The sequence below is a fragment of the Serinus canaria genome, chromosome 2, assembly GCF_022539315.1.
Source record: "Serinus canaria isolate serCan28SL12 chromosome 2, serCan2020, whole genome shotgun sequence".
Lineage (NCBI taxonomy): Eukaryota > Metazoa > Chordata > Aves > Passeriformes > Fringillidae > Serinus > Serinus canaria.
The window spans coordinates 64,419,714-64,563,892 of NC_066315.1; the positions used below are offsets into that span (position 1 = coordinate 64,419,714).

The 144,179-nt window shown below is 41.0% G+C and overlaps 1 protein-coding gene across 1 annotated transcript; it reads right to left on the reverse strand.

Annotated features, from left to right (window-relative positions):
- Window positions 1–29,155: 29,155 nt before the first annotated feature.
- Window positions 29,156–100,403, reverse strand: HIVEP1 (HIVEP zinc finger 1). Its single transcript, XM_050970363.1, has 8 exons — window positions 100,264–100,403; window positions 80,928–80,981; window positions 55,175–61,107; window positions 48,832–48,962; window positions 47,286–47,461; window positions 45,176–45,280; window positions 33,706–34,223; window positions 29,156–30,874 (listed from the first exon to the last, which is right to left on the reverse strand). Exons 1-8 carry the CDS (start codon window positions 100,331–100,333, stop codon window positions 29,732–29,734), a joined length of 8,130 nt encoding a protein of 2,709 aa, XP_050826320.1. The 5' UTR covers window positions 100,334–100,403; the 3' UTR covers window positions 29,156–29,731.
- Window positions 100,404–144,179: the final 43,776 nt, after the last annotated feature.

Sequence of the window (144,179 nt, forward strand, 5' to 3'; positions counted from 1 at the left end):
ATTTTTGAGAGCTGTCTGGCTCTACCCTTTCCTGAGTGCATAAAAGCCTTGCTGAAATGAAGGTGATTAGAAAAATGCATTGTTCCAAGAATGGTGTTGAACTTTCTTTACAGCACAGTCCTTTGGCCAAGAACTTGTGGCCCCTCCGTGACTGCTTTGTCCCCTCTGTTTTGAGCCTGGGGTTTGATGAGTGGGCTTGCTGCTTTCTGTCTTTTCTTTCTGAGAGAAATGAGCAAGGACTAGGAAACACCACGGGTTTAGATGTGGCCTGAGCCATGGGTGTGGGTTTGTTTTTCTCCTGTTCCAGGTACTTGCTTTGTTCCCAAACCCCTTGGCACCACACTTCTGTGCATAACTGCCTGGAAAATGGACAGGAAAGTAGCTTTATTACAAGCCAGTGCCTCTAGCACTAAAGATCTGCTTGTCCATTTGGGCATATGCTTGTCCTTTTTTTTGACCAAAGTATGTCTTGCATGTAGATGAAGTGTTGATCATCTCTCTCCAGCTGCAGTTCCTAGTCTTCATCTGTCCTTGTTTCTCCCAGAAGAAGGCTGCTTTGTGAGGAAACATTGCACTGAAATATTGCATTTGTTCCCAGCTTGAACAAATTACACCGAAAGCTGACAGAGGAGAGAAACTCTAGACTAACTACAGTTATTTAAAAAAAAAAATTAGAAATTCTCCTTCTTATTTACAAAGGGACAATTAGAGGGACACTCTCTCCTTTTACATGGGACATGACCACGTTAAAATATGGACCACACAGATCCGGGGTTTGTTATGGCAATTACTCATTGGTGACACTGACAAGGAGATTTTGTGACCTGTCAAGGCCAAGAAAACAGGAATAGCAGCTTGAGGATAGATGATGCCCGAGCACCGAGCTAGGATTACCTTACAGGCTCCACCCCTGCCTTCAGTTGCAGAGCGAGCCTGTTCCGAAGGGAGCACGGCACCTGCGGCATCGGCGCTCCCCGCGCACCATCGAGTGCCCGGGAAATGTGCGGGGATGGGGCACCGCCGCCAGGGAAGGGGCTCTAAATGTCTCCAGCCTCCCATGAGCAGCTCAAAAACTGAGATGGCTGACAGGGCTGTATGTCGATATTTGGCATAAATGACAAATAGCATACAGGAATGAGGGCAGCATTTCTGGCTGCTTTCACTAAGTGTCCTTGAGGCATGTCTCTATTACAAAATTTTCACCAGCCGTTTCCATTTTGACTTCTTGTCACAGCCTGAGCTGATGCCTCCGGTAACTCCACTGCAGTCTCTCAGTGCCTGCAGCCAGTCCTCTCTGTTCTTACTGTTTCAAGCAGGTTTACTTGCTGAATCAAAAAGAGGCACTGCAGTCTCCTCAGTTTTTCTAAGCATTTAGCATTGTAGTTGCAGGGATTCAGCTGAAATGGAGGAAGCTTCTGTAGGAGAGGCATCCCCTGGGACTTTACCCTGATGGTGAAGCGCAGCGCAGAGCAAATGCCAGTCTGTGCTCTGACAAAGTTTGTGGATGGTGAAGACTTTTCTGCCATTGCTACCAACCCTGTATATGCAACATCCTTTGATTAATCCTGTTCCAATTAGCTGAGCTGGAGTTACCCTGTTACCATTGGCATAACTGTGTGTGAGCCTTAAGAATTGCTTCCTGGTGTCAATTGTCTCCAACATTTATCATCTTCCCACAGTTTTTAAAGAAGTCTTATTATTAAGACAAACATATTCCACCTTTCCTAACAGGATTATGATATAAAACCGTAACATTGGTTTCAATTTTAACAGAAACAATCAGCTTCTTGTAATGGGTCTAGGATAGATCTTTTGAAAATAGGAACTGTATATATCACACAATATAGGTCAAAGCATCAGCTGACAGAACAGCTGACAGAACTGCTCAGCTTTCTTCAAATTCTTGCAGACGTATTTCCTGTTCAAGTGAAAAACATCTTTCTGCAAAGCTAAGTTGGTTTCACACCATCTGAAACACTGAAGGCAGTTTCATTTTAGTTTTAGGAGGGCAGAATAGTAAGGAGGGTTCAAGCCTGACTGCAGCAAAGTTTAGCATTATGTTTTGAACACATTTCAGTGATTAGTTATCCATATAGTTTTATTCCCAGTTTTTAAAAGGGCTTTTAAATCGCACTTTTCTCTAGGACAATGAAACTTAGTTGGGAAGATATCCAGGCCAAATGCAAAGAAGAGAAAGTCCTCTTTTCACAAGAATTTTGATCCCGACACCAAGTTGTTTAACTTTGATTCAGCCACTGGTTACCAGAACAGCCTCTTTTCCCAGAAGAGTTGGAGCTGGCAGTAAATTTTGAAAATGTGTTATTTTGTACGATGGAAAAGAGAAGTAAACCTCTTGCTTCCTTTGACAATTCAAAGAGTTTCCCTCTTTGAATTGGGCCACATGACACGGTTCAAATCTTTGTCTGTTTCTTTGCAGCTTGTTTGTTCCACTGGCAAAGCGGAAATCAAAAGCATCAAGGCAAAGTGATCCTCTCAAAAACCACTTATCTTGACAGGAAAATGGTTTAAGATCAGGCAAAAACCGAAATCCTCACTTCCCTTTTCTGGAGAAATTATGCCATGTTCATTAGCAGATCTGTGTCTCATTTCTATCCACTTAACCTTGTTGTAAAAATAGGAAGAAGCAGGGCACCTAAGGGCACCTACCCTTTGCTGCCATTAGTATTCACAACTTTTCCACTCTCTCATTTAATAGAAATATCAGTTGTGACACTTGAATGAAATAGCATCCTGTTTTCCTTGAAGTTTGCTTGTGATTGTGTAAGAAATTCCTTACAATGGGAAGGTGGGATTTCCAACACTGGTGGAAAAGAGAGACTTTTACTGGAAACATTCATCTTTGCATCTCTGGGAAAATCTTACCATATGTTTTCAGTACATAAGGGAGACTTGCAAGAAAGATGGAGAGGCTTTTTATGAAGACCTGTAGCGACAGGAAAAGCGGCAACAAATACATTCTGCAAGGGTAGAATTAGATTGGACATAAAGAAGAAATTAATTATGATAAGGGTGGTGAGACATTGGAACAGGTTGCCTGGAGAAATGGTGGATGTCCCAGACCTGGAAGTGACAGGGAAGTTGGAAATGGATGGCCTTAAAGGTCCCTTTAAACCCCAAATATTCTGTGGTTTTTTTGGTTTCTATCTTCAGCTGAGACCTTGCTTGCTGTGTCCGTGCCACCACTGCTGCGTGTGCTGTGCAGAACAGAAATGGTGAAAGCTCAGCTGCAGTGAAGGGGCTGGTTCTTGGACCTTGCAGGTGGCTCTGTGGTGTGAGAAAGGCTGGGAAATCAGCAGGCAGGGCCAGCACTGCCCATCTCCAAAGCTGCAGCCAGGAGGGCAGGGAACTTGGCCCTGTGGCAGGCTGCAGTGGGAGACCTTCCCAGAAAGGACCAGTTCACAGGGTCCGTGGAACTGGAGCTCTGTCTCCTCATCCTCCTCCTGAGGAGCAGTTACAGCAGGTGAGCTGCTGCCTTGAGATAGAGAGCCTGCCAGGCATTTCCTTGTATCAAAGTACACTGTAGCAAAAGGAGGCACTGATTAGTGCATGCAATAGAAACTGCCCTGCCAAAGCCCTTTTTTTTTTTTTTTTTCCATTTTTCATTTCTTTGGTCTTATCAGCAAGGGCATGGTTTTCTCAAAGGTTATTTGACAGCCCAGAGTCATGGCTCAAACACATTGGCCCGCAGCATGAGAAATACAGCTAAGCAGTGAAGGAATTACAAAGTGCTGCATCCTCTCTGCAACGGAACATTAACACCAGAGTTAGTCCCAGAGCACCACAAACCAAAAAAGTGGTATGAAAGACAAAGAAAATTAGGGAGTCAAGCCCTAGAACTGGGCACAAGGAAGCAACACATATTCATGGAGGGCCACTCAAGAGAGACAGCTCCAACAAAAGATCCCTGCAGCTGCTGGAACTGCAAGGTCCCTGCTGCAGGGCTCATTGGAACAGGTAACCTGTGCTCAGAGGTGCTAACTGTGCCACCAGCTCCACTGGCTTTGAGAATGTCTTTGAGCACATGCTCGAGTGTCTGCAGCATCAGGGCCGGATGTCTGTCCTTTTGTGGGGTGCCAGTACATGGCAAAGTGCAGGTGACAGAAGGATTTCAAACATCTCTTGAGGTATTGCATTCTGGGGAATACTGAGAAAGCAAATTCATGTTTCTGAGCTCACAGGTACATATGGTCACCCTGCTGAGACCTCTTGTGGAGTATGCCCCTGTCAAATAAAATCCAAAACTCAGGAGCTTCCTGAGCAGAGGACATTTCTCCTTTTCTGGGTTTGATCTTAGTCTAATGGGTTTCAGGAAATATTTTTTCTTCTCTCCATTCAGATCTGTCAGAGGTGTGCTTCTCTCACCACAAGGGTTTAGTGATGTTTTTTTGCATGTCTGAGGATGAAATATTAGAGTGGATGCTGTTCTGTATCTTAAAAGTGGCCAATGATATTTCTTAGAAAGTTTTCTCCCTGGTCAAGGAGACCAAGTGTAGGAAAATAGCGACTTGGAGGTGCAGATAGATCCAGGGCTTGTCTCCAGTTCCTATTATGGAGAGGTACTTCATTATAATAACGACTTTCAGTGATGCAATAAACTTCATGTCGCATACCCTGTGGCACAAAACAAACAAAACCACCTCTGCCTTTGTAGACCTAGCAGTTATTTTTAAAGTTCTTACCTGGGAGGGGCGAGCAACAGGTTTATAGAGGGAAAAGATGTTGCAAATAAAAAAAAAAAAAAGAAAGAACAGCCTGGAAAGAAGAAAATGAGAGGGTGGTAGGAAGTTAAGACACGTGAATGTTTTCTGAAAACATTAGTTCACCAGGTTCTGGAGAGGTAATCTGAATGCAAGGAGACGAGCTCAGGTGGTTCAGTGCAGGGAATCAATACCACAATTTAGTATCAAGCTCCTAAAAGAAGTGACTTTGGAGGAGAAACGAGAAATAGATTTTCCCTGAGTAGTGACAAAATCCTGGTCTGTTCTGGCCTGGAGAGGCTGCTTAGCTATTCAAGACTGAAAAGCTGTGTTGCTCTGGATGACCGCAACGAGCAATTACTGAAATCTGCTTTTGTTTAATAGCTAAAAATCGAGGCTGAGACTTTCACCAAAAAAGTGCCTAAAACAAGTTGCTGATGAACTGAGCACATCTTGCATGGATTATGGAGATACCCCAATTAAACTGTCCCAGGGGATTCTTTTGGCTGCGGGCTGAATTTCCCCTCCCATAACTTTTGCCCACAGCTTTCTCTCCCTGAGGGCTTCCAAGCCTGCATTTATTGTTCAAACGAATCAACTTGTTTTGATAAAATAAGGAACAGGAAAATGGGAATGCTGACTCTCTAAACTTCAGTGATAGGCGTCCTACTACATTGTTATCGCTGCGGAAAAGAGCCGGGGCTGGCCGCGCTCGCCTCTGCAGCCTTACAGAGCCCCGGTGCCTCTAGGTGGTGCCTGGATCCGCCGCCTGGCGCCGGGAGCCGGGAGCAGCAGCCTCGGGCTGGGCTTTGCTCGGCCGGAGATGCCCCCAGCCCCATCCCACAGCAGCGCCCTCCCTGCGCGGCAGAGGCAGCCAAGCAGGCCCCTCTCTGAGAGAGGGAGACTCAGCTAGAGCTGGAAGGATCCCTGCACAGCTAATAGGAACGTCTGCAGTTCATCCAGACCGGATACACAGGCTTCATCCAGACCTGACTGAGATGCGTTCTCACCAAGCTGCATCCCAAAGAAATCCATGCTTTGTTTCGCTTTGAGGATACTGAAAAGCCCTGTCTTTATACCCTTCAGACTGAAGGGTTAGAAGAGAAAAAATGAAGTGCTCATGGGGCACCAGCAGGAGCAGGTGCCTATTTCTTTTCTGCTCTGCAGCCCATTTTGCTAACCTGAGTAGTGTGAAAAGTGTGCTGTGTTTGGCAGGAGCAACTACAAGAGAGACCTGTGGAGCAAAGCAGGCCATGGAGGGTACAAAGCTGTCTCCTGCCCTTGACTATGAGGAATTATTAAGGGCAATATGGTGTGAGGGCAGTACTAAGGATTGGAATTGTAAAGCTCCACTGAATTTGTTAGGTGTGGAACAAGCAGTTCTTGGTGTTTCTCTTTCTATCTTTGAGGTGAGGGACATTCACCAGGGAGGTTCACAGCCTTGGGGTGGTCACACAACTCTTCAAAATGCACTGTGCAGTTAGGAAGCAGAAAAAAATCTTAATTGAGAACACAGGAGCTGCCTTGGAAGGCTTGCTATTTTCTTCCCTGGTGCACCATCCTTTGAGTGGAGTGACAGTGCTTGTATTTAGTACAGGGACAAAGAATTCACCCTTGGGCTTCCTACTTGTCCCTACAGGTTTCCATTTGCTTGTGTGTAAGGAGTGAGCAAACCTGGGACAAAGGAAGAGGTGGTGTCACAGACGGATGGACATCAGAGAAGGGCCATCTCACGTGTCCAGCCAGAAGCAGGAGGTGCCCAGCTGGAGGAGGGGGTACATCTCTGGCATGCACTGCTCTCCCAAGCAGGCTGAGGGATTAGCCCCTGGATTTGTTTTTCAGATGATCCCATACTAACAGCTTTGGGTGGATTTGGTCTGGCTTCTCCACACTGAGTCCTTTGACCTTTTAATCCTCCTGAAATAACCTATTCCTTCCCTGCCGCTGTCAACTCCCAGCCCCACCAGATTTCCTTCTGTTGTTTTTCTCCTTGGACATGTTTTAGGAGGTTGTTGCAGCTTTCCTAGTTGGCTGGGTAATTAGCTGGTGGCAGCTCTGGCTCCTTCCTCCCACTGGACTGTACCTGTGGCTCTGCTCATTTCAGAGTGCTGCTGGACAAGGGTGTTAGATTTTGGGCTAAACCAAAAGACTGGATTTTATGATAAATAAAAAGGCATATCTCTGACTTCTTTTCCCTTATTTTAACCTCTTTGTCCCTTATTCCAATTGGCAGGCCCAAAGGGTTATGCAGTTCTAAAAGAGGAAGAAAATAAGCCTGTGGAAAAGAAAAGAAAATTACAGCTGGTGAGTGAGGCCAGATATAGTCATGGTGTGGATGGGAAAGGGAGGAAAAGAAGAAGAGAGAGAGAGCTCTGGGAGGAGAGGGCTGCAGAGCTGGTCACATAGCTGAGGTGAAATATTTTAAGGACCTGGAATGTGGGGGAGGTGCAGAACCCCCTAAAGCCACTGCACACATGCACACTGAACGCTGTGTGAGAATGTCTTTTACAGGCCCAGACTGAGCTCACATTGTTCTGAGGCTCTGAAAGAAGGAACCCAGCTAGTGGCACCTCCACAGGGAGGTTCAGTCAGCTTTAGCCAGGGGATGGGTGCCTGGTGTGTCTTTTCCCTCAGATGGATAAGACAGTCTGTCTCCAGGCATGTCCTGCTGTCTCCTTGACTTCCTCTGCCATCAGTGGCTGAAATAAGAGGATCAGAAGTGGCTCTCTAAAAGCATCTCACACTGGTGCAGGAGAGGAATAATTAGTCCATAGTTATTCTTCTGGGCTTAGGTCTTTAGGCAGACAGGTCAATACACTTCCTTCTGCTGTTCATCTTCAAACTTGTGTGTAGAAGAAATGCAGGGACTGCTGAGAAAATTGCATGGTGCCCTGCAAGGCTTATAGGTATCTGTGGGATTTAACATTGCCTTTAAAATAATATATACACTCAAGATTTTCTCTCGAGAAAGATGGCTTAAGCATGCTGGAATTGGAAAAGTCCTTTTCCCTCATCACTTGTCATCAACTTGTACAAACTGAGTGAGCTCGTGGTAGGCTGACTACTAGGTGGCAAAATATCCAGGTGTTTCCTTGGCTCTGGACAAGAAAAGGCAGCATTTTGGGGACTCTCAGCTTTCTCCCCTTCTCTTCCAGGGGGAGTTTGCTGGAGAGGGAATGCAAACAGAAAGGAAGTTGAAAGCTGAGGACAGCGGTTGCTGTCAGTGCCTGATGCTGCAAGAGCCAAATGCAGAGGAGGAGGACAGCAATGCCTGATCCAGCCCAACACAGGGACATTCCCCCGAGGGACTGGAGAGGAGCAGAGCTATCTCAGTAGCTCATCCCACACCTCTGCACAAGGACAGTACTGCCAGGCCTGAAAAGGTGTGGATATTTCCCTACACAGCCCAGCAGGTTTGTTCACTTTCCTTCTACAAATAAAACTCTGCCAGGGTCACAGTTTCTGAAAGGTTTACACTCTCTTTCCATGTGAACAAAGGAAGTAACTTGTTCTCACACTCCTTTGCACACCTGTGAAGGGTGATGGCATGGATCTGTTGGCATTATACTGCAGACCTGCTGTACGACCAAGGTTTTGGGCTTAGTCATGTGTGATACATAGGGAAATAAATTCCATCTGAGTGTACAAGATAAAGGAAGCAACCTTTTCTCACCTGTCATGATGTCATGTTTCATGTTTGATTGAAAAACAAAACAAAGCACAACATGGAAAATCTTCAAAAAAATGTCCTAAGACAGGATGCTTTTTGCTTTTTTCAGGCAGTTGCATAAAAAGTCTGATTCTTAATGGGCATCTGTGTATGGAAAAAACCAGAAACCTCTACAGCCTCTGCACCAAATACTATTAAAGTAAGCACAGTAAATATAACCCTGAGCACTGTTTGTATTTAACAAAACCCCAACAAATCCAAACCACTGAAATTTTGGCAAGTCTTTAAAGTCAAAACCCAAGAATGGCTGAGCTGCCACAAGGGTCTTCAGTGGGATCCTGGAGAGTTTTTGTCAACCAATGGTTGGAAAACCAAAAAAATAGATAAGATTTTGAGTCAATTCCTTCTCCTAGGAGTTGTCTCACCTTGCTCACCCTCATCCAGGGCCAGGTGCTATACTGCATCCTCTTCAAATCTCTTGTGCAACCATTCAAATCCCTTGTGCATCCATTCAAATCCCTTGTGCATTCTGCATGCCTTGCTATGGGAAGGATATCATGCTGCCACAATCCCTTTCCACGTGCATGGACCCTGTGCTGCGTCAGACCAAAAGCCACCATCAGTCCAAGGCAGATTCCTAGGAAGGAGTAGGAGAATGGAGAAGGAAATAACATGAGACACCCCCATGAGTCACAGAAGACGTCCTGAGCCAGGGCTGGTGCGTTTGAATGTAGTAGCTCTCCAGGGATTCTTATTCCACTGGGCTACATAGTTTTCAGAAAAGAGATGAGCTTTATTGTTCACAGCAACTCACAGCCAGCTGCTGTGGCTCACTTGTATTTGGTGTGAAGAAAATACATCCTTCATTTCATTTTCATTCTGCATTATGATCCTTAGTTCCTGTCATGGAGGATCCTTGCATCCCTCCCTCCCGAACAGGCAAGGTTTTGCAGATTCCTGTCACCACCCTGCACTCCTTCCTGCCGTACTGGGACTGGTTTCCCACTCTCCTGTGCTGGTGTAAGTCAGAAGTAGCACAGTGAAGTCTGCAGAGGCTGTACAGGAAGCCCAGAAGAGAATATGTGTGTGTGGTTTCTTAATACAAACTCTGCTGTACCCCTGCAGTTTGGCCCTGAGTCTAACACAACAGATTTCCTTATGTTACATCTAAAGCTACTTGGTGCCCTTAGTAACAGAGCAAGAAGCCAGTGATCTTTTCTCTCCTGTCCAGAGGGAACAGAAAACAGGGACTTAAATGCTAAATTCAGTTTCCAGATTTGTCAAGTTATTATTTCTGGTTTGAATGTTTTCTGAGCTTTTTTTTTTAGAAGCTTTCAAATTTATATCCCGTAAGTCCATGCTCACCCAGAAATTCAGTGAATTCAGGGGAAACCACTGGTCTCCGAACAGCTGTTAGTTTGGTTTTGAGTGCTTCAGAGGATCTTATTAAAATAATAAATTTCCATAGGAACTGCTACTGCAGCATGTTTTTTTTTTTTCTTCCCCAAGAGGAAAGTTATGCAAGGCCCTGGATGATATCAGCACATCTGGACAGCTCAGAGACCGGGGGGATTTAGTGGAAAGAGGAGACAGATGATAAACAGCAAAGAAACTCACGGTTTTCTCAGCTCAGGGCAAGTGGTGGGATCCTGGAGGGAGAGCTATAAACTCTGCCAGCACCAGGAGGGCCCTGCAAGGCTCTTTGCTCTCCAAAAGGGTGCTGTGTTTGGCAGCCACCACAGATAGCAAACAGCTGCTGATTGCTGCAGTGGGGAGTGCAGGGCCAAGCAGATTCGTTCGCAATTCCAGCACTAAACACTCATCCATAGCTATAGTTTGTATTTTTGGTCTCGGGGATCTCTGCAGGGAAGGTTTGTTCCCCCTCTTGCCTAAGTAAGAAATATTGCACAACAGGCAGGTGCTGGATGCCTTGCAGCAAGTTCAGCTCAGTCCTGCTGATAGGAAAACCATGGGATGTGCATGCAGGTGGAGGGGAGCCTGCAGCAGCTCTTGCACCTCACAGCTACCGCTGTGCAGTTACATCCTTTCAGTGCCTTCAGAGCAAGCCAGGGCAGCAGCTACTTGCATTTTAGCTTAGACACTCACAGCTCACAACCACAACTCCCTTATCAGGTTCACAAGCCTTCAGGACACAACTGATGGTGCAGGGGGGGGGCCCTCAGGCCTGCTGCCAAAACCAGACCTGCTCATTCAAGAGAAAGTGCTGCACAGTTAAAAAAAATTGCTTTCATTTAAGTTTCTGCACATATCTTCACAATATAACTGTTTTTCAATAGAGCCACCTCTTAAAAACATAATTAGAGGTCAAATATTAATGGACAATCTATGTCTTCAGATGTAATTAAAAGTACTGATACAAAACTGCCTCTGTCCAGAAAGTTCCTGTGCTTGGCTAAACTTTCAGAGGTTGGTCATTACTCTCAGGAGTAGAGTTGCTTAAATCACGTTGATTCATAATCCTCAGCTAGAGAAAAATCAATGCTGGAGTGCTTTGCTTGTGTAGCAACACATTTTAGTGAGGCTGGAGTGTCTCATTAATGAGATAATATCAGGCAGTTAAAATATGTAGAGAGAGCCTCCTGAATTCATTATGAATCGATTTTTATCCTTTTAATATTCTTGATTACAAAGGAGTTCCTGTATAACACACGGGTCTTTTTCTCTGGCAGTTCCCCTCTTTCTTGTTCCTTGGTGTTCTCCCAGAGCAGGCTGGTGATGGGAATCACAGAGGAACAGGCTATTGATGAACTCTGCATAAACTGAGCCACATAAACTCAACATTAAAGTATCTGCAGATAGGGAGGAGAGCCAAAGGAAATGCCTAATAGCCCTTGCAATGACAAAAATAAGAACTTGTTATCAGTCTTTCTCAGGTGTCCTGGCCTGAGTGAGTGGGATCTGGCTTCTCCCATGCCTGTGGACATGCCTGTTACAGCTCTTCCGTGGTTTCCAGACAGATTTCCAGGGATAAAGTGATTTGACAGGATTTGGCTAAATAATTTCATTTGCTACCTTGCAAGACATGAAGAGTTCAGTATCGAGTGATGATAAATCCTGGTCTCTCTTCAAAGGGTTCACCACATCACTTGGGCTGTGGCAGCATGGGTTAGGTCTCCACAGTCTGGACTGTCTCTGGAAAAGCACAAGTTTTGGGGGTTGTTTGCCTTTTCTCAGCAGGATTACCTGTACCTGTAGGCTGAGCTCACTCTCTACAGCTGTGCCTACCCCAGGTGATTTTTACAGTGTAGTGGCATCATTCACCAGCCACATCCTCTTGCAAACTCTATCCTTCACAAATCCACCAGGAAAAGGGCATGAATAGGCCTGACCTCCTGTTCTGCTTTTCATAGGCCACTGCAACTCTACTCTGCCTCGGCCCAATGAACTAAGCAGGGCTTAGGAGCCTAATTCTGCTCAATTTTTTTTGGACAAATTGAGTACATGCTGAAAATTAGTACCTGATGTACACATGGCTTGTATGTGTACTATTTGACAATGTCTTAGTTTGCTTATTTATAGATGATTAAATACAAAAATAGATTAAAGCATTTGTATGCCAGAAAATATGTTTTGGATGGGGCTGATAAGCATCTTTTCATATGCTATTTTAATAGCAGTAAATATGTAGACATATGCAAAAACCAAGGGTACCAGTGGAAAATCTTTCAGCAACAGATGCTGAACACTACTAAAGCAGGTTTTATGCTTAAAATCATAATTAAAATTATTTAAAGTTCCTAATATACTGATGATACCGTTACTCTTCTCTGAGACTTCTAGATATTTTAGTGTCACTTGAATTGCAAAAGTATCTGTTTATTTGATAAAAAATTTGTTGTATTTTCTTCTCTTCTCCACTTTTTACATCCAGTCATATCCTCCCTCTCCTTGACCTGGGCTCTCATCCTGCAGCTTTGCATTTGCTGCACAGACCCCACCCCCCCTTGCCCTGAGCTCTCAGAGTGGCTGAGAATCCTCCCAAAGGATCTGCTTCTCCTCAGGAGGTGAACTGCCACAGAGACGTGCATCCATCAGTGTGCTGTCATAAGCAATGGTGTTAGATAAAGTGTCCAGCTGGAAGGGGAGGAATGCTGCTTTTCCCATCAGAAAATGCCCACCCACTCCAGGGGCTAAATTGTGTCTAAGGCCCATTTGTGCTGATGTTTCCTATCATAGCAGTGCTCTCACAGGATGCAGGTGGAGGAAGCATTTTGAGGCTTGTGGCTGTCCTGCACTCACAGGTAATTCTCAGAAAAGACCCAAACCTGGGAAATTATGTTCCTCAAATGTGATGTTTGATCCAGGATTAGTTCTTTGCACAGGAAGCAAAGAACTTCTCTGTTCTTCTCTGCAATTATCCCTAAGTGAAAGCTGTTACTCATGCAAACCTGTCCTTTCCTCAGTCAATTTAATGCAGCAGAAGTGATGACAACTTGTGCAAGCAGTCTTCCTGGCACATGGAATTTTTTCTAAGTAAGAAAATAGAGATGCATCATTTTGGGCCTCTGACCTTTGCAAACTGCTCATGTACTCCAATTCTTAATGAGCAGGCTAGGAAGGTATTCCGCCCCTCTATCCTAACATAAAGAAAATGTTTACAACAGCCTTTTTGTTCTCAGTGATCCATTAAAAAAGCATATTTTCAAGTTTGAGCCCATGTTAGATTATTTATATCATTACAATTGGTCTCCCCATGGAATTTGTTAACATGTTGTTGGCTATTTTCATCCTCCACATGAAAATGAATCTACTGGGTATCGCAGTGCTCAGATATTATGAGGTTTTTTGATGAAAGACTTAAATTGCATCTGAGAAATACGAATTAGAGGGTCTAATGTCTCCCCAGAGGTTTAATTTAATACACAAAAGGAGCTGATCACTCCCTACTGAGGTCATTACACGGGAATATTTTTTCTAGCGAACAGAGTAATTGGGACCAGTGGAGATTGTTTCCCCTGCCCCTCTCAAGAAAAAAGGATGGGTCAATTTTGGCTGCCTTCAAAGGTTCATAAGTTTTGTGAGTGATCATGCCTGAGATGAATTTTGTTGCTGTTGTTTCTACAAGGAACAAAGAACTCCTGAGAACCCGTACTCACACACAGGTATTGCTTGACATGGTGGTCTCTCCTTTCCCCATGACAACACGGCACTGCAGGAACCACTGAGATCCAGGTCCCCAGAAGCCTGGGTACTCAAACCTGAGTGCCAACACCGCCTCCTCTTACTAGGAAACCCTCACAACACGTGGTGGGACAGTGAGAAGGAGGGTGCTCCTCCCAGAGGTTGCCCATGTCCTGGGTGCCTAAAGGAGTTCACGGCCAGGGTAGCTGGCTGCCACTGGACAGCATCATGGAGCTGATCCCACCCCATCTGCCGTCCCCTTGTGACTGCTCTGTGGATATCTGAACTTAAGGGCTGGGCAGTGCAAGGCAGATCCAGTAAAGTCCCCACATACCCATTTAATTCCAGGATAAACAAACATGTGCTGAGGTCACCCCCAAGTTATGGCAGCGTGGGAGCCAGAGGGATGTCAGCAGGTCAGGCCACAGGGTCAGGGAAGATGATCCCACTGCAGTCCCTGGTACAGTACCATTAACCTCTGCAGCTTCTGGGCAGTTAAAATTTAAACCCTTGCATAAGTGGTTTGCTGAACTGGTGCCAGAAGGATCAGCGTCTTGCAGGACTGAGCCCATTAATTCTCACTCTCTGAGAAGTAGCAGGGGGAACAGATGAGCCAGAAAACTGAGCAGCTTTGGACTGTTTGATCCAACTAGGAGGGAAAATTCCAAAGTCTTGGAAACCTCATAGGTTTTGTATAAAAAGACAAAGGGACTTCAGGGCTTTCATGCCACAGCCATGCTTGGGGCTGTGGCAACCTCAGCTTTGCATGGATGCAGGATATTTTTGCACAGCAAAATAAGCCAAGACATTATTCATCATGCCAATTTGTAGGCACAAATTGAGTGTATCACTGGTGTGAAATTCAGCCTCTTATTTCTAACTTGAGAAAAACTTTCTTAACACTAATATTTTTTTCTCAGTCTCCTACTGAAGAACAAAGCACTCAGGAGAACAGGCAGCCAGGAGACACACTCACTCCCTGAGTGCCACTAAACTTCTTTAATGGATACAGATGATAACAAGTATACTAAAAACAATAATAAAATTATGACTCAAACAGAAGTAATGTTCTGCAAAACAAGGCTCTCCACCACACGGGTTTCTCCCAGTGGGGAGAGGCTGGGAGAACAAACAGGTGACACTTTTTAGTCACTGCACGCCTGGAAAGCTCTCGGAGCTGCTGCTGGCGGGGATGACGCCGCGAGACCCTCTGCAGAACATAAACACTGTGCTTCAGCAAAGGCTTTCACTGTGGTGTAGATGGAACCATTATTTTTCCCCAGGGATTTAGGCACTGGGTTCTTTCAAGAGCTGTTTAATTATTTCGTTTTATTTCCGCTCAATCTGTATAGGAAGGCTTAGTAAAAGGACTGTTCATTTTGACAAGATTCCTCAGGGAAACCTCAAGACAAAATAGCAGTAATTTCTTCCACATATAACTCACCAAGAAAAGTAGCAGTGGAAATAAAGGGGTAATAACAGAAAGGGGAAGATTATCTTTTAAAAGCAATTGCTTAATACCAATGCACAGTGAATATATTTAATGTCATAAATATTGGTTTACTTGGGGAAGACATGAGGAAATGTCAGGAGCAAAGAGACTCTTACAGCTAAAATGAAATTAAAATTGGCAAGTGTAATAGGAGAGGGGAGGGAGGGGGAAGAGAATCCCACTGGTGGGAGTCCCATGGTCCTGATGAGTACTTGATAGCTGCATCCCAGCTGTGCGTTTCCTGCTGCTCTGGCTGCCAAAGCTCCTGCTAACCTGGTGGCTGTACTGGCTTCCTTTCTCCTTAGAGGGAGACAGCTGAGCCAGAGACCTACAGATAAATACATGTCTGTCCCTGGTGAGAACTTGCTCACAGAGAGGAGACAAGTCATGAAGTCCCGTTCCCCCCAACATGTGAGGGCTTTATTTCCCTGCTCTGAAATGTCCAACGTTGCTGATCCCCAGGCTCTTGACCCAAGCAGCCCTGCCTTTCTTCCCATCCTCTGGCTACACTCCTGACTGGTGACACCTTCTTTCTTCCAAGCACAAGGACAAAGGCATTTCAGGGCTCTGCCTGCCACTGGCAGTCCCTTCCTTGCAGGAATGTCCCCATGCCCCTGCTGAGAGCTTGGTGTTGCTGCCTGGGGAGCTTGACCAGGGCTCCTGCCAAGCCTGAGAGACGCTACCTTCCAGAAGGAAGAGGAAACCCCATCCAGCAGTTAACAGTGTATTTTCTGATTGTAGATCTTTCCTCATGCCTCCACAACCAGGTACAATCTATGTTCCTGAACTGATTAAGAGACCACTGTGCCCAGGCCTGCAAAACAGCACAATATTTTCTCACCTATTTCTGTTCTGAACCTTCGGGATCCTGAAACTTCAACTCTGCAGAATTTTAGTTTAGTAGCAATGAGTTGCCCCTTGGACTGCATAGACACCTGACTTTATGGTTTGTGATTGATGTGGTAACCATTCCCCCAGCTGATTGCACTGCTTGCAGGGGGTCAAGCACATAAATCATGGCAGGTTTCAGGCTTGGGCTTTAGGATAGAAACTCTGGCCTAGAAAATGTGTTGAAAATACTCAGTTGGATCCATCTCTAAGCTGAGGATGTTGGTGACACTGAGTGCCTGGGGGGCAGGCATGGCTCAGGGTCCAGCACATATCCCTGCAGGTAGATTCGTCCTTCCCTCACACCAGGCAACCAGCCAGACACTGGGATCTTAAAAGCAAACTCTCTTCCCATAAATACATATGTCTATAAATTTTACAGCCATAGGGAACATTAGGACTCTCTGCTCTATCTTTTGTTTAATTGGAGCCAAAGAGGCTCATTCAATAAATTCTTTGTCAGCTCAGAAATTGTGATTGAGCCATGGAGAAAGTTATCCAAATATTGACATAAGACTGAAAGGAATGGGGAACATCCCATATTAAACTCTTCTCATATTGGCTATGTATCCTCATTTGCGTTCTATCTTGGTAACAACTCACATGTCTCACTCAAGCTTCTAGCTTTAGGTCTTTGTGCTTCTTTATTTTTTGCCAGATTGAATAATGTTTTCCTCTGCCCCTCCCTAAAAAAAAAAAAAAAACAAAAAAAAAAAAACCAAGAAAAGTGCCCTTGTTTGAGACTTAATAGCTGGGTTTTCCAAGCTACCATCACTTATATTTCTCTCTACTATCTCTACTATTCCGTGAGCAGGCTACTATTTTGTTGCTAAAAGCTGATTTATTTCCAATTACCTACTCTTTTATTTTAGTGTGAGAAGCCCTGAAGAGCTTAAAGAGAGCCTCTTGAAGGAGAGACAGCAGCCATTTAGACTGTATGGCAATTTTTGTGATGGTTGCTCCTGCAGGTGACCCTGGCACAACAGACAGACACGTGGATGTTTACCTCAGCTGAGGTTCTTGGTGCTTGGCCAGCAAGGCCATGTTTTTGCCATAATAACAGTGCCTTGGAAGAATTAAATTGCAGAGTTGGAATGACTTAGAGCAAATGCTGATCCCAGAGTCATAATGTACTGACTGGACTGCTGGAGCTGTGTTTGAGCATTCAGGCGTTAGGGCTTCCATATTTGATATTAATTCTCTTCAAAGGGTTGTTCTCTCTAATTTTTTACAAGGCAGAACTCTTGGGAAAGGCAAAAACACATATTATACAGCAAGAAAAGCCTGAGGCATGATTGCTTTTACAGCAGGCAGCTGCAGGATCCCACACATAACCAAGAGCAATACAAAGCTGCTTTCCTTGTGGTGCAGCCCGTGTGGTCAGCAAAGACTTCGAGGAAGACTCAGGAATTTGGTGGGTATCAAACTGACTTGGGGATGTTCTTTTACAGTTGTTGTGGCCATATCCCTCAGGCTCACACGGGTCAAGAATGCACAAATTTCTGCTGAACAGAAGAGAGAAAAGCAAGTGGAAAGAGAGATACCAGAGCTTGTCTTCCTCGCCTTATACAAACACTGTCTGAGAAAGATCCACTTCAAAATGATAGGAAAATCGATGGGAAATGGGAACAAGGAGGTAGGAAATAATATTCTTTTATCTGGGAGAGTTCTTGACAAAGAAAATTCAAAGCAGGTTACTTCCACATCCCAAAGCAACCGCAATCCTGGGCCTGCCCATCATTGCTTTTCCCAAAATCTTGCCCCATGCACAGACAACTCAGCTCTCTGTGAACCCAAACTGAACCAGGTTGCTCCACTTCCAGTGCTCAAATCACTACCATAAAAATTAGAGCTCTGACTTGATGTTTATCACAAATAGAAATTAAATGTGAGACTGAGTGTCAAGCAAGCAGCTAAAGTCAGTCTAAACACAAGAGTGATTCTTGCTACACATTGTGGCAGAAAGATCTGCTCATGTGAGCCCCTGTCCTGCTCCTCCCTCTGTGCTAATGAAAAATTCATCCACCCAGAGGCAGCAGCTTTCTTGCTGCCCTCTCTCCCTTCCATAGTCTGCCTCTCTCCTTAAGAGCTCCTCTCACAACCCACACAAATTTCTGGCTGCTAAGCCCAGTTTATATCCCATTTCCAATCTATGAGTGTTTTCACACTGATGGGCATCTGCTCCAGGCTTCTTGCCTTACCCAGACCCTCAGCCCATCAACTCTGGGGCGATTCCTCTCCTAGCTGTTCACAACTTCTATGAGACCAGGTAACAATGGTGTTCTCCTTCCCTTATTCTTTAACCTTCCCCTCCCCTTACATCTTTCCTGACATAGCTGACTCCATATGGTGCTTCTCAAACTGGAAATCTGGTCTCTTCAGTGTCTGGATGATCCCTGAAATGACTGGAGAAGAGGAGGCTCTACAGACTCCTTTTGGCTCACATGGAACAAAAGGACAATTTTCTCCTTTTTCTCCTGCCGATTTTTAAAATAGAGCTATTAGTTTTCTGGATTGTTATTCTGCCTGGCTTAATGAGCCATTCTCCTCAAACACTTCACATTAACATGTTTATGTATTTGCTTGCCTGGCTGGGTTCTTTAATAGCATGCCTTTGGTTCAGGTGCTCCCAGCAGAGGCTGCTCTGCCAGGCTGCAGGAAGCTCTCCATTCACTGCAGCTGTGACTCCAAATCATGCTCTGTGTCTGACTGCTTTTGGGGCAATTGCTCAACAGTAATAAGAAAGAATTTGACAAATTTGATATTTTTCTAAGGGACTCATTCACACTGTGCCTTGGAGAGATGAATCAGTCTCATTCCTAGCAGGTTTTTTTCTGCAGTATTAGCTGAAGGTCCCAGCAGGAGGATTATTTAAGAATAGAGTCTAGATTAAGATATTCAGCTAACCCAGAATGTGGCTAGGAAGGCTGATGCAGGGAGTATCAATAGGTTGGGGGATAATCCTAAAAGTAAATCCATTTTAACTTTAAAAAGTTTGGCAAGCCAATGCCATCCTTGCCAGAAAAGGGATGTCTGATCTGGCGGATTGACTCTGGTGAAGCCAGTTTCCAATGTCAGGCTCATTTCTTTGACAGCTGTTAGAAGATCTACACCTGCAGGGCTTTATTTCTCTCTTTTGCCCTTGTGCTGGGTAAACTTGAGTTCTGACTGATGTAGCAGCCACAAGAAGGCAGACAGTGAGAGTAAGCCTATCTACCATTCCTACATTGTGGAAAGCTTCCTGTGAAATTGGATCAGTGCTTAAATGTTGTGTGACAGAGGTTTATGTTCTAGGTTTTGTAAATGTTCTCAAGGAAAAAGGAAAAAAAAAATCACTCCTCAAACTCTCTGTCGTTTGGGGACAATTATAGTATTGCCAGATTAATTACAGTGTTTCTACAATGCTCTCCTCTGATTCTACTATTAGAACATAGCAGAAATCAGAGTCTGTTTTGACCTTTATTCAGAGCCTCCTGTTAAAGTGACTTTCACAACAGAACTCAATTTGTCACATTTTATTTGTACTTTAATTTTATTATTAACAGATTAATGAAGCTGGTAATGGGTTTCCCAATGTTCCCTTTGGAAATGCGAACTGTGTCCCTTCCTCACATCAATCTGCTGTCAGCAGATGAAGTGCCTTTGCAAAATGCTATTAACTGTTACCAGAAGCAATTAGTCAAAATAGCAAGTCAGCTTCAAAAGGAGAGACTCCAGATTCCCTCAGTGTGTTAGTAAAAGAGCATTAGTAGGATTTAATCTCTCCAGCAGCCACAAGCTTTAGGCTCTGCAGTAGATGTCTGGGTAAATGATACATAGAAATGCATCAGACTTAAATTTGCTCAAAGGAGCAATGCCAGGTTAAAAAAAAAAAAATAGAAAAAAAAATCACTTTCTGGTGTCATTAACAGCAATCCCCACAGCGCCACAAATGCCCACGCTCTGTTGTAAGACACTGTCTCTGTGCCAGCGTTAAAATTCCATCAGTGAAATCCTGGCCTTCCCAAAGGCAGTGGGGGACTGCTTGCGACAATGCCGAGGCCAGGCTTTGTCTTCTTTGTCTTAATTTTCTGGCCCAAACAAATATTTGAAAAGTATTTCACATCACCTTCCCAAGCATCAAATTCCAGCCCCTTCTCAGAGAGCTCTTTTTTTCATGCTGTGCCAGAAAGTCACAAGACAATTGCTAGTGAGACACATACATCCTCCAGCTCCACTTCCCCCCTGGGAAGTGATGGTTTGGCATCATCATTATTCCCACAGCTTTATTGCCTGGCCAGTATTCCACAAGGGGGGCAACCCTGCACATGGCAGGAGGGGTTGGAATGAGATGGCTTCTAAAGTCCAAAACAACAACTAAATAAACTGTTTAGTGCAATGCAACACATTCCAACCCAAGGCATTGCATGATTGGCTGGGCCTGACAAAATGGCATCACTGTGCACGTACAGAGCACGAGGTGTGCTCAGTGGATGGTTCTAGCAGGAGGAGGTGAGAGGCTGAACCCTTCTGAGGAACAAGGTAGCACTGGGTAAAAAGCCAGCAGTCCCCAGCTCCCTCATCTCTGCCCCAGATGAACTGACAGGGAGGAATGTGGGGGAGGTGAAGCATCTGGTTTAATGTCCTGTGTGCCTAGCAAACTCTCAAGAATGTGCTGTGGTATTCCCACTGCTTCCCAGATTGGACATACCAACAATTGCCCCCCTCCTCTTTCAAATGTTGGAAAACAATGTTATCCATCTATTTCCAGTGCATTTCTAAGTACATGTGCATTGCATACATGGGTCCATCTAAAACGGGAAGGTAACGAAAACAACAAAAATTCCACTGATACTGAAAATAAAAAAGGATTATCCATTTGTCCTCAGGAATGGGCAGGAGGTTTCTGTTTCTATGCAGAAGTTTAGTGTTTTTCATGTCATTTGGCCCCAGTTCCACCTCCTTTAGGTGGTTGCAGTAGCCCTGATGGCTGTCTGAGCTGCATCAGGGGGCAAACTTAACTCTGGGCTCAGTTCACATGCCTCTCACAGCCCTGCCATATGCCAATACTCCCCCACTGGGGTTTTTTTTTGGAGGCAAAGAACAACTCAGCACCCGACCTTGAGGAGATTTTTCCTCAAAGAAAACATAAACAGCTGAACCCCACCCAAGGACTTGGACAAACTACAGTCTGGATAAAAACCACCACCCTTTATTTTGCCAAGACCTCATTGATTAAAAATATGCACATCCAAAGATTTTGCTGAGTGTTTGCAGAGTGTATTCCTGCTGGGTATTCTTTCCTCCAATGCCTTCAAGTGAGTAGTCACAGTGCATAAGGTTAAAAGGGTTTCTTTTCCCCTCCAAGTGCAGAAGGAAACAAGAAGAGTTAGAAGTCTAGGACAAAAAAAAAGCCTGGCAGAGTCCACTCTAAGATGTAAGAGCAGCACATCTTATCTTCTTTGATACGAGCTTAATGACAACAAAAGACTGTCCTCTGGTCCCTCAGTCAGCTCTTTCCACTGATTGGAGGAAGAGCTTCTTGAAAAAACACAATGCATTCTTCAAACTCTCCCATAAAAATGACCTTCTGACTATCCAAACACATGGTCTGTCCTCTTAGATCAAGCATGGCTCTTACACTTAAACATAAGGATTAAAAGGCATCCATTAAAAGGAGAGTTTAAAATTCTATTTTAAAAAAAGCTCAGAAGCTTAAAAGACTAATTATTTGTGTAATCTTCAAGATCAAACGTTGCTGAAATAAAGACTTTAACTCCTTTATCAGATAAAACCTGTGTGCAAAGATTGCAAGAGGAGAAGAGACTATTAAGATAATCTAGTTTGACCTCATGACCTCAGGTTTTGGCATTTCACTGGCACAGGACCCTTTCAGTTGTTCATGTAGCTATATGGAAAACTGAATAAAACCACAGAGGATGCAGCAGACTACATAAACTTGAAAAAAACAGACTACAGGTGTTCATATTCCTTTAATTTTTGTGTTTGTAGGCAAGGCTCAGTGCTCAAAGGGATAGTCCCAAGTCCTCTGCTGATGCAGTTGGTGCAGGTCTTGCTGAAGCTCATGGATGTAATTTTCCATCAGATGAGAATCTAGCCTGAGAAGTTCCCAGCTGTAAGGGAGAACTAAGTAAGTACAAAAGTGCAAATACCTAGAAAGGGCAAATTGCAGAAATCTTTGGGTAAACTACATTCCCAAAGTCTCTCTCCATTTTTTCTTCTTTTTGTCTTTCTACTTTTTATGACAAGAGTTTAGGATTGTGTCCACTGCACCAGTTTTCAGCAGGACAGGAGGGAGAAGCTGGGACACATTTCTTTGTGTGTGTCTTTTCTAATCTGTTAGAGCTGTCTGATGTCTTCATATCTAATACATTTGGGACCTTTGATGTGAGTTGAAGGATGTCTCAAGAAGGAGTGATGATTCACAGGAAAACAGGATATCCGCAGGGGAGCCAGTTGCTCAGTCCAGCAGAATTAATCAGCATTAGATGTGTGAGCTCCTGCTCTGAAACACTGTAAATAAGAAAAGCGTCACAGATCATTATAGGTGTGGGAATAAACAAAGAGAGAAACACAATTTAAACCTCTAAGTGTCAAAAATGGTTTCTGAACCACCCACTTGATTTTTTGGTGGAGCAAAACTGTCTGGTGTCCAGATGAAAACATGACTTCTGTTTTGCAAAGAGGCACTGTTTCAACATTTGCTTCTGTTCTGGCACCTAGACTGTTTTTGCAAAGCAGGGACACACCTAATGCTGGGTAACAGGTCTGAAATCCAAGAGCTGCCTTCCTGTGCCCAGACAGCCCAACAGCCTGGTTACAATGCCATGCTCTCCCTGGCTTGCTCTGTCTTGCAGCTTGGTTTATCTATCCCTCTTTCCTCTCTCCTGGCCTCGTTTCAGCCAGCGAGTGCCTGCAGCTGGCCTGGCCGGAGCACAGGAGCTTGGAGCAGCCTCCTGGGAGGGAGGTGTACTGAATAGAAGTGCCCTTTCATCCAGGGACCTGAGGGACATCAGCCTTCCTTGCTGTGTAGTCCCTGGCTGACGAGGAGGGAGCTGGTGCGGCGCTAGAGGATGGTGACTGCATCTTCCCTGGCACCTCTTGGTGGCAGAGACACCGCTGTGGTGTTGGTAGCTGAGTGTAGAAGAAATGGCAGCACCATCCCCACCTCCTCATGCTCACGTGTCCAGGATGAATCCCTTGTGTTTGGGTTGTATAAAGGGTACGATCACTCTGGACATAGTGTTCCTCAAGGATACTACTTTGTTAGATCCTGTACAGGACAGCTGGGTGCCAGAAGGGCAGCTGCTCAGGCTGGGGAATGTTTGAGCATTTGCAGAATCAGGGGATGTAGTAATGTTCTGGTCAAACAGGGAATTTTGGCTTCTTGTCAAAATTCCTTCTGATTAGTCAAAAATTTCTGTCAAAAGATGCCTTTTAATCCTTCATTTTTACTTGATTTGCCTTGTTCATCAGGGATGGGAAGAGTTAAGTCACAAGATAATGGCTTTCCACTCAAATGCTTCAGGTCTGGACAGGTCCTGCTCACAGAATCATGTTTGAGTTGAAAGGGACCTTTTAAAGGTCATCTATTCCAACCCTCCTGCAATGATGCAAACTCCTTTTGCAAAATCTGCTCACTTGGCCCAGCACTGAGCAAAATCCCTACTGGTGCACCTTGTCCTTGTGCTCCTGGGAGGTGGGTGGATATTCTCAGTGATGCTCCCTCCATGCTGTGTCCCTCACTGCAAGTTCATGTCCAGGGATCACTCTTGCCTTCCACAGGCATTCTGAAAAAATCTCTCATGAAAGTGGGGCTGCAATGGGAATGAGAACTGTGCCAACCAGTGGGCTCTGAACTCACTTCCATACCTGGATCTGGAGCAAGAAGATGGTGGGGGGACAAAGGGCTCTTAGCAGTCGGTGATTTTAATGGAGAGCTTATTATTCCTGATATGAAGTGGAACTGTCACCTGTGTCACATGCTCTCTTTCTCAGAAGGAGGAATCCAACCCTGAGGTATTTAGGTACCAACACCAAAACACCTCAGCCCTGAATGACCTGCAAATGGAATTTCTGAAGCTCAAAGGGATGTTGTAACTGCCTAAACTCAACAAAAAGAGGAAATGCTGGGGGCATTTGATCTTACAAACAGCCTTCACTTGGCCCATTTCCAGCACAAATGCCTCATGCTTGGTAATGGATTTCAAATACACTAAAGAGCACAGGCCACAAAACCAAACAAGCCTTAACATTTGACCTTATTGGGGAAAACAAGCCTACAATTACCAAAGAAAACTAAGCATGCCTAGCTAATTGACTCATCTTAGGACTCTAAGTTTTGTTTCCATGACTGAACCATCGGAATGTAAAGCCTTGCCATCTTTCAGCTAGCATGGTTTCCTTAGATCTCATGGAATATCTGAAAATCACCAGTCACCTCCTAACATTGTGAGTAGTCTGTTCAGTATAAAAAGGAGAAATGTACAAACATAAATGGCAACAACACCTTTTTTTTTTTTTTCATGATTTAACATTCCTGGAACAAAACATGAACATCAAATCAATGAATTACAGGCTGTTACACCCTTATTGCTGTATGCTCATCCACCCACTAACATTCCATGTAAAATTACCCAATAATCAATTTGAAGTACTTTAAAGTAGCTTGTTTTCATCCTAAGTCAGTAACAGAATCAGCAGTCCAGTTTCTAGAATTAAGACAAGGGTCTTATCCTCAAAGACATAAGCCAGAAATGGTGTTAAGTCTTTGGTGGTTTAGGTATCATTTAAAAAGACCATCTGTAGGTGCTGGGACTCCTTACAGGGAACAGAAATTTCCCTAAGACATGGGAAGACAATTCTAGACGTGCTTTTTTAAGTCAGTCATAATGTAACATTCACAGCTAGAGACTGGCCAGAAGTCACCTAAGATGGGTGACACTTTCTGTTCCCATGAAAAACCAGGAGAGCAAGGAAAGGAGGAGATGATCATGCTGGTCTCAGAGGATCTTTCCAAAGCAATAAAGCAGTGGCCCATCAGATAAGTCAGCTGAAGGTATCCTGAGTGAGCACTCTCACTTGTGGATTGTTTGGTTTCCATGGCTCTTGGCAAGTCACTCATGCTAAAACTGAGGATTCTTTATTTTGTTTTGATGAAACTGTCCCAGTGTTAAACACATGTTTGAAGGGCAGTTTACAGGTTTAAACAACAGTGTTTATGAAAGCTTAGTGAGGATTATCTTGCAAAAAATGAGGACTTCTGGAGTAAGTTATATAGTGACAAATTAATTTTATATTCTGTTTAACCACATGTCAGTAAACTCAAGGCAAGAAAAATCTGTTAAGAAACCATACAGAATGTTTAGCTAAGTGTAAGGCATGGGATGTCTGTTTCATGGTACATCTCTGGCTTTGAGGTGGGCCATATTGCGTTCAGCCTATGTAGGTTGTCTGAGATGAAATGCATGTGATGGGCACTTGAATTTGTACACAAAACACTGCTGTCAGACTTTCTGGCAGGGGACTGGCTGATATGGACCAACTGTGGGCTGCTCAAGCCTCAGGGCATAATTTACATCAACCTGAAGCTCAGCAAATTACTTGAGAAAGAAAGGGACAAAGGTGTGTGCAGCAGTAACCAAAGCAGGGCAGAGCATCTCTGCACCTACAAAGCGCTTATTTCAGCTGTGGTCCAGAAGCTGAGAGTTGCATCTGGAGATGTAATGCTACAGGTCAAGAGATCTGAGGGCAGGTACATTGGACATGTCTGTCTCTGGTTTAGTTCTTGACCTAAGAAGTGACAGGTAGAACATGCTGTAGCTTATTAAAGCCCCAACGGGACACTGGCACAATCAATAGAGTTCTGTTCCAAACCCATTATTATTGTTATATGGACATGCTGCCTCTAAAACCAGGTACCCACATCACCAGCAAAGAGAAACCAAGTAAGGTCTAAGCTGAAAAAGCTACAGGCCACTGGCCACCAATTCTTTTTCTAGTGAAGGCTTTTGACAGATCACAGGGAAGCATCGGCACAGATCCCACAGAAGCTGAGTGTCTGTACTCTGGCTGTATTTGTACCCAGCCTTTAGCTGGCACCTGCTTGCACCTTCCTTCTGGAATAGATTGTGAGAAGATGCCAGAGTGTGCCTGGGTACACTGAGGAATAACACTTATTCTTGCCCTTTAATGTTTAAACAGCTGTGCTGGATTTGCCAGAGGGTGTCCGACAGAGATCCCTGAGTAAACAGGCTGGTGTTATTTATTCCAATTCAGCTGTGATAATTCACACCATCTGAAGAGCAGCCTAATACTGCACTGGCAGGTTTCTGAGATGTTTGCTACTGCTTTGAACAGAAGGGTCCTCGGGGCAAGGGGAATGTGATTTCCCCATCACTGATGACTCAGGACAACACAATAAAAGATACAAAACGATTTAAAACAAAAGGAATTAATTCAGAATGAAAATGTAATTGCTAAGGCAGCAGTCACAGGCTTGTGCTCATGCAGGACACCTGTGTGTGCTGACATATTTATAGATGTTGGTTACAGGCACTAACAGAGGAGATATACAGAGTTGAACCTTCTCTCAGGTCTGGTCACACTCCTAATTTGTTTCTTCTTCTTGTTGCACAAGCTGTAGGGGCAACTCAAAAAATACCCATTTGGAAACATCCTAGAGGGAAGGGAAACTAATATTTAGGACCACAGTCTTCAACAAAACTGTGATTTACTCCAGCCTTGATGTGAACATTAGATATATCTGCAACTACCTGCTAATAGTAGAGTTCTTGATTCAAATGTGGCTTATCTGCTTTTCCTGGGTAAGTGATGATTCAGTATTTGTCCTCAGATCTCTTGACATGCAGCTTTACATCCCCAGAAGCAACTCCCATCTTCTGGGAGTTCTTCTCCCATCTCATGGCTGAATCAGTGCCTACTCTCTTGGTCCTTTCTCCCTGTTGTCCTAAAAAGAACTTACCAAGTGACACATCTTAACGTTCCTCTTTATGACATATCTGTTGTCATGTCATTCTTACTCTTCAAGATATGCTTCTATCTCTTGCTGTCAGCATCTTCAAAACACCTAGAATAGAAATAACAGATGCAGATCAACTGATTCACCAGGCTGAATTTGCTGTTATACTGGAGATTTCCTGGAATGAATCCTGAGCAGAATACGAGCACACCACAAACTGTTCATCAAGTAAATATTTAAGATGTGTATACAGTAAATCTCTGGAGTTTAGTAAAATCAAGACTCAGGGGCATGTGCAACAGCAATTCCTTACCCACTGCTGCCTCATAAAACTAAGGAAAATGGTAATAAGTTGTGATGGCATTCAAAATTTTGGAGACAGTTTTACTTTGCTGTAAAGTTATGGGATTCTGTTATCTTTTTTTGGTCATGCTTTAGACAAATATGCTCAAATTAATTATCGTTCTAGTTTGCTGGTAGGTGTAATTTCAAAGGAGCTAAAACTAATGCAAAATTTCTTGAGTTCATTAACTGCAAACTGTCACCTGATTCTACTAGAAAAATCTTCAGGCTCTTAAAGCACACGTAACATGGCAATGTTTTGGTTCTAGCTTTGGCTGGTTGGGGTAATTTCACATAGGTAAAAATGATAATGGTACAGGACACGTTGACGCCACTACTACACTTATAAAAAGAACATACAGATCACAGTGACACTTCACACAGGGCTTGCACGTAAGACACTCACAAATCTGAAGTCCGGCGCTGTGGGGAGCCGAGGACTCTTAACTCTCATTAAGTTCAATGTGAGTTGAGAGGGCTCCGTGGCTCGGGCCCTCAGTGAGGCTCGGCACATTCCTGTCAGAGACAGGAGTAATTTCCCCTTTCTGGTGTGTGTGCTTCTAATGGCTACATTAGTACAATTGCCTGATAATCACGAGTAATAGAAATGGCTTTCTGGTACTGAAGTGCTCTTTCTGGAAGTTAATAAAGCTCATTCAACATCGCCTACAGTTTTACAACACGCCGTAATGGAATAATGTAATGAGTACAATGTGAGTACTGTACAAAAGCCGGTGTAAAGTTAAAAATGGATCTAGGGTAGTGCTGCTTTTGAATATGAGCGGTGCAAGGTATGAATTACTTCCTTGAGATGGATATGGGAGTTAATCTGTGAGCAATGCAGCCCAGCTCACATTCAAATTCGCTCCTTTTTTTTTTTCCAGATTTGCTTCCCATCATTTTCTTCCAGTTGTTTTATATGTGTTCATCCTTGTTAATTCCACAAAGGTGATTGTGCTTTTAATTCACACCTTCCAGTTTCCTACTCGATTTTGGCTATTAAAGGGGTTATAAAAACTTCTGTAACAATGTGATAAATGGACACAGCAGGAAACCAACTCTACTTAAAAACTGTAGCATGAATCCCAAGACAATTTGAAACTTCTAGGAATGTGTAGACCTGTAACTTGTCAGATGTGTCTCCTGCCATAGATGGAACACCCAAACAATTCAGTGATAATTTACATTGTTTTCACTACGTGCAAACAGAGGAGCATTAAATTTCATTATTCTGGGATCCATCCATGTTTTGTATGCCCTTATGACAAGTTTGTTGCTAAAACAGCACATTAACTGTATGTGTAAAACCTCTAGTCCCTTCTTCTTTCCCTGCATGAATAAGACAAACTTGTATTTAGGGAGAAAATGGCTTTGTCTACCTGTAAAGGAAGATCTCCTGAAACGCAGTCTCCTAAGAGATTGATGGTGATCAGTTATGTCAAACCCTCATTACAGTAGCGGCATTTTCACCAACTGTATGGCAGATTTTGCAATTAACACACAAAGAATTATTCCTTTCTTGTGTAACAATATTTTAATGTCAGTAAAAAGTGGTTTTATAGTTCAAGATTACAAATAAAAAAATATTTCATTGTGACCCTTTTGCCATTTTCCCTCAGGCAAGTCTTCAAATTCTAGTTAGGAAAGAAACATGAGGTGGATGGATGTTCGCTCTACAGAAAGCTGAGGGACTCCCTCCCCACTCTGCAATTGCCAGATGTTTTGAATGGAAGATTTTACTCCAAGTAAAGCCCGATGAGTTACTCTCTCTTGCATGGCAGGTGAAACCACAGGGGCTTTTACCATCGCCAGATCCTTTCAAGCTGAACCAGCTGGAAGGGCACGGAAGGGCACTGAAAGGAACGAGTCAAGCACCTCTCTAGCTACAGGACTGCATCAAGAAGGCACAACATAAGCAATGGTAAAGTCAGTAAACAAAATTTTACTGTAATATTTTGTAACACAGATACTGTATTTCTCTTTGAAGTGTAAAGCTACCGTCTTACACAAGAAAGATGGACAGACCCTTTTCCAAGACTAATATGGATACAATAAATATGGAGTTTTACATACTAGATCTGTACACAGAAACTTTGTCCCACAGCCATAAAAATTTACATTTAACAGTGCAACATATAATTTAATCCTTTATTTATCTGACATAGGATGTTTACTTACTAAACACAAGCAACTACCTGGTTTTAATATACATATTTTATATATATATATTATATATATATATATTCAACAATCTGTACAGGTTTCTAAACATAAAACTCCAAAAAGGCACAATCGTCTATACAACATGTACAAAAATGGCTGGAGCTGACAAGAAACAACAATTATTGGTCAAGAGTTCATGATTGCACGAAGATTAGTAATGGGTTTGTGTCAGAAAAATGTGCTTTAAGGAAAGGAAGGTTTGCAAAGAAACCTGCAAGTGTTATAAAAAAACCCAAAAAACTCTAAAAATAAAAACACAATGAAAAAAACAAAAACTAGGTTGCTATTACAAGTCTATCCTCATCGTCACTGCTGCCATCGCTAAACTGCACCGTGTTTTGCCGCTGGGGCGGGGCGGCCGGCCTGGGTACCTGTCTGTCCGGGGTGACAGTTCGGTGGACTGGGGACTTGCTTAACGTGTTGGGATTCGCCTTGGAGCGGGGCTCTGCCGGGGCAGCCCTCTTCACCTGGAGGGCAGGGAGGTCACGCTTTGGCTTGCTGGGGTTGGCGAGGTCAGTCTTTTCAGGATCAGCTTTCCCGGGAGCAATGGGGTTGGTCAGTGGGGTGGGCTCGGGATGGCTCTTCCCACCGTACCGCTGGCCACCAGCCACTGCATGAGGAGAAGCATCCCGGCCAGCCTCGGCCGTGGGGAAGCCGACAGGAGCGGGCTCCAGCTGGACCTCGCTGGGTTTGGAGCCCGTGGTGGGTGCCTCGGAGGCTCCGTGCCCCTCGGCGCTGGCGGGGCTGACGGAGGGGATGAGGGTCGGCAGGGCGATGTTCAGGATCTGCAGGCCGGGAAGGGGTCCCTGCGGGCTGGGGTTGGTGCCCTGCGGGGCCGCGCCAGCCGTCAGCACCTGGAGGCCGACGGCGTTGAGGGTAATTCCCGGAGGTCGCATCTGCGGGGCGATATTGGTGTTTGCCAGGCCCAGGATGTTCACTGTCTCCATGCCCAGCGGCGGCAGAGGCTGCAGGTTGGGCGCGCCGAGCCCCTGAATGCCCGGCACGCTCACCTGGCCGATGGGAATGCACGGCACCATGCTGTTCACCTCGGCGACTCCCACGGGATTCGTGGCGGTGCCGGGGGCCGTGCCGCCTGTCTCGCCAAGGGCGCTGGTAGTTCTGTGAATTACGCTCACAGCTGGGATAGTGAGCTGCACTGGCCCCGCCTGGATGGGAACAAAGGTGGAGTAGGTGGCCAGGCCGGCAGGGACCACCTGTATGCCCCCGACGGGCACCATGCCGTAGGGAGCCTTGGCTTGCTGCTGCGAGTGCAGGGGCAGGTGGCTGAAGAGGTGAGTCTGCGGAGCTCTTGGCTCGGCAGCCGGCTTCTCCTCCGGGATTTCGGTGTAGGGTGATGGTGCTGTTGTCGGCATGCTGTGGTCTGCCAGCGAGGACGGGGAGCTGATGGAGGGCGAGCTCTGGGAGAGAACAACACAGGAGTGTTAATGTGGCAGCCACCACTGCCCTTCAGTGACATGAAAACACGAGGGAGCTGGGAGTGCTTCCCATGCCCCCTTTTCAGAAAGAATAACAACAAAATGGTTCATAGTATGTAGTGCTCAGCTTAAACAATGAACTGATTTCCTTTCTTTCTTTTTCCACCTCCTTCCTCACCCACTAATTGCATTTTCCTCTGCTAATTACCCTTGCTTAATTTCTCTCAAACGCTAGTGCTCAAAAACATCGCTGAATATCTTTTGCACGTGTGTTTTAAGTGGCGAGAAGGCTTTGGAGACTTGTTTTATGTGGAAATCACCTCAGGCAAGAAGGTTAAATAAGCATAAGCTGGCATTTTTGATGCACTGGGTTCATCTCCTGAAGGCATTACAGCCTCCAGCAGGCAGAGGCAGCATCACGGCACATTTGTCATAGGTGCTTCTAATGTGACAGACAGGGTATGCAATGACAGGAGATGGCTGAGAACTACAGCTCCTGCAGAGGTGGAGCTGATGGGTGAATACTGGAGTGAGATAAGGGATCCACATCCTATTGCTGCCTCAGCTCACTGTGATTTATTTGGTGCACACACCCGGATTTATAATACTATATTTATTCTCCCTTTTCTTTTCCTACAGCCTGTTACTGACCAAGGCTTGCAACTCCTCTCCTAGAAACTCCTAAAACGAGTACTCTGAAAGTGCAATTGCAATCTCATGGTTATCTTTTTGGTTTTGGCACACTGATCACACACATGCACACTGGTGCAACCTTACTTAGTTTTTACAGTCCTAAATCTCAAAAATTCCCTAGAGCAGGCAAAAACCTCAAAATCAGAGAGAAATGCTTTTGAAATCTGCTTGTAAAAACGTATTGGCAAAGGGAGAATAGGATTAACTGGCTGTGCAGTGCCATCCTGTCTAAATGAGAAGATGGGTGTGAGAAAGAAGTCAACATCTTTCTCAGAACTGACACCTCGCAAGAGATCCTGATAAACTGGTATGGATGCTTTAGAAGGAATGTACAACAGCCTTCCTGACCTATGTGGACTCCTTTTCTCACTTGCAAGATCTGGGATCCACAGCCATTCACAACAGGAACAGACTGCAGATTAACCATTGGAGATACAAGGCTGATGTTTCTTTTGGTCTAGGAAAGGAAAAGAAAATCTGGAAAGGAATTGCTTCCTTGTATTACTTACATGCCTTCCTTTTTCTTTTTTTAATATATTAATGTAGACAATTATTAGAGCTATATAAATGAATATAATTCAATATCATTCAATGATTCAATATCATTCAATTTTTAATTGCATGACTATTTACTTGAGGCTTCAGTGGTTCTATTTAATGAGGGATTATGCTCAGTTAAATGTCCTTCTGGTATCCACTGGCAACAATGGAACCAAAACTCCAAATACCAGGACCCTCCTTCCCATTTTATGGCAGGCATATACAGTGATCAGAGACCACTTCATTTTATTCTCTGTCACACTACAAACTCGCTCCAATTAACATTTGAACCTGTGTCAAACAACACAATGCAGCAATAACTTTTACTGTTTCTCCAGCTGTCAACAGTTTGCTACCTTAAACTGTGTACAAAATAAATCTAGTAGTGTAAATTTTCAGAGAAAAACCAAGCCACTAAGAACTTAAAACAGATTGAAATTTTTACTTTTTATGCTTTTGAAAATTTTCAGTAACTGCATGCAGTTACAGATTTTTTCCCAATCTAATGATTAATTCGTTCTATATAATATTTCTAAATATTGCATTCATCATGGAGAAGGCAATGCTTTGATTTCTCCTTTAATTAAACTATTGTGCATCTCATTTTTTTGAGCATTGCTCTGAAAAGCTCAAATGCCTTCATGGTCTGTAGCAAGAATTAAAAATTCCAAAAACTATCTTTAGAGTCAGTCTGGTAAGTGATTGTACCATCCCCATCACAGTCCAATAAAGCCATTGCTGAACTGAAAAAGGCTCAGCACCTACCACTTCTCTCCCTGATTTCATGGGCACAGTTTAAAAAAAAGTTGCCAAAATTACTGAATGCTCCCACAGACCTGCACACAGACTGTCCTCATCTCTCTGCACACTGCTTTAAAAATCCACACGTCTAACATGTGCATGGGCAAAATACATTCTTTTCTGATTAAAATCTTCTTTCAGCTTGGACAAAAGCTGAGAGCACTGGGAACTCAGGTCTCAGTCCTGTGTTCATCTCTCCTTTCGTTATTGTTCAAGGGCAAACTCCTAGTTTCCTTGAACAGCTGGCACTCTTTCTAATTCTACTATTAAGGATATTTGGAGGATAGATAAACAATTGCACAGTTTTTTTTTTTAGTGCTAAGGCAAAAAATTTTGGGAGTAGATTAATTTCCCTTTGGAATTACCAATGATTGTATCATCATATTTCAGAGTGAAATGATTGCTGAATTCTATCACTTTCCCCTGAAAACATAACCACCACCATATGTTCATTCCACATATTTGTTATTTCCTTCTGCTTTGTAATACAATCTACCAGCTTCAAACATCAGCTGAAATGACCATGTTACAATTAAACCTTTCAGGAAGAATACAATCAAATTTAAGAATTTGAAAAGCAATGCTCCTACAACATCCTTGTGTCTACAGTCCTATATATTTGTGCTTGGACTAATTTTTACTGTTCTGAAAGACTCATCACCAAGAATTCTAAGAATGAAGGGAAAGGCAAACATTTATTCTTTGAAAAATCTCCAAGAAGATCTTTTTAGAAGGCGGACTTAAAATCCCTCTCTCTCCCTGGTTTTAGACACTCCTACCTTTGTAAGAGCTGCAGTTGATATTAAGGAGTGGCCCAAGGCTGTATGCGGATCAGGGTAATCCACAGACATCTGGCGACCTGGAGATGCAGGAGCAATGTCCGTCAGTGCCGCATCAGCACTGCAGGGACCCACTCCTCTCTCCTGGGCTTTGTCCTCATGTGCTTCCTGATGGGTGGACTCTGCTGGCGACCTGGAGGTCCTGCTGACCGACTGCACTGTGCTAAGGACAGTCATCTTGGTCAGCAGCGCTTTTGGGAGACCATCCATGGAGTCCGTGTGAGCCCCGGTGAAGCAGTCTGGAAGCCTGATGTCGTCATCGGTGCTGGCGGCATCCTGCAGGCCGTGGCGAGAGGGCTGGTGCTGGGGGCTGGCTGTCACCGAGGGCGTTGTGGATAGCACTGACTCAGCCTGGCTGTCTTCATCATCGTCCTCATTGTCATTTTCATCTTCATCGCCACCATCAGACTCCTCCACGTCATATCCTGACCGGTCATAGCCAAATCTTTGCTTCTCACCTGCAAAAGCAGAAGGAGAAGTTAAGACAATGAAGGCCCAGGACTGACTGGGAAGGAAGCAGGAGACAACAACTAAAACCACCAAAAAAACCACATGGCACATGTATTTTCCACTCACACCCCACTGCATCAAAGCAACGGGGAAGACTTAAATTTTGTTTTTTATTTTCTGGCTTACATATTTAACTGCACAGCTACATAATCTTTTATCTTCTGCTCCTATGTTGTTTTTAACCTTCTGGATTTGGCTGTTTTCCTTCATGCCACTTGTAACCATTTGCTCTAAGTCAGCCTTCACTCTTCTGCTTGGGGAGCAGTGAGCAGATTCCCGATTCCTTAGGTTCCCAGTGCTGACATGTGGGGCTGGTCTGTCAACCTTAGCAGTGGGATATTCTCTGGCTGGTTCTGACTCATAAGTGGGCGTCCTTGTACCTAATATGAATCATGGCTGCAAAGGTTTTTGAAGGATGCAAACACAAAGACTGGAGGCTCTTAGTCAAGAATCTGTCTCGTTAACAGGCAAAAGAGACCAAAATTAGACCCTACTAGATTTCTTCACTTCACTAATGTTTTGAAGAGTTTATTAAAAAATTACCTGAGATGTCCTAGAAGCCAAGAAAGCATTAATGATATCAAAACTTACCTACGAATCTTTGTTTGCATAAAGAAGCCCTCCTTACAGCCAAACCTCTGTCTAGGGGTAAATTTCTCTACAAAATACAGCTATACTGCAGCTTTTCACCTTCTTTTGTATCTAACTTGGAAAGAGAGTTGTCTTTAGTAAAGCGACAGAAAATCCCATCTGCTATGTCTGATTCCGAGCCAGACTGTCTGGGATCATATTTTATAAAAGACAAAATGCTTTGAATACATTAATATTTTGTATTTGATTAAAGGTCTGTCTCTTGAGCTGTCCAAAAAAACATATCTGCATAAAAATCATTTGGCTCTGTAAAACCAAAGATGTCTGGTTAGATAAAGTCTCAGAGATGCTGTTCTAGGGCAATCTACACAGTAACTTACCACCAAAATGAACAATTCTGAAAAAAATCAGACCCTTAAAAGAATTTTAATATACTGCCTATACTTTAGGCTGCTAAGTTACCAAAACCAGAACAACCATTTTGAACTCCAGATAAAATAAATGGGTTTAACTGAGCTACCTTTCAGTAAGTTACCCACCATTATAAGCCTTTATGGTTTTAAATGAGCAATGCAATTGGGAACTAATACCTTCTTTGAAAAAATCCCTCTGTAATGACTTTCCCCAACTTTGCCTACACAATGATTTGTACATTAGCTAAATATGGAAACTAGATTTCCTACATTTACTACAGCAGATGTGAACATGTCAGACATGTTATTAAAAATACCCCAAATCCTTCAGGTCATTGGAATGATCCTAACAAAAATATTTATCAGAATTTTAAGTAGACTTAATTTATAATTCTCATCCACAGACAAAGCTGTTAAAAATAGAAAATACCTTTTAGTGGAAAAATTAATTCATTAACTTCCATTCCAAAATTATGGCAAGTACGATTGTTAAAGATATTATTAACAACAACATGTGGACTGACTAAATGTTTTTGGTATTTTTTTCTCTATAATTCTGTCATTTCTATTCTTCATATAAACAGTGTTTTTTTCAGTACCTTGCAAAGCAAACATATCTAAAATGTTAGAACATCTACATATGTTTGATTTCTGAATGGAAACAACTACCTCTGCCTTCAATACCAATGACAAGCTAGGAGGGTCCCAGTGCCCTGAGCTGGAGGACCATGGCTGTGAGAATGGTAAAGTCGCAGTCGACTCCGAAGTTGTGTGGGAACTGCTGCTCCAGCTGGATGCCTAAAGTCTATGGGGTCTGATGGGATTCATCTGAAAATATTTAAAGAGCTGCTGATGTCATTGCAAGGCCTCTCTTCATTTTTGAGCAGTCCTGGGAATCTGGAGAGGTCCTTGCTGACTGGAAGCTGGCTAACGTTGTCCCAGTTTTCAAGAAAGGTAAGAAAGAGGACCCCAGAAACTACTGACCAGTCAGTCCCATTTCTGTGCCTGGTAAAGTTATGGAGAGGATTATCCTGGGAGGTATTGAAAAACATCTGGAGGACAACACAGCCACTGGTCACAGGCAGCACAGCTTCATGGGAGGAAAGTCCTGCTTACCAAATCTGATTTCCTTGTATCGCAAGGTAACCCACCCTGCTAATCAAGGGAAGCCAGCTGATGTAACCCTTCTGGATTTCAGTAAAGATTTTGACAGTGTCTCTCACAGAATCCTCCTGGATAAAATGTCCAGCTCACAGCTGGATAAACAACACATCATGTGCTGGGTGAACAAATGACTCACATGTCAGCCACAAAGGGTTACAGTGAATGAGGTGACATCAGACTGGTGACCTGTCACTAGTGGGGTTCTACAGGGCCCCATCCTCGGCCCTGTGCTCTTCAAAATCTCCATAAATGACTTGGATGCAGGACTGGAAGGGACACTGAGCAACACTGATACACAACTGAGAGGAGTTGTTGTCTCCCTCATAGTCAGAGAGGCCTGGCAGAGAGACTGTGACAGATTAGAGATGAGCAATCCCCAATTGTATGAAATTCAGCAAGGGAAAGTGCTGGATTCTGCACCTTGGATGGAACAACCCTGAACATACAGACAGACTGGGGAATGAGAGGCTGGAAAGCAGCCCATGGAAAGGAACCTGGGGGTCCTGGTCAGTGGCGAGTTGAACATGAGCCAGCAGTGCCCTGGCAGCCAGGAGGGCCAAGCATGTCCTGGGGGATATCAGGTGTCTTCTCTTTGGAAGAGCACAGGGCCGAGGATGGGGCCCTGTAGAACCCCACAAGTGACAAGTCACCAGTCTGATGTGGTCACCCCATTCACTGTAACCATTTGTGCCTGACCTGTGAGCCATTAGTTCACTCAGCAAATGATGCCACATCGAAAGGGTGACCTACATGGCCAGAGGGCAAGGGAGGGGATTGTCCTGCTCTGCTCTGCTCTGCACTGGGGCGGCCTCACCTCCAGTGCTGGGGCAGTTCTGGGAAGCAAAATGTGAAAAAGATATCAAGCTGTTAGAAAGCATCCAAAGCATAACAAAGATGGTGAAGGGCCTTGAGAGGAGGCCTTACAAGGAGAGACTGAGGTCACTTGGTCTGTTCAGACTGGAGAAAAGGAGACTGAGGGGAGACTTCATCACAGGCTACAACATCCTCATGAGGAGAAGAGGAGGGACAGACACTTCCCTCTGGTAACCAGTGACAGGACCCAAGGGAATGGCCTGAAGTTGTGTCAGGGAAGCGACAGGTTGGATATTAGAGAAAAGCTCTTCACCCAGAGGGTGGCTGGGCACTTGAACAGGCTCCTCAGAGAAGTGGACACAGGACCAAACGTGAAAGAGTTCAAGAAGCATCTGGACAGTGGTCTCGGACATGGAGTGACTCATGGGGATGGTGCTGTGCAGGGCTGAGTTGGACTGCAATGATCCTTGTGAGTCACTTCAACTCAGAATATTCTGTGATTTCCTCAATGCCTCTGTAAGAGATATTGAAGATTTCTCCATGTTTCACATCTAAAGGGTGACCTACAGGTTTCTTGCAACTCTTTAAATAATGCAGGGCACATTGCAAAGTCTTGGAATTCACTCTGGACTCCCTCTTAAATTCAGTCTCTTTACCAATGTCACATAACTATTCTCCACAAAATCCTACTGATTCTTGCTTTTTTTTCTCCCTCTATCCTCATGAATCACATTTTCTGTGAAAGCTGATGTCAATCATGAATGATTGTTTCTACTGGCAGGAGGAATTACCTGAAGTGATTAGACTGACTTGATGCATTTGTAAAGCAAGGAAAAGATATGTGCAAACAATGATTTAGAAGAAACCATCTTCTTTCAAATCAACATTTAAAAATGCTACCAGATTTACCAGCAAATGCTGCTTATGTAGGAATTTTCTGCATACATCCCAGCTTTCTACAACAAAGCCATGGAAAGAGAAAGGGAAACTGTGTGTGGAACACAGATTCCTTACATGCAGGACTCCATGGGATATCATTTCCCTCTATTGTTTCCCTGTTTACCTCCACCCTTTGTGCATTTGCCAGCTTCTATTTGAGTGTGGTTTTACCTAGAGCCAGAGCCTGCAGTGTAGGCGAGGTGACAGCGATGAATGTGGTTCCCTGATTCCCACACTGCTTTGCAACATCAGAGGAGTAAAAAATAAGATTCCTGACTTGCTTGTTCTGGCAATGCACAAAGGAATGCTTTGCTCTGGCTTTTATACCTGCATGCACATTTGCTGAAACAAGAGGTGCCCAAGCTTTTCCAATCATAGATCCCACTAAGCATCGCTGTGGAGTTCAAGAGGACCCAGTGCTGGAGTTTTAAGCAGTAAAAGACCCAGGCAGGTTTATGGGTCTCCCCTGAAGGAGGCATCAGGCTGAGGCTGTGACCACTCTTTGTGGTGGAAGATTCTCTTCCAAGCAGTGTCTTTTTACCTAAGCAGTACTGGCTCCAATCCAATTCTGGTAATTGTACACTGCCTACTAAAGTTCTCTGGCAGTTTTAATTGGGGAAAGATTAATTCTTTGCTTCCTATCTTGAACTATGCACAATTATAACCATATGCTTATGTAGATGATATATATATACATACATACATACATGCATATAACTAAAACTGACTCAATTTTCAGTGGGAACAAAATTACTTTTGTGTTTAACTTTGTATGAGGTTGTAAAATGGTGTATGGTATTTTCGAATGAAGGATGTATCATAAATGTAAAGGCTCCTAACATATGGAGAAATGGCTTTTGGCATTTCTCCAAAATGCCAAAAGCCATTTCTCAGTTTCTTTTTTAAGAAAGAAAACAGGAAAAAAGTTTCACACTATTAAGTGAAGGCTTATGAAAGCTACTTCTCTTTCGAATTTGTAACTCAACTCTCACCATTTTAACAGACAAACTCTTCAAGACAGCCTCACTTTTTTACAAAGAGTCTTTTTGGAAGAGTAGGTGATGCCTTTCATCCTCTGTCAATTGCTGCAATCTTTTCTTTTAAATTCTTAGAGAGACTCTTTCTTCTTCCTGGACTTCACAGGAGTAAGTGAATTTTACAGACCTGAACTCTGCAGAAATTAGGAACAGATGGAAGTAAAGGCTTAATAGAAGCATGGACAAAACTTGACTGGGGATTCTGTTCACATGCCAGCTACAATTATTTTTAAGAAAGCTGAATTTTTTATCCTACGTATTGAAGTGTCTAAAAATCATAGGTAAAAATACCTTAGTCCTTCATTTATTTCAGTCCTCAGTTGGTCAGCTGTGTACTGTTTGTGGTGATGGTGTTGAGCTTGTTGGACAAGGCTCTGTTATAGTGACATTTTACCCCAGAGCAGAAAAGAAAGAACTCCAAGTTCTTTAGCACAATAGCATTAGCTGGAATTATCAGCATCCTAACATGTCCATTTGTGAAGTGCCTGGGGCTGGTAAGTGCACATACTGCTATTTCCACAGCTGGGATTCTATGAATTAGGTAATTGAAATATGTGTCCTTATGTACTTTGAGGTTTTTCATTTTATTACAAGCTTTTCCTATAGGAATCCTTACAGTACATGGTTTTTACAACAGCCATCTAATTATCACCATACTGCAAAGTACTAAAATAAAGGTTCTTCAGAACCTCAACTTATAGCTTTTAATTTTAATTGCAGTATCATTGCCTTATGACGTGACTTAACTGAGGATCTGCTACAGATACAGCAATTTCTGCACCAAATCCAGTGATGAAGTTCAAAAGCTCATAACTTTGTCACATTTAGTTATAACTTAATAATATTTAAGTAGATTGCCACATAAAGAGCAACATGTTCATTTTCCTTCTTTCAGTGGCAGGAAGACAAGAACAGCTTGAAAACACAAGGCTGGACTGCTCAGTTTTACAGATTCCTAAGGAAATGTGCAGTAATGCAGATAACTATACGACTGCCATTAGCTCTACTTATGCAGATTAAAGACATAGTTTACTAAGTATTTATTCACTATCTATTAGTATCTTAATCTAAATTTATTACATTTATTGGCTTTTAGCGCCTGAATAATACAAAGCAGTGTTCATTATCTCAAGTTCTGGAAGTATCTTCAGTTATAGACTGGCATTTACATAAAAGCATTTAAAAATAAAGCATCCATTCTATACTTTATATATACTCCATTCTCTCTTTATATATTCTCAAGAAAAAATGTAGACTATGGCAAGAAAGACAAAAGTATTTTTCAGCATGTCATTATATGGTCATAAATCAGAAAGTGAGGTCTGTGTGTCATCAATTCACTCCATTCTTCTAAACAATTACAACCTAGACTTGCCTTTCACCCGTTGTACTGGACTTGCAATTGATCCTTCCTTCCACAACCATTCACACAGATTTAAAGAGCAGTAAACTAGATACAGTTAAACAATGCCAGCATCTGTACCCAGCCCTGCTGTCCTCCTGTCATTCTAGGCCTGTTCATAGGCTTCAATTATCAGATTTCAGTCTTGCTTCAGCTACTGTCCACTGCTCTACAGGACTCACAGTGACATCTACTGGGTTAACTTCAGACTGGTGATCACCAGGACTCCTCAGAAACGAGAAGAAGAAAATCTGTGGGCTTTTGACTTTCATTCCTAAGATGACAGAAAGTAATGAAGTGAAACTACACCAAAAAGTAAGAGCAACTTCTGCCTAAAGAGATTATTTACACCTAAACCTTTCTAAGTAATTTGTGTATTGCAAATCCAACCTAGCACTAGGTAGTCTAATGTCAGGCTGTGGGTGTAGGGCTTCAGCATGCCTAATGTACATCTAGCTGAAAAACAGACACTGATATTACAAAAAAAAAATTAAATATTTTGTAAACTACACAGAACCAGCCTTCTGTTCTCTTTGTAAAAGGAGGATATTATTGCAAGGCTTTTCATTTTTTTTCATTTCTTAAATGCAGATTCAGTGAAAATAGACTGAGTCATGATTAAGCTAATGAAGAGCCACTGAAACTGACTTAAAATCTACTGTAAGTAACATATAGCTAATTAACTTAGAACTGTAGTAATAATACTGCAGAAAATGAAAATATTTTCTTAATATGTGCATGTGTAGATATCTATAAACACATATCTGAAACTTACAATTATGTATTTTTACTGGTAAAAACAATGAATATTTTGAGACAGATTTTCTGCAGAGAAACCCCTTAAATGTTTTGCCCATCTGCTGATTTCATTATCAAGAAATTCTCTTGTGCAAGTTTACTCAGACATACCATACCATTCATACATGAGCTTATACAAGTTCCAAGTTTTTAACTGCTGCAATTTGAACACGTTATTGTTGTTTTTAAGACTAGACAGCAAAATGTTGTGTGAGCATGTGAGCAGGGCCAAAGAGGATATCCCCAGTTGCAGTCTGTCACACTAAACAGTTCACCTCCTCTGACAATTTAATTCAGATATTAACATTCCTCACATTGTAACCCAGTATTTTGGTGACAAGAACATTCCACAGAGCAGAAGATGAAAGATAAATGGCTGAGGGAATCGTTTTGAATACAAAAACCCAGGCCAAAAAGTATTTACTAATACCCGAATGATGACAAGTCCAAATACAAAGAATGCTATGTTAAAAGCTCTGATCACATACAGTCTCAGACAGCTAGAGAGCATCTTTCTTTTTTCCTGAGACACCACAGCACAACAAAATTTCAGCTTCTCAGATTACTGAAAAAACAGACTCTGTGTGTGTGTGTCTGCCTGTGCTCAGGATTGTGCATGAGTTTGCACTCCTGGTTCAGTTTGCATCCATTTAATCTGTACTGCTGTCGGTCACAGCTGGCTTCTCATATGAATCTAAAAAACTGTATATTCAAATAACTGTGATTACCCAGACTCTAAAAAAAAAAGCTACAAAAGACTGGAATCAGCAAATTCCTTTGGTGGCTTTTTAAAATTTCTGGGTAAATTCTCTAATTCAAAGTGTAGTTCTAGCGAAAGACATACATACAGCTTAGTTATTTTAAGCAAAGGTGCAGACATTTCTATTACCATAATACCAAATGTTCAGATAATGAATTAGGTGGAGACAGACAGATAGACAGACAGACATTCTACAGGTCAGGAAACAGGCCAATTTCACACAGTCTTCAGGAAGAAGTTTTTTTTTCTGAGGTCATAATTATTTCTTATCAGATTTTCTGCACCTTCTTCTACTGCTTCTCACGTTGCCTTCCAGCTGAGGAAAGCAATGGGAATAACCAGACCACTTTTTAAGAGACAAAACATTTTCAACAACCAAATCCCAAACATTTAAGCATTTGAAGATGTTGGTTTTTAAAACATCTGAAGGATATGTGGCACAACTGTGCCAGCAATGCATGCCAGAGGGAGGAGGGGTGGAAGCACCAAAGATGTAACACCACAAGTGCAGCTCAGTACCCACGGCCCATCACACTGTCCTTTGGGGGTGATGTGCTGCTGCCAGGGCTGTCCCTGGAGCCCAGACTTGGCACAAGGGGTGCTGGCCCCAGTGTGAGCTCTGCTGCTCTGCCCTGGGGAAAGGGCAGCCAAAGAGGTGGTTGAAGCTGATTCAAACGCTGCCTAAAATTAGCATGTTCAGGATTTCATGGCAACTGAAATGGGGCAACTGAACCACACAACAAAAAACACTTAGGCAAATACATCACACTTTTTTCCCCCTCTTGCTTCTGCCTTAAAAATAGGCTGACAAAAAAATTCTGAATTATCATGAGAAAAACCTTCATGGTTGGCCTGGTGAGCAGACGGATGAAATCACATTTTTCAAGTGCAGGGTTGTTCACTGAATTTCCATGGATAATTGTAAATGCCCTGTGCTCTGCAGCAACTGGAGAGGCTGGACTGGTTTGGCTGCAGCAAATGCACCTTTATCAGGGGTTTAATTACCCTGATTCTTGGATAAGGTTTCTAGTGCTGAACTTTGTGCTGCACTGCTGGTTTTGCTATGGGTACCTGAGCCAGATCCTTTGGAAAAGGCAGGGATTTATCACCAAGTTGTTTTTTTGGATTGGGGCTCCAGTAAAAGAAAGAAGTGCTACATCCTCTATTTTGGGGGAAAACAAAATAGGCATTGTAGTCACAAAATTAAATTCCATGAGGAATTTCAAGGATTATGTAACAAATCCTGTATGTGTCTGTGCTCTTTTTTTCCAAAATAGTGCATTTCATTTATTAGGTAATTACTGTGCTGAGCAGAGAACATATTTCAGGGCATATATAATAAGCTCTGGTCAAACATGCCTGTACATGATATGTAAAAAGGGAAAGCCTCTCTCTTTCTCAGTCGAATAGTCTTGAAGTCAAAGGAAAGCATTCTTTCAACAAATGTTTGAAGTGGCTTCCTTTGACCCCATGTTACTGAAAATTCAGTTAAACTAAAACATTTCCCATTGCATTATAATCACAAATGCAACTTTTAATGCATGCAAGTGGGAATATCAATTTATCAATGAATAAAATGTTTTCAGTTCCTAGTAAGTGGAAATATCTGTTCACCTGTAGTTTACAGAACTCACAATAATGTAAATGCTTTTTAATGTAAATGCTTAAGAACATTGCTTAAAAAAAGTGACAGTTTTTCTGTCATATGAAGACTGAAAATATTAATAAAAATTCCTCTGTAAGAAAAAGACAGTAATTTGTCCTGCTGTTTATCTTCTGTGTTATTTATCTGGTACCTCAAATTGTCAAGGGAGACATATTTTTTGCTTACAAAAAAAGAGTACATTAAAGAAGGCCAAAAATGGGAAAAACACAGGTTTCTTTCTACCTAGTGCACTACTGAATCACAGCAGCTGAGTCATATTCCCAGCATTATTTAGAATTAGATTCAAGATGATTCGCTTATTCTGCCAGTGGTTGTCATATGGAAGCAAGTGCATTCATCTTTCTTTTCCCTTATAGCTTAAATAAAGACCCCCACTGCTATCTTTTCTCCAAGCCTCATCCACAATCTAATAAACTATTCCACTGGAGGGAGAAAAATACACCAAGGCAAGGCAACACCATTCATCTCCCCACAGAGGAATGTAAGGGAGGGAAAAATGCCATCACTGCACTGAGACATGCCGAGATCCCAAACAGCCCTAATGCACAACCCTGTTCTCCATCTCACTGGCTCTGCTGCAGGCACACATTTCTTATCATGCCAAGCAAGTCACTCATGAACCTGGTTTGGCTCTCTTTGATTGTCCTTGATCTCATCTCCTCTTCAGAAGAATCTTCTAGGGATGTGGGAAGTGCAGAATTCAAGTTTTTTAGTGAATACATTCATTCTGAAAACATTCTCATCACTAATGAAGAAGCAGAACAAGTCAAGATAAATAATGTTTTTAATTTCTGTATGTTCTCTATCTGCAGATTTATCCCAATAATTTGTGAAGGAGGACAGAATTCTATGCTGGAAGATGATTAACCTCCTTGCAAGGCATTCAGCAACATATTTGTGATTTGTGTGGCACGTTAGTGATTTAATTTCTATGAAATATGCATCCCAAAACTTGGACCATTTCATGCACAACTATTTTCAAAGAAGCACTACACTTGACTGCATTTTTTCTAGGCAAACAGCTGTTTTTCTGGTATTTTCAATCTTGTCATATTTATCTGTGAAAGTGATAAAGTTAAACTGCATAACACTTTGTGAAAAATTCAGCAGCAATTTATCCTTAGCATATGCTTGTCATTTCTTTCAGTGAAAGTTTTCCCAGTGTTTCTGGCTCCCTTGGACTAGCTCTTAAGATTTTTATCTCTGTATCTTTTCCCTGTACCATAATTAAAAAGCTTTGGAAAAGAAAGGGTAAGAAGCTGAGATGACAAAATAGACACAATAATTCAATAAAGAAAGAAGACTTTAATTTCTTACCAAATTCTTCTTCTCCATCCTGGTCATCTATTAAGCCTACTGAGACGCCCAAATCCATGCATTTCTTGCTATGTGCCTTTGACTTCATATGCTTTGTTAAATTTCCTTAAGAAAAAAACAAAACAACATTAACTGCTCTGTGAGTATTAAAATGTCTACAAATATATGCTTAACGTGTCCATCTATTCTTCAGGTATCTTTATAACAACTTATAATCTGATTTCACACTTGCTAGAACCTTGTCCCTCAATGCAAGCTGTCAAGGGCTGCAGCAGGTTCACTATCCTGAATGCTACCAACTGGCTGTCTACATTTAGGAAGTTTTTTATTGAGATAAAACAGAAGAGGATGGAAACCCTAAATTATTATGTATTTTGTACTGGTGTAAGAGATCCCTCCTTTGTTTATGGCGAAGTATAAAAAGGGGTGATTCAGTCTTCAAAGTCATGTTGACAGAAAACTATCACGTGAAACTGAAGTTCTTATCTTGCAGCTCTTCCAGTATTTGATGAATTCTATTTTTAGTGTAAACACTTTCAATGCCAACTTAAGCAAACATGCTAATTTTATTCAAAATCAGAGCATGAACATACTTGATCTGAATCTCAAAAGTGAATGTGCAGCTGAGAGGCCCCACAGGCTGCTCTCCCCTTTTCCTTTAAAAAGAAAACATGGTAAATATCAAGAAATGGCTAAGAGTGGCTCAGATCCGTAAATGATAAAATGCATGTTACTAGAAGTAACTGCCCATCTTAAACTTCACAAAAAACATTTATTGGAGGTATTTAAATAGCGAAAATTAAAGTGTAATGCTGACTCTTATATGGTTATGGAGTATCTTATTTCTGCTTTGAAATGAAGGTGGTAACTCATCCCAAATGTTGAAATAATTGTTGCGAATATATTGACTCACAAATAGCAAATTTTCCAGTCTTTGCACACTTCATGAAGCTGCTGGCTACACTGTCCTGTCATGAAGAGTGGCTTACCAAACATCAAACACCCAACTGTGTGACCTGACTGCCAGCAGCAATGGCACGAGCCAGGCACAGCAAATGCAGAAGAGGATGTGAATACAAGTATCTGCTACGACTGAAACCAGGGAGATCTTTACACGGGCAGAACTTAATTACTTGAACTTGGCCAGCACCCCTCCTCTGCAAAAACCATAATGAGAATTTACTGCATTTGCACTCCAGCATTTCATCATGAAGGCAATATGATGACCCAGCCTGTCAGGATGCAGTGATGAGTTTTGACACATCTGAAGGCTATTCATCCCACTTTGTACAGCACTGTGTTATTTCTTGGAAGGTTTCCACCACTGCGTAGTCTCAAACCCACTAAAAACACAAATGTTCCTGAGGTTACAGCTTGGGGGGAATTGTTGCTAAATGATGTTCAAAGCCAAGAAAAATTTTACTGCTTTTTTTTCCCTGAAATTATTTTGGCTGTGAACTTCTCCTGTCTGTTTCACTTGAGTCCTGGATGTACCACTGTTTAATATATTGCCTGCATAAACTGGGATACACTTAGGTATCTGAAGTTATAAAAAGGCTTTAAAAAGGAGACATCCAACTCTGGGTCTTAGAAGGTCAAGCAGAAAGCAAACCTTTGTCCTTCAAGGGTAAAAAAAAATAATTCAATATAGTAATTTATTAGAGACCAATTTCTTTCCTAGAGCAATTGGTTGAGTGCCAATACAAGTAGAATATATGTCCACCTCCTACCTCCAAAAGACACTGTAAGGGATTTAAAATTCTGTGTCCCATCTCTATCTAGGATGAGCAGCTAACCATCTCACTTGTCTTCAGCTAACATTCAACATACTCCCATGACTTCTCTCTTCCACTCCAATTTCTCCCCCACTGTGGCATGCCAGACAGTTCATTCATATGAAGATGTGATCATATGAATAAACATACAGAAGACAAAGGAAAAGCAGGAAATAAATTACAAATATTTGAAGCATTAGAATAAAATGCCACAGAGAGGGAACCTCTTTAGCTCATGAACAGCCAACTGAGAGAAGAAAATAACTATAAAATAAAAATAAACTTTAAAGTAGAAAGGAAAAAAGGGAAAAACATAGCCAGTAAAGTAGCCTTACCTTTAGTTTTGAAGGAAAAGTTGCAGTAATTGCAGTGGTAAGGACGGACATCAGTGTGTGTGCGAATGTGCTTCTTCAGCATGCTGGGCTTCTTGCAGCGTATGCCACACTCCTCACAGATATACTTCCCTCTGCCTCTCCCTCTCACATACACATAGTCTTCGTTTGACTTGTACCTAGTAACAGAACCATAAGAGTAAGGCAATCAGTTGTAATGGGAAAATGAGTCCAGCTAGAAACACTCATCTACCAGAATTTTTAAAATAACACATTAGATGAAAATCCATGACTGACAAAACCAATCACGCTCTTTGTCTACTCATTCCTGCATGTATTTGTTAAATTCATATCTATATTTATCACTAGCTAGTCATAGACCTGTTTAGGAACAGCAGCTAATCTTTTTAAATACAGGTACTGTTGATACTAAGTATTTAAAGATTTCAAATTTCCTCTTAGCAACACAGGAACATATTTTTAAAGGTGTCAGTTGGAAGCAGGTTTGAGCACCATGAGGAGCTTTAAAAGAGCATCTTGGAGGCTCTGCCTTGTGCAGAAAAGGAGTAACATTAGTTACAATGATGAGAAAGTCTTTAAAATTCCCTATCAATGTCCTCTGAACTCAGCCTATGGGGACTGTCTCTAGACAGAAAAAGTCATTTGGATTCAATTATGCCCTTCATATTTCCACTCAGGGATGCCAAATGTGTTAAGCTTTTGTGACCTGGTCCTTGCAATGTCTGCATCTGAGCAGAGACACAATGATATTTTACCTAGATAGGTGGTAATGATTTAACTGCTGGCCTAGACTAGATTCAAATTGGGAACCAGTAACTAAAGCCCTACAGCTGACCATTGAGACTAATCAAACATGAACTATTTGTGTTAAAAAATTTTACTGGCACTTTTCTATTTAAAAATCTGCTTTTCTATTTAAAAATCCGCTTTTCTATTTAAAAATTTTATAAGATGGTGTACATAGTGCAACACTGTAGCTAAAGCAACAGATATTTACATCAGGCAACAGATTTGAAGTATTATGGTGCAGGGAGGAGGGCTCTCAGTAAATATTTCCATGGCACTTTTCAAATCAGAGCTCTCCAGCCTGCGTATGCCACAGCAAGCTGCCAGACAGAGACGGCACTGCAGGCTGCTGCTTAGCCCCTGGACTATTTCCTCTCTACAGTTATACAACCTTGCTGCAGAATAGGTATTATTTATCATGTAAGAGAAACATAGGAACAGAATTTACATCTCTGGCTGTATCTAGCTGCCCTTAGCACTGATTAATGCTCATTCCCTGGAAAAAAAAATGAATCGCACAGCCTACTGTTCTTTATTTTATTACCCCTTCTCATAACTCTCATGGCTCCATGCTACTGATGACTTTCCATTTTTCTTGGAAACATAAACCAACATCCACAGACCACAATATGGGAACTGTTGTTGAAAATAAATCAATCAGGAAGCAAAATCTCTGCAAAGTCTAGAATCTAGGAAAAAATATCTTTTCCATGATATCTAGTGTATAAAGTACAATACTTGCCCTCCATCAAATATTTTAACTCTTCTTGGTACAGTTTTGATAAATGAATTTTCTTTATCATGCTCAGTGCTCGATTCAGAGTTTTCCTTATTGCTGAATTCAGTTGGAGTCAATTTTTTCTGTTTAATGCTCTCTGAAAGAAAATGAGATATGCTCATCATTAGTGTCTTTCATATGCTATTCAAACATTCAAGTTATGGTGAATAAAAGCATCATAAACCCCACAATTCTAATATTTGTTTTTTAAAACTGTTAAGATACATGAAACAAAAAATATCTTCTGCTGAACTTCTTCTCTACTCTGCATTGCCTGTTTGTGGGCTGATTAATCTATACAGAGGTTATAGCCCTGTAGGAAACCAGGAATGCTTTGAGTCTGAAGGAGGACATTCCTTTTCTTTGTCCTGGGAAGATAAAGGTGATGTTTTTTAGCTCACAAATAGCCTTCAGAAAAAGATGTGTACAATCAAACTGAAGTGCTTCCGGAACAGCAGCACCTGGACCAAACTGTCTGCTGACCCAGGATACAGCAGCACCTCATGGCCTGTAGGAGCTGCCTCCCCATGGCACAGCAGAGGGGAGAAGGGTGGGAAGGAGGGGTGTAGCTAGGGAGGTTAATAACAGGTAACATTTCTGAGTGCTAATGTTTTTCAAGAACTACAGCTCTTTTGCTCTGGAGACTGACTGCTCCCAATTTGGTGAGGTTATTAACAGGGGGTCCAGAATACTCCCAAAGCAAGACTCCACACCTAATTTCCTACTGCCAGACCAAATTACAAGAAAAAGCATACAGTTGTCTAGAAGAACAAGATTATATTTCTTCACTTTGCCTGATCATTAATCTAGGAACTTTTTTTTTGTTTGTTTTAAGGAGGATGAGTTCCCCCAACATTTGCCAATTAAAATCTATTCCTTCCAATCCTAGGCTATTTATAAAATGGGCAACAATGAAGGAATGATCCAATTAGCCAGCAATTATTACTGCTATATTTATAAACTGTTCTACCCACATAGCTGGCACATTTACCTCATTTGCTCATATTGATAAGTGAATAAAATGATGAAAGAAAAAAAAAATCTGGCCTTATGTTTTTCACTCATTATAAAATTTAATGCTGTAAGCTTGTGAATTCTTGGCAAGAGGAATGACTTCACTGGCTGGCTTAAAATGACAGATGAGTTATGCTGGTTGTTACATACATTGAAGGGTGACATCATTCTGGCACCTGGTTCTTGCCCATTGCCCTTCATGCAGCCTCAGACACTGCCTTCACTTCTAATTCCCAGAGGATAATGAATTAACATAGATCAGAGGAAAAGCATCTCCCTATTCAATTGAAAGCCCCAGGAAGCTGCACATGCACAAGCACTACCCCAATCCATACAATCCATACACTCTCACACAGCCCTCTGGGTTGATTCAGGCTGCATTTTCAAACATCTGAGCACTTCTACCAAAGCACACATGACAACTCTGCCTGTGTGTAGGAAGAAAGAAATTTCACCCTGCATGTTTTAACAGCACTCATACAAGGTGAAAGGATATGATGCTCTGGATGAGAAATATCCGAAGTGAAGCCTGCTCCAATAATCACAACTCAGCCATTCTGCAGTTCCTATACACTACCTGGCACATGAACTGCTTTTGTTTCCACTGCAAACAAAGAGTAACAAGGTGAGATTTGTAGCTTAACAGGAAGAGAGCTGTGGAAAATACAGAATACACACAATAAACCAAACATATAAATACTTCCAGCAGCTGAAATAATGAAATCTTTTAGTGCCTGATCCTTCAATGCTATATACCAATTTTTTTTCCACATTTATTTTTTAGTAGTGACAAGACAAAGGAAAAAGAAAGATTACAGAAGCCTTAGATCCACACTGTTATCCAAACTATGATGAAACTGTTACAATAAGTTGTATATTTACAAAAGTATTTAGAATGCAAAAAATATCATGAAACCAAGTACCTCTGATGCTCCCACTACCCAACCTTTTTTAAAACACATGTCTATGTACAGATATAAGACAGCCCAACTTGTGTTAAAATTATTTACTTCCCCTGCTGTGCTTAAGTTTAATGTTATTTGCTGCTTTAGGAAATTGTTTCAGTGTCTTGGACATGTAAAATGCTGATATCAGAGTAAAAGAAACATTGAGTTTCTCACAGAAATCTAGAGAAATACTCACTGACAATGAATAAAGCAGTCTGTTTAGCTTTTTCTGAAAAATTTCAAACTGATGAAAATGACTCGCCCCCTCTGTATATTTTAAAGAGCAACCAGTCTGTAACAAGCAGAGGTTTCTTGTGTGGAAATCCTTTAATGCACCTCACCTGAAATCCCCCCAAGCCCCATATGGACTGGTGGAAAGGGCAGAAAAACAGCAGTGCTGTAAAATATTCCTCTCTATGCTTACTTCTGCCTTCTGTTTTTAACAGAGACACTTGTCTCTCTACTGCCATAGAGAAAAGGGCCATGATTCATTTCTACTTTACTCATTTTGCTCCAATTTACCTCCACTGTCCTCAATTACTACTATAAAACTGAAAAAAAAAACCTGCTCCTAGGGCTGGCCCAGAGACCAGAGTTCAACAGATACTTCTGGTACTTTACAACATCCTTTGGAAAAAAAACATGCTTGCAGCCTGAATCATCAAAGTTATAAATTTCAGATTAGAATATTCATTAAACATTTTTCCCACTGGCACAAAGTCACTTGGGGAAAATGTTTTTAATATCTTTAACCTTTTACTAGTTTAAACATAAAAATCTTCTGCATTTAACTACTTTCCAGTGGTGAGCTGGACTGTTGTGGCATATCATCCAAGAAAGGAAAGCTTTCCACAGTTAGGAGAAACTTTCCATTCTTCAGCCTATCCTTGCTCAAAAATCATCACCCTGGAATACTGCACACACTACTGATTCACTTTAGTGAGAAGAGCCAAGATCAATGTGAAGGCTTGAAAAAGATATAACACCAGTGAATTCAAGTGAGAAAAACTGGTGAAAAGTAGTAATAAATGGAACAATAAAATGAGGATGGAGATAAAATAAGCCTTTTCCATGCAGGTGAAACCTCCTGTTACATTTTAACATACTGCACTCATTCCAGGAGCTTCTTTCACAATAACATTTTGTGGTTTGTTTTCTGAATCACTGGAACGTGGCAACTTCACCTATTGCCTCTGAGCAGTGAATTGTGAAGAGCAAACAAAGTCCCTGGGCTCCTTTTTGTTTGCATTCTGTTCACGTGTATCTTCCTTTCCCATGGTACCTATTGTTGAAAGAGCTGCCTTTTTTTTGTGACAGTGATTAGTAGCGGTTATGCAGCAGCACGAGGTGTCTGTAAACACTGTTTAGCTCTGGGGGCAAACCCAGAACAGTTCAGCAAGTTGCTTTATCTTGGTGAGAAGATCAGCAGTAAGAGCCCCATGAGCAGAATATACCAAATGAGTCTGGAAAGGGCTATGGCTGTGAGAGAGGAGGTGAGACATAACAGTACTGTGTTTTTATTATTATTCATAAACTGGATTGTGGTAGCATTTAAAGCTCTCTGTCAGATCAGGGTTAAAATGTGCAAACCACTTGAGCAAACACAACCCCCAACACCTGCAATCCAAACCAAGGTTCCCCAAGGAACTCAGGACCCTGCCAAGTTTCTAAGCAGGAAATCAACCACATTTTCGTTTTAGAATTATTTGCTATTTTCTCTGTTGGCTTTGTTTGTGCTGGGTTTTTTGTGTTTGTAGTTTTTTTTAATGGAATATTAATTTCCAAAATGATCTCCAATGTTTTCCATCTTCAGACTCCAACAAAAAAAGCCAAAACAGTGGAATCACTGGGCCTGAGCTGAGGAATTTCAGTTTTTGCTTTTTTTAAACATGGCTACTGTGAGGAAGATTCCAAGCTGGCATCAGCTATTCCATTACCAGGTCTAACTGGAGACTGGTAACACAGAGGTACACTGTAACAGCAGCAGCAAAATCATTCTAGAAAACAGCTTAAATCCTGCTACCGTAATCATTAGAAGGGAAAGCAGACAAACTCTAGAAGAATTAGATAGAAAAACCTATCAGATCTTTGAAAATTTTAGCTTTTGCCATGGTACACCTTGCTCATACAATCTGAGGTGCCAATTAAACTTTAATTGGTGCTATTTGCTGCACTTTTTTCCTTAGTAATGGCTGCAAGCAAAGCCTGTAAATTAGCCCAAGCAGAGCTTAAAAACTCTTCATTTCCATCATGCTCATGTGCTTCATTCAAAATGTCAGCAAGAAAGACTGAAGAAAGATTAGTAACTGTTTCTTTTGTGGCAGAAGCACTGTAAATGTACCTGACAGCTGCCTATTACAGCATTTAAGAACTCTTGGAGTCTTTTAAAATGGTGCTGTCAAAATATTTTAAAAAAATATTATTATCCATTATTTGTATTCTAAACAGAATTTGTTTGTACAGAAAATCTGTTTTTCAAGAGGCATACAACTGCTTTGCTATCACAGAATTTCTTCTGAAAGACTGTTCTTCAAAAATAAAACGAACATGACTTGATGACACAAGGATGTGAGACTTGCCTTAGAAAGACTTGCTCAACTACATACAATGAAAAAAGCTAAACATTTGTTTCCTTTTTGGTTTTTTTTAACTTAGCACTATTTAAGTGCAACATCTCATGAAATGTATGAGGAAGCAGACTGAAAAAAAAAAAAAAGCAGTAAGAGTTTAATCCAAGGCAGCACATTAACATGGAACCAACAAATAGATTCAACTACAGCACTAAAACAAAATCAGCAGCCTGTATACATTTTCTACAGGGAACATTATGGGTAAAGTTTTGAACTCCAATAAAAATGTTAGCAAGTCTCCCACTGATTCCAGGAGGGCCACATTTAACTCCACTGCACTTTTGGCCTTAAAGGTTTCAGCATAACTTCCTGTAATTCTGAAACTACTTCACTTATCACACAGTTTCTCTTGCTATTGCTTTTCTCCCCACTGACAATGTTGTATCTTAGCAAAACAGAAACATTCCAGGGTGACCTCTGACAGCAGCAGTTCCCATCCCTCAACACCCACACAAATAGGGGTCCTTTCCCAAGGCTGTGGAATGTCTCCTCTAGAGTGACTGCTGGCCTATGGACCCTGAATCCCAATGTCTGGGACCTTTTGCTGATGGCAGTAGGACAAATTTCAGTTACTTTTATGCCTTTGCCAAACCATTTCCATGCCCTGAAGGATAATGGAGAAAGAAAGGTCTATGGCTTTGTGGATGCCCTGTTTTTGCCAGCTCCAATGAGTTTGGCACCAGTGACACAGTGTATGCAGTGCAGAGGAAGGAAGAGCACGAAACCATGCTGCGCGCTTCAGAGAGCTTAACAACTTCAGTAGATGGGACAATAAAATCCACTGCTGGGTCCATTACAGAGACAGACACCTGCTGCCATAATGCAGGGCTAAGAGCCACCTTCACCCATGCAGAGTGGTGGTTCTATCACTAAGAACAGCAAATCCAGTCTAACCAAACAGCTTTGGTCTTCTCTGTAACAAAACTGTCCAGAGAGTAAAATCTTGATCACATCTGTGCAGCCCCAAAACAGCTAAGGAAATAACAAGAGACTATTTTGCTCTGCCACTTTGGACTCTGGAATGATGTGGTTTTTTATGTGGGTCACAACCTTTGCCTGGATTACATTCCTCAGCACAAAATTTAATGTTATCTTTGGAGCCATATCAATCCAAGAAGTTGTCAGTGGTTTTATGGCAGTGGCAATTTTGTTTAAACCTTGGTATTTTTGTCATTATTTCACACCGCTGATTAACCAAGGAGGGAGAAAGGGAAATGTTCCTCTCACAATTAGATGATCAGTGATGGTGAAAACTGTTTTCATGGTGTATCCATGGACACCTGCTCAAGCTGAGTACTCTTTTGAAGCAGAAAATACCCTTATTGTTCTTTCCTTAGCTGAATTTTAAGGCAAAATATGTAATTATGATCTTAAATTAAGTTAGAAGTGTTTAAAAATATTTATATCAGACTTATTTTGTTCTACCCTTTGCATGACAAAAAAATAGCCAGACACATTCCTGCCACAATGAACACTCAATACACAGATTTAAGCCCTGGAACTAATTCCCATAAAAAATGGTAAATCCTTATGAACAGGTTTCCTAATTGAATTATTTAAGATCTTTTTAGCAGTTTGATCCAGCATAATTAGAATAAATAAGCACATCTATGGTATGTGTCATGCATATTACATTCTCTAAAATAAGAAGAAGCATGATTTCCAAAGCAAATCCTCTGTAAATGATCAATATATATCAAACATAGCTTTAAGTACCTTGGTCAAGCTGTTCTTCCACTTGCTTGAATAGACCAATACATCAGATCTGGGGTGCGTAGTTCTTGCTAGAGTGTACAGTGGTTTTTCAACTTTTTGTTTGGAATTGAGGAGGGAGAGAGCTACCTTTGTTGACAAACCAAGTGGATTGGGGTTGTTGGGACTAATGGTCCATGTAGAATAGGCAGAGATTTTTTGATCATTTTGCAGCAGGTGCAATGGTTTTCTCTTCATGAGGTAACACCAGGTAAAATTCGTTGTGGTCTTGAGGCTTGGAAATGACAACCTCTGCATTTCTCCTGCATTCATCACAGCCAGTGTCGCTATAGGCTTTGCTTGGCCCGGGCTGCTGCTGTGGGTGCCCTCATCACTGTTAGTTGGGGACCTTCTTTCTTGGCTGCTACTTACAGCCTTGAGAAGAGAACTCTGGCTATTAACTGGAGACAATTCAGAAGGTTTCCTAACTACAAACACTGGTGATGTGGAAGACTTAAGGTCTTCAGATTCTGGTGACTTCTTTAGGGTTTCTGAAACGCCAGTGTCAGATGACTGATGGTCAGGCAGGTCTAAAGTACTGGCCTTGCTGCTTTTTTCTTGCTGTGTAACAACATCAGGATCCAAGAGGTGATTTTCAAGAGGCTCTGTGGTGCAAACCTGTCTTACCAAAACTGGTTTCTTTTGCTTAGTAGTAGGGTCACTAGATCTAATGTTCAGTGAATGCAATGGTCTAGCATCTGTCATACAAGCAGCTCCACTCTCATCTTTAACACGTTTTTGCTGTTTTTCCATGGCAATATCTAAACTGTTTGCTGGGGAAAGCATTCGTTTACTTGAAGCTGTAACTTCTGGTTGAGGGAAGAGTCCACTTACTGGCACTTTCTGAATTATATTTGAAGAGCTTGACAAATGTGAATTTCTGGTTCCACCTTCCAGTGGTGAATTTTCAAATTCAAATGAATTTGGCAAAGTCCTCTGATGATCTTTGTGAGATTTTGGCAGCTGAGTTTTGCCTTCAAGTGTTGGCACCATCACAACATTTGTTTTGCAGAGGGACTGATTTCCCTGATCCTGGGTCACTAAAATGTGAGGCAGGGGTGTAACAGTTGCGAAGCCATAGGATGGCATACTGCTCTGAATACGGACGGGAACCACAAAAGGAGGAATCTGATGTATCTGACTGCTGCAGTTATTAGGAACAATTTGCTTTAGAGGAGGCACAGAGTACGGATTAGACATGTCAGAGAGTTTTGTCTGCACTTCAAAGGAAGATGCATTCTGGTCCACCCCAACTTGACTTGGACCAGTCTGAGCTGATAAAGTATTTTTTAGCAATTTAGAAGAGTATGGCTGACCTATATGTAATGTTTTAACTTGAAGTTGATACTTGGGAGCAAAACAGTCCTTTTTTTCATCAGGATTACAAGAGAGTGAGTTCATGCTTGCTTGCTCCCCTTGGGCTGATGTTTTAGTAGACGGCTGAGAAGGCTGGTGAGTCAAGGATGGCTGGCCTTGATTATTCAACATGTGATCTAGAGGCTGCTGAGGTGAAGACAGGCTAACAGGATTACAATTTTGAATCATTGAATGAGGTCTGGAGTTAGTCTGTGAATGCTGAGTACTTGAAGGAAACTCCGCCGAGGGTTTGCCAGAAGTCTGCAGTCTGTGCAATGGCACTGTGGGCACCTCTGTGGCATGAGCTGCCTGCAATGAAGAAGTCGATTTCACTTGAGGCTGTTGATTTTCAGGAGCAATATTTAAAGATATTTGTCTTACAAATGGCCCCCTTCTCCTTTCTAGCAGAGGCACATGTCCAGCAGCTCCGTTTGCAGATGACACTTTCGGAGTGGCTACCTCTACAAGTGGGACAGGTTTTGATGGAGACATGCTTCCACAGTCGAAAGACTTACTCCTGTAGTCCACGACCTCCATGGAGGGCTGCGTGCAGCTGATTTGCTCTGACGCCGCACGTCTCATTTCCCGGTAATGAGGTCCAGGCACTGCCAGTGCGTGTGAGCCAGCTGGAATCATGAGGAATTCTGATGACTTACTAACAGGCTCTGCTTTGGAAGGGTTCTCAGCCTTTAAAGTTTCATCTTTATCAAGTGAAGTTGAGAAACTGGAGGCATGAGACAAGCTACTCTCCCGACTTAGGCTTCTGGAAAGTGTGGAGTCAACGCTGGATTCAGCAGATGAATGTTCCATTTCAGCCAGCCGAATTCTCTTCTTCTTTGGTGGAAGCTTTTCTGTTGGCAATTTTGACAGCGTTTCGCTGCGTTGTGGCCAGTTAAACCTTTCTGTCTTTTCGGGGTCACTGCATTGGTTTTCTTGCTCTCTGTCTGGTTCTTCTGTGACCAGTATTTCGGGAACCTGGATGTTATGCTGGCGAACGAGTCTTGATGGCTGAAGTGGCACACTTCTCTCGTTAGAAACTAATTGGTTTCCCTGAACTTCCCCTCTAGGTGGTTCTGAGGACAAGGGTTGGTGATGCTGGGGAGTGCTCAGATGAGAGTGTCTGTCTTCTTGGATTACAACTGTATTCAAAGAGCGGTGCTTTGCACCCTTGTTGGGCTCTTGAGAAGAAACTGGTGATACTCTTTCAAATGACTCTGATTTCTCGAATGAGCTATTTCTGCTTAGTGAATTTGTGTGCTGTATTACTGAAATGCCAGTCCCTTGTCTTTTCAACTCCACCTTTTCTTGCACAGCTGAACTTGCCTGCTTTTCGACGAGGGAAGCCATCTTTGGCTCAGTAGTCTGATCTGTGCCACGAGCCACAAGCTGAATTTGGGAATTTTGAAGTAGAAGTTTGCTTGATTGTTGTGATCCTACCACAGTTGTGGCGCTGGGTTTTGACAGACTGGAAGAATTTGCTGGCTTGCTTTGGCCTTCTGTGTTCTTCAATGGTACACTTGTATCATTTTGCTGTGGGTCATCATCATCACCAACACTTTTCATTTTCCTTCTTTTCCTTATCTGGGGTGTCTGCTCCCAGACACCAGTTGAAGTTGTGACTCTGTAGTGTAGAATTTGAGGCTGTGTACTGTTCGGAGCAGTTTTGTGCTCAGGCTCTCTGATTGCTGCTTTAGTTTTAGGTCCATGCAACTCTGAACAATAAAATTTCTTGTGGTTTTCAAAATTTTCCAGTTTTCTATATCTGTTCCTGCAGGTTTCACATTCAAACATTGTTCCTCGCACCTGAGGGGACTTCTTTGTTTTTTCTGAATTTGATCCCTGTGCCAGAGATTTGCTCCTTTGCAATAAGGATTCATTTGATAAATTACACCCCAGATAATTTTCTTCTACAGATCGCACGGGTCCAAGACCTTGGCTTTCACCAGTAGAAGAATCTTCTATTGCTGCCTGTCTGACCAGGGTCCGAGGATGTCCACCTTGGTTCAGTGGAGCAGCAGGTCCTGACACAAAAACATCATCATATAAAGAGCCAATTTTATCATCAAATGACTGGCTTCCTCGAAGAGGATGAGAGGGAGGTATGACATTAGGAGGTACTGCTGAGTAACTGGTGGTAGGCATGGAATTACTTCGTGTTATAGGTAAACAGTCAAGGGACGGTACAGAAAGAAGAAAAACTTGTTTGGATTTCTCAGTGGGTGTGAAAGGAGACTTTGGTATATCAGAGCTTGAGCTAGTTCTTCTTCCCATGGGCTTTAAATCAAACTGGAAAGAATCCTTAAATATGTAAGATTTTGGTGAATCTATGCTTCCTCTTCTTGAAAGAGATGTTCTTCTTGGTTTCACACTGTCTAACTGCTTGTCATCCACAACAGCTTCATTATCAGAAATTAACTTTGAGATACGCTCCTCAAGAGTTTTCGTTGCCAAGGGAGGTCGCATTTGGCCAGAGAGAACCAGATTTTTTTCGGCACAGACTGTTTGTACCACTGATGCTACCATGCCACTTGCTCGTGGCACACAGGGCAGATTCTTATTTGGATCTTTCTCAGAGGTCAACAATCCCCTTACAAAAGGAGCTGGAGGGCTCATTGTTTGATCGGCACTTTCGGAACGAGAGAAATAACCAGAATCAGTACTACCTAAACTTCTAGGGCTCAATAGACATTTTCCTTGCTGATCTTGAGAACCATCAGTAGCCTGTTGTCTCTGGAGTTGAGCATGCACTGGTTGTCCTATAGATCCTGGCTGTTCCTCTAACAGGCCTGCTTCTACTTTCTGATGCTGCTTTATGTCATTTTCCTTGAATGAGGCTGTTTGAAGAGTTGTGACTTTAGAATCTCCTTTTCTCTGCGCTGCAGGAAGCTCAGGTGCTGGCTCTGTCACTTTTGGGCTATCGGCCCTCAATGGAGAAACATTTACAGAATGAACTACTACTTTTGGTAAAGCTGCCCTTACTTGAGGTTCTGCATCATGTAATGAAGAGTCACCTGATATACAGTCTGGGTTGCTTAATGGAATAGGGCTTCCTTTCTGCAGTGTTTCTGCACTCGAAATGACTTTCACTAATTGTGCAGGTTCCAGTTCTTGATCATCTTGTCTTTCATCTGCAGTGCCTTCATCTTCACTTTCACCGCTTTCTTCCACATCTGAATGAATGCTAAGTGCTTTGTCCGAGTCATGAGATAAGAAGAGGCCACCTGAATCTGGTTGCAGGACAAGTCCAAGTTTGATAGCATGTGCATGAGATTTTTTGTGCTTGTAGAGATTGCTTTTGGTTTTGAATGAAAACCCACATGTCACACAAGGATAAGGTCGCTCTCCAGTATGGGATCGGATGTGCTTTTGGAGAACACTGGGCTTGGCACAGGCCCGATTGCAATATTCACAGACATATTTCCCTAGTTTTTTAGGCTTCTGGTCTTTCAAGAGGTTACATATTTGTTCTACACCATGGTTTACAACTGATGCTATCTGGGCTGAATTATACACGGGACCTATAGACAAGTGTGTTGAACTTGATGTGTTAATTGACAATGGTGAAGATGAACTAGCTACTAAGGGGTTTTGAGAAAAAACCTGAGTTACAGTGGAAGATGAGGTGTGAACAACAGATGAAGTTACTGCTATGCTGTAGATCTGCTGGAGCTTGGGGTTTTCTTGACTCTGCTGTTGCACCAGTGACCTAGTTAAACTTGGACACATAACAACCTGGTGATTTTGCTGACTGGTTTTAGTCATAAGGTCTTGTGAATGAGAAACTGATTGGCCTTGTGCTTCTCCAGTCTTGGCTGTTGTTGCTACATGCACATTGTTCAACGTACATGGGTAATAGGGAGGTCCAGCTGCAAACTCCTGCTGTGACAAAGCAGACTGATTTTGGACGCTTATTGTATTGGACGTGAGACTAGAAGAGGTGCTTACAGTTTTATTTGGTCTCAGTTTCTCTGTCTGCATCCCATAAGGGGGGCATTCTTGTGCTAAGGTGTTCAGTTCAGGCTCCATAGCTTTTAGTAAGACATCGAATGCAGTGCGTGTACATGGGGACGACGTACTGCAATCAACAAAATTAATACATTCATTACTGTCAGTCTTGGTATTACTTGATGAGGAGTTTGAGGGAGGCTTCCTCTCTGCTGAGTTCAGTTGGTTTGCATCAGTATCCCCCGCTGCCTGTTTACACAAATCTAAGGACTGATGTGTCAGTGAAAGCTTTGCCTGCATTGATGTCTCAGATTTGGTTGTTTCAACACTTATCTCACCGCTAAGTGCTCCCCCATTTTGTTTGGTACATTGATTTCCATTTTGCACGGGCAGGTGATCCTGTGCCGCAGCATGTTCGGAGGCATCTGGAAGAGCTTTAAGCGGTGAAGGGTCTACATTTTGCTTAACCTTGGCTTCAGCAGGGCTTCTCAAAGGCGATTTTGGTATTTTTTTAAGATGGTTTTCAGACACAATCTTTTTTCTTTTCACACCCTTAATTGTATCTTGGGTTCCTCTAGTACCAGCATCTGTGATTTCTGTTAAAACACAAAGAGAATAAAAAGAATTAAGAAAAAGAATATTCAAACTGGATAATGGAGTATATTTTTTATTTATACTGTTTTACCATCTCTAAGTTTCAACAGTAAGCCCTGGGGCATCAGGAGTGTCCGTCTCTCCAGCCTCCACTACTTTCAGCTAACAGTAAATGTATCTTAGAGAAGATCTACTCTGTTTTCATCAAAAATGAGCAATGCTTTCCAACTGATGCTTGAAGACATTACAAAAGTAATTCACTATAGGAAAAGCTTCAAAGGAAATGTAAGAAAAGGAAGGCTACTGAAGGAATATTTTAGCAATTCCTTTTCAGACATGTAAAAGAAGCCTCTCTCTTGCACTAGTTTAAGAATTCAAATCATTATAGGAGGAAAACGAAGAACCAAGACATATATGTCATGTGTGTCACTTTTTCCACCTCTACGTTCCCATAGTCAAGGAATGAACACAACTTCCTCATGGTTATATTTGTAAGTAGATTTATCATGGAAATGGTACAACCACCCACACCATCTGTCAAATACTGTATTTCAGAGCTCCAATTACTGAATTTCAATAGCATTTCAGATGAGCAACTACTGTGGATGAATAAAATCAGTCACACTTAAATGACTTCTTATTTGTGCATCATGAAACAAAATAAACTAAATTTGAATTATTTCATTACTAGCTACACTTGTTGCTGATTTTAAGCAGATATGCATGCAGAGTTTCAGGGGTGTTGGGAATAGCAAATGAATTAGAGCATTATTCAGCAGAATAATTTTGTAGGAAGCACTGGTACTTGCAGACAGTCCAATTCCCTCTATAACAAAAACCACAAATAGACTGAATTTCAGTGTTGATACACAGAAGCCTTTTTTTTAGTGGATACCCAAGTTACACATCTTTGTCTACTTCAAATGTATGATAATCTATCAGCTAATTTGCTTTTCTTTCACTTCTATCCTAACATAGTCAGAGCCACTGCCTCCACTAGCATCTCTGGTAGGGCAGAGGAAGCTAAATAATAAATTGATGTAAATTCATTTTTTTAGGCTTTAACAACTCCGTCATCATGCTGTTAGCAAAGCCCCAACTCATCTGACTGCCAATATTAAAAAAAAAGGAGGAATCTGATATGACTGGAGGGCTGATGGCTCTGGGAAGGTTCAGACACACACATTTTTGGAAGCAGCATTGAGTAACCCCAAGCAGTTTTTCCTGCATGAGTAACTTAGAACCAGAGGTTTATGTGCAGTTCTAGGAGAAAAACAGCCTTACAACAACACAAAAAGGGATGAAATTCTCACAGTCAAGGAGGCACGTGGAAGAATCTCAGACTTGCCAGTACTCATCAACCCTACAGCCCCACGAACTGGCACACACTGTCCCCTTGCAGAAACACCAGCTGAATTCCATACTGTGGTGGGAGGAAAGCCAATGCATTGTGTGCATCTGACAAGAGATACTGCAGCTAATGAATCCAGAGTGAAATTCCTCTTCCATTTAGATGAAATGCAGGCCATGCCTAAAGGTTGCCTAGCACAAGAGAATGCAAAGTGACCAATAGGGAAAAAAAGCAAAGACGTTATGTTTCTCCATGCCAGAGCACAACCCAACTGGGATGTGTGGTAATGCCAGATACTTGGAATTTCAAAACCTAAAATCTGTCTCAATGCCAACTTAATTATATACATATATTCAGTTAGGGTGAATAGATATTCAGATTACTCTGCAAACTGAAAGATTAAAGACTATCACACAATGTGCTGGTTTTGGCTGGGATAGAGCTAACTTTCTGTACAGTGGCTAGAATGGGAATTACAGAGTCTTGGCTGCTGGCTGGGGTGAAACCACAGCACACATAACTCATTGCAAGTGTGGAATCTCCGCAGAACCTCACCCATACCTCTCCCAGCCCTACTAGGGAAAGCTTACCTATGAAGAGTAAGAGTCTGTTTTGCCACATTCAGCAGTCCATTAAAGAGATGCTTGAATCCCTTGCCAGAACTACTGGCTCCTAGTTCTGGTAACTCTGTGCTCCTCTTGGGCATCCAGAAAGAAATTTCTGTGGTAATTGTTCACTTAACCTTTAAATGAACTTTGGATTTATTGCTGTATCTTAAGACCCTATTCCTATTAGGCTGGATTTAACATATTCAAAGCCAAGCAGTCTTCCATCACATTTTGTACTTTCCATTCCTTCACAATTTAATAGTGGCTTAAACTAATAACTTATCGTTCATATTATTAAGGGTGAATTCTTTACAATTCATAGTCTACTGTGACTGTTTTTTCTTCAATAACAACAAAAACCAATTTTATCCGAATCAAAGAGAAAATAACAAGGTAATTACATAAAAGCATGCTTTTAGCCATGGTTTGGTGATCTCTCTGAAACATGGCCACCTTAATTGCTCATAAGTGATTTAGTTCCTTTTATGCACACGCTGTAGCTTTTCTGCTGTCACAATCACGCCTCCACACCGATCATACTGCCGGTGTTTGCACCGGAGCACTACGGGAAGAGCTGGGCAGATTACACAGCTAGGAAAGCAAGAGTGCCGTGAATTGCAAACATCCAAGCAAATGTACACAAAAAAGACTAAGTTGTTTCGTACTGCAGCAACTGAACAATCAAATGATGTGGTGCTTCCTGATATATTGGAATATTCAAAGCTACTGGTTCTAAGTTTCAACCATACAGTGCCAAAGAACAAGGATACTCAGTCTGCACAATGTACTGGTGAACTGGAAACCAATACAGCTGAAAGGTATAATGTGGCTTACAAAAGCCTTAACAAAAGTAAAAATGTATCTCTAATCTATCAACAAGCAATTAAAAAGATTCAATCACTTTGAATAACAAGATCAGAATTTTCCATAATATCTTTACTGATTTACTTTTTAAAATGCTGTTCAACACATGCCAAAGTATAAAAATTGTTTGGGAAGTTGAAAAGAAGAGAAAAAAGAATAAACAAAGGCAAGATATGCTTGCATTACATATGGAAAAAGTATTTTTTAGTCTTCACAATAAGTGTGCCGCTTCTGTACTAATAAAATTCCAGTCTACAGAAATCATGAGAACTAATTTCTTATTTGTCTTATTTCTTATTTGTCTTATTTTTTATTTCTGCCTCTACAAATTTTGTGATCCCAGAGATGGAGTCATAGAATTGCTTCAGTGTACCCATCTATAAAATCTTGTAAAATGTACTTACTTGACAACAACTTTACGTGGCTTAAAAAATATTTAAGTCCTGTCTTCTACCCTACTCCTGGATAATTTAGAAATCTTTATTATTATGCTTAATGGAAATATTAACCTTATGTTTCCTAATAACCAAATTTTTTGGCATATCTGGAGAAAAAAAGGAATTACCAACAACTTTTCTTCACTTATTTTTAGCTTGTCATTCTTTTCGTATAAGTCTCTGCTTTGTATTCCCAGTTTATGTTGAAGATATTCCACCGTAGGTTTCTTAATCTACAGCTACATGATTGCACAAAGGTCAACTGCATCAGTTTTTCCAGAGGCATCAACAAAACTGGCAGAAAGCATTGGCCCCCAAATGCTAAAGACTCCTCTGCCTTCAACTTTCAGGAGTGCGATGACTTGCCAGGGCCTTCCGTGTACCCACATCCACAAACTGACACTGAACAAAAAGCATGTAAAAACATCCTGATGTGGAAAAAAAGTATGAAGTTGATCTGCTTTTCTTTCTCTCCCTGCCACGCCATGTGCTTTGCTTACCCCCTCTGCAGTCACCCAGCCATTCTCATCATTCAGTGGTAATTCCCCCTTTCCTCTGGTGGTGAAGTGGTATTTCTGAGAAGTGATGTCACCTCAGTCAGATGTCAAAAAAGAATCTTTCTCATAAGCTGTATTACATCAAATAGGATTAAGTTACCCAGGCCAGGAAAAGAGGGGACAATGCCGCTGTGCTCAATATCTCTCTTTTCACATTCCAAGGACACCAGAGCATCTCTTTTGTGCTTTGCCTGGTTGTCTTTGTTCTGCCTGCTCTCAAGATTCTTCACTTAATTCCTTTGCTTCAGCATGAATTCTGCACTCAAAACATGACAAGAGAAAGCTGATGTTTCTAAACATGATTTTGTTCACCTACAATTTCTCTGATGCACTTCGCTCTATGCACAGAAAATAGAACAACACAACACAGGTGTGATGGTGCAGATAGCAATCTGCAGAGTAACTCATACAGCAAATAAGGGAAGTTATAAGTGATCTGATTTTTTCTTTTAAAGCATTTACTGGTGAACAAGACAGTGTCTTGACAAAATGATCTCAATGGTTTTGTTTAAGTAACTTCCAGAACTGCCTGTCTCAAAGCCTACATGTTATTATAACACCCACTCTCTTTCTCTCCCTTCTAATAGAGCTACAGGCTTGAACTTAAAGAAAAGAGTAAGAGGGAACCATGGAAGGGCACCACTCCCAGTGGCACCTTCTCTCTCAGTGCCATCCTGTGAACATGGAGCAAGCAATCACTATCTATCCCTGCAGTCCAATGAGCACCATAATTTTCATCACATGTACTCACTTCACATTGCAGAATTTAAAAAAATCACTGTTGGCTCCCATCCGAAGACCAGACTTTAAAATCCAAGTGCCTGATCTTTTAGCTCCAAATCTGTACTTTGGCTCTCAGGGCACTGCAAGTAAGACCAAGTCTCTTCTGAAAGTCTTCTAATTGATGTCTTAAATGAACGGCTAAGAGGTTACTGTGACACCCAGCAATGCTAGTGGTCCAAAAATGGGAGGGTCCCCAAAAGAGAGAGACTGTTACTAAGGCCCTTATTCTGATTTAAGCTAAACTTTACATACTCTTTAATTTTGATTTCACCAAAACTATCAAAAGCACTCATTAATCACCTCACTGGGTCTGTTTCCATGAATAAGGACATGATTATGAAATAAAGAAATAAGGAATAATACATTTGCTGGCAAATATAAGGCCACCAGAACTCACATTAAATGCAGCAAGGAATAACTAAATATTCATTTTTTAATAAGTTACCTTTTCAGCTTCATAACATTTCCTATGTGTTAATTACAGCCATAAATATTTTCCCTAACAACAAAACCTTGACTACATAACCAACCCATACAACTATGAAAATGTTCACAGCCAACAAGTCAACACAAATATTTGAACATGATTAACACAAGCTTAATTTTAAGTACAAATAAAATCAGATTTTAAAGCAAAACAATTTGAACAGTTTTATTTCAGTGCCTTATTTCAGGCTTCATGAAGAGGCCAGAGGGTGGAAACTCCCTGTCTCAGAGGACAGGAGGCAAGTGACAGAACTTGGGGCACTCCAAGCCAGCAGTGCTATTTGAAAAGACCTGTCAGCAGGATTAATGCATGTTTTTGTACTTTTATTACTGAGAATACCAGTCCAGACATATGTAGAGCAGACCCTTAAAAACACTGGATTTGTATGTAATGCACATTTTAACATGGATTAGTTAAAAAGAAAAGTAAGGAGGAGCTTTGACATGCAAAGGCTAAAGCAGTATGACAGGGATTGGATCAAGTGTTCATCTGTGCCAACATTTGTTCTTTTGTTCATACCAGCCTACAGCAGATGAGCATGCATAAAGGGAGTATGGCTTCAGGATTTCACACTGTCTGTAAGCACATGATTATTTTTCTTGGTGTTTTTAACAGACAATGATGATATGTGACCCATCAAAAGTATTGTACTGGCTGTCAGACACAGGTTTCCCAATCCTCTTTCAAGGGTCATTTCCACCAGATTTTTGTACTGGAATGACTATTTTATCAGCATAATTTCTCATTATTAACCAAAATACTAAATATCCTACTAATACAAGCTCCAGGAAAGGTGCACCTGTGTTAATATGTAGTACTTGCACCTATTTGAGTAGTGCCACTAACTTCAATGACAGCACACATTTTTGTAGAGTCAAATTAAATTTTAATGCCTCCCTATAACACCCTGGCAAGCCCATAAAATCAGTGTTTCTCAAGTTCATATATTAAAAGTAATTGTAGAGAAAAATATATATTGATCAATACACACCAAGAAATCACATCCAGTACCTCTACCACTGAGTGAATTTTCAAAACTGAAAACTGGTATTTCATACCATCACAAAACAATTCAGGTGGGAAGGGACCTCAGAAAATCTCAAGTCCAGCCTCCTGCTCAAATCAAGGCCAGCTATGGGATCAGACCTGAGTCCACAGGGCTTTGAACTATAAAGTATTGGAAACCTCCAAGCAGAAGAGTCTACACAGCTTCTGTGAGCAACATTTTCCACTGCTTGACTGTCCTCATGCGGAACAAGACAGTCTGCATCACTCTTGTTTCAACTTGTTCCTATTGCCTCTCATCCTCTCACCACTCTCCGTCATGAAGTCTGACTCCATGATAATCACCTCCAAAACCACCTCTTCTCAAGCCTGAACGAGCCCTGGTCCCTCAGCTTCTCCTCAGAGTGCAAATGCTCCAGCCCTGATGGCTGTGGTGCCTCAACACTGAACTCACTCCAGTTTTCTGATGTTCCTCCTGCACTGGGGAGAGTAGGGTGCTGCAGGTATAACCAGAGTATCTGAAAGTGGTCTAAGGGTTGCTGAGTAGAGGAAGATAATTCACTCCCCTGATCTGGTCATGCTTTCATCCATGCAGCCCAGGATGCTGTGGTCTCCCCTGCAGCCAGGTATGTTGCTGGTGGGCGCCCAGCTTGCTGCCCACCACTCCCCAGGGCCTTTCCACAGAGATGCTCTCTGGCCTGTCAGTCCAGGCCTGGGTCTCCTTCTGCCTGGGCACTTTGTATTTAGGGGCTTTGCATTTGTACTTGTTGAACTAGTCCTCTGGTTGTCCACCTAGCCAGACCTTACAACCCTCACCTAGATACAGCAATATTGTGGGAAATAGTATTCCCTTGTCCCCAGCTCTATAATAGAAGCCATTTTATCATAGTTATCAGAGCTTTCATCAATTTCCATTGTTATGAGATTGGAATAGATAAAGCTGAATGTCTGCAAAGTACTTTTGCTCATATTCATACCGAAGACAGTGCTTGCATTCTTCCAGAGGTCTTCATCTTGTGAAGTCATCATGATCAGAAAACATACCAATGATACTTCTCTTGCTATGCCAGGAACAGCATCCCCAGGAACCCTGCTTTTCTACTTTCCTTTTTGCTTAATAAAACATTCTGCTCATATGGAATTTTGGAGTTTTCAACTAGAGACATTCCAAGAAATACCCATAGTGCTGGCTATCAAAAATAAGCAATTGCTAAGAACTGGCAAATATCATTTAGTAATGTTTAGTAAAAATGGCAAAGTTTAAACTACACAATCTATTGTTTCTACTAATTCCATATTTACAGGAGTGAATTGTACAGGTATGTTACCTATGAAGGTAACACTGAGGAAAGGAAGAAGTATTTCTAGCCTTTGAGTAATGTTTCCCTGAAATAATAGGCCTGCCTATACTTCTCCTGTGAGGGAGAGAGAAGCTGGTGTGGGAATGAGCAAGGGGCTCCTTAGCCCCCAGGTTTCAGGCCCTCCCTCACCAGTGTTTAAGTTGCAAAGTTACACTGAAGCTGAAAGGAGAGAATAATGTTCTGGACTGACTGAAGCAACAGTGAAGAGATACAGATATGATCCAGTAATTAATTCAAACCATAAAAGGTTCCTCCCCAAGAAACAGGAACACACATAACCTCTCCTAAGTGAAATACAGCAACTGACATGTTTAAAGGTTCCAGCCACAAAGGTGTCCTCTGGGCTAGTCCTTACATATGGTGAAATACCATTGCAAGGGCAGAGCGGATTAGCTTTATAAATTGTGCAATAACATTTTAGCATAAGCAAAGGGAGACACCTTTGCCCCCAGGCACAGGGCTTGTGACTTATCAGGAAGCTCTCCCATGATACAGTTTCATCTCAGTTGTGAGAGCCTGCCAACCCTTGTTTGGCCTTGGGACAGGTAAAGAGGAAATGATAAGCTGCAGTCTGGGGCTGTCTTCCCAGCGGCACCTTTTCAAGTCATGGCTACTCACATCAAGACACCCTTGACTTCTGATGAGTTGTAAAGGACATAACTGCCCTAGCTAACAAGACCAAGAAATACCTTCTTTAGAGCAGTTTGGTCTCATTTAGTGCATCTAGCACCTCAAGTGAAGAAAGTAACAACCAGCAAATTTTTAGCCATAAAATCAGCTTGTTTGATGAGGAAGACCATGAAGATCAAACAACAATAAACATCTCACAATTGAGGTAACTGTGAGAGCCTCCACTGAGACATTCCAATGTCCATATGCAAACAGCAATCAGATGCAACACTTCGACACATCTGAAAACCTCTGACCAAAGTGAAATAGGATTTTTTTTCCCCCAAAAAGAATTAATTTCCTGCCCAGCATGACATACATTAAATGAAACATGACATCTGATGCTGATCAAGATTTCCCACCATTATGGTGTAAGAATCCAGCAGAGGCTGCACCACTGTGAAGTTTCATAAGACTTGACATTGAAAGACAGAGGAAAAGCAATGCAAAAACAGCAGATACTGACCACACAGGCTACAGTTAATGCCTAACTACACACATGAATTGGCAATGTATGAATATTCTGCAAGGGCATATACTACAGAATTTTAAACATCCTGAAAAAAAAAATTTAAATATTTACTATATTAAGAAGCCCTATGGCATTCATGTACTGGCTCTACATTATAGCCCTTTAACAGCTCTATATTCCTAAACTACACAGAACCCCTCATACCAAGCTAAGAAAAGTAATCACATTTTAAGTGCTGTTAAGATAAAGCACATTGACTATGAGTAAGTGGCGAGACAATGCTATGATAACTCACATCACCAGCAATCACAGTTCTTGAGAAGTTCTTGCTTGCTTGGGCACTCCAAAGACAAGCAAAAAGACAGGATGCCTCCCAAAAGGCATATTCATGAGCTCCAAGTCAAAGCCAAAGCAGAAACCAGTTCTACCTAATTATCCATGTGAAAATAAAAGCTACTTAAATATAAATAGTTAAATAAACTACACTGCTGGAAATTAACTAAAATATCTCAGGGACAAAGAAATTTTCCTTGAGTTTCAGGCAATGTTGTCAACAGTTTCACAACTAAAGTACTTGTTTTTAATTTAAGGATATCCAATCGTCACTGGAAAGTCAGGATTTGGCTAGCAAATTATTAGAACAACTTCCATCTCTAACACCGCTGAAGAAGGAAGGCCATGAAAACAGAATGACAGACAGGCTCATGAAAGAGCAGCCAGTTTAAGGGTTTTCAGCAGAGAGCAACTGCTACATGGTCAGATGACACACTGAATACAAAATATCCAAACATGAGTCTGGGGAGAAAAAAACAGAAATGAAAGGAACAAGATGTTAACTAAACCATCCCTGCACATAATGATGCTCAAACAGAGCAAGCTCCTTAGTCACATTCTCTGCATTTCTTTAACATAATCTTCCATTTGAAAAGCAGGGATCAAATGGAGCAATTTCCATACTGCCTGTAGCAGCTCATCAGGAATGAAGAGTAGGAAAAAGCTCACACCTAACAGCGTTATTTAAAGACAGAGAAAGGACCAGGAGGTTTGGCAAAGAGAGTAGGAAAAGTCCCATACAGCAGGTCTTTCTTTTGAGACTAAGTGGTGCTATGAACACGACAGAAGTAGAGCAATCAAGTCCATTAGACTGAAACCTAGATGTGAGAAATGTCCTAACCAAGGAATATCCAGATTGCAGTTTTGTCATGCTGCAGGTGGAAATGATGATCTCCACAGGGTAGGTTTCCTTCAGCATCAGCTGGAAGCCTCCAGTTCCGAGCTACTCAGAGTCCTTATCTTATCCCAGCCTCACCTGCCCTTTATCTATAAATGTGCACAGTCTCTCTTTTTGCCCTCTCACACATCCATATGCTCAAGGAGATTCCTAGGAAAGGTTCCAGGCAGGTCAGTCCATAAGCATATAGTTACCAGAGAGTGGTACAATTCATCCAACTCATCCCTCATCTATTTATATATTTTCCCTTCCAAAGCAGACCAAAGGAAACTAACAACTCCCCGAGCAAAGGGAGTATCAGGAAAAAATGAAATAAACACTCATTACTCATATGCAAGGCAGACTACAAGGAAGCTAACAAGTAAAAACCTTGCATTTCCACAACTGGCTTGCTCCCAGTTCACATCAGCTAAAATTAGCACCCTATTGAATTCACTACGGGTGTGTGTGTGTAGGTATGCTCTCAAATTAGCCAGTTTGTTAGCTCAGTATCCTCCCACCACAAAAATGAGCTTGTTCTGGCCTCAGATTCTATAAAGTTGAAAGAAATCCTTCTATTCATTAAAGCAGGACTAAGCTCAAAATTTTGCTGTGTCTGAAAATATAGCCACCGATTTAACAATCTACTGTACAGTGGATTTGGAATAGATACTTTCCATTTACTATCAGGAAGATGCTTTCCCAATGATTGTTTTATAATGTTAGTTTGTAAAATGTCCCTTTGAAAATTATACTTGCAGGTTGGAATCTCTTTTGCTGAACTGTCACTCAGAAAATGTGCCATACTTGTCAGAAGAAGTCAAAATACTATCACTTTATTATCCCATTAATGTTTTAACCAAGTTCTCATAATAGCTCCAAAGGATGAAATTTTCAATTTAAAACTGTAAATCTGTTTGTCTGCCTGTCAAAACAACACCAGCTCTTGCTATGTCTAGCACCAGCAGTGGATATACTGAGCAGATTTCATCTGCTAGTTGTCTAAACTAAATGTACTAACAGAAGAAAACTAAAATAGAAATAACAGATACAGACATTGACTCACAATGCAGGAGGTCTACAGGAGCCAGAAAACTTCCCTGGGTTAAGCCGATATTCTAACATTGTCTCTCAGAGCACAGAACACATAAACATCCCCATTTTTATCAGTTTGTCCTCACTGTCTAAGTGGGGACATTAAAATGTACTTAACCGTTGAAGACAAGAGCAAAGAAAAATGAGGTTAAATGATATCAGAGACTATTTCTGTTCCTACAGAAGTCAGGAGAGTTTTCTCACTGTTCTTTGTAGGCAGAAACCCCTGTATTGAATGTGCTTGAAAACAGAAGGGACCTTTCAAGTTGTCACTGTTGTTATTAGCAGCATGCAATGTTCCTTCAATGTGAAAACATCAGAGATTTTAAGAATAGATGTGACTTTATGAAAATGTGAGATCTTGTATGATATGAGCTATAGACACGAATAGTTCCTGCATTAAGCCAATCACAGATGTCTGAGCTGACGTAAATATTTTAAGAAGACATTTCAGTCTTGAATGAAAGCCTTATATATTGACACACAGAGAACAATTTAAATAAACCACCACTCAGATAGATGTATTGACATATTTAAATGCAGATACAAATACTTGATGAAATCAGATATCAGGAAAATGCACAAGCGAATTGCTCGAAATCTAACTGCTAAGTGGTAGTTTTGAACAATGGGAAAGTAAAAGCTAGGTAGTTCTGGTGTATGTCAAAAAAAAAAAAAAAAAGCTAATCCTCTCACCAGCATTAAGTAACGAACACGACAGTACTGTAATTTGCAATTTTTGAAGATTATTTACTTCCATTTACATTTATTTCTAGCCCATAGGGTTGCTGAAGATAAGGATGAGAAGATAAAAAGAATCAAATGAAACTCTGGATCTTGGTTATGTACCTTGTCCAAAAAGTAAGGCATTTCCTACAAATACAAAATGGAAAGAAAATGTTTTGGACTAATGATACTACACTGGTACCACACATCAGCAAAGAATCCAGAAAGTTCCTGTGCCTGCAAACCTCCTGGAAAAATTCAAGGAAACATCTGAGGAAGATGACGTCACACTAAGCTAGTAAATCAAAACATGTAAATTGTTTAGCATCCCATTTCCAGATTTTTGTCTGATACCTCCCCTTCTCATTCCACTTTCTGTTTCCCCCAAGTGAAAGAACACGCTATTGACTGCAGCTGTCTGGCTGTGCTCAGTGCCAGGTTTGATAAGCCTTTGAGCAATCCAGTCTAGTGAAAGGTGTTTCTGCCCATGGCAGGGGGTGTGGAAGAGGCTAGAACAAGATGACCTTTAAGGTCCCTTCCAACCCAAACCATTCTATGATTCTGTGATGGCCTAGGGAGCAGAGCACATCACCAGCATGCAGTACTCCCAGCTGTTTTTTTGGAGAGGTGTAGTGGCAGAAGGCAGGAATGGGAGTGCCTGTGAGGAGGGGAGAGGAGGGAAGGTACCTGTCTGCTCCTTTGGGGCCAGATGGTGGGCTGGTGAGAGTCATCTGTAAGCTGGGACATGACAACATGAAAACAGCAGCAATCTTTAAGGTACAACATAGGCAATGCTTTGTTTATCTAAGCAGAATACTGGTATATTTATAATAATTGATTTCAAACTCCCTCGAAGATTTTGTCAACAACATGCATTCATGTAACAAGAGGAATGATAAAGCAGTGAGAGTTTGTAAAAACTCTCAAGATACAAAATATGTCTACCATGAATCTGCAGAAGAATATATATTTGTGAACTAAAGTCTCATGCTCACATTTATAAAGACAAATCTTCTCACTCAAATCTCAGTGCTGTTCAGTTTACTAGAAAAATAACATTCTGGTTAAAAAACAGCAGATGGGCAAACAAGGTAAAGGGCATTTAATTTCGGTTGCCTCTTCTCCATGCCAACACACTGCTTTGAAGGGACTGCAAGTGTGGGAGGGGAACATATGTGCATGTGGATTGTGCATCTCAGAGAGTACTTGGTGGTGAATGCAATCTCTCCTTTCTTTCCTCTTTATATGCACGACATCTCAAAGGTCCACTCACTCCAGGAGTGGTTCCACACAGCTATAGCAGGACTGAAGGAAGCAAATGGAGAGTAATGTTCTGCATGCAAACAGTGACTACAGAGCCACTCCACCAAACACTGCTTCAACCTTTAGGCTTCAGAAATGTTATAGATGGATAATGAGGTGATTGGCTCTCGCAATTAAGGGATAACTATTGTGTGAATATTAAGAAAAGCTTTATTGATGTATAGTTATGTTATTGTAGTTTAAATGTCCTCTGTTCTCTCCATAGTTCTCTTTTCCCCCCCGCATTGTGACCATCAGACAGCTGGGGTTGTCTAGGACAGGTAAAAAGAAGGGGGGCACATGTGTCCCTTGCATGGGCAGTTGGGAATGGAAAAGCTTGGTGCTTAGGGGGTGCAGCATGGCAACACCTGATCTCCAATCAAGTTACAAGAAAGCAGATGCCACTGACAAATGGCAAAGAGAGCCTGACAGACTTTGGGAGGGGCCAGGGCTGGCTGATGCAACCCCCAGGGGTACAAAAGACTGAGCATTAATCTTGAAGATGAACCAGCCATGTGGTATCCATGAGGGCAGTTCCCAGCGCTGTGAACTTTTCCTTGTATAGTCCTTTTGTTGTATTTTTGTAAAAGTTTAATAAACCTTTTCAAATTTTCAAAGTGAGCAGTTGTTTCTCACAAGAGACAGATCAGTACCCACTGAAAATGATGATGGACGCTTCAGGCAGCTCCATGACAGAGGCTGGAAATAAAGGTGTACTTCAACAGCACCCCAGAGTTGTTTGGATCTTGCTGGAGTCCAAACCAGGGCTGTGAATGGTTCTGTGGAGGTGGTTTCTTGTGAGCACTGACAGAACCTCCGGCCATTTGAACAATCACTGATCAAGTCAAGCAAAACTCTTGAACCGGCCGACAATGTTTCTGTATCTCAAGATAAACGTGAAGAGGCTCTACCAATATCAAAGCATAGGACTCTGGAAAGAGAGCTGATCTGGGTGAAATTCTAGTACTGTCTCAGGGTCGGAACTGCAGTACCTCTGAAAGGGAATGCTGTCATCAAGACAGATCTGCCACAAGTGTCCTCTGGAATAAGTGAGAGCAACTCAGAAATTCAACTTCACAGACTAGAAAGTGAACAGCTAAGCTGGGGATCTGAAACTGATGACACAGAAGAATAAACAGCTTAGTATTTAAATTCCTGCATCTCCAGCTGAAGGCAAGAAACTGAAAAAGCTCTTTAAGGAATGTGGAAAGGATGGAGTGAGAAACTACAGCAACTTGACTGAAAGCAAATGACAGACTAAAATAGGTGCTAAATAGACCTTAGCACAGACCCTTTAATTCAAATGAGTACTCCATAATGAGTACTCACTATCAGAACTGACAAACTGCAAGGGACCAACATAATGCACTGACCTGAAACTCAAGTAACAGCTTATTTCTTTCTGCTATTTATGGCATTGCCTTTTCTGGGGGTGAGACTAGGTGTGCTGCAACAAACAGCCACAGCAACATGGATCCTCATTGGTCATGCTATGGAGCACAGACCTTGAAGAAAAGGTGTTATTCAAGAAGTAATTATTCCCATGCTTTGTCTGAATAAAATCAGCTGCAATTGTTGAGGTGGCATGTGATACAAATCCTCAAATCCATTAAAAAAAAAAAAAAAAAAGGCTTTTCCTTGAAGCTAGACACAGAGATATCTTTCTGGGAAGAAATATCAGAAGAGACTGGCAGATGCCTGTATATCCTTAAGAATGTCTGGAAGTATGAGCTCAGGATGGATTTGTTATACCATATACAGCCTGCATAGACAATCAGTAACCTGTTTAAAGTTTTACCTACTGAATAGGTACAGACAGTACACTAATCTCCCCCTTTCTTGCATGTGCTATTTATAGCTGGGATAGAATCAACATTCTTCACAGAGGGCCATAGGGAGCTGTGTTTTGGATTTGTGCTGAACACAGGGTTGGTAACACGGGGATGTTTTCATTACTCCTGACCTGGGCTTGCACTGTGTCAGGGCCTTTTCTGCTCCTCACACCACTCCACCAGAGAGTGGGCTGGGGGTGCACAAGGAGCTGGGAGGTGACAAAGCCAGGATAGCTGACCCCAGCTGACCCAGGAAATATTCCAGACCGTATGGCATCATGCTTAGCATGTAAAGCTGGGGGGAAAAGCAGGAAAGAAGGTGGACAGGAGGAATGATGTAATTTGTCACTGGACAAATGGCAATGATGTAATTTGTCACTGGACAAATAACTCATTCATCATTTCCTATCATCAGGCAGGTGTTCTTCCATCTACAGGGGACTTCTGCTCCCCTGTAGATGGAAGAACACCTGCCTGATGATAGGAAGTGGTGAATGAGTTATTGGTTTTGCTTTGCTTGAGTGCCTTTTGCTTTACCTATTAAACTGTCTCCTACTTTTCTCACTTTTACTATTATGATTCTCTCCCACTGTGGGGGAGTGAGGGAGTGGCTGTGGCTCCCACTGTGGGGGAGTGGGGCTTAGCTGCCAGCTGGGGTTAAACCTTGATACTGCAGAAAGTCAAAAACTTGATCAAATAGGCAGCATCTTATTAGAGAGTTGAATTCACACCTGACTAACAATTAGGACAGCCTGCAAGTCTGAACTCCAAGGCTGATGAACACATGCATGTCTCGAGTCCATCAGAGACCACCCTATAGCCTGAGGACACAACAATAGCCATGAATGAGAAGGAGAATGAAGAAATCCATCTTCATCTTACCCAGAAATTTATCATTGACCCTTTTGGTGACATAGCAAGAAGCAGTTACCTGAAATGATGGAGTCCAAAGAGCCAGAGAGACCCCAGAGTACATATATTCCAGAGACATGTACTGTCTACCAATGAGATGAGAGGGTCCTTTTGGAAACCTTTAATCCATTTTCTGGCAAATCTTGGTGCTGCTAGAGTTTGTCACCAACTTGAGTGTTTTGAATGTTCCCCGAACATCCAAAAGCAGAGAGAGAGAGAGATGTAGGTGGCAGACAGCATTGCTGACACCAGGTATGGAGACAGCCAAGTTAGTTCCACTAGTCCTAAGGAACACAATGGCAGTGTTGGTAGTGCTGAAGTACCTAGCACCCGGAGTGCTGGGAAAGGCAAAGAACTGCTGCAGGGGTTAAAGCAGGAAACAAAATGCTTACAGCACTTCAGAGGCTGGACTGTCTCTGAGGATGACCAAATCTGATGCCTCTGTGGTGATCACAATCTGACAGAACTTGACTTGTCTGGAAGGGAGAAGACAGAGAGACACCCTTGGAATGGCTTTCTTAGGAGGATGGCCACTGGCAGATCGAAGATAAAGCAGCTGCATTCACCTGAATGTTTTCCAGCCCACAACATCCACCAAGTCCCACACCACAGAAAACTTCAACTGCATTCTCAAGGAGAAATTTTGTGCAGCTCAAGCTCACCATCCCAGATTTTAAAGAATACCATGTGGAGCAAGACCTTCTCTATCACATTAATTAAACCCTGTATATGTGTCAGAAGACAAAATTCAGCCCCAAAATCTGGGCACACCCAGGGTGTAAAAGAGCATTGGGAGATAGCAGCAAAAGCAAGGAGAAGCACAGTTTCTCCTCCTGAAAATTCAGAGTGGCAACTGACCAGCAGAGAGAAAATGAAACTACATGAGAATTAGCCACCTTCCACACTCGCTGAGCAGGAAGCTGAGCACAGCCCCTAATCAACATGCTCCTGGTCTCAAGTGGTTATTTGAATAAAGGCCACTTGAATAATTTGTGGAATATCACTTCAAAAAACAAAAAAGCACTTGCAACTATATACTAAATAACTAAATTGCAAATTTGAAAACTATGTCTGCCCATTTACTGCCTCATTTGTGCTTCAGTCCTACTCCAATTTGCACTTAATTGGATTACTATAGCTAATGGCAAAATGAGGTGTTAAATACATGTATTTCTGTAGTCAATTAAATTCAACTTAAATCCTAAACATGTATAAAGTTATGACTGATCAGTGCACAAAGCAGAAACTCAGCACGAATAAACTTATGAAAAACTCCTCCCCACAAATACATAGTGCCACTGACAGCTCCTCTGACAGAGCAACGCTTAACTTATGATAAATTCCACAAAATTACATTTCTTAATCATTTCAGATAGGAAATAAACAAATCTAAAGCGATCTAGATGAACTGAAAACCAAAATAAATTAACCAAGAGGAAAAATATACAGTCATACTTCACATGAATCTGTATACACAGGATTGTGATTTACAATAACTTATGTGAACATGTGCATATTTTTGTTTACTTGTTTTGCTCAAAACATGTATTTTCTTTTTTTCAGCAGCCTTCAGAGTGTAAAGCTTCAAATAAATAATTTTGTTTACTTCATATTACCAAGAATGTGATCTATTCAGGCATTTAAGTAACTAAAAAAACCCCACAGGGGCAGAGGACAGTTTTAATTTGAAAAGAGTAACTATTACCTCAGTTATTTATGTATCAGTTTTCAATGTAAAACTTTATTTTTCAATTTCCAGACATAAGAATTCAGGCTAGAAGCCAAAAATTAAGTCAAATCTCTCTTTGATTCTGAGATGCTTGAAAGCTGAGTGCTACCACCACATAACCTTTGTAACCCCATCTCTTTCGAAGTACATTGCTAAGTTTACCCTGGAGAATTTATCTTCCTTTATGCAAAGATGTTACTGGGCACAAGTGAGAACAAATGCCTGAAAGCAGAGGTTAGCTTGCCTTTAGCTTGAACACATCCATCACAAAAAATCACCCAGAGCAGTATTAATGTTGTGAGACCAACAGCAACAAGAACAGACAGCTGTACCTTATGTGCCAAGTTTTTCACATTTGGATGACAATACCACTTATGTATGACACACTAAATAGAAATACATAAGAAGTACTTACTAGAAGGTCTAGTTTGTTTAAAAGTTTCTGCAAACATTTTAAGGTCCACTATCTAGACACTAATGTTTTATCTCTCACCTTTTACAAATACATAGAGCAGTCCTGGCGTACTCATATGAGACTGTTTATAATGAAGATCTTGAAATATGAAGCCAGCTACAAGTTTGGAGAGAAAAAAGCTGAGCAAAATATGGACAAGATTTATAATATTGAGAAGGCAGTGGATAAGGTGAGTGTAGAACTGCTATTTAATGATTCACAGTGCTTGAACTAGGGCTGTTTCCTGTTGAAAATGGAAGCAAAATTGGAAATTGAGGAGAAAAGATAAAATCTGTATTTTTAATCTTATTGCTAGTGAACGAACTACTGCAACTTGCTACCTGAGAATGTTGGGTGCAAGTAGCATTTAATCAACTGTACTCATAGATAACAGCTCCATGAATGTCTAGATAATAAAGGGATGATGCAGACATCCCTAAATTCAATGTATGTGGACTTCATAAGGGGAAGACACTAAAGAAAGTGGCCAGGCTAATGTGGTATCCTTAAACAGTACATCCTACTCCCTCCATTGGAGTAAAAATGCTGGGCTAGAGAGACCCTGCTGAAATCCACTTGGGTATGTCTTCTGCTCTCTAATCCTTAAAAAGTTTTGAAGTTCATTGTTTTGAAAGATAAGAAACCTTCCAGGACAGAGCATCAACAATCTATAACACTGTTCACAATGTGTCACAGGCCACCACCACTGAAAGGTGAATGCCTACCCAGAAAAAGTCAAAGCACTGGCACCAGATAATAGAAAATATCTCATCTGCTAAATCCAGCAGCTCAAGAGAAGTGAGGCTGCTGCTGCTCTATGCCCCCAGATTCAACCAGCAGCAAGGCTGAAAATGTTTTCCTGAGATCAAACACACAACCCCCCCATACATACAGCCATATACGGCTGGACATACAGATCCTGGACAGACACTCTGAGCACTCCTACCTCATCCTGCTCCTTGATCTGGCTAAGCAGGGCAAAGGTCCACTAATGGAAATATTTCTATGCATCTAAGGTGGATCTCACCAGCAGCTTGGCTCAGCCACCCCGGGATCCCAGACTCCTCAGTTGCTGCACCTAGACATATCAGCCCTCAGGGCTGCAGCCCAACTCCAATTGCTGGTACAGAGCATTACACACCCCCCAGAAACTTTTGACCCGCATCCTCTAATGTGTCCCACACCCCAGCTAGCAACCCTGTTAGTCCAAAAAGTGAACTGCAGAGCTGTTTCCCGACTCCACATGGTGACAGTTTCACTCCTGGACACAGGCTGGGGCTCTGCAGGCACAGGCCTGAGAAGAGACTGGGCAGGATCACTCTTTCTCTGAATCCTCAAACTGTGTTTATTCCTGCCCCTTTGCTCCTCTAAGCTGTGAAGATGACCTCTCATGCCTCTCCCATGACAGACTCAGTAGTAACCTGGCAAAGTTCTGTTTGGGCTTCCCACTCTGTGCCTGGGCATCATCATGTATCACTGCAGTCAGCCATTCTTGAAATGCAACGACTTTGCACCAGCTTTCTAAGCTCTAACACACAGATTAAATCAGACACAGGTCATCTGTTTCTTAAAATAAGCCGTGATGATCAGTCCCTTTCCTCGGCATCTTGCTGGAAATCATCACATCTTGCTCACCATAAACTGAGTACAGTTGTTAATGATTAGGTAAATCACATAATGAACTAAGGGTTAGCACAGGCTGTGGTCAGCAATGTGCATGTCCCTGATGCTACAGCTTCAGCAACCTCATCAAGGTCAAGGCAGCTGCTTGAGTGGTTAAAACAAAGCCTTTGTGTGTCAGCTGAAGTGGGACATTATAGACACAGCCCCTGATCTGCAGACAGGCATGCTGGGGCCTCATCCAGCGCCCAGTCCAGCCAAGTCTTTTCACTGACACAGGAAGGCTTTGGACCAGCCTCTAGGATCACAATACGATTTCAATTTTATTTTTTTTGGTGTTGTTATTACCTCTCTGTTGGTCTTCCGTTCCATTAAGTTGTTTTTGTGCTTCTTCAATTTTGTCTGCAAGAAAGAGAGGTCACTATTAAAACACATATATAAAAAAGGCAAGATTGTAGTAAGTAGTTCACTGAAATCAGTCTTGAAATATCTGTTTATATTTAGGAGTGATATCATTCATGTGTAACTATGTGGTACATTATGAGTAATACAACCATATAAAATTTTATCATGTTTTACCAGAGAGGCTATGGACATGTTAAATTACACAGAACCACTGAAAGAAAAGCACTGGCATCGGATCTGCAGTTAACAGCTAATCCCACTGTAGTTTCCTACCATCTATAATAATGTGTGCAGTCAGGGGACTCTTTGGAATAGGTATTATGGGGCATTACAGAGTGTTTTAATACATTTTTGAAAAATGCTGTTAGAGCAAGTCAATGTTGCATTAAACAGAGTGAGGAGAAGAGCAAAGAGGATTTGCTAAGTGAAGCAATGGAGCCAATCCTCTCACATGGTAGCACAGGGGCTGAGTGGTAGCCCCCACCTTATTTCTTTGTGGAACGACCAGAAATTCCCACACGCACAGAGCAGGAGCAAAAGGAGGCCCTGAGCCTTTACTCCCAGTCTGTCTTTGCAGTTCACCTGCTGCCCCTCAGACACACTGGTGTTTGAAGGAGAGTTGTGCTTCACGTACTGTTGCACAGAAGCTCCCATGGAAAGGGGGGGTCCTTGTCCTGCATGTGTGCATGTTTGCTTGTGCAGAGCAAGAAGCAAGAAAAGGTGCAACTGGACTGAATAAAAATTCTAGACCGATCTTCTTTTAATAGCAAACAGTCCTCTGAGTAGGTTCAGGAGAAAGGGTTGTGTTGGTAAGAGGTAGCAGCACTGGTAGAGAATGATCTCTCTCTCCTGGTGTTCTGAGCTTTAAACTATGGCCTGACTGACCAAGATCTAAGCTTGGAACATGGCTTTCAGATGTAAACAGTAATTTTCTAAAATACCTGTGAAAACCTTTTTTCCTTGTATTTTTTTTCTTCTTTTCCCCTGGTGGGGTCAGTTTTTATTGAACTAAATTGAAAGAACAGAATGTAATAACTGGATTCATCCAAAATCTCCCAGACTCTATTGGTGCAATTCAAGAAATGCCACACTTCATGGCTGCCATACACGGGAGGACGAAGACAGCTCTGCAAAGCCCTCACCTCTTTCTTTACAAGCATGGAGGCTTTACTCAGTCTGACTTTTACTCAACCTTGCTATACAACACAAGGTTTCAAAAAATGGCTCTTTCTTCAACACAATTATTAAAAAGTGGGTTTAAATGACTTCTCTATTATTTATCAGCTGAATCACTCAAGCATGTTGGAACCATTTATTCACAGTTGAAGTCTGATATGGTTTCTCGATTCTTTCCTCCACAGAACCAAATAATTATAACTGAATCAAACCCTTCTTGCAGCTTTTAAGACTGAGTTTTGTTGAGCTCATTCTGGTTCTGCATTTCTGTTTTTCAGAACAAGTACCAGGTTTCCTTTCTCATTGAGGCTCAGTAATTCCTCTCTTGTACATTGTCCCAGAGAATGGACCAGAATATCTTACAAGGGTGCTAACTGAGCAGACTCCCAAAGCTTCTCACAAGAAAGAAAGAAACCACAGCAATTTAAAAAGCCGAACTTCTTCCTGCTTCCCCTGGGGTTAGTGAGACATACATACATATTTAATGGAAAGTTTTATCACATTTTCTTTTATACTGACTTACTGGCTGCTGAAGACCAACACAACTCAAAAAAAGCACAATCCTTCACCATCTCTTTACCAAGCCAGTTATGTAGGCTTACTTTAAACACAGAAGACTCGATATTTAATGCTTTCCTGGATTAAATACTATGGCTGAAATACTAAATGTATTCATACTTTTTTTTTTTTGTATAGAAAAGGATGTAAATAACCATTTCCAACAAAAAAAAAGGAGGAAATGTAAATAAGGCATCTTTTATACACATGTGCCATTAATACTCTCAGAGGAAAATGTATCTAGCAATCTTACATGGTTTTTCCACAGACTGCTGCTTTACAGAAAGGTGATGGAATAAGCAATTTACAAAGTTGCAGGACAGACAATAAAATGTATGAACACAACAAATTACCCATGCAAATGGAGCTGTAAGTTTTAGCAAAAGGCAACGAGAAATCAGATCTATAGTTTGGCTTTTAAAATCACTTTCCCTATGTTAGAGATATATTTAATGCACAATATATGGTGTTTCTGTTCTCAGAGAAAATGTTTTGTCAACAAAACTTACATCTAAGTACATAGACAACTGTAGTTTTATTATTAAAATCATTATCTGCATATTTCACATAAATGCTGCAAGAAATATATGCATTTAAATTCACAATCATTCTACTTTTTAGAGAAAAATTACTTAAGTATTTCGGAATCACGCTACATGAGATTGCCAGAAAGATTAAAGGCTTTGATCTCCTTAACTGAATACTCTGTCTCTCTTATTGGAAAAGAAAATAAATTAGTTCCTATCAGTAATTCCCAACCATTCCTTTGTCAGACTGTAATCCCAAACAAAGAACCACAGATAACAGAAATAATAGCTAGGTAAACAGGTGACTGGTACACAGCCAGAATGTCTCCTACACTTCCTGCCTCTCCTGATACATTTTCCCCAAGGAGTTATTTCTGCTGTGTGTATTTCTTCATACCTATGGCAGTATCTCTGTGCAGAAGTTTTGAACATTCTGAACATTGAAAAATCTTGGTGTAAGTGCTGGAAACCTCAAGCAGTGATCTGGACTGTAAATGAGATATGGGTATTAACATCAGTTTGGGGCTAAATGCTTTGTTAGAGCCTACATCCTCCTAATGGCCAGCATCACACACTTACCTGCTCTGGCTATTGGACTAAGGCATGTCCAAACCATTGTACAAAATCTGTGGCAGCTGCTTCCCACCCTGCTGCATTTTACAGCTACAGATCCTACACAAGCAACTGCCTGACAGACTGCTGTGTTTCAGGCTGGAGGGAAGAACTGGGTTATCCCTAAGGGCTGTGGAGCAGGTGGCAAGAGCAGGCTTAGAGCCAAGTACCCCAGCAACACCAAAAGGCAGCCACCCCAGGTCTTCTGCCAACTAGCACGTATGCCAGCAATAACTTGCTAACAAATTTACATTATCCAGTCATCTCCTTTTCTTGTGTGCCATTAAATTAGCAGTATGTCAAACACCTTAAGGAAAATTATTTCAGACAACATACCCCGTTCTGTCATAATTATATTATAGGTGCTCTAATGGTACACACCTTTGAAAACGCTTTATAAGCAAAAACACACCACACAAACAATCATCTGTAAAGCCCAGGAGGAACTAAAAATGAAGAAGTCCTCTATTTAATTGCAAATAATGTTATCCGATCCAATAATTGTTTGCTCTAATATTATTTCAGAATTAAACCTGGGATACTGTCTAACCTGAACATTTTACAAAGGAAACATTTCCTTATCAATGAAATATTATCTACTTCTACTAGGATAAGAGAAAACCATTTAACTAATGGGAATTTCTAATACATGGTTGGTATAGCACTCTCTTCATTTCCCCTAAGTGCCAGAATAGTACATATCTTGACTACTTTACTGTAAGACCTATCCCAATGGCCCCAACCTTCAGCAGACAGCCTCCTGGAGTAGCACACATCTAGAAGCAAATGACAGTGACAGACACACTCTCTTTGAAGACAGGACACTTCTCACCAAGCACTCACTAGAGGGGAAAATGTGGAGGTGCAATGAAAGAGGAAATCATCATATGTATGGCTGTAGAAAATGGAGATTTCATGTGACAGTACTGTAACGAGCCTGAGAGCCAGCTCTTGGCCATCCCAGGCAGGTGCATGCCACAAAAATGCAAATCACAAGCAGCATCATGAAATGACTTTATTTGTACATTATAGATATAAATTATACACACACATACACCTGCATATGTGTAAAAGAAAATGAAACAATGTGCACAATGTCTTTTCTTTCTCCAGCATGAAACCTTTTCACGTTATTCTCTGCCACAGCTCTCCCAGCAGGTATCTGCTGTGTGGAAATACCATCAAATTCCTTGAGGTTTTAAATATGTAATGTAACTGTGCTTTTTAGGAATGCAAGGAAGGAGACTGGTGTGCAGTAAAATATGCTTCTTGTTTTACACACCTCCCGCTGTGATAGATCATTACAAGGATACCAACAGTCTGAATTAGATATGGTGGCACTGTGGTGGGGTTTTAAATGAAAAAATAAACCAGATTTTTCAACAGCTTTACAGTCTCTATTTTTGGTCTTCACTGAGAGATATAACCTCACAGATTTTAATTAATTCCTAAATAAAATGCAATTTACAGGGTTTTTTTAAAGAGATTATCCCGTTAATGTATAAAACCTTGACTATGTCTAGTATTCTATATATCAGATATGCATTACAAATTTTCAGAGAGATTTTAAAGGTCTCACTTATATGGTGAGTTAAGGAAAATAGAGGTTTACTAATTTCAGCAGGGAAAGCAGAAATACTGAAAAGTGTGAGGTTGGCAAAGTACAAAACCAGTAACTTATGACAGCAATTTAAGCTGGAGTGCACTATATTTTCTTCCAGGGTGTTTATGGGTTTGGTTTGTTTCATCTCTCTGGGTTTTTTTTTCTGCTCACGAGTGTCCCCACAGTAGCATAATGAGATGACTTTGTCCTGTTGAACAAGTCACCCCTCCCCGTACAATGACAGCACACAGAGGAATTAAGTCACTGAAGAAGACCTACTTTTAAGCCTCCAGGAAAGCTTACAAGGGAGTGGTTGGTGTAAGTTCATTAAGTTCTTGCAAAGCGCCCTAACAGGAGGATTTTTCATTGCACGTATTTGCATGTGTCTGTATCACTGCAAACAGGGGGATTTTTTGGCTTCTTGTACAATTGCTGCTCTGAAACAATAAGTGTTTTGTTGTGTTTGGTTTTTTAATTACAAATACTCTGTTTATGGGTAAGTGGAAAATTAGTAGATCTAGACCACTTTGGATGCTGAGAACAGGCTATGACATCAAAACTTTTAAAAATACAAGCTTATATCTTGCCTGAAAGGCTAGAGTTATATCTTCAAGTATTTAACAAAAACAACTGGAAGGAAAATATCAGCATATTTTTCCCCTTCAGTTAAAGATGAGAACAATTCTCAGGCCTTAGGCCTGAGTCATCCTAAAAATACCTCCTGCAAAACAGCTTCAGATGGCAGCAGATTTTCTTCTTGCTTTCTCATAAATTGCAATCTCTCTTACCTTGCTGCATAAGAAGACATTTGAAAAGCAATTTAGAAAATCACTTTGCATTGGTTTTAAGATGGACACAAAGAATGATGTCACTTCAATTATTTTTTCTTGCACTGATCATCTAGATCAGGAGCAGAAAAGAAAATCAAAGTGACAAAATATTCTTTAGCTGAAGCACATTAATGCAATCAGTCTGTATGCACTGGGCAGTATTACTGAAAACAACTGTCAATGTGTTTTTATTTGGGGGGAAGAGGGGTGTGCACGGCTTAGGAAAAATACTGATGAAAGTACAAAATGCTGTATTTTCCACCACTACTTAAATTCAGAGAGCAAGTGAAAGGAAGCTGAGTCCCTGCATGAAAATCTCTGTGTTCAGACCACTGAAACCCGCCAGGCTCATGTGCAAGTAACAAAGTGCTTCACATTTCACTGGATGAGAAGTGTGCCTGAAAGCATTTATATTTAAATAAATTCAAAAAACAAATTAAAAAAAATACCCTGAGCCTGACAGGTGGTGCAGAATGGCACATTTTATGAATCATAGAATGGTTTGGATTGAAAAGAGCCCTTAGAGATCATTTAATTCCAGCCCCCCAGCCACAGGCAAAGACACTTTCCACTAAACCACTCAAAGCCCCAGCCAGCCTGGCCTTGAACATCTCCAGGGCTCAGATTTGACACGGAGGACCTGAGCCCAGCCCCACATCCATCTGAGCCATTTCACACCTCCCCAGAGGGAAGACCCTCTGCTGCTGGAAGCAGCAGTGCCCATGCAGTGCGGGCAGGGCAGGAAGGGCAGCCACATGAAGCCAAGGAATGACGCAAAGATGATGCAAGCTTGGAGCATTTCCCAGATGGCAGGTTCCCTTGGCACGGGAGGCAGTGTTCAATCCCAAGGCACCCTGCCTGCAGCTGTGGGTACCCACATGGGACTGCAGAGCATGCAGAAGCGCCCACGCTCCACTGCAAGGGGGCTGTGATGCTTGTCTTTCCCTTTTGCTAGGAGGAGGAAAGGCTCTTTACAACCTGCTAAAACAAGAACTCCACAGTCCTAATGTGTTTTGGTTAACTGAGATGAATCCCAAGACTTCCTTTAACCAGCTCATTAAGAAAAAAAAAAAGAAAAAAACCCCTAACCCAAAACCCCAGAGTCTTGTCTGTACAAGGAGCCCATTAGATTAATTGGGAGGTGGTGCAGCCAGTGGGATGCTGCCTCTTGGGGAGTGTGGAGGCTCGGCAGGCCCCTGCAGGTTCCCGCACTGCAGGAGAGCCTCCAAACCTGAAATCCATCCAGCCAAGCCGGGGTCCCAACTGCACCCTGGGCATGGCAGCACTGTCCCTCTGTGCTGAAGGAGAGGACCCTTCACCCAGGGGTGCAAGGGCTGGCAGACACAGGCAGCTGAGAATGCCTTTGATGGCCCCAAGTTTCCACCACCGCCCTCCTGCCACAAAGTGAACGAACGCCTTCAAAGCTGGCAGACAGCAGCGAGAAGGCATTGCACGAAACCCACTGGACGAGGCTCTCTTCTCACTCAGATTTAAATCTACTTTTAATTAGAAACCACTCTTCTGTCCCCATACACTTCCTTTTTCCAGTTTAATGAGGAACACTCAAGATTAAAAGGAAGAGATCAGATGAGGAAAGACAGTCTTTTCATCTTTGTAATTTCATACTGTGGGAACTTGACACTTTTTGGCGTATGGTTTGTTTTGTGGTTTCTCCTTCCCAGTTGGGGCTTAGAGAATCACAGCACCACAGCTTAGTGAGCTGCGAAATGCTGAGCCTAATAACTGATAGCATGGATGTCCCCAGCCTCTCAAAAATTCAAGGTAAAACAGTTTAAATCTCAGTTTGTCCAGTACTACTGGGTCTGAAGATTCTGAAGATTGTTTGTACAGCTGTAAGAGAGGGGGCAAAAAAGACCTCTTAAAAATTATTTAAATTCAAAACTCTTAACATCTAGTAGGGTGATGCTGCAACAGTCATCCTATTAAGAGCTATAAACTACCTTTTTAAACATCTAAAATGAGACTTTAAATAATTTAAAATGTTCCACTAGTCATTATAACCTTGACTAATGACCTGTTTGATCAGTTTTTCAGAAAAATTTGATGCATTTTCATTTTAATGTCAACTTTGAATGCTCATCATATTCCCTGCCATATATAATTATTTGCATTTAAAAATGAAGAACTCATGACAGATACTTTATATAACCCCGTTGAAAACAGAAAATGAAAATCTTCCTTTTACTATTCTTCATTTTAAGAAAAAAAGAGGCTCGTATATTTGAAAATACAATCTATAATCTCCAGTTTAAATTTGTACCAGCAATGATCTGCTGTACTGCATATACAATAAAACAGTCAATGCAAAGGCTGTATACAAATTAAATATATAAAAGCTTTATCCTTGCCATCACATATATTACTCAAATATGGTAAAGGGCTCCTGATGAAGTTGGCAAGGTGTACGTACATAAATTACATAAGCACTTTACACATGAACCCAAACTCTGTCCCTGTGTCATTTATTTGTTACTGGGGAGCTTTCAATCTTGTGTTTGTTTGTTTGTTTCCATGATTTGAATTTTTATTATGAGGCTTCTAATTCATTAAGAACTGAGCACAGGAGGGGGTGGGGAGGAAGAGAATTTTTGGATGACTGTCACCTTCCAGAAGGATACAGTAAACAGCGAGGCACCTGTGGGGAGAGGCACAGTAGCTGCCAAGCATAAAATTTCAGAAGTGTAGGTGAAGTATCTTCAGAAATACCTCCTGCCTGGCACCTTCTCAGCCTGCGTAAGCCAACGCACAAGGGTGGCACTTGCCAGGGCTAGTTCCTTTTCCACCGGCCCCACTAAACCAGGTGATCCTACATCTTGTGTGTGCTTCTGAGAGCACCCAGCTGAGTCGCCAGAGATAATTCCTTTACACATTGCCTCCCTCCGGTACCGAATTACAGACACAAGTACTGATTGCATTCCATTTGCATAGCTCCTAATTAGCCATCTAGCACAATAATTACCCCATCACTATGCTGATCCTACGGCATTGTTCTATCCCACTGCCAAATTTCAGCTGCCTACCTAGGACAAGGTGATTATTATCACTAAAATCTGCATAATAATTACTTAACAGCCTCTAGGGTATTCACTGTTCACAAGTTTTGGCTTTCTGGGTGTTTTTTCCATACCTAACCCAGTGTCACTGTTAGAAGGTATAATACTAAAGCCATGGGTTGCTGTAGTTCACCACCTTGTCCAAGCTGCAGCTAGGAGCACCTTATTACCTTCTGCACTGAGACAGGTTCCCTCCCTTGGCAGTTTACTGGCCTATGATCTGTTGTCCCCAAACTGGAAAAAGGTGAGATTTTCAATGGTATAGATATATTATTTTTTTTAAGTCTCACACAGAAATTAAATAAATGCCAGTGAAATAACTGAAACCATTAATAAAAAAGCAACAAACCAAACTGACAGCTTTTCTACTCACTGGAAACATAAAAAAAAAAAAATACGTGGAGCCCAAAAGATTTCATTAAATTCTGTATTTTCTCAAATGCAGATCCTAAACCAAAGCAACAAACACTGGAGCCAGCCACTCCCCAGCCAAACAGGGGAAAAAGTTTCCATGCATCTGTCTGATACTCCAAAAGCACTTGTTGTCAGCTGCATTGCTGGTGAAGGAGGGCTTGCTCAACACAAAAAGGCACAGAACTGGTTCAACAGGTAGAACACCACCAAGAGTTGGTGTTTCATCACCTGAGACAACAGTGTAGAGGCTTTCTGCAAGTTCTCTGAGGGGTCAAACTTTCTGTAATTTCTTCTTCTATTTCTGGACTTCCTCAAAATCTATTGAGTTTACAAGGCAGACATCAGGTAAGTAGATTCATTCAGGACAAGGAATCTACTGCACCAACAACCCTGTTTAAGCAGAGATTAATTTTCTTAAGATTAGCATATACCCTTAAAAATTTTCTCTTTCCTGAGATTCTAAAGTGTCTACAGAAATGGTTTAAAATACGAGATCTTTAGTAGGACTTTGGATACTGAAGTTCTTACAACTACCTGATATTAAGATGGACAATAAATAGTACTGCTGGCTAAGGAAAAAGGAAGTTTTTGATGACTAACAAGAAACCAAAACAAATCGAAAGCCCACAAGACAAGCCGGAAGTCCAGCCCAACATCTTGCATCCAACAGAAGCTGACAGCATAAGTTAAGGGAAAAGCAGAAGAGTAAATTGCAGATTCTGAAACCAGGCAGCTCTGAAGTGAGCCCCAGGAGCTGTTCTTGAACTTCATGGGTCCCACAGATTATTCCTACATTAGTTTCTCCAAATATCATTTGAATCCATGGGGGCTTTTCATACTGAATCTATGTAAGCTTTTCACATCTTTCTTCAAACTCCAAACGGCCTCATCTACTTGAGTCACAAAAACTGTTCAACAGACTTATGACCTCTGGCAGCTTTTGCAGTGCTATTTTATCCTCTTTGGATGTGGAAGTGAAGAGGGGAAAGACAATTAGAAGGAAGACATCAGAATCGATCCCACTGTTAGAGATGAAGGCATACTACAGATGCTACCATGACAGATATGTTTTTCTGTACTACTGCCATAAATATTCCTAATGCTTTATTTGCTTCTTGAGAGATAGCGAGTATACAGTTGACTTTGCCACACAAATACATGACCCCAAGATCTCATGCCCAAGTGTTAACAAGCAACTCAATTTAAATGAAGAGTTTAAATAATTTTCCTGTGGACATCACTTCACATTTATCTGCCCTGAATTTCATTTGTCATTTTTGCAATTTGGTTGCACAGCAACCTAATGTCATTTTGAAATCCTTTACAATTTCATTTGCATCTTCATCTTCACCTCCCTTGATAACTTCCATCAAATCAGTAACACTGTCATTTCACTATTCCTGCTCTTTTCCTGGATCACTCAAGCGAATGGGAATCGACAGTAGCACATTTCTATTAACTGTAAAACAGAAGGCAATGTTTGTCTGCTAAGGAGCAGGTATTGACTGCAAAATGTGTAAATATCAGCCTCTCAGTAAATTTACACACAAGGGATTTTTCTGCTGGGGTATGTTGGGGGAGCTCACTTGGTACTGTGTCTTCTTTAAAACTTGGCCCTTATTTCCAACCTGTCTTTAAAATCAGGAGTGCCCAAACACTGTCATCCCTTCACCAAGTACAGCCCAAAGTATAAAGCACCTCTGGGTCACTACCTCCAGCCACCCTGCCCACTCCTTCCTCACCAGCTCCCACCTGTGCTGGAGCATCTTCGTGTAATACGGCAACAACTGGAGCGGCTCTGACACACAGCTGGGGCCTTTTCCGTGCTGAAGGGCAGCTGCCTTCTTATGCTATGCAGTAAATCCCTTTCCAACAGGGCTGCAAAATCACACCTTCGAATTCAAAATCACTCTTTTAACATGACTGAACATTAAACTCCAAGTCAAAGTTTTTCATTAACTTGACTAAGGTTCTCATTTTTTTCTTACTTGTTTTTCGAAGAACTTAGAAAGTCTTAATGTCAGTCTAACACATGAACTGTCATACTAGCATCAGTGAGTCTTAGTGCTCACTGAAAAAAACCAAAAAATGTAAAAATCCACAATTCACTTGCTATACTAGACCTTGCTCTACAGACTTTGTAAGCTTATTTTTCCATAGTAATTTTCTATTTTTGCCCTGAATTTCACATACCAAATAAAATGTTACTAGCTACAGCTTTAAAGTGAAAAAACAACATCAGAAACCTGATTCATAAAATGAAAAACACGTTTGAAAAGACAGTCAGTACAAGCTGATGTAGAACTAGATGTACCTGAAACACAAAACTTTAGCAAAGGTACAAAGATATGACATTTTTATGTTAACAATGCGCTGCAGCCATGAACAGGGGGTTAGCCACTCTAAGAGGCTTACAAACCAAACAGCCCTAGGGAGTTCACGTTCTTTTCTCTGTGCAAATTACAAATTGGTAGTAATAAATACACATATGAAGCCAATACCTCATTTCAGTGACTGATTTTACTGCTTTCCTCTATCTGCTCCCATTCTCCTTCAAGAGTCAAAAACTAGGTCTAATGTATCCCAATGAGCACTTGGGTCTTTTCCAACCCATGTGCTATTCCTGACAAAGATGGCAGGAGTGAGGATAAACCATCTCTCTAGAAACTGATCATGCCCCACCCGGCTTTAGGCAGACCCTAAGCAGAGCAAGTTAGCTGTGTGGTGATTACCTACATCACCCAAATTTTCCTGGACACACCCGAAGGAATGACTGGGGGAAGGAGGGGACCAATCAGCAGGCTTTCAGTGAGGAAATCAGGTGTGCCAGGGAGATGCTCAGTACTGAAAGGACAGCTCACATCATTATGAAGGGATGATTTCTGGTCACAACCACACACCAGCCTGCTAAAGCTGTGCTCAGCTTTAAGCACCAAGCTGGTTACCCTACAAACCACATGAGCCATTTTCAAGCTCCCCAGTGCTTCTCTTCTCCAAAAAGATTTCTGCTTGGAGCAGGATTGTGCTGGTCCCAAAGTACTTGTTAAAACCTGTCTCCAGCACAGCCAGCTCTGTCTCTCCTCCTCCATGCCTGCTCCAGCTGGTCCAGGGAGCCAAGAGGGGAGGCTGGCCCCAGGGCCACCACTGCTGCAGCCTCCCTGCTCCTGGCCCTACCCACAGGCACCCTGCCCAGCCTGGCTCACCCATAGGGACAGCAGTGCCCTTGTCCCTGACCACTGCAAGAAGTGCTTAGATCATACAAATCAAGTAAAAGGGAATGGAGACAACTGAATTTATACAGAAAGGGAATAGAACAGTGAAATCTTTAATAAATCATCCAAAGCAGAGTCCCAACCAAAATGATTTTTCTTTCTCTCTTTTCGAGGAGGGCTGGGAGTTTTAAAAATATTTGCCCTAGCTGGTAATCAACATGAAATCTGAAGAAAAACCCTGAAATGCCGTTTCTCTCCCCCTTCAAGAATAATAATACATTCCCTCTCAGGAAATAAAAGAAATGAGTCTGAAGTATCTGGCATTCCTTTTTTGATTATATCCAAGATACCCTTGGATAAGAAATCAGCTCTTGAAAAAATATATCCTGGAATACTGGCACTGTAAATTTAACTCATTGACTTTTATACAAAAAACCCTAACCCTAGTTATTAGAAGTAGCTGAGAAGGTTTTGTTGAGTAAATAAATAATAGAAAACAAATATGGCAGTGACGATATTTAAGTGTATTATTATTGTGCTATGAAGTGTTTTGAAAGATGAAGAAAAAATTTTATACATCAATTCACATTCACCTCATCCCACAAGAAGTACAGCTTCTTTTGCTATGGAACAGCAAAAGAAGCTACTATGAATTGTTATTAAAAAAACCCCAACAAGTAAAATCTACACCAATCGAAAACCCAGCCCTCTTCCCCTCTTTTCTAGGCTTAGCGGTGAAATTTTCTTTCTGTACTTGCAAGCTTAGGAAGATAATTAATGAGCTACTTCTTAAACACCTACGAAATGATGGCACTCTGCAATGTGAACATCACCCAAGTGTTTTTTTCTCTGTTTTATTTAGAATTCACGCTCAATTTTGTGCTGTCTGATTGAAGATGAGGGGGCGGTGAGGAACGTGGGGGAGAGAGCCACAGCAAGCTGCTGCACACACCATCCTGATCCTGCATTTGGAAGTGAACAATTCATCCTGGAGGGAGCTTACTTCAACAACCATGTGCCAAAGTGAACATCCAACAATATCAAGTCAAAGAAATTTTTTTTTTTTTGGCCTTTAACATAAAGATTTCACATTAGTCAACCCCATGCCACAATAGCATAGAAAGAATTACATCCAACTTTATTAATTAATTTACAGTAAGATTTTTTTTTGTTTTGTTGGAACAATGACTTCTGGAAACTTTGGTGTGTGGGAGAAGAGATTATCAGAATGTGACACTTGAGTAAAACAATGAAAACAAAAACCCAGTAGAATGTCCCGAAACTGCTTTTTGGTTTTGTTTTTATTAAGTTTGTTCAGATATTTTCTTGGTAGCACTAAAATTAATGATTCAAGAAACAGCCCCAAATTTCCTGAAGTATTCAGATTTTAAAGGTTGCACCTATTTACAGAAGTTTTGGTTTTTTTTTTTTCCCAACAGCTTAGCTAAAATAAATTGCTACTTGAAGTTTCCATGTTTCCTGGCAGAAAAAGGCTAACTGAGACAAAAATTGTACATGGTTAATAGGAAGAAAAGTAACACTGGAAACTTCACTTGCATAAGGAAGGGAAGGAGGACAGAGAATAAAGCCAACTGGATGACCTCTCTTGCTCTCTGATTTCTCTTCTCTGAGGAGGTTCACAGTGACCTTTAAACCACTGAGTCTCCCAGGCCTGAGCACCTGGAGTTGTGTTGAGGGAAAAGGCTTGGCCAACTTCTCACTTAAGCTTACATCTTGAATGTTTGAATCAAGCTAAGAAATCACAGTGATGGCCTGCCAAGGAAGAAATGTTGCTTCCCTAGGACTTACTGTTCGCCACTTATAATCTTCTCCAAATTCACTTTGTTCGTTGTTAAAAATCATCACACAGAACTGCCGGAATGACTGGATTTGCTAGCGCAGAAGAAACAGGAGAATGGCTGGGATTCGTGCTCCTCAGCCTCTCTCAGGTTTTCTCTCTTGCAAACCCCTCCTCAGCCAAGAATCACAGCAGCAAGACCAAGTTTCTCCCACCTATTGTCACCAGATTCAACTGCTGCTGATATTTAGGGCTGTGAGTCGTGGGCATCCACCAAATGCACAGATCTGTTATTGCCCATGTGAACTATAGTAGGTCAAAGGCTTCTGATGGCTCTGACGTGAGGGAGACCTCATTTTCCTCTCTTTCTTTATGGCTCTCAAAAATATAAATAGTTTGCTCCATGTGGAGACTGGTGAGAGAAGGAAAGGACATAGGAGAAAAAGGCAGCATAAAAGATAGCACAGGGAAAAAAAAAATGTTATTAAGTACAATACATGGCATATAAAAAGAAGCTACATTGTAGAAATGATGCACTGAAATGGTTTGCTTCTTTCGCTTTCTTTTTCCCAACAAAATGATAGATCAGTTCATATTTTGAGGAATCTACTTAGGAGAAATCACAGCAATTATGAAAATACTAAACACATGATTTCCCATTTCCTTTCCCTTTTTAACAAAACACTGGACAATATTTTATCAGTGATTAAATTTAATTAATAAATACTCTTACAGCCGATGACCTGATGCTTTCATATCTTTGGCAGTCTTTCTGTACAGCTTCTACAATTCACAAATACAAACTGAATAATCTTGGGTTAATCCTGAGACAAGACTAACCAATTTCTTATAGATTGTCAAGTATTTGGCTTTTGGTTTCATGCTGTAGAATACATTTTAAGCACAGAATACTTTTAGAGAGACAAATAAAAGAATAAATCAACCAACCACATCCAAAAGTCAACAATACACCCCACACCCTTTCTGTTCATATCAAGTTTATGGTTTAGGTGTTTAAATACTTTAGTTTTCATTTAACCATTTTAGTAATTACTTCCAACCATATTAAACTGAGACAGTTTTATTTTTAAGAACTTCCAGAAATTATGCTTTATTCAAATTGAATACTCAGCCACTATTCATTAACAACTCAAGCCAGGATTCAGTAACAGAATCCAACCTTAATTACCAATTATCAACTAGATAAAATTTTCACACCCCTATTAGATAATCTTTAAGATTTTGGTGGCTCTAATTTCATTACCTCACATGCTACAGTAAACAAAAGATTTGGAAATTATCACTCCAAATTTAGCACAAAAGCAAGGACAAACCCAGTGGCACTCAATAAATACCCCTTGAAAAATTAGGATTTAAATATGGAAAAAGAGACAGAGTTTGAAAATTATTACCAGGATATAGTTCTGAGCATGCAGATAGTTTAATTTCCTGGCTTAATTCCTGGCTGAACTACAGGCTGTCATATGGTACCTTTCGAGTCACCTCCTTACAGGATGGCTGGAGGAATGCAACCCAACCAGCACATTAGCAGCCTAAACTTTGGACTATGGGAAAGTGTTTGTACCTGGAATGCTGTGTTACAACAAGAATGCTAAGGTAAAAAGCCACAGTCAAAGCACTGAAATACATAAAGAAAGAAATAGGTCAAATCCTTGTACCTTTTTAAACTACTCATAACATTCAATTTATGACCTTTTGGTCTGTGGCGCTGAAGAACTGACCTGCAGGTCTTGATGACTCTCTGAAAATAACCACATAGCACATAAAGTTCATTCCTCAGCACTTTGCTGGTTTATTTTTTAAATTCTTTGTAGGAAGGGTCAGTCTTGGCAGATAAAATATTAGGCTGCTTCAGGAAAAATACAGACAATACAACTATATCAGAAATAAAAAAAGTTCAAAGAGCAATACAAATACTTACAAGCCTGCAGATGACTCCCAGTGAGAAGAGTCTGAAAGTTTACAGCAGCTTCATTTACAGAGAGGTGAGGAATATTTGAAATAAGGGCATATTAAACAATAAATGATACAGGGAAGGTCAAACTGAGCATTAGTGAAATAGAAGACCAAAGTGAAGCTTTGTAACTCTTCTTAGGTCAAGTTGTAGGTCTTACGAGTTGAACTTCTCACCAATTTTGTGGTACCAATTTATCTCAGCTCCCGTTTCCTCCCTGCTTTCAGGCAGATATTTAAAATGCATGTGTTTGAGATTTAGCTTTCCCACTGCAAATGAATTAATTGATCAATTCTATTTGAGAAACACTTCAAAACACAACGAGATATGAGCTCCTGGGTTTTTGTCTTGGAATACTGAAGCTGGGTATTGGGGAAACTCAGCACTTTCTTTACTAAGAAGACACCCTAGGTAAGGGAAAACAGATAACACTCTCAGTGAAGATCAAATGTGACTTTCGGAACACCATCCAGCTACTAACTGCAGTGCCTAAATATTAAAAAATCCACAAAACAAAATACCACGGTCCACAGCTGGTTCTTGCAAAAATGCCCACTGAACTCCTTGTTATTCTCTCTTAGAAACACTTTACAGGAGTCATTTTGAGACAGGATCCCAATGAATCACTCTGAATTTGTTATAAAGAACTGAGGAAAGAGTTAAAAATAATTCTGGTTGCTTTAGAAACTGACATCCTTTGTTTTGCTTGAGATGAAATACCATTACATGCATGCAATACTCTTTTAAACTTGCCACCATTCCAACAATAACTAAAGCTATTCTAAGAAACTACCACCCAAAAGGAGATCACCACAGAACTACAGTAAATTTGCTATTGCAAAGCTGGATTATACTTGCAACATTACCAAAAATGCTCAGCCAAGCCTAGCTGGGAGTGACCTCAGTGTAACCACCAAAACAAGACAGAGACAGTGACTGCTGCTCACCAACTCCATCACAACCACAGTGATCAAACAGCAAGAGGAGTGTTTCTGTTTTCAACAGCAGCTTGCAGCAAAAGGTATTTTCAGCAAACTTGATACTCAACCCAAATAACTAAGATGACATTTCTACACAAGAAAATTAAAATACAGCTCAAATTTAATTAATAAAGTAAACTCATGTGGTTTTACCATGCATTTTTATGGTTGCATCTCACCCAAATTGCAAACTTGTAGACTGATGAATTCACATTCTCCTGTTTGCTGATACAAACACTTCAGCTGTAGTCAGAAGCACACCTCATCACTGACACTTTAGTATTTCTTTTAAACAATACAGACTTTTAAATTTGTAAGCTGTTTCAAGTTCCACCACTTTATTTCAAACCATCTCAGTTAACATAATTCAAGCATGGAAAGGAATTTTTGTTTTGCAATAATTTAGGTTTCACAAACCCATTCCCAGGCCCATCCACGCTGAGTCATCTCCCACGCTCTCCCCTCCACCTGACAGCCACCCATGGCCCACAAGAACGCAAACCTCCTGTTTTGACATCTGTCCTTCTCCAAATGAACCTAAAAGGACCTCTTTGAACCAACCCAGAGAAAATATTTAAAACAATGTTTTGAAACATACTGATGTTCCAGTAATAGCCATGCTTATACAGTTTCCAGTGCTACATGTGACAATATATATGACATGACTTCTAAGTCTTGATCTGTCTTAACGTTTTGGAGATTGTTCTGACTAAAATGAAAAACATTGATAGGCAAAACGAAGCTCAATATTTTGCAAACTAAGCTGCCATGTCTCCCTCTACATATGCCTATGAATGTACACATTTTTAAGAATGCATAATTAACTGTAAGAAAATAGTTCTCAGAAACCAGAAAGCTAAAGTATTTATATCAAAAGCTGAATCTTTCTCACTCTATCTGCACAAATAAACCCACTGAAGCTGCCAGCTTTGTCAAAGTGAGCAAGATTAAGTTCTAAACATAAATCAATTTAAGCAGTCAGAAATTTACAAGTACTAAAACTGCTTTCAAATTCCTTGCAGATTTTTACAAAATGAAAGTCATTGACATGTCTCTGGAAACAAAGTTAGTATTTTCTAAGGCAGCATTGCTACCACATTTCTATTAGGGACATTTAAAAACTGATGACAATGCTGGTATTTCTAGATAGCATTGCAAGGGTAGCTTAAGGGGAGTGGGGGAGATGGTGGTGAAAGGGGATACCGATCTTACAACTACAATGTCATTTAAAATCCCAAGTATGCATCCACACTGGTCAGTCAGATTTGCGCTGCTCTGATTTGGTTTAATTTTGTTGGAGTTGGTTTTTTTGGTTTTGTTTGGGTTTTTTTTCTGGTTGCTCTTTTTTGCTTCCAAATTTTGCTATGTATTTATAGCCAGAGAAAGTAAAGTGACTTGATTTGTGAGAGGCACTACAATCAGATAGATCTAAGATAAAAATAAAACTCATTATCTTTAAGGTTGCTCTCAAAAGTCAGCTATCACACTGGCATCACAAGAAATTAATTCATCAGTATATTTTTGACAAGCATAGTTTTTTCCTCCGAAAGGTCATTTTTCTAAATTAAGCTAAGTATTAAATATCTTTGCTGTTCTGTCACACATCTCAAACTTAACTCCTGAAATGTTTTCACAGTAAAATCAAATTACATTTGAAATAAACATATGAAATAAAGTTTCACATGCATTTAAATTTGACATTTGTACCATGAGCAATGTAAGCAAACACTAAGGCCTGTTTGTACATTTTATAAACTACATTAATGGAAAATGTGCTTACTTGGTAAATACAGTATAGCCTAGTTTTGCCCAGAAAGCGTCCTTGTTTTAGAACTCCCCTAAATGCACACTGTTAAGCACGAGAGGCAGATCTGGAAATCAATGCTGCTCATATCACAGTCTGCTAGTGAAGGCTTAGGACCGTATTTACTGAGCATGTGCCAGAATCATAAAACAGTTTGGGTTGGAAGGGACCTTCAGAGGTCATCTAATGCAATCCCCTGCAATGAGCAGGGACATCTTCACAAGATCAGCTTGCTCAGAGCCCCATCCAACCTGGCCTTGACGGTTTCTAGAGATGGGGCACCTAATACCTCTCTGGGTAACCTGTTCCAATCTCTCACCACCCTCACAATATAGAATTGTTTTTTTATATCTAATCTAAATCCACCCTCCTTCAGTTTAAAGTCATTACCCCTTGTCCTATCACTAATGCTCTTGTACAAAGTCCCTCCCCATCTGTGTGGGCTTTCCTTACTGACCTAGGGAACACAGACCAATATCCTGCACCCTGTGCCCTGCCGCATGCCACCTCTACATCCTCCCCTATCTTTCCCCTCTCTCATCAAACAGCGCTGGAATGGAATCCACCAGAGCTGCTGTCCAGGACTTTGCTTCTGACTCCTACCCTGCCTCCTGAAGGTGCTTTGCTGGGCTCTTTCAACCAGCAGGGACAAAGCCTTGTGATGAACTATGGAAAATACCCACCTCTCCCCTTCCGCGTTAGGAAAGGAAACCTACCCGTAACACCGACCAGAAAAAGCAGCTCCACAGGATAAAAAACGGGAATCCTCTGGTGCCAAGCACACATGCCAAAGACAACTTCTCTTTGTGAATAAACACAGCACAAAGAACAAAGGTTCTCCTCCCCTTTTGCACCTACTGGAGGTTCCTCTGCGATGAGTGGATTTTCTGCAGCGCCTGCCTTCCTGGCAGGCGAGGGTTACAGGAGTGTCTTCACTTATGTAAGTGCATTTCTTGAGTACAGAATTACCCAACACACCCAAGGCACTCCAAGGCGTTTTGTTTTGTTTTTTTTTAAACAAAAATCAGTTCCTTTCCAGCTGGAACATTTTTCAAACCTAGGTCCGTAAGCAAAGCCATAGAAGCGCTCTGAACGTGGTGCACAGAGACCCTCACTATCACAGTAAAAGAGATATTAATTTCTTGGCAGCACAAATCTCTCCCTATGTACTGAAATGTAGGCTGAGCTACAGACTTGCAAGAGACCTCGACATTCACAAGAACCTCCTCCATTTTCACCTGTGCACCTATTTTCCTCCTACAGAAGGTCATTGAGTATCTGCTGAACATTCCTTCCAAAACCACAGAAGACACCTACGCCAGCAAGCCCCATCACCAGGAACAAACACCCCTTCTGCCATCTCACAGCACAAAATACTTGACTGTGTTCTTCCTAAATTAAACACTTCAACTCATTTTGAAAGAGAAAGAGTAGGATACGAAAAAACAAGAGAGTATTTGCCCAGGAAAAGGCAACGGGGCCTTCTGTGGGGAGATACCTACAATTGTTCAGCTGCAATAACATGTAGAAAAATCTAACTCTGCATTTGAAAGGCCATCAGTGAAATCAAATACAGACCTGTCAGGCAGCACTGAATAGACCACAAGAGCCTTATTACCAGGATTCATACCTACCACAGTTTTCTTAAAATACCTTCTGCCTCCTGAACAAGTCTTCAGCTAAAGGCCATTCAAAAACCATGGAAAGCTTCCCTTTGGGCACACATTCAGGAAAAGACACAGCAGGAACATTCTGTGTAGGTACCAGTCACATCCATCATCACTAGGTCTGTGCCAGGCAGAGTGAGACAGAAATCTCTGATCACATGTTGGTAGAAATAGGCCTTTTTTACTGACAACCTGAATAGTTAAAAGCATGAAGGAATCCAAATCATTCCAATGCTGATGTAAGATTTTAATCACACACGTGGGTTTTTAATCACACAGGTCTGAAGGAGACATGGGGAAATCACTGGTGTTCATATCACAGTCTGCTAGTGCAGGATTAGGAGCAGTGTGCACAGCACATATAAAAAGGAAAAAAATACTTAGTCCCTTTCTCCCAAGAAGTTTAACTTATCCATACTCTTCAAAAATACTGTTTCCATTTCACAAGCACTGCAGATTCCCAAAACCCGTATCTCTGCTCAAGACCCTACACATCCTGACAAAGTCGCTGTGTCTGTTCGGGTGATGTCCATTCTTTCCCCAAACACTATTTTTGATCAGTTTATATGAAGCAAAATGGTGGAACTCCACAACTATAGCGGGCTTGGAGGTACTGTAGAATTTGCTTCCTTCATTGCTATGTTATACCTGATGACAGCTTAGAGGTCTGGAACAATACCTTAGGAGAAAGGAAGACGTGAAACATACTCAACCTGCAGCCTGCTCCTTGCCATACTCCCACAGCGACCTAGGGCTTTGGGAGAGTGCATCAGTAAGGAAAGCTCCCCAGGTGGCCCTCAGGGCTGGTGGTGATGTCTGGGCAGCTGCACATCACCACCAGAACTGCTGCAGAGATGGAAGCAGAGATGAGCATTCCCACATCTGGCCACCACCTCGGCTACAGGAAGGGTGAGAAACATTCTTCCAGACCCCCAAGATACTGATGGAGCCGTGAATTCATCATGTTGAAAGGATGTTGACAAATATATGTCCTTGTCATTACTTGAAGTAGAAGAAAAAGGTTAAGTTGTCTGAGAGGAATTAAATGTTTTAATAGAGACAAGGACAAATATGAAGTCGTCAGGATGCAAAAAGGCAACCTCCATAAAACTGTTCATGTTTTAATCTATGCAACCAATAAAGACACAGTAAAAATAACCATGCTACACTCTGCTTGAGTGCTGTTGACATAAGATCTATGGGAGAGAAAATAAAAAGTAAATAACCAATCAGTCTGCCATTTCACTGCTGATTGCTGAAGATACACAGCAGGAAATGATACCTTCTGTCTCATACAGATCAACAAGACTTAGAGAGAACCAAAATTTTATTTCTAATATTTCATTTCTAGCTCTGATTTGACATGGTTGGCCATGTTAATTTACAAATTTTTGCTTTACATCAGGTCTAATTAATATTTAAGTAGTAAAATTTGAAAACAAACAATGCAACAGTGAAGCTTCCTCAAGGCATAATGCCAAAGAAAACCTGAAGGCTGCACTAAACCACGCTAGCAAACACATTTTGGGAATACCTTGAACAGGCCAATAAGAAACTCTGTGCTGTATTATCAAAGGGGCTTTAAGTATTATACTGCAAATCCTGCAGAACAAGAAGCAGATCTAATATATCAATCCATACGCTCTCATCTGGAATTTCCCCTATAAAAACTAGGTTTTAAGAAAACAGGTTGACAATAAATGTCAACTGGAGACTAAAATGCATTATATAGCACATTATCCTCACATTTATCCCCAAAACAAGTAATGTATATCCATAAAATCAGAGCAAAATAAATTGAAACACATCATGGTTGGGAAACCCACTGTTAAGGCACATGGAGACTTCCTAAATCCAGAGTCAATACTGGGACTCTTACTAAGATATTCCAGCATTTTGAAATCCTAAATTCAATTTTCTTTAATGATGTACTGGTCATTTCTCCTGTTCTAATACTACCAAAGGACACATCATTTATCTGTAGTATTTGGTGGCTGACACCTATCTTTCCCTAAAACTGTAAGCTCCCATGGAGAAGACAAAATGATGCTGCCAGAGGGAATCTGACAAAAAAATAATTTTGACCAAAAATTTCACTACCAAAATTTGTGGAAAGGATGAGCTTCAGCAAGTTTTACACTACAAAATATTTTCAGGAATGAACAGTTTCATCTTTCCTAAAAATACACAACAAAAAACATCAAAAAACATTTCCCAAAGCTTTCTTTCAAGTCTTTTAATAATTTAAACTAGAAGCCATTCAGACTTTGAAAATTCAAATTCAGTACAAAGTCTGTAAAATTTATAACAACAAATTCCTCATTTAATGTAGAGAATTTCAGAAAAACTGAAAAACTAAGAAATATGACAAGCTTTTAGCTTTTTATGGTTCTCTCCCATTAAAGACAAATTATAAAGAAAAACAAGGTCACTCTTCTAAAAATAATGTCAATGCTGTCCTAAGAATCTAATTTCAATGAGCTTTAATTGTAGATGTTTGAGTACAGTACAAATCTACTCTGAAGGTCATCTGACAAACCCACAATGGATGGCATGGCACACACTTACTAGGAGTGGATTTAACATCTATTGCTTATTCCAATCTGTGAGCAAATTTACTACTGTTCAGGGAACTCCTTCTGAAAATACACCTGTTTTAAGCAATTTCAATAGGGATATATTTTGCTTTTTGCACTAACAACATCGTAGCCATTGTAAAGTGACATTTATGGAAGTCTAAATGCAGGGCTTTTTCTTTGTTATACATCCACCTTGCAGGCACACACAGGTGAATATCTCACACGGAATAAATTAGAATTAGATGAAGCTGAAATGCCTCCCCCAACCCCACGCTCCAGTCTCAGGTGAGCATTTGACTCTTCACCAAAATTCAGACAGTGCTCGGGCTGACTATAAAGTTCCCAAGGATTTTAAGAGAAGCAGAAATTGGTCTTTCAATTTTATTAGGAAACCAAAACTTCCTGGCACAACCCCACAACATCTACCTATCTGTGGGAACTCCCTTGTTATTACTTCCATTCCCCTGTGGCAAGAGACTGCAAACCAGCCAAATCTCACACAAAGGTTCACTTCTCCATCGTGGAATCCCCAGGGTGTAGATGAAAGTCAGGACTGACTGCTTTGGAAAATGTCCAGGCACAGAGCAGTAAAAACAGCAGGCAGCAAGTCACCTACCAAAGCCCAAAATTCCCTCTTTTAAGGTAAGAGGTAAAAAAGGAAGGGGATTCTTGTTTTTGACCACATAGCTCAGTGATGGGAAGGCAGAAGAGAATGCATGGGATGATGATGGAGAGGTGAGGGAATTTCTGGTCCCTTAGAAGTGAGGGGAAGTCTGGTCTCTGGGTTTAGGATCTTGTCATGGGACATGTGAGTTTGATACCAACATCCAACACAACCTTCCTGCGTACTTTACAGTTTTAGTCAATTAAACAAGATTTCCACACTACAAGAATTAATTGGAAAGATAATTATATTCCTAAGGAAGATAGTGGCTGCACACATGAAGACTTACAAAGATATTTAGATACTTTATTGCCAACTACTTTCATAGAGATACCCTAGAGTTAACCCCTTGCCTGCCCTCCAGAGCCTATCTTCTCATTTACCAGCGCCATTTCCAATGATACACAAAACTTGAAAGGCAGCTTTTTTCACTATTTTAGAGAATCATGGAATGTTTTGGGTTGGAAGGGACCTAAAAGATCATCTAGCTCCCATGCCCCTCCAATGGGCAGGGAAACCTTCCACTGGACCAGGTTGTTTAAAGCCTCATCCAACCTGGCCTTGAACACTTCTAGAGATGAGGCACCACAGCTTCTCTGGGCAACCTGTGCCAGTGTCTCACCAGGTATTATTACAGCATCCAAGAGTGGCCACAAACTCCTCCCGCCCTGACACATTCTGACAGGTAATACTAACTAGTGAGACCAGAGACTTCCAAAACAGCTAATGAACCAAAGTGCCAAACCAGAGCTCTCTTAAGCCTGGTTTTCAGCAGGGAGCTTTCAGACCCCATCAGATTGTCTCAGAGTGGGCCCACACAAAGCTACTGCTAAAACCCTTTTGCAAACACAACTGTTTTGTATGTGTCTCCTAAATACAGTGTAAACCAATTATTGTACAGACAATGCAAAACTGGGGTATTTAGAAAGTAGCCTCTTCTTCCAACTTGTAGTAATTAATTTCAAAATCAACAATCTTCATAATACAGTTGAGAATTTTCAAAAGGCCTTTGTGACGGGTTTTAACTAATTCATTTTCCCATAGAAACTGGTAATCTCCTGCCAATTAAAACAGCATTCAGCTAACTCAACTCTCAGGTGTTCCCAACAATCACACTCATAACTCCTAGATGAGGTAACAACCCATTTCAATCTGTTAGAAAATGATCTTTAAAGATAAAACTTAATAATAAGTCATAAAGCCCTGATATTTATCTTGCAATGATGATAAAGACATATAATAAGCCATGGATGTTCAACCAGAATGAATACTGTGTTCAGTATGAAGCGGTTTACAACCATATACTTTATAATATGTAAAACCCAAACAAGTAAAGACCGAAACAGTATGGTAAACCTGTAGAGGGTCTCAAATGGACACTTAGACAACACCAAAAGAAATCCATGTGGTTCTTTAAAGACAGCTCTGCCTCCCACCTGACACATCCCCTCTGGCTGAGCTAGCTTCATTAAGATTCAAAAGCCTTATCCCTGCTTCTCACTCTCGCTGTACTACCCACCTCCTGGATGAAAGACAACTTGCGAACGTTTAGGATCACTTTTGGTAAAATATACTACAAAAATGTGCACCATCAGATTTAATATCACAAAAAAACTTGCAAATATGGGAAGATTTATGCTTGGTGTTCTTCTGAAATCTCCCTCTAAATAAATTCCATGGTTGAATTGACATTTAGGCAACTCCTAAATGTCTTTTCATACCATAAGCAGGACTGGATGAAGCAACATTAACAGCTGATGCTCCAGTATGTGCTGTGTCCTGTCATCTATCATCTCCAGGGCCATCAGCACTGCTGGGGGTTGTAATCACATTATGGTCCATAAGAGACAAATGAGCAAAAATTCTTCTTAATTTAAAATGCCATTAATTCCATTTAAACTATATTGACTGTAGTAAGGGTCTGCCATTTTTAAACAATGCAAAAACATGTAATTCCCTGTGACAAGCATACATATACCAAAATAAAGATACAGAGATAGACTCTGTAGTTCCATATCAGGGAAGCAAAAATATGAAAGATTTACCTACACAACATCGATTTACACAAGTCATAAATCCAGGGAATTTCAGAAGGGCTTCAGAAGTGAAACAGATGACATGGCATGTTTCCCTTCCTTCAAGGAGGGATTACTTACTGAAACCCTACACTGTCAAAGGTAGCAGTGAAAGTAGCAGCAATTAATGCTCTCAGCTGCATTTTCCCAGCCTATGCAAAATAATTTTATGGCCAGGCTTCATCCATCTTAATTTGTTTATAATTTTGCCAAGGTAACTGCGATTAACTTATCAAGTTTCAGGCTGAACTACTTTGGGGTCAGGAGAGATGGAAGGAAAAGAAAAGCTAATGCCAAGTCATGTGTTTCCCTCAGAAACCCAAATAAATATCTTGCTGGTAATGCAGAACAACACCGAATTTAAAATAAACAGGAGTCAATTCCTATAGCTGAAACAACCAAAACATAAAGTTTCTTTATCTCTTGCAAAGTAGCAGTCAGTATGAGCAGTCATGTGCAGAAACCAGCTGAATTACGCATAAAACCCCTTCCTGTACTCTTTTACTTCTAGAAATGCAGCAGAAGCAGTATTTCCAGCTTCTGAAAAGTCAAGGTGTAAGCAAGTTTGGGGGCAACTGAAGATGTCTAAATGCAAGCAAAGTTCTCATATCCAACCACTTCCAGTTCTCTGAGCAAACAACAATCACTCATGCCCAGAGAGCACAGAGCAAATTTTGCAGGCTGCTTCAACAGGTACTGGGCCTGCTTTGCTAAATAAACACTCCAGCAACAAAACTATCTACCAAATTCCCCACTGGAAGTTTCAAAACCAGAAGGCACCAGAAATGGCTGCAGGCATATCTTCCACCCTCCAGGCACCCCTGCTTCCCAGGCAGGGAGCTCAGAAACTGATTCTCAGCTCCTTCCTGCACCACCTGGAGTGAGCTGAACTGGTGCATAACCCTGCAGCAATAAACCCCAGCGTCTGGCTCTCTGTGCTGCCCCTGTGCTCCCACAGTTCAATACTGCTCTAAGATTTGGCTTTTTGTGATGCCAGCTCTGACTTCTGCTTTTTTAGAATATCAGCATGCGAGCACACAGGTAGCAGCCAGGCTTTGCTAACTAAAGCAATGACGCTCTACTCAAATGTCTTCATACAATAAATGCTCAGCTTCCGGAAAACTAGCTTGGTTGGGATTTTGTTGGTTTCCAAGTATAACTGGGAGGTAAAGCCCCTGTCAGAGCTATAAAACCCAGTGGTAAAGCAATACTACAGCTTTGCCTATTTATACAGCAGTGTCCTCACTTCTGTGGTTCAGAGTTCTCGTAGTCCATTTCTGTTTTTTTCACAGAAATAATATCTGAAAAAGTGAAATGCCTTTTCCTCCATAATGGCCTTGAAGCTAATAACTATTTTAGAGCAATTCCAGTACAGTCGGAAGCTGTTATTGGCTGTTTATGTAACAGTGAATTAACCCCCACTGACACCTTTCAGGAATTCAGAACCACTGCGCACAAAATGTACTTTGCGAGAGCTTGTTAATATATGGTAAGTGCAAAAGCCGTCTCAATTCAGAAGACTGGCTTTCAAAGCAAACATGCTTAACCTGCAGTTTCAGTCATGGAAGAAATTACTCAATTAATTGCAGGCAACAAAAACAACAGGGTTGTAACTAATGTACAGTATATGCTCTGTGGGTGTAACGCAAGCTCATTTCCCAGTAGTATTCTCTTTTACATTTCTTACCCCACTGCTGGAAAACTGTTTAAGAATGTTAAATTCACTTAAGACTTTTTCACCACACACATCTGTTTTCTGGCTATGAATATTATTATTAACACAGGTAGGGGCTGCTCTCTTAAGAAACATGTTTATAACACAGTAAATTTGGAGACCAGGATTTTTCATACTCAGTTCTAGACCAGACATCATCTTTTCCAAATTTAAAATCGAACATCAGAATTTATAAAGTTTTTGCCTGCTCTAATGACATCCTTGCAGCGACAAAGAAGACACCGCGGCAAAAGGGTTCAATAAATCCTCACCTGCTTCTAGGAATTCTAGCAGGCAAAGAGTAGTGAGAAGATCAAAAGCACAAGAAGACCCCACCAGAGTTGACTGCTCCCACTCTGACACTAAGGAAGAGACGGTGTAAAATACTAATATTGATTAAAGATAACGGAAAGGAAACTTACCCAAGCAGACACTGATGCCTTCTCCCGTCATTCCTTCCATTCATGTAAAAGACATCTGTCAATGATTTGATCTAGGCTCGGTATCAGCATAGGGCTGGTACTTGGACTCGCTGCTTAAGAGATTCTCAGGGTGTGTTTATGTGCACATCTTACGATTAAAACGCTGACAACTAAATGTGATAATAAAATATGCAGATGAAGATCAAAAGAATCCCCTTCCAGCACCTGCCAGGCAATTCTCAGCAGGCACTAGGAATGTCCATAAGGAGGGATGCCTCCCGTTTCCATCGAGGCCAATTCCTCAAACCCACCTCCCTCAAGCCCTGCAGTATTTTTCTCATCCTGGCCCCCATGCGAACGCATCTAATCCTCTTACCCCGAGAGCCACCCCCGCTCCCTCCCTCCCAGCTTTATTTTATTTAAAACGATGCCTGCAACAGCCCGGAGCTGCCCGCCGGGTCACCCCCCCGGGACACCTGGGCGACCCTGCCACATCACGTTAGGCGCCGCGGAGTGACGGGTTAAGACGTAATCTGTCCCTCTCCCCCGGCTTACGGATCCCAGGAATCCTCCCCCGCTATCTCGCCATGGCAACGGCACCACCGGCAGGGCGGCGGGGCCGCCGCTTACGCAAGAGGCGCGCGCCGGGCCCCGCGCAAGGCCGGGCCCCCGCGGCGGCCTCGGGGCGGCCGGGCCGGGGCTGCGGCCCGCGGCTCCTGCCGGCGTGCGGGGCGGCGGGCTCGCCTGCGGGGTGTCCTCCTCCTCCCCCCCTTTTTTTTTCCTCACCCTTCCCCCCCCCTTTTTTCCCTCCTTTCTCTTTCTCTTCTTTTTTCTCTCTTCTTTCTTCTCCCTTTCACCCTGGATACTTTTTTCTTTCTCCCCATTTTTCCTTCGTTTCCCTCTTTGCCCTTTTTTCTTTATTCCATTTTTTATTTCCCCCATTTTAATTTTCTTTCTTCCTTGTTCTTATTTACTTTTTTTTTATCCCTTTACTCCCCTGTTTACTCTTTTCTTTCCCCCTTTTGTCTTCCCATTTTCTGCCTGCTTTATTTTGTTTTCCCCTGTTTCTTGTTTCCTCCTTCTCCCCCACTCCTTTTTTTTTTCGATTCTTTCCCCTCCCCCCATATTTTTTGTAGGGTTTGTGGGGGTTTTTTTCTTCTCCTGCTTTGTTTTTTCTTTTTTTTTTTTCCTTGCATTTCGGACAGCCAACCAAGAGCCACCTGGTACAGGTTTAACCCGCTCCAATCCCATCTCCCACCATGGAAAACTGACCAAGCCGTTGGACAACCCGCCAATTCCCATTCCTGCTTCCCGGGGAACGGGCGCAGCAGAAAGGGGTTGTGCCTTTGAGTTCTTCAAATTAATAACCCTGGGAAGGGCAGAGAGCCGGCAGATGAAAGGCAAGGTACGGACTTTGATCGTGCAATCGGAGCCATGCGGGCAGGCTCCCGAACCATGTGGAGCACCCCTGAAGGTCAGCCTGGGCTGATCAGATTGCAGCAAGAGAGCCACAGAAAGCAGGGCAAACGGAGGTGGAAAAATCTATACACCCAGATATCTGCCAAGAGATGAAAGAAAAGTTTGCCTCTGATGCTGGGATTTATGAATAAGGTAAATGAAGCCGTAATCTAACACTTGAGAAGATGCTTAGGTCTTCCTTCAGGAAAACACTTAAGCATGTGCTTAAACCCATTACTATTCAGGGCAGCCCATAAGCGTTTGCTGAAGGTTAAGCACAACCTTCTTACAGGGAGCCCTTAAGTACTGCACTGATTAAGGTGGGTTTTTTCCCTTCTAAATCTGAGCCACTGTGAACCACAAAATTAATTGCCCTCATTATGTTTTAATATTGTCTCTGTCTTCTTTCAAATTAAACCAGAGAATGCAAACAGAAGGTAATTCTTATTTTACATTAAGAGGATAAAGTCCAACATTACGTTCTGTCGTGTGTCATGTTTTATTTTTTTTTTAAGATCAGCTGGCTGCACAACACTCTGCATCCCTATGAATGAATACCTTTCATGAGGAAGAAAGAGCACATGGAAAAGTGATTGCTCTGCTACTCCTAAACTCTGGAATTCTCTTGATGTGCTGTTACAAGCCAGAGAAGATCACACAGAGCACTGCATACATACATATGCTTTATCCAGTGATCTCTTTTGAAGCAAACCTGAAAAAGGCTGTAGATGATGTACACATTTCAGCTATTAAAGGTCATGGATAAGACAGCTATTTATCAGTTCAAGTAAGGTCAGTGTTACATCCACAGACAGAGCTCTGCCTGTTGCACAAACGACACTGCCTGCCCTTAATGCCCCGATAAACTTTTGACAAGCTAAGCATATGTAACAAGCCACAAGCCTTACATGCAACTGCTGGAGTTCATTAATGTTCAACAGGAGGGTATCATATCTAAAATGGGTTCCATTTCTGTATCACAGCGCATTTCCTCTCCTCTAAGCTCTCCACTGGTGATTTCTGACAAATTGTATCCCCAGATGGAGAAGGAAAGCTCACTAACTAGTGAATTGGTGGTTGTGGCTCTTCCCAAGAACCATTCTCCTTTGCTGCTATTTAGGAATATTCTACCCCACATACTAAGCTATTGGTTCATTTACTTTCTTTATACACACAGGAAAAGGGACCTTTTAAAACAATATGTGCCACTTTTAGACTTCTGCTGGAATGAAAATCAGGGTCTTGGTTGAATTCCTTAACACACAGTTTTGGAGGAGAACACTGTTATGTAACTCTTCTTTTTCCCTTTACTGGGAGACAACCTTGATAAAAGAGCGTGTGAGAAGCAGTGAAATCTTTTCCAGGTCTTGAGACAGATGGCAAAGTAGGAGGGCAGAAGGTTACCTTAAGGTCAGGGTGTTTCCCATCCTTATTAGGTATATCCAAATGCTACAGGCAGGCAGGAACACTTCTGCTACATTCATCTCCAAGAAACTTCTTCTCACTTGAAGTAATTTGCCCTGCTAAATCCTGAACTAAAGGCAGTATCTTCTTCCTGGAAGCCTTGTTATTATAAACAAATAAGGACAAAGAAATGATGAATAATCTCAAATGTCTGTCCCTAAAAAAACCAATCTACCTTTCAAGAACTAAAGGTCTCACCATGCTCCTATACTTGGCATGGAAGGTGGTCAAAAGAGATGAAGTTTGAAACTCAGATACCACAACTTTCCTGATGTGCCTTACTCAGCCTTCAAAAGGAGAGCAGCCTCAGGAAGTTAGTAGGTTGGATCTTAGAACCATTTAATCATTTAGGTTAGAAATACCTCTAAGATCATCAAGTCCAACTACTAACACGATGCTTACAAGTCCACCCCAAACTATGTCCCTAAGTGCCATGTATAAACATCTTTTAAATACCTCCAGGGATGGTGACTCAACCACTTCCCTAGGCAGCCGGTTTGAATGCTGAAGAATCCTTTTGTTCTTTCATTCTAGACCCATCTGAATATAAAATTGTCATAGAAACATTAAGAGAAGGCCCCGATCATGCTGCAAAAAAACCCCAAAAGTGCATTCAGCTGTCCATGGATAGTGACATTAACCATGAACTTACAGAGTGACTCCTTGGATGAATGCTGTACGATTTCTGTTTAATTATAAGAACAAAAAGGGGGAAAATTAGATGGTAAAGTCTTTCTCACTATTCTCACAGCTTAAATACCTGTGGGCACGAAATCAACACAAGTATGATGATGAAATTACTAAGTAAACAACTACAACCTTCACTGCTGCACAAAGAAGCTTGAAACCAAAGATCAATAGGAATGATCCCAACTCCAAATTTGTAAGCCAAATCTAGAAGAAAATGCCTCCTTATGTGAGATCATAGTGGGGTCCAAATGGCTTCAAGAAAAAGCATACATGAACCACTCTCCCCTGTGAAGGCTCAAAATTGGATGCTCATGTTAACCACCTGTGAGTTTTCCCACTGAAGTAGGACCTTGAACAGTGTTACTGCTGGCACCAGATTCCCTGCAATGACCTGGCAGCATGTGATTACCACATAAGCTTCTCTTTCCTCCCCCAAAAACAAGCACAAAAAATGAAGAATGCTTACAGTCAGTGTCATTAGGCACTGGAGATCATTGCACCTGTATCTCCCTACATTTACTTCCTTCTTGGAGGATTATTTTAACAGTCTACTAAATAACGTTAGCTAGCAATGAAACAAGAACAGATTACAAACTGAGGATCTCAGTTTTCTAAAGCTGAACTCTCAGTCTCTATCACTGGAGTAAAAGTCCAAGTGATGAAATAAACCTTGAACTTTGTTGCTTTGCTCATCATTTTTTGTTTCAAAAGAGCACCTTGTCCCAGACACCGAAATTCAACAACTTCATCAGTATACATGTCAGAAAGAGGGAGCAGAAAGCTCCAGCCAGCTAGTATCCAAACAAGAGAATTCCCCCGATCAACATCACTGACTGGAATTGCATTGGAAGGGATGCACACCAGTGCAGTGACTGTCACACCACCAGGACTCAGTTTCAGGCAGGAAGCTGTGCTCCCAACCCAGTGGTCTCAAAAACCTGGCCACATGAGCAGCAACCAATCATCTAGGTACAAAATGAGTAGGAGAATGAAAAGGATGAGCTATTTACCACCAAGAGATTCAGCAGAACTCAGCCTGCATCATCCTGTTACCTCTCCCAGAAGCAAGTGAGCAGGAAGGACGACAGAGAAGACCTTTGAACTGGAACTCACTGGCAGAGGAAAGGGTGGGGGGGTCGTAAGGACCATAGCCTTCTCAGCTTCTAAAGACCCCAAAGGAGTAATGGGTACCTTGTGCATGTGTACTGGGTTCTCTCTTAAATCTCAGCCACCTCAATTGTTCCTGAGCATGAAACTCCGTTTCATTGAAAAAAAGGGATAACAGAATCTGTGTATTTCTGATGTAAAACATTCAGCTGCCACAAAAGATAACACAAAAGAGAACTATTTAACTAAGTACTTTTCCCTTTTTTTGTCTAAGGTAATTCCAAATAATGAGCAGGGGAAGGGAAGTTCACTATGTTATATAGATTCATCCTAAATCAGATTGCAAGTTATATTAGAAAAAGATAGCATTTAACTTTAAATGTGATTGAATAAGAATTCCTACCTGGGCTTGTAATTATTTTAACTAGACTTGCCAATGGTTTTGTCCTGTTACACTCTGATTTAAACCAGGTATAACACAATTTTGAATCAAATTTAAGCAAGGTACATCAACCAATTTAAACTATATTTAGACCACAGTATTTTTACTGCTAAAGAAACCTAACAGAGGAACAACATGCTTGGAACATCTGTCGCAGTGATTGAAAGAAGTCTATGACAGGAATAGCAAACAGTTATTTTCTTTCCTGAGATGATGTCAATCTGTTGAAGCCAAGTATCAGTAACTAGGTGGTTTCTAAGAGGTACCTCACTCTGGCCTGTCTTCTCCAAAACAAAGATGATTAAAATACCCCCTTGCTGCATAACCTTGTCTGCTTGCTTATTATTATCTGCTATTTCTGTATCTGGGGAAACACTCTCTGTCAAAGCTAGTAGGCATGTTACAGCATTATGTGAGAAAAAAAATCATTTGTTCAAGTCTAAAAACCTCCACCTAATGAAATTCAAATTTTAACACACATCAACTATTATTTACATTTAGATTGTCAACTGTATGACTCAACACAATCCCTGAGATACAGACCTCTAAGGAAGGCTGTCTGTCACACAGCATCTTCTGTAGTGATGATCAGAACCTCACGTTCTTTATGACATAACTTTGCAGTTACTTCATGGAAGATGATGACAGAATGGCCCTCACTTCATGCTAATGGAGGATGGATTTCAATGTGGTGGTCAAAATCAACATTCTTTCCTACAATAAGTGTCTTGCCTCCCCAGACCACGCAGAGGTGGAGAATGAAGCTGAAGAGGGAAGGAGGCACTGGGGGTAGTGATTGGGCTCCCTCTGAGCACAAAGACATAGGAAATAGGGATGTCAAGCAGCGATGGAATGACTCACAGGATTCATTCCAACTGTGGGGACCCAGCAAACAGTACCTCTTATGACTTGTCATCAGGCTGAGGTTTCAACCCCATTGCCCTTTAGCAGCCAGGGCATTGTTCCCCTGAGGTAGGATCTACTGGGGCCCTTAAATCAGGCACAGAATATGTGATCAAGAGTGGCCAGTTACCCACATCACCCATCTGACTGACACTATCAGCACACAGCTAGGGCAGGCACGTCTCTCTTGAGCTCTGATACAATAAGCCTGGAGGCTCAGTTGGAAGAAGACAGGTCTGGTAGACTGCCAACACGAGAGCATGGATGCCTTTAATAACCAACAAGAGCTCTGCGTGACATGTGGCAATGCAGCCTGTGACGGGCCCAAGGCAGCTGAGTTTGCATGGCCTGGGTGTTTCCCTTGTGCTTGGTGCTAAACTTGGTTCAGGAGAGGCAACCAGAACCATTACTAGTGTTCTCAGACCAGCCTGGGAAAGGGCTTCTCCTCAGGTCACAGCCCCGCCATGAACCTGCTGGATATGGCAGCACAGCCATAGCTGAGAACAGCAATGGTTTTCTACCAAAAAAAAAAAAAAAAAAAAAAAAAAAGTATGACATAGTTTAGGAAATGTTTGATAGGAATTAAGATGGGAACTTCAAAAAAGCAGCCAAATAGTTTCTAAACAGTGAATACAGATGTAAAAGCTTTCTGAGAAACTAAAGTATCAAATAGCTAAGACAGAACCAAATATCAGCACTCAGGAAGAAATTACTGAAAATTACGGTAAGAGGGTGTGAAATGCCAAAGGCTGCTGATTATTTGAAGAAAAAGAAATCAAGCAAGGACAGGGATACATATTCAATGGAATAGTTTAATATAAAATATAGACTTGAAAGCACACTTTATCCTTCTGCATAGTGTTTTTTTTTAGCTGTAAGACTGTCTACTTCAAAAGAGATTGCTACAAAGGAATCATTGTTAACTTTCAGCATCAAAAGTATTTTAGTGTACCAATCCAAAAAAAAAAAAAAATCACAATTCAGGAACACTTGAGAGCTCATTTTGGGTTCTTCTACAAAAAAATTCAGGAAAAGTTGGTGACTTACTCCAAGACCTGCCTTATTGCACCCAGCTCCACGCATGGCTCAAACCCTACTATACCTTTATGGAAATTGATGGACACAGATCCCACCTTCCTGAGAACAGAAATTTGATTTCACTTTGCATCCACTGCTCCTTCCTTTGAGCTCTCCAGGGGCATGTCAGCTTTTTGCTCCTCTCTTCCTTAAATTTCAACTGAGGGACTTTAGCAAAAGCTATCTATTTTAAACTGGTGGTGTAGAGACCTTTCCAGAGCAATAAAAAGGTAGGACAGAATTTTCTCTGTAGGTAGCAGACAGACAGGGCTCCTTTTTTACTATTCATTTTAGTGCTGCCATGGTTTTGTTGTAGTATTAATTATGCAGGAGAGCGCCCACAGCTTTGTATAAGCATCTTTTTGAATTATTTAGAACAAAATAACATAGTAACAGTAGTTATTCAGCACTTCTGCAAACTATGCAACTCAGATTTTAGCATTGATCACAGAACATGCTCAACAGCAAATAAGGCAGTCACCAATGTGCAAGCCTCAAAAGATGAAGCACAGGTCAATTCTGCAGGTGATTGTCCCATTTGTAGTAGTGCACATGCTCAAGGATAGAAGTAAAGTAGGATTATTAAGTGCACTACTTTGTGGATTCAGGTGGTTAGCTACTTAAAAACACAAAACAAAAAAATAAAGCAGCTCCCAACTCCCTCATCCAGACCACATTGTAGGTGGAAGATGCATTAAATTGAACAATATATTTTAATTAAATTTTTGCCATTCTGGTTCAAAGTAGCCCAAGGTGAAAGACCCAAAGGGATGTAAAGTTCTCAGAGTCCCATATGATCTCAACCCAGTCCTTGGCGTAATAGCTGGATCAGAAATTATAAAGGAATATAGCTGATATTTGATGACATGGTTTTGCAGCCACCATGGAGCACCCTTCCCTCCTGGCTCCCAAATCCACCCCAGCCTCTGGCCTTTGCACAGGCCTGTGAACCCATCCCCTTTCCTGCCGAGGATGGAAGCAGTGTGGGGTAGCAGGTTTTAGAGAGTTCCCTTCAGGCTAACGAGGAAGTGTTGAAACGAAGCAGGGTGCAGTCATAGCTGTGTGACTCTCTGAAAGAAAGCATTTAGAAACAGATTCATAAACAAGGGGATTGCGGCTGTCAGTAGGGGCTTAAGACCCATAATCGGGATCAGGCAACACAACGCAAAGCGCGGCATTCGCCACAGCGGTTACTACACTTCTGTCCTTTTTCCAGCAACTTCTGCTGACTCAGGAGCACAAGCTGCTGACATCCCTCCTGGGAGTGCCTCTCACATACTCCTTGACACACACACAATGTGAATGTGGAAAGGGGTATGAAAGAACAAGTATATGTCAAAGAACTTAAAAAAAAAAAAAAAAGTTCCGTGCTCTAACCACCTCTCTTTTTTATTTTTTTTAAAAATACTCTCATTAAGTGCTTCACTGAATGAAAGCAGCTGAACAAACAATCTTGGGATTACTGGAAAAAATACAGTGCTGAAATTTTGCAGGATTTTAGCCCACTAGAAAAACCCACGATTTTTTTGTCCAATCTGGAAGACAAATTGTTTCAATGAGTGAGGATTTCCCCTCTTTTCAGGAAGAAAAAACTCACTGTGCATGTGTAGAACATTCCAAATAACCAAAACCATCACGGGACTTGCTCTGCATAGGTCCCCACTCCAGACACTACAAGGCAACACTGCTCTTCCATATGTGGGATTTTAAAAAGATCACACAAAAATCTAAAGTACGACTTCTTGAAACATACAAAACTACTATTGTTACAAGAAAATGCATACACACAAACTCAACTGAATTAATCCAACACAATAATCACTTAACTGAATTTTTTTCCATAAGGAAGATGAAAAGGTAACACAGAAAAGCAGCTTGGGCTGCAAAGTGACAGACTTCAGCAGGCACCAGAGCAAGAAGGCAAATGTTAGTGTTAATACTATTAAGAACACTGTCTTGCATATACAAGCAAAACATTTCTTTGGCAGTCTCCTAGCCTCAAACACTTTATAACCTTGATACCCAAACTGAACTTCAGCACATTTTATGCCAAAATCCCTTTGGCATCTGCTTTAGTAACTGTCAAAAAAAAAAAAAATTCCATGCCTTGACTTTTTTTTTCAGTGAAGTGTTTACTCCGGTATTTAATCAGGTAGTTTTTCTCTAAGCCATTGTTAGCCCTTTTTCTATTTCACTATCCCAGGCCAGCCTCACAACCAGGTTTCTATCTTTCAGCCCAACGTGCACTCTCCCAGACAGGCAAGAGTTCTGTGGAAGAGAGCTAGAGGTTGCAGCACAAATTAAGCTAGGTGAGCATCAACAATATTACACTCTTGCAAAAAAGCAAATATTGTGCTGGAACAGACAGCAAGAGAGGTCTGTGAGGAAAGCCTGTTGCTGTACTCACCATCACTAGATGTCAACAGGAACATATTGGTCAAGTTTCACTGCTGCTCTCCATGAGATATGTGGACAAGTTGGAAGATATTCAGAGAAGAATAGAAAGAGGATAAATTAAATATCTAATCTAAACAAAAGGAAGCTGAAGGCAGAGAAGGTAACAGTCTTCAAGTGTTCAGAAGGAAGATGCTAAGAGGAAATGAATGTATTTTCAAATTTATAGAGGAATGACTTTACCAAGACAGTGAGAAAAGCTCTCTGACAGAAAGAAAAGCACATTAATTGAATTCATACATATATATGTTTATATATACATATGTATACATATACATACATATATATACATACATGTATATATATATATAAATAGTTTTATTAGGATGAGAATATATATTAATATGTTCTGTCCCTGGAAGTCCTGGGTGAAGGTCAAGTACAGCCTGCTCATCAACAGCAAGTCTAAGGCGAATGACGAAAGATGATGTAGCCATTTGGAGAACTGCAAGTCACCTGAACTGCACAAAAACCCCAGCATCCTTCTGATCAGCTACAGAGAAAATAAAATCAGGGGTTTGCAGTTAGCTGCTAAGAGATCTAGAAGTAAGAAAGGGAAAAAGTCTACTCCAACACTACCTTTCACTTCTTTATACTTTACCAGCACAAGACATACTATTTGAGGACATCAGCCTTTCCAACACCCTGCCTCTATATAAAGTACATAGCTTCTTCCTCTCCTATGTGTATTTTGTCTCCACAGATTACTAGTGGTTTGAGGCTAAAACCTATTTTACTTATTTACACCATCCTTCAGAAAAGCAGGGATCTTGCTCATTTGATTATAAGTACTAACCAGCCGTTAGCTGTCCAAACAAGTTGCATCTCCTACCTCACTGTGATTTAGCTACAGCTACAAGTTTGGGTTCAGTCAAAGTTCTTTTTCCCTGCTAATATGAACCTAAACCCACTCTCTGTAAGTTTAAAGCCATTACCCTTTGTCAAAGATCCCATTAAAAACATTATAGATTGGGGCACTTTGGTAAAAATCAACAGGACTGCAATCTGGGTGAAGATTGCAGCCACCACACATACACATTCCTTTGGCTTTTCCTTTTACCACAACACAGAAATTGGCATTATATTAAGAACTGAAGCTCTTTGAGAAAACAATCCAGGCAGAGCAGAACACCTTGGTAACAGCAGTACTGATATTACTAACACATACTTGCCTTAGCACAGCCTTGTCCACAGCACATGCCCAACTAAGTTTCAGCAACTTGTTTTGGAGTCACATCTCATGCAAAGCAACTGTTGAGTTTAACTACTTTTAACAAAAGAATTTATCAGAACCATTACTGGGCAGACCCTTACGTGGTATAGCCAGGACTAAGGGTGCTTATCTGAAAAGCATATTTTTCTCCCCTGCACATGCACTAGGACTGTTGGAATACTAGGCTTTGTTTCTGTTTGTCTATCTATCTATCTATCTATCTATCTATCTATCTATCTATCTATCTATCTATCTATCTATCTATCTCAAACACATACATATGTTCTCTGAACTTCAAGGAAAATATTATAAAAAGAAAGTTTATTTTATACTTCTACTCACCCTCCTTTTTTGCTGAAGAAGCCAAAGCCTCATGCAAGGGCATGGCAGATCTGGCTTCACTGACAGGGTACCAACAGCTGGCCTGAGTGAGGTTCATGTGGGCCACAGATGTCACGCTGCACTCATTTGGAAAGTACACAGCAGCCGCTCCCCAACTCATTTTGAAATCACAGAATGGTTGGGGTTGGAAGGGACTAGTCCAATCCCCCTGCTACAGCAAGTTCATCTACAGCAAATGAGAAAGACCACTTCCTGGTTTGTATGAAGCTCATCAGAAAACCACTGTTTCCCACAGCAGTTGACTAAAAAAAAAAAACGTTGATGGCCATGCATGTGCAAGGCTGTTTTCTTAAATGTTTCATGGACTAAATCCTGTCAGAAGGGTGGACATTCTACAACAGCTGCTTTACCCAAACCAGGTAAATAATATGGAAGTTACCTCCTTTCTCCTAAATACCAAGTGCACTAGTATCAGCAAACTATTTGGAAAGTGAAGACCAAAATTAAGGAAAAAGAAAAACAAAACAAAGCTGTGGTTCATATGAGAGAAAGTGCTGCCCATTTAACAACTTTCACTGATTTCACCAGAACTTACTGTATTAATATAGGCACCTGAAAGGTAATTTGAAAAAAAATCGGCTTTAAATTCTGTTTTTGAAGACCAGTGTGCTTGGTTACACAACATGTTATAACCAAGTTTCTTCTTCTACTTGGAAGAAGAAACTTGGTTATAAAAGATTCTAATGACATCATAAACCTTGCCAGTGTTTGATAATTTCTTAAGGGATTTGATAGAGGAAGCAGAAAGTTACAGAAATCTCAGTTTTACTTCTTAAGTTCCTAACCTTCTCAGCAGAGCAGTCACGTGGAAGAAACTAAAGTGAGTCACCAGATGAAAGAAGGCAAGTAAATACATTTTAGGTTACTTTTAAACTAAAATAAAATCTAATAAAATAAACAAGCTTCAGGAAGCTCTGGCTGAAGACTGAACATCCAAGGGTAAGAACACTAGTAAGCTTTAGTGTTTTTTAATAAAACCTCTAATTTCATGCTGTGTTAAAGCCAGCAATTACTGCCTGAATGAGCTTCCAAATTCAGTGGATTGGGCAGCAAGGGCTCCATGCACCTGTGGCAATCTGCTGTTGAAAAATGCAGAAAGATCTTCTCTATCCCAACCATGGTCCATTCCCCACCTGCCCCTCAGCCTGGGATGATGCACTCACTACCTGCAAGGAGGGGCCTTCCCCATGCACTGCAGTCCTTCCCCAGGCCTCTCCAGCATCACATGCATCCCATCACGTCTTGAAGGCTTGAAAATTCTGCATGGCCTCTTTTCTTTCAGGAACAATAGAGACACTGTTTACTACAGAATGACTTAACCGTGCTACTTTAGCAGGATGCTGCTGGCCCTACTTCCTTCGGATGTAAAGGATGATTCCTTCCTTAGGAGCTAGGAAGGATAAAGCTATTACTCATGTAATGACAGTAACTAGTCATTTCTGCTATATAGCATGTCCTGCCCTTCCAGGGAAAACATAAATATGTACTGAAGAACCAAGTTCTGCCCCCAGAGTTACAGTAACTTTACTCCAGCGGGGAAGAAGCATGCCCAAGAAAAACTCAGAAGGGGATTTTTTTCCTTCACCTTTTCTCATACATGAAATATACGCATGTATAGCAATATCCCTGGTTTGTTGTTCTGGTATTTGTTTGCCATTAAGCAGTATGAAACTTGCTTTAGCAAATATGTTTTGTGGGTTGTCATCCATAGCTTGTTAACCACTATATTCATTTAGGGACTACACATATGCTTTTTCAAATATAGACATAAGGGGAAGTGAAAATCATGCCAGAGAGCATTGGTTAGTTCCCAGGAAAGACAGCATCTAGAATTTGGCAGCCTTTAGACATGAGAAAAGTATAAACACAGTCAGACGCAAAAATTTTAAGTCATTTGTGTGGACCTTTTTTTTATCTTGGTGATCCCAACTTCTACAATTATTCATAGCCTAAATGAGTCTTATTTCTGAATGCAAAATACATACCATGGTTTCTTCCTGTTGTGTACTAGAAAATGACATTTGCAAAACACCTTCCCACAATTCTGAGTCCTTCCAGAAACTTATTTTTGCTGGACATTTGACAAAAAATGCTGTTGTAATTTACCATATTGCTACCAAACCTCTTACAGAGGGACAGTAGGGTTGTTAAACAGAAAATAATGAGCTTACCAATAAAGCAGACAAGGAAAGCTTATCTGGCTCACCAATAAAGCAGACAAGGAAAGTGGTCACACCAAATCACCAGAACACACTGAGACCTGGTCACTACCACCCAGAATAAAGTGGCTCAAGGTCAGGCTAAAATTATTTGAATTACCTTCACACATGAAACAACAGAGGTCTTGGATTCTCCCAAGAACCACAGTCAGCAAAGTCTTCTGCACTTCATGAAGCCTGGCTCCCTGCTTGGACAGAGGTCAGCCTCCCTACATGGCACCTGGCTTGGGTGCAAGCCCAGAAAAAAAATCCCTATTCTCCAGCATGGTGTCCTTGGGTAGCAGCTACCATCACTGAGCAAGGAATCTGTACCTCACATTCATGTACAGCAAATAATAAGCTCTACAAAAACCCCTGTGCTAGCAATGAGGCTCACTAATTGGGAAACACACACCCATTCCAAGCTGTCTGTTTGGCTTACTGTTTTGTTATAGCCAAGTTGAAAGAATCTTATCTTAAGCTTACAGCATTTTTCTTTTAAATAAAAAGATACTGTTGGTTCTGTTAAATAAGCCATAACAAAAGGAACAAAACAAAACAAAACAAACAAACAAAAAAAAAAAAAAGAACAGCCAAAGAATACCCTCAAAAGGCCCCCAAATCCCCATCATCAGCAGAAGTATCTGTCTTAAGCGTAGATAACAAGGGGATGTCAAACATCCCCTGCAAACACACCCTCCAGAGGGCTGTTCCCCCGGCAGTACCAAATTCCAGCCTGTCCTAGGAGCTGCCTGGCTCCCTTCCTCACCAGTGCTTCACTCCCAAAGTGTGGAGCTAGTCAGAAGCAGATCTGTGTTGAAGAACATCACTGGGCAGGGGAGACAGAGCCTCCCCTCAACCACAACTGTTCTGTGCTGCTGCTCCTCTCACTGTGAGGAAGAGCTGGCCATCACTTGGTGGTCATCCATGCACGGGTCTCTCTTTTTTTCTCAGGGAATGGCCCTGTGCCCATTTTGGCTTGTTTGTCAGTCCCCTTGGTAAGAGACAATGTTTAAAGACAAGTCTGGATGCTGGAACATGACACTGTTGAGGGCACAGGTTTGGTAGCCATCACCAAAGGTCAATTTGTTCTCTGCTGATGCGTCTACTTCTTCACACTTGAGTGGGATGGCCCCACACAAGGTTGAGCCTAAGGTATTTAATTGCAATTGCAAAGGATATGTGTAGAAAGAACATATTTTTATCACCATTTAAGAAGAAAAAGCTATTTATATTGACATTATAAGGAGGCCTTTTTGGGTTACAAAAAAACCCAAGCAAAACCTTCAATTATGTTCAACGTTTTAAATTCAAAATTAGGAGTTTATTCTGCAAACTGTGATTGCACTGTGAAAGGGGAATAAAACCATTCTGTGTGCTTCCTTAAGGTTTAAGAAAGTAATTAAATACTTCACGTTTATAATATTTTATTCACCTCAGCTCCTGAAAAATATTTAGACACATAGGGGGCCCATTCAAAATTTTGATCTAGTTTACTTGAAAACTATTTAAAGGAAATATTAACTGATACATACATTGCTGAATCCCTCTGCCAACACTTGCTGATTATCCCAGCAGTTTTCCCTGCTACTGCTATATGAAAGAAACAGCCAACTAATTCATTAACCAGGAGGTGCTGATTACATACATATTGTTAACAAAAGCAAAAACTATACTTTTTCCCCTTCTCTCACTTACAGTAATTTTAGGTGCTTGCAAAACAAGCAGAGAAAAAACATTCAGCCTGAAACCCAACACTTAAATAACACTTGGGCATTGCCTCCTTAGGAACCCAAATAAGACACAGAGAACATTTGTACACTCAAACCCTAGCTAAGCACAGCTAGGAGCTATTCTCAATTAATTATTCTATTTTAAAAATGGGTAAATTTGAACAGAGACAGAGCACTTGGTTTTGTTCCAGAACTGGAATATTCCCTAACTTTACATTTATACATCCTTTAAATTCAATTTAATTTCAAATGCAAAAAAAAAAACCCCAAAAAACCAAAACACCAAACCAAAACTTTTTTTTTTTTTTTTTGCATGGTCCAACTACAGAAGATGTGGTTATACACATAAGGAATGGATGCTGCCTTCTAATAAAATGATTCAACTGGTTATTTTCAATTTTACAGTCCAGTGAAAGAAGGCCCCAAAACCATGAAAAATACTTAGAATTTTTATCAGCACTTCCTGCCCATATATATTTATGAATACCAAAATTTGTAGTTGCAATAGACTCTCCAGTTATTTTCAGTAATTCATCACTGCAATGGCCAGAGACCCCAAAAATTACCAACTGTAGGACAGGCTAGTAGCTGAAGACAATTCAGAAGTATCACCCCACAAGCCCAAGTCTGTCATGGATTTAATCCATCAGGTTTGGTCCCCAAGTCAAAGTAATAGTTCATGTTAATGTCATATATAATCACAATAAAGTGTTGCTGCTCTAGAAGACAAAGTGCTACATGATACAATAAAGTGCTTCTAGTGCAGATATAAGTGAATTATTATAAGATAAAACAGGAATTTTAAGGATGCTCTTCAGCATCAAGACCTGTTCCCAAATAAGATGAAAGGATATGATGGGATCAGCATCTTGGTTGCCATATAACTGAAAACAAAACAGGAAAAAAGGACCTTTAAAAAAAATCAACAGAAGCACGATCTGAAATTTTATTTCTTTAACTCTAGGTAAGATTTCCCCTTATAAAGGGAGATTATAAAGGCAAAAGGCACCTGTGCAGAGCCAGATTCTCAGATTTTTGTAGCTATAAAACACTTTGGCCAGAATCGTAGAGAAACAGGTTGAATAAAACATATAGCAACAATCTCTGTGTAATTTGGTTTATGTTTTACATTTTTTGTTTGTGCTAACTCAGTTATCAAGGACTTAAACCACCACCTGGCTGAAACAAAACTAGTTTTTGCCTGAAGTTTCTCCAGCATCTCTAGTCACTTTGCAAGGTCACACTGAGGAGTAGTGATATCAAATGCCAGGAAAAGCAAGACTTTGCCAGCAGGCAATGTCCAGTGCCTCCCTGGCACAGGGCAGACAAAACAAAGGCAAAGACAATCCGTGACTCTGGGAAACATCTGATTTCACTTATTTAGCCCTCCAAAAGAAAACACTGAGACCCATTACTTTAATTGAGGAGAATTTTATGCAGCATCTTACTTCATCAGATAATATTCAGGATGGCAAGGCAGTATTTTCACCATTGCCAACTTCTGATGTATTTCAGCAGTTCTTTTCCTTCTTTCCATGATAAGCCAAAACATTCCACTTAATATTATTTTGCATAATCCTGGGCAGAATACTAACTACTAAAGTCAGCTGGATTTACCTTCAGGAAACCCAATAGCTAATGGCAGTAACTTTTCAGAGTCAATGACAATTATGGGTTTTATAGCTCCTACAGCCCTGCATCGCCCTTACAGCATAAGGTTGGTAACTCATGTGGTATTTTCAGAAAAAGCTCTCCCTTACCAGTCTGGTCACAAAATCACAGGGACTAGCATTAGGTTCACAGAGGGTAAAACTGGGTAATTTTTGTACAAGAAGGATGTCTAGTGCAGTAGCTCAATCCTGCTTCTAGCACTTGTCATGTGATGGTTGCTGAGGGAATGGGTCGCAATACCTCAATTCAATGAGCTTCTGAAGGCGTGCCCCATCCCCTGACTGCAATAAGGTACCTTTATTCCCCTCTCAATATCTCACACAACAGCTGGATATCCATGCCCAATATTATTCTGTGCAACGTCCTGAGTTATACCAAAATGGCTTACGTAACACAGCTAAACCAAACTGCTCTGAGGGCAGCGATGAATGGGGACTCTGTTGTTGCAGCCCTTGCCAACTGCGTGCATCGCTCTCGGTTCCGCTAGCGCCGAGCGGGGACAAAGGCTATATTCTCTCCTTTATGGCAGCACAGCACACTGATGATGCTGTAAATTAAAGAAAGCACAACATGCTGACAACAGACTCATTACTACCTTCTTACTCTCAGTTCCAATACATAAATATAGCATAGATTTCCTCACACCGTGCTGAAAATTATAGGAAAGGGGAATAAATGTGGGACAGCCTTTGCACAGCTCAAACATAGATCCCACTTCCTCCATCTGGATCTAATTTTGTTGGGTGTTTTTGCACCAACCATCTACTCTTGTTCTTACCTTTTCTTCTACATATTTTCAGAGCATATCAGTAATTTAAAAAACAATCTTCTCTGGAACAGGAAAATCTATACTCCTATGAGAATCTCCACCACAGCCTGATGTAAAGTCTTATCTCTCTCCAATATCTTTACTTAAGGCAAATAGAAAAAAAATAAGTTTGAAGAAGCATCTAAGAAAGTTTCTTTCATAACTAGATGTAGACATTTCCCATAGAGATAAGTAAATTACATAGTTCTGATTCCTCCATAACCCCTTGTTCTACCCCTGTTCCCTGTCCATTTCTCCTTTCCTCCACATATGTATATATATCCGACCTGGGCTGTCTGGCTGCGAGGTGTGAGCTCAATATTATCAGGATATTGAAGATAACCTAAATGGAGACTTCAGAAAATGCATATCTAATAATAAAGCTGTCTGCAGAAAACTGGGAATTACGGAGAATATTACAAGCCTAGAGGGATTAAGTATGCATACAGAAAAAACAGACTTAATTCTGATGCCCCCAGAGAAAACACTTCTGTATCAATACTGTGCTTCCCTTAGGAACAATAAAATGCCCATCAACATCCTTATTATCTCTTAAAAAAAATAACCAAACCAACACAAATCATCCCCCAAAAAACCTACAAACAAACAAACAAAAAACCTGCAACAAACCATGCACAAATGTTTGGCTAATTTAAGAAGTTTTATCAGTTTTACCCATTACCATTACAGTACCATTAAGACCTACAGCGATCAAAGACTTAAGGGTACCTGACCATGCCTAACACAGCCACCAGTGCCTCTGGCTGAACAGCCCCAGTTAGCCTAGACAAGCCACTGGTTAAAAAAAAAAAATAAACAACCCAAAAAAACCTTGAAGTGTTCATAATATGACATTTTATGAAGATGACTACATTACAATTCCCATAATGTTTAGAAATCAGATTCAAAATTGGAGAAACAGTGAATGTAATCCTACTGCCAGGAATAAAAAACAAAAAAAAATACCCTGAAAGTTCTCAGGTTAACAGCACCCTGAAACATATCCCTCTCTGTACATTTGGGATATATTCTCATACAAACAGAAATACAAATTAAAACAGTCACTTAACAGGAAACATGTTTTCCTTTTTCCATGTTTCCAAAGGAAGCAGAGAATTTGGTGCAAATGTTACCCTTTTCTCAAAGGTGTATTTCTACAGAAGTTAAGGCAAGCAAAAAGTCACTATGTGAAAGCTTCACAACACAGAGGAAACATGCAGCCCATCCCAGTCTATGACAATAATTAAAATACTCTGCCAAAAAACCCTGAAAATAAGCTTAGGAAGAGTTCAACCATTATTAACAGCTTAGACTTTAAATACAGACAGAAAAATGCAGCTACTCATGGGGACATGTTGGGCTAAAACAGCTGCTGGTGTAAGTAGTGCCCAATGCTAGTTTTAAACCGGATTTGTTGGAGTGGAAATTACAGTCCTGAGCTGACTCAGTGACACAGTGACTGACCTAAGTGCCAAAGGGCAGTGCTGACAGGTCTACAAGGATCTTTTGTTCACTTTCTGGGGTGAAACTGTATGAGCTGTGGCAAAAATCAAGATGAAACCCCAAAAGGGCTGCTGACCTCTCCCACATTGCTTCCTATTACATATTGTACTTTCAACCAATCTTACAGAGATACTGGAGAAATCAATCCAGTGACAGCCTGACCCTAACTGACTTCTTTGCCAAATAAATAAGTAAATGTGAGCAAACCCTGAGCAGCTTGTACTTGCTGCATGCAGCCACAACAAACAGGTTCCCTATACCACTCACCTGCTTCTGCAGGGATTTAATCAGGAGAGAGTGTACTTTGACATGAAATTCCACAATCACTGAACCAGGATTTTCCTCAGGGAACATACAGTATGGCAGGAGCAGGAAAAAGAAAAATCAAGGATTTTGATATTGCACAAACATGCCAATTTACCTGCTGGACATGAGCACTGAGAAACACCCAGACTCGTAAGCCTACTAACTTCAAGCAGAACTTAACACTTCAAATTAGCAACCACTCAAAAATATACTATGTTTAAGCATCCCAAAACTAAAGCATTTTGGGTTCCCTTAGACAAGATTTTCTACTACTTTAGAAGATACATGGTCTGCCCTGTAAAGTTCCTCTACTCCCTCTGTCTTTTCCCTTTTGAATTTCCCTTTTACTTACTGGGAAGGTTTTGAGGTGGGTTTTTTGGGGGCTTTTCTTTTTAGATATTTATTTACTGAAACATTCCATTAGAAAAGGGCAGCACTAATACAAAATTATTTTATTATTTTTAAATCAAGTCACACATTTCAATACCATGTAATCACCTTGATAAGAAGTCTGGCAACTTCTGTTTACATGCCTTAACTTGCTCCTTTGTGTTCTGTAAGATATTTTGAAGTCATTAACTGGAAGTTCCAGTATCCTCTCTGGTACACAAAAGGAGCCTTCATCCTGCACCCACAGTCATTTTGTGTCATTAATCTGTAGCATGATTCAAGCACATCTGGATTTCTGGTAAGAGCTTATGACCAGTAATAAAAACTATATATAACCTAACTTTATTTGGACTCCTGCTTTCAACTGTCAGCAGAAGCTCTCCCCTTGATTGTAGCTGTATTGCTCAACATGCAGTGTGCAGGAATTGTTTGTGGAAACATTGGGTATTTTTAGGCCTGGCCTCTCAATGGGAATTCCACACTGAAAATAAAGGTATCGTTTATACACTCAAACCCCTTATTGAATCCTCTGTTACAAATTTACATATAGGGGGTGGAGGGTAAATTGCTCAGTTATTACAAATGTTTTTAAGCACCTACTGAAAATAACTACAAATTATGCTCTTGACATGAGTAGATGCTTTTCATTTTCTGCAGAGAAAAAGACTCAGCCCGATACAGGACAGGAGTACATGTAAAATGAATCAATATTGAATGAAAACCCACAAACCTGCTTTTCTGATTTCTGTTTCTTGTCTTAGTTGCTCAAATATGTTCTTTTAATCTAATTTTTAAGGTAAGATACTCTATATATAATTTCTATTGAGAAAAGGAAAAGAAGAGCAAACAATGTCTAAAAATATTTCTATGGGCATTAATCATGAATAGAAAGGGATAATCAGGAAGAGGCAAAGATGACTCAGCTGGAATATTGGAATATTTACCCCCATCTTTCTCTCAGCTGCATGCTCCACCATTAGTGTCAGATAAGGACAGTTATGGACAAAGCTTTTCTTTGAAAATGTATTTATCCACTTAAATGCAAACTACTTTTTTTTGGTGACTGTATGGAGGATTTTGACACTGAGCCTGGAAGCATTCGTGTACTTCATCACCACAGGAGTGCAGCTATTAGGAAGGGGATGAAGCAACCACCATTACTTGGAAGAGAATTTCTGTAGCAATGCCTCAGCTCCAGTTTCTGAAGAAAATGGGTGGGGCGATTGGATTTGCTTCTGGAAAAAGCTCATGTTTTTTTCCAATGAGCTTTTTACTTAGAAGGCTGCATTGTTATTTTAATGAATATTTAGAATAGCTAGAAGAGCTCCAAAAGAAGCTAAGCAATGTGTGGATCCAGCAGTTTTACCTAGGGACCAAAGAAGCAACACACCAGGAGTGAGACATCCCTTTCTCCATGCGTTGGCAGATTCCTGGATGATTTGCACACAACAAAAAAATTGACATGACACAAAAAGCAGCAGTGTGGCTTCACGCACCCACGCTGCAGCATCATTAGCCCTCTACAACTTCTAAACACTAAGTAAGCAGATCTGCAGTTCTAACATTGGGATTTACATATGAAGCAGAAGGAACAAACCAGGCTTTTTAAAATTCATTCACCAAACACATTCTTCTCATGTGGCCACACATGAAGGATAAATCCATGTCAATTTTCACCAATGCAGCATTGCACCAAGGTCCTCAGTACTCCTGAGCACACAGTGGTGGAGAATAAGTTTTCCTCCCTCTGGGCAGCCAAAAGTCTATTCCCTTTATCTTCCCATGAGGATCTCATTTCCATGATTCATGTTTTATGGTTCCTAGGCTAGTGCAGTTCCACAGGCATGAAGTCAGCTGCTTCATGGAGGTTGCATACAGATGAGAATTCCACAGCCTGTACACAACTGGGGCCAGGCTCCACTGACCCTGCCGGTGATTCAAAATCAAGAGTATGTGCCCTAGTCCACTGCACAGGCTTGCTCTACACACAGTTCTTCGTGTTCAGCAGCATACCTGCCATATTCATTGCAACAGCCCAGCTGAACAGCCACAAACACAGTTGCAGGGACACAGAGAAGGACTTGGCCACTACTGAAGGAAATTAATTCTCAGCAGCAAGATATCCAGATGTTAATTACTTTTCAGGATGAATGGAAGTCTAACTGTGTCTTCAGGCACTTCATTTCAGTAATTCATTCACCACAGAGAGCTTCCCTCAGATAAAACTCATAAGAGGAAAGTGCAGACTGGGTAGCTGGTGATGCTGTTCAGTTGTGTCCCTTTGGCAGTGTAAGGCAAGGGCCCCTGCACAAACACATCTATATTTCATTAATCTATACCCTGTAGTGGTAGGCACAAATACAGGAATGGGTAGCTCTTGTAAAGAGAACCACAGAGCTGAAACATTTTCGGAAAAGATCTGTTGGAAAACACTGGATCAGCAGTAACTATTGCTAACCAGGCCAACCAGGAAAGGCCTAGCTTCATTTCCCAGCATGACCCTAAATGACCATTCCAAGGTGCCTACACACCTTGGTTAAGCTGTCTCTTAATCCTCCCATGCCTCCGCTTCTTTGCTTCATGGTAGCTGTAACAGCAATATCTTATTTTCAAAGGTCTGTTGAAAGAAATGCAGCTAAAATTCTGGAAACCCCAATGACAGTTGGTGAAAAATGTGAAAAGCAGAAGGGGAGGATAAAAAAAAGGAAATTATGAAAAAAATAAGCCAGTAATATCAGTTATAGACTTGCTCACCATGAGAGGAGGGCGATTGTTCCATTTGTTGCTTGCATATGTTTACTTTCTATTCCTTCCCAGTCCTCAAAACCTCTGCCAGCTCAACAACAGAAGTCCTTCTGTGTAAACAGAAGTCTGCTCTACAAGCCCAGGTAGAAGACTAATAAGAAACCTTGCAGAGGATATCAAACCTAATGCAACAGAAATACAGCAGGTGGAGGGGAGAAAAGGTTTGTGTCATCAGAAGGCACAGAAAGGATACTGAGTTTGCTTTGGAAGAAGGAAGAGTCAAGTCACCCTGTGCAGGAATTCCCTGTCCAACTCATGAGCACAGTACATAGTCTTTCCTTTCAGGCAGTCACATTAAGAGGAAGAGCAGCCATGGCTTTTCAGAAGTGTCCCACCTTCCTGGTGTTATCCCTGTGTGAATATACCCTTTCAAAGTTAAATCACTCGACCTAAAATTTCTTTGAGAACAGCTTAATCCTTGTGTAAGAAGTCAGTTTTTAAAGAGGCATCATTTAAAAGGCATAGGGTAAGAAGCAAACATAAAAACAGAGAGTCACGAGAAAGCAAAGGAGGGGAGGAAGGGAGGGAAAGGATTCCGTTTTGCCTCTCTACAGAAATTGTTTTGATACAGTATCCCTGTTGCATGAATTTTCCATATGCCTGTGTCAGATCTACTATTTCAAGCCACAGAGCTGTCAGATGCTCGTTTTTTATGGCATGCTTACGTGGCAGGCCAACCTTTCTGTTGAATCAGTCAGTTTTTCACGAAGTTGGGATCTTCTTTAACCCAGAAAGATGGGCATGCTCCTTTGGCCACAAAGTATCAGCTTTGCAGCCCAAGTGATTTGGCAAAGCAAACCACCATCTCTGGTAGCTAACAACTATCATCAGAATCAATGCTTTTGCATGGAAAAAAAAACACATTATGAGCAACATAAGGAATAGTAACTATTCTCCACACATATATGAAGCAATGGAAATGCAGATTTACATGATCAGATGCTATCATAGATTGCCAGTTCTTAAAATAATCAAGAAAAATCTTACAAACTTTTGTACCAGCTCAACTTACTTTGTGTTTAACAAAATGAGGAGCAGGAGAAATTTAGTTAAGGAACAAAAGTCTCAATACTTAATTTAAAACTTAATTTTGTAACTTAAATGACACAAACACTTCTTCCTTTAGTCATATCTGATTATGAAACTCCATAATCCCACAACTGAAGTGAAAATATCAGTCACATCAATATCACTTTACAAGGCTGAGGGAGGTGGGTGCACATTCTTCACCTTATATCCCCAACATTTAGCATCTGAAAGATTATCTCCATTCTCCATGCCTCATATTTTGCTAAAATAAAATTGCACATTTAAATACAGCCTAAATGCTAATCAGGATATAAACATTTAAATAAGAGAATGCAGATCCGTTAATCAAAACTGATTACCAGCTTGCTTTCCATTTACTGGGGGCTCTTCTGTAAAATACCGCCTTAGTTACTGTTGCCAAAATTGTATTTTTAAAGCCTCTTGGAGAAAAAGCTGATTACTTACAACATTGGCTCAAGAGACACATTTTAGGACTATGTTTCCTAGAAATGTCAGACTGCAATTTACTTGCAGGTAACCACTACATAAATGTGCATTTGCATTAACCCTTTTCTGTTATTTTAACACCAGGCTTTGTCTCCTCTCTCCCCTTTCCTCATAACCTAAGATTTTAAAACATTTCATATTTCTGAATGCCCTTGCAGAACTACGTGGTTAGCCAGACACTTTCAGCTCTGGAAAACACTGACCACTACATCCTTTTCAGGCCAATAGTTCCCACTTGTATGAAATTAATATTCAGATTCTCACCTGTTTTCAAGTATTTTTACACAGTTTTTATAAATTAATACATCCAACTATGGAAGACCATGCTGGTGAGCTAGGACCATCACTGGCCATGCTGTGCAAATTGAAAATCAGAAGCAGTCAAACTGAAAATCAGAAATTCACAAGCGGCATTTATAAGATTTTACCACTTGATTGCAGGCAATACCAAGGTCCACAGGAAAATATATTCTAATGGCTTCAATCTATTTTTTATCCCTGAGGCTACAAAGTGACACAAGAAAGGAGTCTGCCAAGCATGTGGGGCACATCAGCCTGCTTATCACACTCAAGTTTCCTTTGACTAAAGAGATCTACTGGAAAATCTCATCAGTGTTTTGCTAAAGCATGGATGTTGAAAATTCAAAAGAAAAGCTGCTAGAATATGAATCTCCTACAAATGGGAAAACTGCTCTCCCCATCCCCCTTTCCTTCCCCTTCCCCAAAAAAGAACAAAAGAGCTAAAATTACTGTAAAAGTTGGGAAAATATTCCAATATTAACCCCCCCCTTTTTTTTTTCACTTTCAAGCAGTCCGAAATGTGTTTATACAGACCTATGAGAAATGCATCCATATGCACACTTTCTCTTTTATCTTGGAGACACTGTTTGTAGAAACACTGCCTAAAATAATGGGGTCAGTTTTCAGATATCCTGAAAATCCATTACTTGTCCTTGTTTCCCAAGCACGTTACATACAGGTATCCCATGCTTCAAACTTGGCTTCTCCACAGCCAACTTCTTGTTCTGCTTTTTCAAAGCACTATACAGATGTTATTCCTGCAGAACATCCTTTAACTGTATTTTTTTTGTATCTACAACTTTGTTCAAGGAGCAAACTGAAATGTGTGAGATGTTCTCAGTATCAAAGATTTTTCAGGTTTTGAAACAGGAGGAAAAACCAGGCAGGAATAAGATGACACTATGAATTTTTCTGTTTCCTAGATGCCCATTAAACTGTTTGTCATACTTGCATTAGCAGGCAGAATCATAGAAAATAAAAAAATCACAGAAGAAGAAGAAAAAAAGAAGCTGTTAAAAAATAAATTCTTAAAGGAGAATACACTCTTTATTTTTGAAAAGGCATGATGGAAGTCAGACATAAGATACTGGGGAAACATTAATAATTAAAATGTGTTTTTTGCCAAGCCCACATCCCACCTGGGTGCCTATGAAAATGTTCCACGAGCTCTGGGATGTGCCCCATCTGTGTGTGATGCCTTCTCACTCCAGGATAGGATTCTAGCCTAATTAATGAGTCTAAGAGAGAGAAGATTGACCCTTTCAACAGAGAGGCAGACCCACATTTTAGCAGCCAAAAAAGACAAACTGGCAAGCTTTCTTCCACTGCAGCAATGGATTTCATGTACATGAACAGGTTCTGCAGCAATTCTGGTACCAGACTTTGCTGAAAGGGCACTAAGGACCAATTGCATTTCATAAGTCTGACAAAAGGAAAACCATCTGGTATGAGTACAGCAATTTCTCCTGATATCTCCAAAAGTTACATCACCATTTCAGAATTTTAAGAAAGAAAAGGAAAAAAAGCACGTAAGGAAAGCACTATTCTGAACATGCTAACGGACACATATATCTGGATATAGCACACGTAGGCAGTGTTCTAAAATAAATGTAATATTTTATTGTCACAGAAATGTATGCTGTTTAAAATAAAGGAAAAAACACCAGGGGAAGACAAAATTAAATGTTCCATAAACTGTTAACACAAAAAAGGGTACTATCACACCTCCTAACAACTACATGCAATACTTGAGAAAAATGCAGCGAGTCCTCATTGTGAACTACATAAAGATATGTTTGAAAATGACTAAATCATTCTTGCAACCAAGTTTAGTATTTTCACAGTTCCTAATCTGCCTTTCAGCCACAAAAGCACTGCCCTCACACTCTTTTACAATTCTGGGCATTGAATATGCCATGTACATCTTGCTCTGCCTCTTGACAGTGGAGAATTACAGGAACACTTGGGTATATTAGGTATTCTGCTAATAAAAATTATACTAATATAGTATTTGAAACACTATTAGTACATACACCGTTGCATTTTCTCAATGGACCTGTGAAAGAAATACTTATTTCTGTAAGAAATTCTAAAGCAGGGAGGAAGGTAAAATCTATATATCTACTGAGTATGAGACATGCACTTCACTTTTAAAAGCACAGTGGCTAGAGATTCCTTACAGTAATGGAACACAAAACCACCACAGCAATTATATTTTAAGTGCCACTTCCATACTTTTTTTTTTTCTTTTTCCTCGCTCTGTATTCTGTCTGCATTGCAAACTTTAGGGTAAGAACAAGCCTGCAATCTCCCATCTGACTTAACAGAGCTCAGTAGTTAAAAACAATGCCATTTAATATTACCTTACCCTACTTCCCAGCCCCCAAAATTAGGCCAAAAATCAGAGGAAATCATGCGGTGGATATTCCATGACTACCACCGCTGGCAGGGAGTAAGCCACATATTTCATAGGTAACTAGGAACACACACACAGTTGTTTTGTAGCGACACTACACCACGGGCTCCTGCTGAACCGCTGCTTTTCCTCCCCTGCAGCTCATTCCAAACCTTTCCCAGTTCTGCTCAGGAGGTCTATCCTGGAATTTACAAAGGGCACTTGCTGGGAACTTATCTTTAAAACACACAGGAATTCAGTGAGAAGAAAGTTCATGGGTATTTAAAATATGAACATGCATTCTCTACTTGCTGTTGGTAATCAAAGATATTAAGTCCAGTTTACTGAACTGGCCATATGCATACGATAAAGACTAAATTTTAAATTACAGATACTTTTTCAACTTTGCCTTAGCAAAAATCCTCCTTCTGCTTTTCAAAACCTGTGGATCCTGATAGAGATTTCTTCTTCAGCCTGCCACCAAAGGTCGTACAGGAATTGCTAAGCCAGCATAGTCTCTGAGCAGCCTCATTCTGATAGAAGCTTTAAAGGCATTTAAAAAGCTTTTATTTAAAAACAAACAGCACTGCCTCACTTACTGAACTAGAACTTCCCTACTTCCCCCATAAATGCTTTACTGAAGGCTCCAAAAATCTGCTATGGAGTTTTCCCCCCTCCTTCCTCTAAATGTAAATATTCTGAGTTATGATACATTTAAACAAGTGGTGGGAAAGACTGCACTTTGCCCAACACATGTAATGAGGAAAACTAAAGTCCAGTTTATTCATCTGTTTTAACATAACAAGGAAAATCTGAATTTTCCAACTAAGAGCCCCAGTTTCTCTCTCCATAATCTCATAAGCCATTTCTGAACTAAAATGCTTAACACAGAAGTCCAACTTCCATACCAAAGAATGAACCAGCCTAGGAACTTTGTACTGGTATAACCAGCTCTCTAAAAATGTGTGGCTCTAGGAAGCCTCCTTTATGTTTTCCAGCATAAAAATTTACAGCAGTTTGCAATTTGAAATCAAAATATCTGATTGCAAGAAGAAACTCAGAATACACACCATGAAAGGGAACAATTCCTGCATTAAAAATCAAAACAAGAACAAGATTACTCTCAAAACAGTCTTTGGCAAAGTTTCCTGAATACATTAAGGTGGGCTATGAGTGACTGTTTTGAAGGTAGCAGCTGACTGTGGTTAGGAAAAAAACAGTTTTCATTTTCTCAACAATTTTGCAAAGGGTTAGGTCAAACAGATGCTCCCACCTAACATACAGGCAACTGTGTCACTGAGCTCCCTGCCCAAGGTCCTGCTGCATGCCTGCCTGCCCAGCTAAAGACTGGGAATTCTTTCCATAGATAAGAATCCTCACCTGGAGCAGCAGGAAAGTACTTGGGACACAAGCCTGTACACTCATAGTAACACTGGCTTTATTATTTATTATTTGTTATTTATTCCTCTGGTATTTTTATTGCAAAGAATTAATTAGAACAAGTATTTTTAAATGGTAACAATGTTCTTGGATAGTTTATTGGGCTGGGTAGAAGACATGGCAGTAACACTACCACAACTGCAAAGCCCAGTGGACTGAAGACTTCAAAGTTTGAAAATACTGACAGAAGTCAACAAACTTGCATAGTTCTGAAGCCCTAAAAAGTCAGTTGTGAAAACACCAGACCACAAGCCTTTGCCTTTTTCAAAACAGCCATTTAAGGTGTAGCTGACCATAAATCCGCAAGAAGACTCTCTTAACCAAGGTTCTCTGGAATTTTGCTATTTACATGTTCTTTCAGATGGTTACATCTTAGTGGTGGCTGTTGGGTTTTTCATTTGTTTGTTTTGGTTTTTTACACACAAACACACACACACACCCTCCCACCCTTTAAAGTTACTTTACATACACACAGCAACCCAAATACGGATTCTGAGATGTGAGGGCTTAAAAAAACCCAGAAAACTAAACAAAAAGCTATATTCTCCTAAATGCTCATCAGAAAGCTTGGTTCTTAGAAAATGTAATTGTTATTGGTCTCAAAAGACTGGTCTTAGTTTCATCCCAAGGTCAACTGCCTGCTGTAACAGAAAAACTTGCAAGAAAACTGCTGAAATCTTACTTTTTGTTTCTCTTTCCACAGCTACCATTTTCTTCATGACCTTCCTAACACACTGGAGTTCGTGCTTCAGCAAATGTCAAATTCTGTAGCATTTCTTACTCCACGCTCAATTAGCAATAAAGAAGATACAGATTTAAAGGTGATGCAGACTTAAAGACGTGCACTGTTTCCACCTCAATGAATTCAGAAAGAAATCTAAACTGGCTTATACATAGCTTTCAAGTCCCAGTTCACTGCTATTTTTTTGGTTCCATAGGAATTCAATTTTTTTGACATTATCCTTGACCATTCCTTTCCAGCTCAAGACTGATATCTAACTGCAATTATAATGGTTTTCTATTCCATAAAAATACAATTTGTTATTTCCTGAAAGCAAAAGAGCAGAACTAAGCTCCTTCCTCCATTCTTTTGTTTTTTATCAACATTCTTGCAGGTATTTCTTTGCAATCCTGTTAGCTGGAATACCATTCTTCCACCTTCCTCCTTTATGTTATTTTAACTCCCTCTGAAAGCATCTATTTTCACCATGGTCTATATCCAGCAGATTCTCTTTGTATTATTCCAATTCTCTTTCCCCAATATTTAGCATGAATATGCAAAAATCTATACATATTCAGAGCTGTCAGTGCCAGCTACAATCAAGTTTAGTTTTCTGGACCTCCTTATTAATTTGATAAATCTTAGCTGATTTCTTTTCATTCTGAATGAAAGTTCTATGCCAAATTTTAGAGAGTGTTTTATTTTATTTTTCATTAAGGTGTCAGCTGAGACCAGTTCAGTTTCCTGCTGGCTTACCAGTACAATAGAATTCCTAAAGTCATCCATTAAGAACCTGCATCACTTGTGGAGTTTGGAAATTCGTCAGTAGAAGGAGGGTTCTGGAAAGCAAAGCAAAGAAAGCAGAAACAGGGAACACACCTTTTGTTATCCTCATGAAAATCTAGACCTGCTTTTGGGCAGTTAAAGAAGCTTAAAAAAGCCTGCTGCTCACAGATGGCAAATAGAGGCTTACAACATAGTTTCACCATGAGTTCAAGCAAGAGGCTCAAGGCAACTCCTGCCTCTGCACTGTCTCTCCCTGTCTGCCACTGCCACCAGCTCCAGCAAGGGTGTATAGCATCAGGGAACAACCAACCCAGCCCAAAAAGCCAGCCCAGATGATGCTGGCATAACTCGCTCTGGGTGCCACTACTTCCATGGTGGGGCCAGCAAACAGACAAGTGAGAAGGGCAACAAGCATCTGAGGTGGGCAGGAGGCAGGACCACTACACCACCTCCTCTTCCAGCAGCAATGGCTTAAACCAATCTCAAAACCAACTAGGAAATAACATTAAAGCTGTTCCAATCTAGAGACCTTTCCTGCCAGTGAGTATTCCCTTCTGGCTTCAGGAGCTTTCTCGGCAACAGTGTGAAACTCTGACACATGATGACGAACACTCACTGATGGGAGAGATTCCTTTCTCCAGAGCCCTGTGCCAGGTCCAGGCAGGGCACACCAGCACACACTGCCCAGCTCACACAACAGAAACCTGCGCTGCCACTTGAGGTCCCAAAACATCGATGACTCACAGAAGAACTTTGTGGTTCGATATGGTGGAACGTCTTGGGGTTTTAGTTTGGTATTTTAGAAGCTAGGAAGTAAGCTTTAAGAAAACCTTCTAAATGTTAAGATTGTGAGGTGAAGCAGCAAGAAGTTGGAGGATGCCAAAAGCAAGGGTGTTTATGCAAACGAAGCCAGTTGCAAACTGAGCTGTGCTCACTGCTTGGCTCTGTTTACTACCAGTTTCTTCATCATCTTTTCCGTTATTTAGCCACCAAGTGTCTGCTTCACAACACTAACAACTTCATCTTCTGAGTCATTAAAAGCTGATGTGGAACTGGTATCTTCAGTTTACAGCAGAAAACAGAGGCATAGAGGGATTAAGGAACAGAGAGAGATTAAAAGATATGCCAAAATTGTTGGCTAATTTTGGATCTTCAGCTTACATCACCTAGACCTTGATTTTATTTTTTTTTTCAATGTACCTTGCACTTTTGCAGTATTTTGCACCAAACTGTCACCATAGTGGAACAACTGTTGTTGCATAAACTCAGAATTTGTGCCTGAGAATCTCAAGGCAACGTGAAGCACTCACTATTAGTGGGTGACTGCAAAGGTTTGGTGTAACAGAATCTCTTAGTCTCACCACAAGAAACTCAGTGGTAGATGCAGAAATTCAACATAGATGTCTCAAGGCAACAGTGACCAGTGTTATCCACCCTAGTGTTCCCTCCCCTCTTGCAATCCACTCTCAACAGGCTTTTGTCCATCAACTGTGGCTACTGACAAAAGACCCCAACCATCCTGGCAGTGAATAGGTCTACACCCTGCTGAAACACATGATCAGATTTGGAACACGGCACAATGAGACAAGAGCAATAGAGGATTGGAAAGGTGGCAAATTGCAGCTTTAAAGATAGCCTTTCTTACACCATGGAGTATGTGGGACAGTTTATTGCGTTTAGACATCATTCACATCACAATAAAATTTAAGGTCTGCAGGCACATTGGTATCTAATTTGCAAGATGCTGGACCATACACACCATAAGACACAGACTAAAGATCCTATACCTTTAACCAGTAAAACAAAAAAAAGCAAAAAAAGAAACATTATCCTTCCACATCCCAAATGAGAAACTCAAGACACACAGGAAGAGAGTACTTCTGTGGTCAACAAGAGATCTGTCTATTCACTGCACTACAGGTGGATCTGCTGGTACTCCAGTTGGTGATAAATCAACAGAGCCATGCATTCTCTCTACTTTCATGAGAGATGTCTGGAGCACAGATTTGGTTTGTAGAAGAAATTATACAAAACTATGTGACATACAGAAACAAAAACTGCTGCCAAATCACAGGATATTTTCTGCAGCAAAGTCACCAAGTCAAAACTCTGACTTCTTGTTCCGCCTGTGTCTCACTCGTGCTCCAGAAACTTAGGCAAGACATATATGCAACACCTTTACAGATGCCCACAAGTGAGCCGCAAAGCGCAGACCACCAGCACTTTTGATGGACTAATACTGCAGCCCCTCTGGAACATCCTCAATTAGGGCATCATTTTTTGTCTCAGAAACAATACAAAGACCCAAAAGTCAAATGTGCTTTTACACTTCTTTTGACTCAAGCAAGCACAAATTCTAGAAGCAAGCCTTGAGAAAGCTCAGTATTTTTATTAAGTCATTTGATGAAAATCATAAATAAAGCACAGCACACAAATCTATTCATAACTTATACAGACTACAGGACCAACACTAATAAGGAATATCAATCTGTCAGGTTTCAACATAGACAGACCTATTTCAGCACTAAAAGCACATTACAATCTTAAAACAACACAGAGAGACTTTGTTAACTCACACTTGAGAAGCAGAAGATGCCCAGCTCTTCTGGACATTTTAAGACCATTACATACACAGCTTTCCAGCAAAATTAAGCATGCTTTTTAGATGACTGCAAAGCTATCAATCTATTCAGCAAAATTACTCATATTATACTTGCATTTCCTTATCAAATGCAAAGCACTAGAAGATTTGGAAGCTGCCGTTGAACATTATGGGCCTGTCTGCCATTGTTTCCAAAGAGAAATACTTGATTGAGAAGGAAAAACAGCAACAACTTGTCTTCTGAAAAAATAACAGAAAGCTTATCTAGAAAGAGACAAAATTCAAAATATTTGTTACAGTTTTGTTTTGGTGAATCACAGCACTGTGCTAAACAGGGTACACATAATAAAACTTTTCATTTTAAACTCTGCAATTGGGTACTTCTAAGTAAACAAAAACATGAGCCGTTTTTCCTTCTACATCCTCACAACCATCTGACAACAAACCAAGCCCACAGTCCTGCTAAAAGCATGATTCTCTAATGTAACTGTACTTCTGGGAATACATTACAGATTCCGTGAAATGTTTTTGTTACACGTGTGAATCAATTGGCCATGTAAATACAGAGTGCAGCCACATGCAAAGGAGTCTTTTTGTTACTTTTAGTGAGCTAAAAGGGTAAAGAAAAAAAAGAAAATGAGACCTCTGGGTGTCTGAGCAAGACAGGTATTTTCCTCTTTTGCAAATATTTCTCTTTTTGTTTTCTGAAGGAGGAATGATGATGCTTTTGATTAGCAACACAATACACACCCTTAATATTTAAAAGACTAGGACAACATCAGGAATACCTGCTTATGAACTCAGCTCCAGTCACATCACTGATGGACAACCCATGCCAGGCTTTTCCAACGCACACCTTTGGCCTTCACCTCTGAAACTACTGAACACTCTCCAGAACTTCCATGCATCCAATCCACATCTTTCTTTGACACATGGAAAACTAATTTCTCTCAAATTTTAGCCACTCAGCCCCACTGCTGGGGATGACAACGACTGTTAAGTTGGTCAGGAGACTCAACCTGATGCTGTGCATGACTCCTCTTACCCAAGCAGCCCGCTGGTGATGGCAACGTGTTTCGCATTAGGGAGGGATTTGCAGTGAGAAGCAGGGAAGGCTGATGGACAAAAGAACTTAATGAAACAAGGGCAGCACAGCACACGCCTTCTTGGTACCTTCAGATTCAACATGCTCTTTCAGATGCAAACAGGCATCAAAGCCATGTCACTAATACACTCATGAAAACAAATGGCCAACTAATTAGATGCGGTTTTATTTGCCAAATAATGCTTTCCATACCCCATCTTGCTTATATAGGTTTCTTTCCCTGTTGTAATATCAGGTCAGTATAGCACTATATTCAATCATCTATAAGCAGACAGTGAAATCTTCAGGATAAAAGACAGTGAAATCTTCAGAATATGAAAATCTTCACTGATCCTAACACTTTAGGACCACAGCTTTTCTGCCAAAGGCTGTCAGATTTCACAGGATACACAAAATGAGCAAAATCAAGCCATGACAGAAAACAAAGAGCTTTAAGGTTTCCTGACAAAACCTTAAATTTACCTCTCTATATTAAACAATGTTACTTTATTTTCCCCAGACAATAAGGTTGCTTACGGTAAACACAGCCAATATTAAAACCTTCAAAACTTATTCCTACATTGCAGCAAACCTCAAATTAACTAATGGGAGTGTGTGGGGGGGATCTCTATGGTGGTTTTTCTCCTGTTGGTTTTCTTGGCAGGAAGGGAGAGAAGGATTGTGTTGGGATTTTTTTTAAGGGAAAATACTTTAGGTTCTTGGTTATTTATTCTCCAGGCTGATTTGGACTGCAAGTGCAACCCAAATAACTCATCTAATGCACAACAGCATAGAGAGTGTCTCAAGGATTGTTCAACAGTGATCTCCAAAAAAGTTAAACATTGATGGGCTCTGAGCAAGCCTAGTTAAAGCTGTTGGCAATTTGATTGCTATGGGGCAATGAGAGGAGCTGGCAGCAGGGAAGGAGAAGCCAGGTAAGGCCATGGAGTGTTCTTTGTACATAGTACAAAAGGTGACAATCAGGTTTAGACAAGGTAAAAATAGCTTTTAACCTAAAAACCTGTAAAAACACAGGTTACTTAATCTTACACCTTCGTCTTTCAAATGTTAGAGAACGTACTTTTTTGGTTGCCAAGTCTGCTGAGTTCCACCTTCGACCATACACATTTATGCTTTTTTGCACACTCAGTTGTCATCAATATCAATTACCATGGATTAAACCACATGCTAAATCACCTTTTTTAAAAGTTTTAAAAGTTAATTAATATCATAAATTTAAGATGTGTCTAATTTTGCATATGCACAAATAAGCTGTCAGAAAACAGACCTGTGAAACCTTTCAGTTTCCCCAAGTTCCAGCACAAACTGAGGGTTCAAGCAAGTATTTTCTGCAATGTTCTTGGGGACTGATAAGGAGACTAAAGTGTATAACTAATAAGAAGTAAACTGATTTTTCAAATCACTTCACCTCTAACAACCCATGACAGTAGCAATATCTGCTCACAAGGTGTTGAAGTTTACAGCAACCTGTGTAGCTTTGACAATCATTGAGCTGTTTCAACATAATTCCTAACTATGGGCTTGCTGTATACACTGCTATTTCCCTTCCCAATTTAACCCATCTCAACTCATTCAAGAACTCCAGTAGTTGTAGAAAAATAGGAACTTATGAAAACTGCTGTAACGGGGTTGATAAAAGCTAAATGACTGGAGAAATTACGCAAGGAAAAAAAGGCAACTAATTTCTTACACAATTAAAGAGTTTAATTGGATTATTTATTTAAGTGAATAGAGAGCTTTACAATAGATTTAACCCCTATTAAGTTTCAAGCAATACAAGAGTAGATATCAGTCAGAGTACTAAAATTAGTTCAGTCTCATATTTGATCAGAAAACATAAGCTCAGTTATGTCAGCAACTTGGTAAGCAGCAATATTGAAAACTCAGCTCTGATTTATTACTTCACATCCTGTAAGTAGGAGAAATGTAAAATTCCTGATCTGTGAGAGAGATTTATCCATCATACCAAAATGCTACTCAGCACTTCCTGAATAAATACACT

What these genes read in the sequence shown, in the direction of transcription:
- HIVEP1 (XM_050970363.1), bottom strand. Translation starts at nt 100,333, where the DNA reads ATGTGTGCTTGGCACCAGAGGATTCCCGTTTTTTATCCTGTGGAGCTG. An exon ending in GGATGGAGAAGAAGAATTTG is followed by an intron (nt 34,224 to 45,175) that starts GTAAGAAATTAA and finishes CTGCTTTTGCAG; the next exon opens with GTGAGAAGCAAAGATTTGGC. An exon ending in CAACTGCAGCTCTTACAAAG is followed by an intron (nt 30,875 to 33,705) that starts GTAGGAGTGTCT and finishes GTTCTCTCCCAG; the next exon opens with AGCTCGCCCTCCATCAGCTC.